The sequence below is a fragment of the Echiichthys vipera genome (genome assembly GCF_963691815.1).
Source record: "Echiichthys vipera genome assembly, chromosome: 1".
NCBI lineage: Eukaryota > Metazoa > Chordata > Actinopteri > Perciformes > Trachinidae > Echiichthys > Echiichthys vipera.
In genome coordinates, this window is record NC_139826.1 from 13,378,418 (window position 1) to 13,522,596 (window position 144,179).

The window sequence follows — 144,179 nt, forward strand, 5'->3', positions numbered from 1 at the left end:
AAAAGACAGCATCAATGGAGCCCTGATTCGACGAGTCACCATAGCAATGGGGAAGGGGAGGGCTACGCTACAACTGGAATTGGAAATATTAATGCGCTCATACAGTGAGTTTGAGCACGTTTTTTGCCGAAAGTGTAACACCGCTGCAGCAGTGAAGGAGAGGGAGACGGGTCAATGCGTACGTTTAAATGTAGTCCTTTGCAATCACAGTAATATCACAGGGGAAACTGCTTGAGTGGGAGCCTATTAGTTTATTTAATTTAGGTGCATTCCCACGGGGGAGAAGCGCACTTGGCAGCAGCTTAAGATGAAACATAAAAACATTGTTCAAACAGGTAAAACATCGGCACAATCTCATGGTGACGCCTCATTTTGAGCATGTTTTACATTGTAAAGTAAATATTACCGTAAGTGGCTGTTTTATATGTTGTATAAAAAACTCCCATTTGCAAAAAAACGCAGCGCAACACACAATATCTGCTGGGATATAAGAGCATGACTTTGGTTGTTAATGTTGGTAATGTAAGGACGGATGAGGTTGTGTATGTAAATGGTGGACTGTGACGTGAGACGGTACCGCTCAAAAAGATAATGTCTGGAAATGCAAGAACGCGGTCTGATAATCATCTCCCAATGAATATTTAATTCACTGCGCAGTAATGTTGCACCTTCATCCACGGGATCATTAACAAAAGGATATGCCATGGTAGTGGAAATAGTCACCATCTAATATAACTTCTAATGTAGGCCTACTGATTTTCTCAGAAAACAGACGGAACTATAGCAGAACTATACTACGCCAAAACTCGCCCGCTGACTGAATGAATGAGGAAATCAAACGCCGTGTGTGGCTGAAAGAGGGCGGAGACAGAGAGAAACTTGAGGTTTACTGAGAAAAACCTGGTCCTGACCAGGTTAGGTTCAGAGAGCATGTTACCATGGTAACTGACCGAGAGGTTAAGTTACCTCTCTTTGTGAAACAGGCTAGAGTTACCCCTCTCTCTGTGGTTTGAGTTACCTCCCTTTGTGAAACGGAAAACTCAGAGGTTAACAGGGTTAACAGACTCAGAGTTTTCACTAAACCTGCTTTGTGAAACGGACCCCAGGATCTGGTTATATAATTACTAAATAATTACATTTATTCATGGCCCTTTGCATTTGTCATGTAGGCATTCTCATAATCTTGAATCTGCCGGCATTGTTGGGGCATTAATATGAAAACCAAACCATTGAAATGTTAATATGCAAATTAGGAAGGCAGAACTGTCAACTACTTGTCAACAAACATGGAACACACTAGATCAACATTGCACATTATTACAGTACTTTTGATTGGTATATATTACCATTGTAAATTTGATATTTTATATATATATATATATATATATATATAGTTATATATATATATACTTTTTTATATGTCTGATTTACAAATATATGTTATCTGTATAATATTGTTGTTGGTAAATATGTTGTTTGTATACTTGAAGTTTGAAACAAAAACGATTCCCCCCTGGGATTATTAAAGTATTTCTGATTCTTAGACTGATTCTCTCGCTGGATAGACTGGATGTTTTTTTTGTTAAAGCTCGCCATAAGCCATAAATGCACTTATTCTCTTTCTTGCTGAGAGATAGATGACAACATCCATACTACTCTCATACAGTATCAACACAACACACTCTGACTTGTGTTGTCACCATAACAACTAACAACAACTACCTGCTTCCAGCCAGAACCAGTCAAATGACTAGGAAGTCACTACAGCCCGTTCAAGGTTTGTTCAGAAATAGTTCAAATGTGTAACACATTTTCAGATTTGTTGCTTTGTAAGAATTAAATAAATGAAACTCTTTGGAGACGAATAGAGTAGACAACTTCCAGTCTTTATGCTAATCTTAAAACCAGATGTAACTATATTTGGACAAGAGGGTGAGGCTGGGGAAGAGCGCTAAGCAGGGTTAGGCAGCGCTCTGCTGACGTTTCAGTCAGTGCGTTAACATGCACATCTGTAACCTGGTCAAGGTAATAATCGGATTATTAAAGTTCCCCACCTCTACGTGGGAGGGGGTTGAATGGAAAAATGACGGGAGTAACTCTACCTCCAGTACCGTAGGTGGCTCTCTGCTGACATACAGCTGATCAGAAAGCGTCTTTTTATTGATTCACAGGGACAAGCGGTTGAAGATGTATGATGATGATGATGACCGTCAAAATTACAAGCGAGGGGAAATGGCCGGTTTTTGGACAGAATTGGGACAGAAACGGCTCTTCTTGGTAGTGATGTTACTTGCTGTGGAGAAGTCCTCCCTCGGTTTAAAGGTAATCCTCTATGGTTTTTATTCAAGTGGTTTTTGGCGCTGTTGCTTCCTGGTTTATTCTATTTCCGGGTCAAAAGCCACTGCTGCGGAGTGGGGAGGGGGAGTTATAACCCACGGAGCATGTGCAGACGCAAAACCCTATAGTAATCCTGGAAGGCTGTTTACATGCATGAATAATCAGGGTACTGAAGGAGTTCTCTAGGTCTGTTAACTGGGGTATAAGCACTCCGATGTTACCTGGGTTACGGTGTTTACATGTTGTTTGAGAAACCAGAGTATGCCCTTAACCCAATTATAATCTGGTTTTTACACTGCATGTAAACGCACTGGGGCGGCACGGTGGTGTGGTGTGTCTGTTTTTCTCCCAGTTCTCCGGCTTCCTCCCACAGTCCAAAGACATGCACATGTAAGGTTAATTGATAACTCTAAATTGCCCGTAGGTGTGAATGTGAGTGTGAATGGTTGTCTGTCTATTGTACCCCGCCTCACGGCCGATGTCAGGTCGATGGGATCGGCTTCACTTTTCGTACCCTGAAGCTACATGCATCTTTATTATCCAGCCTATGTTCCCATCAGGTCACATAAAGTAGCTCTCTGCTACTTTGGGCTTTTCATTTCTCATTCTTTGTCATATGTGGATATGCATGACACCCTGTCTGTTCCAAGAGACAAGTGTTTGCAGAATTAACAATTAACACTGTACAAATTCTCCCTACTCACTTGTTTTTAATAGAAGGAAGGGAAGAAGGATTTGGGGTGGCTAGTGGTGCTGAATAACTTTCAGAAAACAAACTTTGCCAGGCATTCTTTAAACTTTGTTTGGCCAAGTCTGAATCAAAGGGAGCGGACAATCTTCCCTTTCATCTCTCTGATGCTGTGGAGGAACAGACTGCGTCCTGCCATGGCTGTGAACTTGTGCAGCTTAGCACTGTGAAGGCCACGTTTTTTTGTCAGAGGGTCATCCTTTGAGTGTATTTTTTTCCCTCTCTAACCTTTTGATCTAAATCTTCTTAACTTTAAATGAAGTGTTTCAGCCTCTAGAGGATTCAGAGCTTTCATGTCACTGTTTGTCTTGAGATGTAAATCCTCTTGGCGACGTGATGACTTGACCATGTTGATCAAGTATGGTTGGAAGTGAAGTATGGATATTCAGTCTCTCAGTCTCTCTGTCATTGTTCTATTCAGAGACTACAACTTCACTTGGGCTGAAGATCTGACATTTGTTCCATATTCTTCTTTGATCTTGAGTTACGGTACCAAGGGGCAATACCTTCTGGAAATCTATTTTAATTCTTAATCCTGTTACTCTTACCATGATACTCATTTTGAATTTAGTGTATGGTCACTAAACACTGCATGAAGCATGCTCAGTAATAGATTTTTAATGTTGTAACGGTACAAGCTGGGGATAATTCCCTTTCAATAAGCTCAAATATTATATAAATTAAATCACCTTAACCTAACTTGACCTAACTCCCTAATTTTAATACATTATGGAATAAATTAATTTAATGGGTAGGACTGTCACATACATGATGAATGCACAAATATACAAATCACTTGCTGATTTTCTGCTGTCTTGCTGGAATTAGCATGAAGGTGGGATTGAGGTGACCTGATCTGTGAGAAGCCACTACTTTCAACATACCACAACAACCACAACAACAACAACAACAACAACAAGCAAACATAATGATCTGTAAGAACATCTAGAGACATTAATCTGCCAGAGAGACTGTAATTGTATATAAATTATATATATATACACAGTATATAATCAGTGTTGTAATAGATATAAACAACCAGGTATATTTTGCACAACAATGAAGGGAGATATTATGATTTCTAATTAAGTCAATGTCCAATTTGTAACACATACACAGATATAACTAATAAATAATATAGGACCCAGCATGGAGAGCTGACCATGAGTCGGACGTGGACGTGACGGAAGTGGATTAGAAATAAGGTTGTGGTTTAAATTTACTACATCAAGCAGAGATTCCCTGTCTTATACTCGTCTCCTGCTTTCAATACGTGGAATACACACAAAATAAATATGTGGAATACACACAAATTACAGTACATTGCTTTCTTCAGTAACTGAAAAGGTGGAATAAACTTGAAATATACACGTGGAAAATGCACAAATTACTGCATATTACTTTTACTTCTTACATATCAGATCTCGGTGCCAAGCGCCATGTCTCCTCAGCGACAGCTAGTGTGTGTGGTTGTGCGTACGTCTGTGTGTTTGGCTATGTATGTGCGTGACTGTGTATGTCTTTGTGTATATTTGTGGGGGTGGCAGGTTTGGGTAATCATGGTGTTTATTTGTTGTTCATGTTTTGTTTTGTTTTGCTTTTTTTTTCTGTGAGGCTATGCTACTCTAAAGTATGAAAAGTGCCATATAAATAAAGTTGATTTCATTTGACATCATTCTCATGCTTAATGTCTAGAATCTAAAGATGATCTAAAGATAATTATAACCTTGCACCAGAAAACTATGATGATGATCTGCTATCAGTCAGAAAAGGATAGATGTACAGCTAGAAAGATTTTCTTGTTCTCTGCTGTATGTCACTGGCTCTGGAAGGGATACGGTATAGAGGGGGTACAAGCAGTGCACCTGCGCACATGGTGTTAAGGATTACAAGGGCCATAAGAGCACACAAAACTCACCTCTATCCTTTTACAATACATGATGTACAGGACAGCGAAGAATAGACATTCCTGCACCCAAGCCTACCCTGACCTGCTGTGCCAGTGTTTGGCCAGCCGGCCAGAGAAATAAGAGGAATCCCTGGTGCTCTGTGCTTAGCGCTGCTAAACAGGCTTTTGAATGTGCTATACACAATGCTCCATCACTGGCACTTTGGACAGCGTGAGGGCTCTGCTGCCAAGGGAGCTCCTAGCTGTTGTCCTTTTCATCTAAGTTAAGCCACTTGGCCTGCAGCAGAATGGACATGGAGAAGAAAGGACGAGCAGAGAGGCTTGTGGGAGATGGCAGGATTCCTCCCTGTCTCCCTCTGGGACACGTTTCCCCTGCATTTTATCCTCACACCCTTGGTCTGATTCACCATGAATTCTTTGGAACACTTTGGTACCGCTTAATTTACATGTATGCCAACAGGCTTTTAATGTATTTAAAACTTGGATGATGTTCAAAGGACGCTATAATTCCTCTGAAATAGGCCTTTTGAAGGCTTTATCTTGCTCTTTCTCTTCTGGCTAATCTTGGAGCCTCTCTGTATGCCAGAGCAATTTTTCCAATGCCAATTAAGCTTGACATTAGCATAAAAAAGCTTTTAAAGTTCTTTTTTCTTTCTTTTTGAATGAGAGAGTGATGTTAAACGGACACTTCTTTACACTCCAATCGTTGGTCTTTGGAGTTTCAACACTGAGCAACCTCAGTAAAAGAAAGGACTCTGGTCTTTGTTTCTTTTGTCTTCATATTAACAGATGGAATTATGAAGGCCAAAAAAAAATCCCATTACAACAACATTTTTTTGCAAATTAGCAGTCCCTGTGGTACAACATCACACATTCTGCTTTGTGTCCAAATGAAGGTTATGCTATTAATGAAGAACAAGTTGGCAGTCTCTTTCATTTCTCCCCAGAACTGTAGTAATTCCCACAGAGTGCTAGGAATCAATTAATTACCATTAGGGCTTTATTCCAGAGCACAGTGAAACACACAGCAAATGGGTTTTCATTAGCCACAAATGTGCAAATGTGACCCAGGGGAGAAACATAAAGTCTTAGCATATTTCTTGCATTTTTGAGAGGAAGTTAAAAGTCTTGTTATTTCTCTACATGGAGAGCTGGGACATATTCCACTCCCAAGGAAAAAGTGCAGGTCCCACTCAGGGGAGTGTTGTGGGAAAACTCAAGCTGTTGTTGTATTGGCTTCTTGCTCATCAGAGCTGAGAATAGTGGCACCGAATAAATCTGTATAACTTCTGTTGCTCTGTGTGGATTATTGAAATTATGATAAACAGCTTCATTAACTAAGTCCTTTGATGTGAAATTGTTTGTTTAGTCGATTCCGCAAAGTAAGTGGATGAGATATCTAAAGGCAGTGGTGGTGGTGATGAGGAGCTTGAAGACATTTGTAAATACTTGATAAAAGCTGCAAGTTTATTTTTATGGTTTATTTGACACATGACAAAAGTAACAGAAAGTGAGCTATAATGAGAACAGTGGCTGCATTAAAGCAAGATGCTTTACATCTGGTGTACTACAGTATACTTGATAAATCCAGAAATGGGTTTCCAGTGAAGCTCAACTAAATGCTTTCCCTCATTAAACCATTAACATTTAATTTCATCTCATCTTCAACCGCTTATCCCGGGGTCGGGGTCGCAGGGAGCTGGAGCGGGCGTAAGGCGGGGTCCACCCTGGACAGGACGCCAGTCTATCACAGGGCACATAGAGACGTACAGAGACAGACAACCATTCACACCTACGGGCAATTTTAGACTCATCAATTAACCTAACACATGCATGTCTTTGGACTGTGGGAGGAAACCGGAGAACCCGGAGAAAACCCACGCAGACACGGGGAGAACATGCAAACTCCGCTGTGAGGCGACAGTGCTAACCACTACACCACCGTGTAGCTAACATTTAATTTATTCAATAAAATAAAGTTTTACAACGAATTAAACTACTATAAACTATGCAGACAATACAATTCTCTATTTCCTCCTTTGCACTCTTTCTGTTTATTTCCCATTTAGGTTTCTCATTAAGTCATGTCAGTGAGGCATCCATGCCAGGGTCCTAGAACCTATAATGGAGACTCACAAAATGTGGTCATCATTATTCAAACTTAAATTGAAGTAGTTTGTGTCTGTGTGTCCTTTGATTTTCTTGGCAACCGATCACCTGATCGACTTCCCACTTGGGGGGTGTATTGCTGGGTACTTGAGGAATAGCAGTGTTGAGTGTGAGCTCTTGAGATATACGGGACATATTTTGTATTTGTGTGTTATGTACACACTGTGTAGTGTATTATGAGGGGATCCCTATTAACTATTGCATCACAGAATGGCATGCTGTGTACAGCACACTCTCTGTCACTCGCTACAGTACATTCAAGAACAGACGAAGAAAGTGAGACCGGAGATCAAGTGTCAGCAATGTCAGTTTCAAAATAATAGTTTTTATTCCCGAAAAAGCCTGTCATCTGATAGCTAGCTGTTAGTAAATGATGTTGATATTTTAGCATTGCAAGGAGACAAACTGTCTATGCCTCTGAACACAAAAGCATTACTTTGAGTCTGACTTGATGCTTTTTCTTGTGATATGGGATTCCATGATTCTTGCATGATTTTTTGATATTGCATTAATTGAGCTGGTAAAAGAAGCACAGTGTTGAGTGTGAAGTTGTTTGGATGGGCGGTTCCCAAGAAATCTGCAAGCAGCAATACTGGAGGCCAAACATTAAGCCCATTCCGAACTGGCATGTAATGCACTGCTAGTTTTTTTATTACACATGGACTTTTCCTGCAACAAACCAAAATGTCTGCAGGGTAAAGCCTATAGATGTGTGTATTTATGTTGAACCATCGAGCCTGGTGCACACATCTGATTGAGAAAGAGTGGAAAATGTTTCAACTTTTTCTTGATGAAGGCTGTCTGACTGAAAGTTTAATGAAAATGTAATATAGCATTGAACATAATGTGCAGACATTTGTTCTTCAAACCCCTACAGAGCTATTGTTCATGTGTTTTCACTTTTATGGGCTGATTAGACCTCTTCTCAGTAAGCTCAACTGACAACTCACAACTTTTATGTGAGTTATTTTTGCACTTGTTAGGGCAAGTTTACATGTAAATGTATAGCTGTGCCCCAAATCACTCCCTTGTTCACTCATTAGAGACACTGCAGTGCCGTAAATTGAAATTTTACACTTATGAAACAAGTGTAGTGTCTAACATCTATAAATTGTGATGCATTGCATTATAGGCTTGTTAGCAGAAAATACTCTGTACTGTACATCATTTTCTTCACTCCATTAGAATCTTTGAGGGGACTCTAGACCTATTTCACAGCCGACAATTTCACTTGTTAGAGCAGGAAAAGCACAACATGGCACACATTGAATGTATTTCATTACTGTATATAGTAAACAGAATTAATATAATGATTAATAATATAGTACATACTCTTTATTTCTGACACAGACCATTATTCTTATAGGCAGATGGAGACCGGATGCCTGATGTAATTGATGGCGTAGCGCCGCCAATATTCAATCTCAAAAAGAGGTCAAAATAGCCAAAATAGCTAACCCCTGTGTGGGTGTACAGGGCCTTATATAGTAAAATTAACAATAAAAATACTCACAGTTTCGCACCAAACAGTTTTAATACACGTAATCAAACATAGTTAAGACTACTACTGTGGAGGCCTATACAAGGTAGACGTCATAACTTGACTCATAGCCACCCAACGATGTAAAGCAGCAGAATCATCATCAGCAGCAGCAGATAACCGGCTCACACTTATGGGAATCTCTTTTGAAAAACTAATTTGGCATCTTTTATATGCATATTGTGGTAGAGATAAAACTGGCCAAAAATGTTGTGTGCCCTTGTTAAAATGTTTCCATGTAATAAGTGGGGACCAGTTGAGTCATAAATAAATAGCAATCAAGTTATTTTCTGCATTGCTATCTTAAAAGAGCAGAAAGTTACTGTGCCAATGACCAACAAAAACCTGGTCTAAAGTCAATGGTGCAGTGTTTCCCTGCTACCATAATCATAGTAAGATTAGTGATTCAACTAAAGGTTGAAGGTGTAGAATCTTTATTAAAAGCTATATATTTTTAAAATAATAATACACCCACAGGCGGTTTTGAGGGGGACAGATGAAATTGCTGTTCCATAAAAAAACATTTAGTCTGAATTTATATTTTGAATTCTTTTTTGACAGGTTTGACAATGACTTTCTGTCACGTTCTGTTTATATTGTACCAGCCAATAGCGGCTGGCATTGCGGGTTGCCAGGGTTGTCTGTTGTTAGGCTACAGAAACAAGGAATGATTTTGAGTTGAGAGCTAGCTAGATAATTGATTACACATCATTGAAGATTGGCTAATGTTAAATACTGTTGTAAAATAAATTGATTAGTTGAAATTAGTTGTTACCCTGTATGATTCATCACTTGACATGGCTCAGGCTGATCGCTTGACACACTCGGCAACGAACCTGGCAACACGACTGCTGGAATTATATTTTGTTGTTGCGACTATGCTTTTGAGACACTAGATGGCTCATTCTCCATGTTCAACCTTTAATAATAGTTATAATTCTGATTAATAGCAAATGGGTGAAATAATACATTATAATCATTAACATGAAAATATTAATCACATTCTCTTAAATGTAGACATAGCAGAGAGCAGAGATGAGCTGCTGCTCCGCTGTGCACATTTACATATGAGGAACAGTAACTTCAATGACTATTTCAGAAGCTAAAAGTTTTGTTCTGTTTCTTCTGTCGAGATCATAAAGACAGCTGTTTGTTTTGCTGCATACATGTCCCTCGATATTTGCTTCAGCGTCTTTACTGATTGCATGGAAACATTTACAATCACCGAAAGCAGCCTCTGATCATTAAGTGAATCAATAAAGAAAATACTCATACATCAATAAAACACATACTTTAAAAAACAACACCCTAGAGAGGGAGTGAAAATCATTAATTCAGGTGGGTGGCATTAAAAAAAGGTTAACAGTGCATCTGCTCATATGCAGTCAAACAGAGTTGTTGATAGAACAGAGGACCGTGAAATGGCGGAGGGTCCGCAGCTTTGTGCACGGGCAGATCTATTTCCTCAGCAGAAAACTACTCGCTTTTCCAATTTCCCAAACCCCCCATAACAATAGCAATGTGCCTGCTGCAGGCGCACCTGGATTTCAAAGGGAATGGGGGATGACACTTTAATTGGTTTTATCCTTATTCCTAAATGCACTTCCACAATGCACTTTAGACCATGCACCATTGATTGTCCAAATAAGGCCCAAAGAGTCTTTACTTATCAATACAAGGATGCAAAAATCCAGGCAGGCAAACAGATACAAAGGAGGTCAGGCTGAGGAAAAATCAGAAATGCAGTCTCTAAAATGTTGATTGCTGCCACCACAAAGAACTCAGCCTTTGAGGAAACCCTGCCTGTTCTGACTACATGTTGGAAATGTCTACCATCCAGTTTTGTTTTCCCGATCCCCCCTGCCTGCCTGTTACTGACCATCATAAGCCCGATCTTGACAAACCAAATTGCCTTTCAACTCTACCTGCAGCATGTTTTTTCCTTGTTCCTGTTGTGTTACCTGTAGCCAAACTGACAGTTTGATTGTAAAATGTTGATAGTCCGTAAAAAGCCCAGCAGCCAAGCCTCAAAATCATTTTGTGGATTTGACATGGTATGTTTGCAAGGGGATTTATACAAAGTACAAATGATGCGAAATCTTTGTGATCTACACATTATCCAAGAAGCACTTTACTGTCTGTTGGCTAGAAAATGATTTATCTTACAGATCACAGAGTGTCCAGGCTCAAGGCATTACCTCTAGTTCCCTCAGGGAGCACTCACACTGTCCATTCGTACTGTGCCCAATTTAAATAATTTCCCAGTCTGGGATCATTAAAATAATTCTATTCTAAAGCACGCTTCACGGCTAAAGTCTAGTTCGTTTGACCAGTGTGGGTACAACTGTTCCGCGCCCAGGCACGGCATGCTTGCCGGCCGTTGCCGGTTGAGAGAGATGGGCTTTTATAAAGCACGGATGCACATGTACAAGCACGAGCGCGAGCATTGACGACCGTCCTGAAGTCTATTTATTTTTGACTGTTCCCATTCCCATGACATTGAAAAAAGATGCCGGCGAACAGTTTGCGCCGGTCTGATGCAGAGGTGTTTACTGCAGATTTGGTCAGATGAAAGGTTTAAAATCAGTTGGACAAAACTAAATCTCTGAGGGTTGATGGTGTCTATAACCAAGGCTCGGATCATTTCAAGTAATGTGAGTGCAAGTGGGGGAATTGGGGGGGCACGGATCATCTGGGCCAAGTCTGAGTGCGCCCTTCATTTAATGAAGGATGTGCCCTGTAGGGGGTTCAGCGCTCGGACCACTCTTATTCACAGTTTATATAAACAATGTCTGTTATAATGTGACCTAATGCAGATTTTCACTTGTATGCAGATCTCATCTCTCATCTCATCTCATCTTCAACCTCTTATCTGGGGTCAGGTCGCGGGGGCAGGAGCTCTAGCAGGGGACCCCAAACTTCCCTTTCCCGGGCCACATTAACTTGTATGCAGATGATTCTGCAATTTACCGCTCTTCTCTTCTCAGGCTCATTGTGAGTTACAAAGGTTTTGATACTGTCCACCCCACCTTTCATGAGCTGATATTGGTTTTGAATCCTGACAAAACAAAACTCATGATGTTCACAAACTCAAAGAAAAAGCCACTGAACCTTCCATCTACTTTTATGCTTCAGAGCAATGTGATTCAGTCTGTATCTTCTTATAAATACCTAGGATTCATGCTTGATTATTCTATCTCTTTTAAGCCTCACATTCAGCAGCCTGTGAAGAAATTGAAGCTGAGGTTGAGTTTTTATTTCAGGTATAAGTTGCTTTTCTTTTGATGCAAAACAAAACTTGTTGATGAAACTTTTGTGTCTGTGATTGATTACAGTGATTTAGACTATGATAGTTTTATACTGTATATGCATGCATCTTATCAATGCCTACAGTTTTTCATACGATGGAGCAATGAGGTTCACTTACCATCGCTACCAGCGTGCTAGGGTTGGTTGGACTGCATTGTCCATGTCTCTTTAAATGTTTTAATGCTGTGATTTGAAATTGTTGATTGATGTACTGTAGCTGTTATGTTGTACGGCTGAAATTTTGTGTAAAGTGCTGCTGCTGTCTTGCGGACACTCTTGCATTTCAATGAGGCTCTTCCTGGTTAAATATATATCTAAATAAAAATGAAATAAATGAATACAGCCATACTTGTTTCCACTGCAATTATAATGGGTTAGTAAGATGAAACAGGTAATTCAGTAATATCAGCTAAGTGGGAAAAAGACCAAAGACCAATCCCTCAACAGGGGGGGATGACAACATACAGCATCTCAAGATGAAGTGTAAAGCTTTCGCTCTTCTGGGGCAAAAGCTGGTTTCTGAGTTAAGTAAACTCAGACAGAGTGCTGCTCATACATTCCTGAAAGAAGTTGGAGAGGAGAATATAGTGCTGACAGGGAACAGGTCTCCAAGTAAAGAGCTTTGAGATTACTTCTGAAGAGTCCATGAACACATCTCTCAACACTCTCTTGTGTTTCTGTCTCGTTATCTGATTCTTTAATCACATTTTTGTTCCTGTGTGACGCTGCTGTGACAGTGCTTTGCTGCTGTCACCGCACAACTTCTGTGGGGTACCGTTGTGAATCCAAGTTGATTCACCGCCTTAGAACAGAGCAGGCAGAATCACAGTGAGAGAGACTTTAAAAGGAGAGCCACATGAAGTCTCACCCAGATGAATACAAGAGCAAACAAGATCATGTGAAAACTTTGTGATTTTCTTGAAAGGAAATAAAGAAGCGTTCCTGTCCCAAAGTATGAGACAGAGCCCCTACCGCCCTTCTAAAAGTGGGAGTGCAACCCATTAGCAGCAAGTCACTCGCAGTGATCATCAGCATTAGAAAGTGCTTTTAACTCTGCTGGCTGTCAGCAACTCCGGCAGCTTGGAAGAGCTTTAGCTTCAGCCCTGAATCTTAGCAGAGGGCTGTGGTCGGCAATGACAAAATCAGTTTGAACTCTTGTATGGAGGATCTGTTAAAAGGGATTTTGGATCAAAGCAGCCTAAGTGGGTCAAAATTACCTTGACCATCTGAGAACAGTCCCATTTTGACGGGGGGAGGGGGTAATCTGCAATGTAGAGGGTAGATTAACATTTTGCCGAGAAGATTCTCTCAAAGACGTCAGATCAAAGCGGCGCAAAGCTTTTATTTCTTCTCCTCCAACGTTCCACTGACTCAGTGTTAATTTGATAATTTGGCTGGTGCTTTACTCAGCGTGTAGCGAGGCGAAAATGTGTTTACCTTTTCAGTGTTTGGAGAAATGTCTGGGGGCCTACTTTGCTTTGCTTCTCATATGTAATATAGCACAGAATCCAATGTTTATTTTGGTCTTTAGGAAGATGAATGTGCTCAGTATCACCTCCAGTATGTGATATTGTAAACTTTTCGGTGAGAAATGTTTTATTGTACACTTTTGAGAGGAATTACTGCAGTGCGCCGGGCACACAGTCAGCTTTGATTTGAAAGAGATTAAATTACTAACACCGGGACGTTATTTAAAAGGTCAGACCAAAGACAGATGGGTTGTGGTTATGTAAAGCAAGTTTGCCAAAGGAATGCAATTTCTGTCCTTGCTTGTCCTGTTTAATTTCTCTTTTTAGCGATGCTAACTGAATGCCTTTATGGATGGCAACACCAGTTGTCTTATCGCCAAGAAATTGTATAACAAACCTTCATGGTGCCCAGAGGATGAAGCCTAATGACTTCACAACGTGGAGTTGACATTTGTGGTTTTGAGTTAAATGTCTTCAACTATTAAATTAATTAGTAGGAAATTTGGTGCACATATCCTTATCTACCAACAGGTCATTTTAATGTGTCCAATGCTTTTTGATCAAAAACCTGCAAAACTAATGACATTATCAGAAGCCTAAGCTGCTCTTTGTGCTAATTAGCAAATGTTAGCATGCTAACAGTAGCATTTAGCCGAACACCCTGCTGTGCCATGGTACAACCTCAGAGAGCTGTCAGCATGAAGACTGCTCTTTTGAAATGTTTTCATCACTGTTATGTTATTTTAAAGGGGACATATAATGCAAATTGTCAGGTTCATACAGGTTTAACAAGAACATTGTTATGCTTTAAAGGAGCTGTACTCAACATTCTGAACACTAATATTGTAGCAAACAAATATTTGTCATGTAAAGCTAAAGTGAGAATGAAGTCACTCTCCCTTTGTGTGTCATAATTCTAGTTTTCCTGTTTTTTGTTTTTCTCTTTATAGCTGGTCCGTCAGCATATGTATGTTAGTGCATATAGCTATTAAAAAAGGTTGGTACTTTGTGTATTGGAGAGGTCTGTGAAGGTCGTGTGGAGGCAATTCCAGCTTTCTTTGTGCCAGTATTTCGAGTACAACGCCTTTAGTGTTAAAAAAACACATTATTTTTCACATTCTGTCCTTCATCATCCTCTCTGAAACGTTCCATTTTAGCGGCTGTCTGTTTAAGATCCCTTCCCAAAAAGCCCAGTCTGCTCTGATTGATCAGCATTTCCGGGTCTTCTGCATCTGCATACAGAAGTCCTGATGGCTTGTTTAAAGGCACAGTTTCTAAATACAGGCTGTGTTCATTTCTCTGTGGACTGAACTTTTTGATATATTCACAGTATTTTATATAGCACCTCCACCTGCTTTAAATTAAAAATAATGTAGACCATTAAGGTATGTAACTGTCTTCATCTCACCTCTTTCACTGCTAGTGTGAGCTTTGTGCAAGACAGGCGAAATCTCAGGAGCGGCCTAATCCAGCCAGTCCAGGCGAATATCGTTTGGTATTGAAGCAGTAATGAGCCATGGCAGTTTCTCAATGGGAGCTCTGTATGAGCAAATGGACAAGGGGAGAGAAGCCACAATAGATTAAAATCAGACAAAAACCTGTATTGACAAATCACTACAGCTTCTGCCTGCGCTTTAAGCAGAAATACCAGGAGGGAACAAATACCTGTTTACTATCGTCCTCCTCAGAACCTGTGGGTTCTGTGGACACCAGCTTTAGCTGTGGCCTACTGTAGCTGCTTCTTTTAACTGTAGCTGCAAAAGCAAACAAAATTGTACAACTGTACAACAAACAGGTATCTGTATTAGAAACTCATTTCATCACAAAGAACTGCACATGCATTTTTAATTTTACACCTATTTCTATGGCTCCTTTCTTTTTTAATAAATGGAAAATGACAGAGGGAAAATCTTTAACTTTAATTGTGAACCAACTGAGATGATCTAAACTCACCTCATTAGCAGAGGTAATTTTTGTTTTAACCTAGGCTGGGCTAATTCCAGTCTGGCCTTTCGTACATGCAAGGCAGTCCTTTAAAGACAGCTAGCTTTTGAAGCCTGCTGGTTGAGCTGTTCAAAGCTGCAGCTGTTTTTGGTGGTGTTTGACAGTTTTAATTGATGTTTATTTTGGCATTGGGTTTCATTCCTTTCATGCAAATGTCCTGCATGCAGCGAAATGGGTCAGGGCAGCGTGAGGTGGGCACAGTTTGTGTGTACCAGGATAAGAGCAAAGTGCTTAACGAATTTACATTTTAGATCACAGAATCTCAACAAGCAGAGAACAACAATAAGCAGCCACACTAATGCTTAAAATGAAAAAGGGCTTCACAAGTCTCTCTTTGATTAGATAATGGATGATGAAAACATTGTACTGCATATTAATATGCCTTGTGTTACAAATAGCCTTTTCTTCAGTTCCAGTGCTGAATAGCGAGGCCATACTATTAATTTTTACATTTATGTTTGTGAAAAAAATACCCATCCTATTAACTTTTCTCTTAAGATGTTTTATGAGGGATTTTTTCCCCCTCCACTTTTGTTATTAGCGTGAGCTTTTTGGCTGTGCTTCGCAATGGTGTTGCTGCCAGTCTGCCCACCTGTAGATCTGCCGAGAATCAGTTGCCTCTCAGAAATTCTAGCTCACCACATGTCCCCCCCTCCACCTGCCACCCCCATTCCGCCATGCTTTTCCTCCACCAGGTCTGACATCACCATGGAGGCATGCAGGGGCCTCCTCATCTGCTCCCAATTACGGCCTTGCAAAGTCTTCCCTAGAAAAGACTTCAAACTGTTATGAAACCGAGAATAACAACCTGAGACCTTGAGAAAACAAACCAGTGACGAGGCTCAGCAGTGGACCTTTCAAGGTGTGGATCTGTGTGTGATCATCCGACAACATTTTGCTTCAAATTAAGGCATCAGCAGGGCTTTGAGGATATTATCAGAGGCAGTATTATGGATGTGGAAAAGTAAGATATTCTGACATAGCAAGCAAGTTTTGGATGTGCAGCAGCCCACTAAGAAAGAATAAGAATATAATGCTTGTCCTCCCATTATGACTAAACTTGTGTGAGAATAAACCGGACAGTCTGACTGACTTGTATTTGAACCTCTGGGTTTTCCTGTGCCAAGTACATAGGAGATCATAAAATCCAGAGAGGTCAGAAATAAAACGGCTCAAATGGCCTTCTCATGTTTGTTGCCGTTTTGGGTTCAGTGTCAACATCTTTATATCCTCACAGATTTATCCTGAGCCATTTCTCAATGTTTCAAAAGCATTTCTGCTTTGATAGATGGAGGGAGATTTGTACTTTGTACAAAGAAAACATGCCTAGTCTTGGATTAAGCGTCACTACCATTTTAAGGTCGGAGGTTCACTTGCAATCATCATAAATCATAGTCAGATACAGTAGAGTAGAAATAACACAGATACCATGGAAGGCCATTTTCAAATCTGCTGTTTATACAGTTGCATTGCGATGTTTAACATATAAATGTGTTTTAATTACACACTTCTCCATTATAAAAAGGCACCTCTATTTCTGAATAGGTCAGGCACAAGATCTCATACAGTCGAATATGGAAGACCTGTCATGAATAACAGCATAGCCCGGAAAATCGACAAAGATATTCAAATTTGCGTGATTTGAATGTTTATCTGCACATGGATAAAATGCATGTGCACCACTGGCATGTTTCTACCATATAGAATAGAGTAGATATACAATGTCTTGTGCTGTGACCCATAAGCTCTCCAGATGTTTCCCAACATGCAAAAGGAGACAGACCACACCCTGCTCCATAAGAAAGATCTGAAAGCTGAACAGAAGTAGTTTTTTTAATCTCAGGATTTTCAAACTACCTATACTTGTGTTGTAACTTTTAATTTGAAATTGGAACTCTCAGATTGGTTGTTGAGCAGAGTGAGATATTGCAGATGCTATTAGGAGCACCCAGGGAGCAGCAGGTGGAAGCTGAGGTACATGGCTTTGTGACAAAAACACAACACATAAATTCTGATATGACCGTTACCACAGTGGTCACATGGCCAGCGATCAGATATTGTCCTGGATTTAAGACCACATCTGATCTAAAAATGTGATTTTTGTCTCCAACAAATGTCAACAGATCAGATCTGTGTCACATGACGACCAAACATCCAATCTGTAGCACATCAGGACAGTGACAGCAGCTATGATAAATAATATATTTTATTACATAAAGTTACAGACTCCACCTTTAACAGTGGATGGGTTGTTGATGGGTGAAACAGTACATCATGGAAAATATTAATTACATTCTATATAATGCGAAAATAGCAGAGAGCAGGGCTGCTGTCCACTGCTGCAGGAGACAGCTTTATTTCTTGCCACGCAAGAGTGTCTCCATTAAGAGAGGCAGTGTGTGTGCCCATTTACGCTCCAAGAACAGCAGCTGCATTGATTTTTTCAAAAGCTTAACGTTGAGTCCTGCTTCCTCTGTGAAGTTTATAACTACAGTTTTTAGTTTTTGTGTTATACTGTAGCTGTGTTAATTAATGAAGCACTCTGTGACGCCAACCCTCCGCTGTGGAGATGAACAGTGAACATGCACATGAACAGACGGTGTTGGCTTCCTTCCATGGCAATAGTGCACTGGCTACTCAACGGAGCAGAAAATGTTCTTCCATCAATATAATACATAATTTAAAGAGTAACGTAGCCTATAGGGGCTGGTAGATTGGGAGTGAAATGTCCAAAGGGGTGTGTTTCTCTAAAGTGGACAAAAAATAATACATTTGGGTGGGCAGTGGACGGATTATTAAAGAGAATACAAGCAGATTCGGATGGTGTCAGAGATGATCCACGCATATAGCGTGAAGACAATGTCAGTAACAAATGAAATGCGTCATTAAAAAATATTTTTGGTCAATAATCAATAAATACAGGAGTTCGTACACATTTCCAAGTTAATTTCAGGCTTCACAGATGTGAGCTGCTCTGGAAAAAATAGACCCCCACGCACAGAGCCTGCTCACTACGCCAGAAGTGTACCAGCTGACAAAAATAGACAATCGAATGTGCAGCAATGCATGGAGAGACACTGCCCAGAGTTTGGGGAAAGAAGAAAGGGCAGGAATGTAAATGCTTCTTCCAAGTGGACTCCAGGAAGTAGTAAGGAGCAGAGCATGGGAGCATAATTCAGGCTTGAGACTTGAGTTAGGTTACACAGGCAGGTACGAGCAACTTGTTTGTTCAAATTCAACCAGTCTTGACTTCGAAAACGTGACAGCCCTAATGCAGTCATAATGACTCACAGAATACATGGGTAAGATTTATTTGAACTCAGTTAAATGATAAATCCTGTGATTATATCAGGAAAATGTTTTAATATGTCATATCTTGCAATGTTTATCGTCCAGTTCTTATTCCACTCCAAATTTTCTCCTTGGACCGATAGGAAACAAATTGTGCAACCTCCAGCAGGATGACATCACAGGCTTCTGTGCAACCTCCACCCCCTCTTCCTTTTCCTCACCCCCACCCCCACTTTCAGAGCCAGTCGTTGGACCGCCATCCATCCATCCATCCATCCATCCATCCATCCATCCGGCCTTTCTCTCTCTGGGAACACGACTTCATTACAGAGATGAATTGTCTTATTGTGAAGACTCAACCGCCCTCCCTCACAGGAGAGGGTGGAGCCTCGCCGGACATCGGGGCATCATGCGGTGACCCGGCTTCAGGGGTCAGTTCACCCACTGTTTGAAAAGCATCTCACGTAACGCATCACTGGATGACTGCCCCCTCTTCTTAGCCAAAGGCCCTCTCACAGCCACACCAGGCATCAATACACTGAACATCTTTTTACATATTTTCCAAAACTTAATGAGTGTACACTTACGGATGCTATGTTTATGCAAAACATGACTTTTTATGCCAAAATAAAGGATTTAGAGAAGATAAATTATTTAAGATGCCTAATGATTTTTTTTCACAAAATTACAGTTAACAATCTTTCCAGTAAATTTGTTTTATTAGCTTGTTTTTTGAGCCATGTGCTTACAGCTGTACCCCCCACTTGAGTGGTATTGTTGAGTACTACGTGTAATTCCTGGTCCTTGAATTAGGTTTTGGTTTTACTGTGCAATGTGACCCTGCAGGTACTGCCCCTCTCATGATGAAAGGAGTTTGTGGAGGGTCATTTACTGGCACAGGGAGAATCTAATGTCTTTGATGGTGCTCTATTTGAAGACTTAACAGCTGACCTTGGTCTCCATTGTGTAGGAAAGAGGACAATTTCTTCACAAGGGGTTTGCGCTGTCAGGTCCAGACAGCTTTATAAACTGTGGATGGGAAATCTGTCCTGTTTGTGAAGTAGGCAGTAGACACGCAAAGCCTTAGAGGGAGACATCTGTGGGATGAGCTGTGAAGTCATCAGGTTGTTTGGAGAGTGTCTCATCAGCTCCTGGAGGAAGCAGCAAACTCCTCCTATGGAGGACACAGTCCATTATGTCACTGTAAACTGTACGAGCCTGAACACACGCAAGGATAGTATAACACATGAAAAAAGTAAAAGGTTAAAGCGGGTATATTTTCACCATTTAGTGATGAACCTGGAGAGAATTATCACCTGTACCTTCAGTTCCCCTCGACTTTACAGAGCATTATGGGGCTGTTGAGTAAGTCTGACATAACACTCTTTCAAAAATTTTCCTGGTCCAAATGCTTTGCTGAACAAAACAGACATTAATGGCCGAACATGTGAACAATTATGATCACTTCTTTCTTCAGTGAGACACCTTTTCATCGATAGGAAAGCCTTAAAATGACAATAACGTTGTTTTCTTTAAACTCAGATCTGTTCACACAATGGGGAACACAGCACTGCAGCATTGTAGAAAATAGGCTTTGACCCGCGTGGGCCTGGAAATCATATTTTGAAAGGGCGTTAATTCACAACTCAACAGTTGGTAAGAGTCTACTTCTCATTGGGCCTTTTTCACCAATATCTCTCTAAGTTCTTTCTTTAATTTGTTCCTAAGAAAAGTCTATGTCAGATTCATGTTGACAGCATGTGCTAGAAAAAATCTTGTTTTGACCTCCAATGGTTTAATATTCTGACCTTGCCCTGCTGCAGAACGTGTACTCAGGGTGTGGTCAGTCACTACATTATCACTGGGAGTGGCTACAGATGCGACAGAGCCCACTTATCACTGAAAACTTGAAACTGTGAACCAGAGGGCAGTAAAACTGATTTCCAGCTGCGCTCAGCTGGTGTGGCAACGTTTTGCAAGAGATCATCATCAGCTGGTCTCTTTGGATGGCAATGTTGGTTGGCCAGTTGATCTATCACTTTGCTCAGGAGTAAGATATCTCGACAAAATACTGAATTTGCTTTCATATTCATCATAGGAGGAATTGTGATAATTGACTTTTCATAGCATCAGTGGGTCAAAACTTTAGCTCTGTCCAATATTTGCGAGTAGCTTGACTGATGACAATCATCATCAGCTGCTGTGTGTTAATAGTGCAAATCAGCAAATGTTAGCATGCTAACATGCTAAACTATGATAAGAACATGGTAAACATACCTGGTAAACATCATTCTAAGCATATTGCCATGTTGAATCTAGCATTTAGCTCAAAGCTCTGCTGTGCTGCTTCACAGAGCATAGACATATCTTGTTATTTACTAAGGATAGCATCTTTTGTTTCCAAAGCACAACCCTGTATCATATTCATAGAGTTGCATACATTCATGGAGCTGTCCAGTACAATCACAGTATCCATCCAGTGGCTGTAATAGGATAAAAGCTAATGCTTGCTATTCCGTTTGTTTCACTCAGCACATAAACGATCGAAACCATGAAAGTTATTTTGAAAGAAACAGTCGGACCATATTCAAGTGTTGAGGCTGGCACTTAGACTAGTTTGACTCGTTTCAGAAATGGTCCTATAAAAGGAATCAATATTCTTTATTATTTATTTTTTCATTGTAACATACAGTTGTTGAAACAATTTATAGAGGTAAACACCAGCCAGTAAAGAATTAGTGTTGCTTTTATTGCTTTTCTTCTGAAATGTCCTCGCTGCTTTCTTGCCAAGCTGCTACAGGCAGAATTCTGTGGGGGTGGCTATGAGCCAACTCAAAAATGTTTTATTGTTGTGGAAAAATGATTTTAAGTACTTGCTTTACAATGCTGCTTGAGGCATGCCTGTTTCTGCTGACAACATTCTGTAGCTGCTGTCTGGTTAAGTGATATGCTTTATAGGTTGTTTTTTAAGTAAACACATAAAAAGAACACCGTCAAAACAGCATGTTGTGAAATGCTCTTTGGAATAGTTCATTTCAGAAAGTACTCCATTTGTATTTTTCTCTTGAGCAAGATCAGTGAATGCACAAGCTTTTACATGTACCTGATCACCTCTCTGTTCACCTCGCGTTCTCTTTGGAAAAGTGCGATGTGTTGTTGCAGTGTTATGTTCATGCAGGAAAAACATTGTGTGAAATTGTAACTTTAATTCCTTGGTCACATCTTAATTCAGTGAACTATAAAAGAGAGTACAGGGCTACTGTTGAGACAGATTAAAACAATCTGTCTTGACACATTTTAGAGCTGAACCTCCAAGGTGTCTTTGTCACACTTGTGTTGTTGGCCTGTTGCCTAAAAGCCTCTTTCTTATTTGACAGTTCCATTAATTATAGAAGCCTCGCAGTTTCCTCAATGCAGGTTACACTAATAGCTTTACTGGCCCACCTTTGAGAGTAACTGTTGGGAAGTTTCTGCAAACCACAGATGTGTTGAATCGATTTCTGAACCACTGCAAACCTGTTCTCATACTCTACTTGTCACATAGCAACGCTTTTTTAGGACCCCTTGGAATTACTTTTTGACATAGTTTTAAACACGTTGTTAATGTGAATTCACACAAAAACTTTTTGGTTAGGTGTAGGTAAGATCGAGGTTTGCGCTAAAATAAGGCTACATTTTAGCATTTTCACGTGCTCTGCAATTTTCATCAACGGCCATTTTGCTGTCTCTGTTTTCAAAAATGACACCATGCACACCTATAGATTTTGCAGTCAAGAGTATGCCAAACCTTTAGCTAGCAGTGTATAGAGAAGTTAAAGCCCACGATAGCCAATGATCCATGATCACCACAGCCAAATGAAAATGTAAACACAAGTCGCGCCTATGACGCAGGTGCAAGTTCAGGCTCATTCTGTGATGTCGGCTGCTGACAACCCAGTTTTTCAAAATCTCCACTCTGTGGAGTTTTTAGAAAAAATAATTTTCAGGTAAATTCTCTGTTTTTTACACAAGGGCAGGGTAATGTCTCTTTAAAAAAAAACGTGTACGTGTAAACAGGGTTTAAGTATGCTTGTTACGTAACTTAAGTTTCTTTAACACGGGACACAAACATAGTCTTCTAGGTGAAAGTCTGGTGTCTGCATGAACCACCCATAACCTCCCTAAGCGGAGTTTGGGGGTCTTAGGGCGCACTCACACTGTCCTTACGCACCAGGCCAAAACAGGTTTTTCAGGTAAAGCCTAGTGCGTTTGACCAGTGTAAGTGCAACCGCTCCGCGCCTAGCTGCAGCCAGCTGGCCATCCACAGCCTGTTTGAGAGAGGTGGGCTTTTGTAGAGCGTGTTTGCACATGTACGAGCACGCGCACGTGTACGAGAACGAGCACGAGGCCTACGGCGGTACTGACGTCATTTATGTGCACCTGTTCGGACATAGAAAATAGAAGGACGGACCATGCGCGGACATTTAACAACAACAATGGCGGCGAAAGGTTTACGTTGGTGTGATGCGGAGGTGGAGTGTTTACTGCAGATTTGGGCGGATGAAAATATTCAAAAACAATCAACAAGAGGCACAACAACTCTGAGTTCTGTGGAAAGATTCGTGACCATCTCCAAAACAATGGATACAACAGGAGCATCGAGCAGTCCCGGGACAAAGTAAAAAAGCTGAGGGCCCAGTACCTCCGAATACGGGATACGCAGGTCAGGCCTCCGGAGTACTTGCCCTGAACATGTATTGTTGACGTCGATTAACATTTGAGTCAGCTGAAAGCCTGGTGCATCTCATACAGATGGCAAAGGGTGCCAAACACATTTCATATTAATGATAGTGTGGTTCGCAGAAACATACGATACCAGCATTTTTCTTCCCTTGACTGCTGAGAAATAGCAATGGAATAGAAGAACTTGGTGGCTTCTGCTGTGCTTCTACATCTCCCTGAAGTACCTTAATTTACAACATGGACTGCCTTGAATATTTCCAAACAAGTGACTAACTTTTACCTGTTTTATAGCAAATCTAATGACTCATATAAGCCTTAACGTCAAGCTGTCACAAGGGAATGAGATGATGGTGTTGTGATATTTATTGGCTTCTGTCAGCAGAGCTATGTATTTTGATTTTCCATTCTACCAACAACTACAAAAATGTCCTGTTTACTTGTGGATCTGTAGGTGAAAGGTCACACTTTTGTGGACAGGGAGCCTTACTGCAACAAGAGCCCAGAGGCGCACTGCGCCAAGCCATAGCCGTGTTATTCCGAAACAGGCCTCCTCGCTGTGGAAAGTGCTGCTAAATATTTGGGTATTAGCCTGCCATTGTTTTCCTGTGTGGACCTCAGCCTTGTGTCTCAAGCTGAATGCCCTGAAGATGATATAACACTCACTGCAATTTGATCGTGGCCTATGCGATTGAACCCAAGCAGAGAGTGCAATTTCTAAGCCTGCTGAAACCATTCAAAACACCAGCGGCCCGTTAATGGCCCAGGATAATGAATTCCATGGCAGTGCGGGCCTCTATGTGTGGGAGACTCAGAGCTTAGCTAAATAAACCTTGTCTGGCTGAGTGGCCCCACTGGTGCCCGGCCCTGTGCGGACGAGAGCAGCCTGGTCTCTCACAGGTCACTGGATGAGCTCAGTGTTAATGACAGCCTCATTTATCCTAAACTCAACGTTACATGCACTAGCAACATCCCACAAGTCACACCTCTACTCTGTCACAAAGGATAGGCTACTGTTAGCGAGGGCATTGTTAGCGGCTCAGCTTGAAATGACAAACTGCGTCTACAGAGGGTTCATAGGAGTTTTGCTGGTTGAAGCTGATAGCAGAGATCACTGGACTTCCCTGCGGTGGAAGTGACAGGCTCTGATTTTCCCCCCTCTTCTCTCTTCATTAACTATTCATATTTGCACCTTATGTGCAGATAACCATCGCCACTCCGCATGAGTCCAAGCAGTTCAAAGGCAGCATTGCTTGGAAGTGTGCATGCCACCCCAGGAGTCACTGGGCCTCAGACACCTGCAGGGTGGTGGGTGCTGAGAGCTTGGGCGTGTTTGGATCAGGGACTGAATTTTCCTCTGAAGATGAGGCAAAGGTTTATGGCACGCTCCCATGAGAGTGTCTCTTGCTCTTTGAAGCTCCTGTCTTGGTGGCTGCTCTTATCTCGGGAAAGGATTATTTTATCTCCTCCTGTTCCTTTCCTTTCCTTCTCTTCTTCTTCTTCTTCTTCTTCTCTCTCACTCTCCATCAGCTTAGGAGATCTTCTCCTTGCCCTTGCGCTTTCACTCCACTCATTTCCAATTTCCCCCTTTCAGAGTACACATCCCTCTTTTCACCCCCACCCCCACTCTCTTCTCTCTGCTGCACCCACTCCCTTTTTTCTTTTTCCATATCTCCTCTATTCTACCCTTCCAACACATGACAGACTGTGTAATTAATGAGCATCATAAACCTCTCTTTCTATTAGCTACCCATTAGTGAACCTGGCAAGCCTGTCATTTTGGACAAAAACACACAGCTCCTTCATTTGATCCCCACATCAAAGGGAGAACCCCACTGTTTTCGGCTGAATACACTAATTGTGTCCTCGTTCTGGATGGGGCTACACCCCCACTGCTTCAAAAAAGCAGCCAGTGCCGGGTGCAGATAGTAAAGACGAGAACAGAGGCAGAAAGTATTGATTATACAGGCCTAAATTAGGAGTTTTGGACCTTGGAAAAATGAACAGTCATTTAGCGGTGTGCCGGAGAAACTGTGAAAGTGTGTTTATATACCACACATCACACGCATTTACTAAAGACACATTTTGCAGAAAAGAGATGTCAGTGGCCTCTGTTATGAGCATTTACTGCTGTTGAGTCTAAAAGGAATTTTTAAGTGGGACACGAAATACCAGTAATGTAAAATACAGGATCAGCAATTTAAATCTCATCTGGGAGATCTTTTTATTCTCTGATTTCTGGTTTGCGTATGTTGTAGTCTCACGACCGTCACGTTTTGTGCTATTGTGAAAATATACTGTATCAATAAAAAAATGTGGGAGCATTTAACGGGGTGTTCCCTTTTTTTGTTTTAAATCCAAGCAAATTATTTACATTGATGATGAAAAGTTGCTCTTTGCTGTTTTTTCCCCCCAGGTGCACTCCAACAGTTATTAAAGTATATATATATATAATCATCATGCATCCTGCACATTTTGAAGTATCGCATTTTGATAAAACTTTCTCATTGGGATATGGCAACTCTTCTGTCAAATAAGATCTGACGTAGCAAACGTTTACCTCATATGACTCATGAGCTGTTTCCGCTGTTTGCATCTTCTCAGACAATTACATTCGCCCAATTAAACCAAATTCTTGAAGACATCTCTCCATTTCTCTCTTGTTGGTGGGATAGATGGCCAAGGCAACTCATTTTGTTTCTGGTAAGTAAGCTCTACTTTGTCTACTCTGTTTACTGGCGGATTGGTAGACATAGCCTAGAGCGCCAATTTCTGAGCAAACTACGCTGTAGCCTGATTTATTTGCTCCAAACCAGTTAAAGGAAAATTGTCTGATTTGTTTTTGCTTTTTGCAACATTTCAAAAGTTTCCGTAAAATTGCTTTGACAATTACACGGAAACACAGCAACTCTCACACTTTTAGTTGCAAATTATGTTCATGAGATTTTGTTGGATAAATATTTATACTCTACTCTATACTTATATATTTTACACATATACAACCTATAATTTTAATCTTCAAATGTGTTTTACAAAAATATTTTGATAACTATTTCGAATGTAACATTTTTAAACCATATATTCTGTGCTTGTCATATTTGTACATATTATTTATCTTTTACACTGCCATATAAATGACTGTTAAACGTCCCATGTTGTAAAAAGTGAGATTTCTGTGTCTTTTTTTAATTTAAAGCAGTTTGAGGTGCAATATAAATACTATGAAAGTGTAAAAATGCTCAATCCACAGGGATACAGACAGCCTGTAAATGAGTCATCAGGACTTCATTATGGTTGTGATGTCACAACCATACTATAGGTAGAAAATGCCTCTACAGTCAGCGTTTATGTGGAAGACCCTGAAACACTGACCAATCATAGTTTTTAGGGAGGGGACACAGACAGTCTGAAAAAAATGTTGTTGTTTTTTTTAAGATTAAAGCATGCAAACATGTCCTAGAATCCCACAATACAAGCATGAACCAGAACATCAGTATAATATGGGACATTTAATAGTCTTGTGGGGCATCAAATGCTCTCAAAGGAAGGAGCTGATGCTTGTTAGTTAGTATGAATACATCAAAGGTGTTATTCACAGTATACACTTGCATCTGCTCTGACATTGAATTTTACACCACTAAGCACGTTCATGTAACGTAGGATTATTGCTACTGAAGCCCAAAATACACCAGTGTGTCCAAGAATATTGTGAATCCAGGTCATTTCCATTGCTTCCAGTATGCAAAATGGCAAACGCATGCCAGGCTGTCGTTCCCTCCCCGCAGACCCTTTGCCTGACACATCACACGCTGGGCCACCACAATGGGCCGAGTCACCGCCGCCGCAGGAATCAACACTGTACTTCAGTCACGATTGTCTTCTGCCCTTTATAACATCTATGCCCTTTTGTTCCTCGAGATAAAGGCAACAGTCACATGTTTGAGCTTTAAGCGCCCAGCAGCTGCTCTTCTATCCCGCTATATGCTTCACACCCCCCTCCTCACCACCAGGCATCATTCCCTCCAGTGTGCTCTCCAGGCATCAGGCCCCTAACATTGTTACAAGGACATAAACACAGACAAACCATTAGATCCCCCTGAATCTGGCCGTCTGAATGCCCCCCATTATGCCTGTTTCCAGGGAAAATGTTAAGTTTTATGGTGGAATGAGCTAGAGTTGGCCACCAAGGTAGGAGTTCCCCCAGGTCAATAAATACCTACATCAATCAGGCAGGTGTCTAAAGAGTTTAGCTTTTGTTCTATGAAGCTTTTCCACCATAAATGAGCAAACCACGAGACAGATTTCTACTTGATTTGACATATGCCTTAATAAGTATTTACCTCTTTTATTCTCTGATTTGATGAGGTGTCAAGCTAAAATGACTGGGTCCCACAATAATAGGGATTGATTGGAGGTTTGGGGGTTCACATCCATGAGATGCAACTCTAGCTTTAAACCCCCGCCACCTCCTCTCTTGCAGGCATCAAAGGCAAAGCTTGGAAATAGGGCCCGCAAAGCCATCTCTCCGTTGGCCTCTTCAAAGGACAGGAAGTGTGTCAGAGGGACAGGCCTTATTTCCCAGCAAATTCAGACGAGTTGTTATAATAACAAGCTCATCTGTGTGTCTGTGGCAGACTAGTTCAAAAGGGAGCCTGATTCCTCTTGGTAAAACATGTGATGATAGATTCAGGATGCGGAAACCTCTGTTTAGTAGCAATTCAACTGGGGGTTACATTAAAGACGTGTCCAGTGTATAGTCACATCCCTAAAGATATGAAAATCCTTCACTGAAAATTGGGGTCAGACTACATTTTTGAGCTTGACTTTCCCCAGAAATCATCCCAACCAGTTATATTTGCATACCGTACGTCACCCTTGGCTATTAGCTGCTTAACTATGTGCAGGAATTTCCTCTGAAGGTGGTTGGTGTTAAACTCTATTATGGCTCAAGCTGGATGTACAGTTGGTTAAGGTGCTGCGTAGCCTATGGTCTATGTGTGTAGGCACCTTATCAATGCTGTAGGCTACACCGTGATTGAAGTACCTCCTTAAAAATGTAATTACATGTTGGGGCTACTGTGGCTACAGACACAGTATGGGTGATGTTTTAAGGGATGCAAACATGGAAAAATGCTTAAGGTGCAAGTGGTAAACTGTGTTAAAAAATGTAAAATGCAAACATGAGATAGATAGATAGATAGATAGATAGATGTGGTAGTCAACTACTAAAATGGGGATATGTTTTGCATTTTAAAGCAGGTCTTAGACAAGTCTGTCTGCTTTTCAAGATGGTTAGTTTTGAGATTATGTGTAAAAATGATTAATTAATAAAAGCCTCCCCTAAGATTTTCATTTGCCATTTTTAGACATAAAAGGAAAAAATACAAAATGACAAAGAAATGACAAGAGACAAGTCTTGATCTAAAATTACTCACCCAGCATTTCAAAACAGGCATTATTTTGCAACTAGATTAATAACACAAAAACACAATACCTTTTGAACAATAGTGCCAACCTGCCATCAGAAAACCTTTTTGGTGAAAATTTGAAGTGTATAATTTAAATGTACTTAAGTGTTTTTGAAGATGCACTTATTTGATGCAAGGCAATTTGAAACATGTGCAGTTATTTTATTAAACCTATTTACAGTACACCAAAGGACGTGTTTCATTTTAAGTGATTGATTCAATTATTTGACATTTGAAAACACACGACACTATAAAGACAAACCTAAACCTAGAAGTCAGAAATTGCTATAATTTCATTAGACTATATTATTTTAACATTTGACGCTACTGTGAAATGAAGGTTCTTTGGGTGTAACGGATCAAGGAAACACATTATGAATCTGCAAAATGTGTCTTCCTCTTGTAGCCATAGAAACAGAGTGAAATAAATGCAGTTACACATCATAGATCAGTTATTTCATGTTTCTGTGGTGAAATTTGTTGGTTAATCTGGGATCGTTAAAGAGTCACAGCTTGAAGATGGCAAAAAAAATGCATGCACGCTCGGATGTTTGCAGACTTTGCAACATGCATTTGTAACTATTCGACATTGATGTAGTTTCTCTTAAGAATCTTTGAACCTTTACCAACTTTAGCTTCTCACAGGATCATACCCACACAGCATTGAGCCACATCATGGCACGGCACATGGCACAGTGGCTTCTGTCTTTTATTATATAATTGAAGACTTCAAAAGAGTCTTAGCCTGCTTTCATCTGCTGCCTCAGTCCAATAAGACTACGATTTCTAAACCTTATTCTCATGTCAAAGACCCCAAACAGACAGACGCAAGCTGACCACAGAACACATTATAATGTGATTTTGTCCCCAGGAAGCCCATTTGAGAGGATTACTGCTGGTATGGATTAAAATGGACAAATTTATAGGTCAAGGGGAGCTCCAAACAGTCTTTTAATTGTGTGCGGGCATGCTCTATCAAGCTTGTTTAGCATTCAAAGACCTTGTAGCTAACTCTTCGTGAGCTTAGGTAATTGAATCAATCATAGAGGAATCATCAGACATGCTCCAATTGAGGAAAACTTTTACATCTTCTTATTAGGCTACATTTCCGTGACGTTTTGATTATTTGATTTGCTCTGGGATAAAATGTTACATACTATTTGTTGTGATCTGGATGTATATAAGTTGAGGTGGTTGGTCCCAAACCTTCTGATATCCTGGGACCCCTTCAGGAACCGGTGGAAGCGCCCATACCTCAGGTTTAGGAACCAGTGACAATACTGTGCGTTCACACTTGCTTGCAGTGTGGATTGAGATCTGAAGCCTGATCATTTGGCGACTGAAATTAAGGTTTTCTTGACGTCTCATCTGCGCCTTATAGAGAGACAGCTGAGCGACTTACATCAAGTCAGCCAGATAGAGTCGACTAACACCAGAAGTTATTACATTCATTTTCATAATAAAGTAAGAAATAAAAAACACGAAATCGTCTGCTGTGGGGATGTGTCTGAGCTTTTGGTTCAGGTTAACTAGCCCAAGTTATGTATTATTAGCTTTTGTCACAGTAAATGCTTTGAAATATGTTTTCTTTTCAAAAACAGTAGTTGGCCACATCTTATCGGTATTTTCGTTTTGCTGAGCATTATTGTCTCATCAATTAGGTATTTTATTGTGAAAGCGTTGACAGGAAGTTGCATATTGTCTTGTCAGTGGCGGCGCTCTGGATCAAAGGCTTGTTCGGCTCTCCAGTCATACGGTCCCGTAGCCCACTGAGCGCAGTCTGCTCTCGGTCTCCACGGACGCTCCTCTGTCTGGATATCGTAGCCGGTCTCTTTTTTCCCTCTGGATTATATTCTTCTGATGGTTTTCAACTCAAACTCGATGCATAGAAATGGGTAAACTGCACTCGAAACATGGTAAGGTCTCTTATTCCTGAGAGAAATCACAGCTCTAGTTCTTCTGGCGCTGCGCTACTTTCGAGTAACACTATTCATTGTCTTCTGACTTTCTTTCTTTCTCTCAAGCCGCTATTTGTAAACCGAGGGAGAGTCCAGAAGGTAAGCCCGCTTATTTCCCTTTATTCTATGATAAAGTCTTTTATCTCGGCCAGTTTGTGAAAAGCATAACATTTGTTTGTATGAGTCCGTTCTCAGCTCATTAGAGCAGCGTTAAAGCGAAGAGTCCGGCTCTTTGAAGATTGGCCGCTTATGGAAAACATGAGTGTAGCGCGAGGAAATAGTTCGTAGCTGCTAATAATGCGCTTCTTTGTTTCAGGCGACAGTTTTGTAGTCAATGCCTGTTTGGCGAGAAAGGGAATCGACGACTGGCTCGTGAAGCAGAAATACTATTGCACGAGCTCTCGCCTCGAGCAACAGGACTGTCACCACAAGAACAACTGCGGTTTGACTCCACGGGTGAGTACGACTCCATCCACGAGGTTCACGTATTTACGGTCAAGTGTTGGAATAGAAGCCTGTTAAAGTGTGTTCTCGCGGTGCTTGGGCGCATTTCACATAATTGGGACGAGGTTTTGCGGTGGTTTTTCATCTGTGCGCTTCAAGGCTTTTCACCTTAATGCGGCTACATTGGGTCCCAAGCCTGCGCCTGTCTTCAGCCGGCGTTTTCACTCTTCTAATGCACTCATTGTCTGGACCAACTTTTTTCAAAGCTTTGTTTGTGGACAAACTTTTAACAATAGTGGCGAGGCTGGTTATCAATTCATGCTGGTAGTGCAAAATTAGATGTTGCTGAGTTCAGTCAGTGAAATATTTGCCTTTAGGCTATGCCCTTTTATTGATGTCCTTTTAAACTGAACAATCGGTCTGCTTAAATACAAGCTGGCACTATTTAAGTAAACCACACAACACCTAGTCTAACCCTTTGTTTTTCTGTGACAAAATTAATGTAACCACTCCTTTGGTGGATTGCTCATCCACTCATGTAGGGGACAAATGTTAGTACCATCCTATGCACTTTTTTTTTATAGGGAACAATAGATCAAGCATGAGTTGAAAGCATTGTGGTGTGACAGTCCGGTGACAAGTGTGGATTGTAAAGGCTGGGGAGAAATGTTGGAGGTCATGCTTGTTTTGTATTTTGGCATCACCGTAAATACTGTGCTGCTGTTGTCAAGTGGGGAAATCCTTTGGAATTGCTTCAGAGGAGCCTTAAGCCTCTTTAGTTAGCGAGGCCTTCCTCAAAGCCGGCATGTTTGAGGAATTGGAACCCATCAAAAAAAAAAGGAAAATCATTTCCTCCACCCACGATCCAAACACTTTGAGCAGAAATACATCTATCCATTTAAATGCTGCACACAATCCAGGATTTCTTGTATTTTGAAACATTAGAACAGCTATTGCAGAGTTGTGATTGTATTGTGGCATGCTTTTCCTTTTTAAAATACTTGTCAATTCCTACAATTGCTTAATGTTTAAAAAAAACCTAGAATGCTTTCCTCATTAGCAAGTAGCTGCTTGTTGAAATAAACAACCAATCTTATTTCCCTTCTCTTTTCCTCTCATTTGCTTTGAATGACTATTACTCATACATCGTGCAGTGGTTCTCATGTTAAAGTCATGTTATAGCATGCATTTAGCCATTATCATGCAAGTAAGACACAACTGCAACTGAAAAAAATTGATCCGTCGGCATGAGGATTTATTTGCATGAAGACAAGCATCAAAGTAGAGGAAGTGTCAGGCAGCAGCAATGTCTAATGATACCGGCCCATGTCAGGTCCGAAGTCCACCATTGTCTTTTGTAGCAAGGTGTTTTTAGCCTCTTTCAAACAGCCTGTCCGTTGAGGGGCTGTTGTGCCGTTTTTTTATACCCAGCCGTCTGTATTGAAGGTACAAAGACGAAACGGGGGGACAGATCTGTTGCGCCTCTGAGCTGGCAGCAGAGGTGGTCACAGAGCCATAACAGTGCAGAAGATACATCAGTGTGACAAAGCAGCTCTCCCAGTGGCCCAAGTTATTATTAACTTACGGAATCATTGCATGCGATAGTCCACCTTTCTCTTGCCCTCTCTTTTTCCCCTCTCTCAAACACACATGGGTGCTGCAGCGTTTAGTCTGTCTCTTTCCTTTCTACTGACAATTGGGTTAATATAAAGCATTAAGTTGGCAGTTTATGGGTCAGGTTGGGTTCAAGTGGTTGGTTAAAGGTGCCGATCGGCTCTCAAAAACTACACGCCGGCGCTTCGTTCCCTTCAAAGGTGGCGGCTGCTCACACACTTGGGCAGCACTATGCCACTTTGCTTGGTTCTGTGTGAATGATCAAAGTTATCAGTTGCAACATACATTCATTGCGCTGCTGTTGCGGGATCTCTTTGTGAAAGGGATTTTTGATGGCTTTGCCTGAAAGACAGCCATGGTGTTGCATGGTGTGTTTAAGCCCCTTTCACACAGGCAGTCTATCCCTGAAATATTCAGGAATATTTTCTGCATGAGGTCATGTGTTAATGAGAGCAGGAATTGGTTACAGGGATCGATTGATCCCTATAATTTACGGGCGGAACTATGTGTAAAAGAGGCAGCGATGAGAGAGGAAGTAGTAATTTTATGAATGTTAATTAACTGTGACGTGTGGTACATGTGTTGGGAGTGTGGAACTGACTTCCATGTTGCACGCACATGCTGTCAAAGTTTCTAATCCTGAACTTGTGCCCAAAGCTGCATTGAATGTCTTCTTATAGTAACAGGATCCCACTCACTTCAGGCTCTGTGTCTCCGGGCCATTCTTTGGAGATTGGCTCTATGAGAAACACCTGAAACTATGTTTATTTTCTAGAGCATGCTGATGCTGCTGCAGCAGAAAAGCCATGCAGTTTTACATGGTTGCTTATGTGTTGAGTGGGCATCATATGCTTTGCTCAATTGAAGCATTCTAACCATATTATTATGATGCAATTACCATACATTTTATCACAAAAACAAACATTCATTATTTTGTTACTGGAAATATCCATGTACTGCTTTTCCCAACTACAGTGGTGTGTGAAATTTTGGCCCAAGATGCAAGAGGAGTCCCTGATTGGATGTTTTTGAAAAATTTGAAGTGAGTGGAGCTAAAGTTTGTATTAGGTTTGGTTGATATAATGAGATTATCATTCACCACCAAATTGCTTGGCCACGATTATGGTCTTTGTGTATTCACAACAATGAAATGATATACATGTGCAATGTGTTATATGAATTTTGCGCTATTCACTCTCTCTTCAGTGCTTCCCATATATAAATTCTGCAGCGGCACGCCACCGTGACTCCTTCAGCGAGGCAAGTGTCTGTGGTTAGTTTACATGTCTGTAATAACAGCAGGAAAGTCAAGTGTATGATATCTTAACTGTTGAAGTCAATTTAACAGTTGAAGTCAAGACAATGTTGCCGGTAGTCTACTGGTTACAAACCGGCTGGACCAGAGACCAGAGAATAATTTGCTTAAAAAGATTGGTGACGCGGTTTTGCCCTCGCTACTCTCTAAAGTTTTCTGGAAATTATATAAGTTATTGTAACGCCAGAGCCTGGTGTGTTTTTTGTGGCGTGAGCTTTAGCCAGCCACTAAATTAGTAAAATGTAACAAGTTAATGCTTCATCCAGCAAGCTTAACAAGCCAGTTAGGGTACGTCCACACAGTCGCAAACAACCTTTTTTTTCTCCTTCGTTCTTAAAAAGTTTTCCGTCCACACGGACTCGGCTCAAGAAATATCTGCATCCAAAAGAAACCAGTGAAACCGGCTTAAACTCTGTAATACACATGCCAGGCCTGGAAGTGATGCTGTAACTGCCACAGAAACACACCAACAAGGAGAAGAAGACAGGGAGAGTTGCTGTTGTGGAGAATCATAATACAAACACCAGAGACTTTCTTGCCAAATCTGGCGACTTCCCAAATCCTCATCCATCCTATAGAGAAATCTGTCGACTGTTTCTGGTGTTATTGGAGACTTTTGCGGTGTTTTGGACACTGTAATGCACGAATCACTCTGGAGTTTGTGTCCTCAACGAGCAGCGGAGGCTGCTGTGAGCCCCTTCCCGTACCAAAGCACTCACAGGCGGGCACTGTCTCGCTACTTTTCACATCTTCTTGGCAAATTTATTTATAAATAGTTACTAGTGGCCAATTTAGAGACTTGTTCATACCATCAGGGAAAAGGGAGAAATATATGGCACTGTTGTTGTTATGTGACGCCGCGGGGGTTAAAGGTCGGAGGTGGGGCAGTGAAGGCATTGTTAACAAAGTATGCGGTTTCGGCGTCCAGACGACAACGCCACAGGGGGCGTCCTCAAATATTCCCACTCTGGGACCTGGTTACAAAAAATACCGTTTTCAGGCTCTGATAACACCGACCGCTTGTGGATGGTCGGCCAAAACGTTACTAAAGATGTGCGGTTAAAGGAAAACGCGCCTTTGTGTGGCCCTTAGTTAGTTAGTTGCTTGCTTTTGACCACGCTTTCATTTGACAACTTGCTTGTAGGCCTGTGTTATCCTCATTACATACATCAGTGTTGATCAGTGATATGTGATTGATCTGGATTATTGATCTCAGCATGTCCTTGTGTAAATTAGCGCTTCCTTTCTATACATTGTGGCATTTGTGGGTATTGCAACATGCGTCTCCAGTCCAATGAAATCTATAGAAGAGAGGTGTTTCCAACATTGATATGTACTGTATTTGGGCACTTTTCCCTCTTTGTTGCGCGATTATAAGGTGAAGCCAAATTCTTAAATATTTTTCATTTTCAAGTTTAAACCATTGTTTTGCTTCTTGCTGTATTTTGAGTGTTACAGAACATTTCTTTCTTAGAAAATATATGAAGTTGTTGTTCACACATGGAGCTTTTGGCCCTGTAACAATCGAGAATCCAGGACTTAGGCATTCAGACTTTGATTTGGGACAATTCCATACTGAGTCTGGTTCCACATGGCATGAGAACTGTCGATACATTGGCCACTTTTTTCCTCTCACCACGGTTTCACCGCTACTGCAAGATAGTGTTGAAATGTAAATTCTGGACATCATAAAATGTTGTCAGTTCTTGCACAGGCTGCTTATTCTGTAGATGATGATTATCTTGCCAGTGTGCTTATCATCTGCACTGCTAAGGGGATACTTTCTACATTTCTGTACCAGCGCAAAGTTTGACTGAATCCTAAATGTAAATGTTCTCATCAATCTCACCATCAATGAGATACGACAGAGTTTACAAGATGTGTGCTTAAATACCGTTGGCCTGCGTGAAAAAAGTCATAGCTTTCAGAAGCTGTCAGGAGCTTTCCTAAAGCCTAAAAAAACCATCTATACTGGTACTTTTAACATTTGGCATGTGTGGTGTAAACACTATAAATAACCACAACATTTATATGTCTTACAGCATTCCAAAAAGGACGTTTTATTGTTATAAATGCTGATTTTATTGACATTAGAGCTGTTGAAGAAGTGTTTCACAAATGTTATGAGGTTTCAACTTTCCAGAGCATATATGGATTAAATTCTACTAGTGCAACTCTTTTATAAATGTTTCAAAATATAATTTTTTAATGAATCTATCTTCTGTGAAGAAAATATTCACCTTATCCCATGCATTGTAACAGAAGTCTTAATACTCTGTGAAAAGAAGTTTAAAAGCTCGACCCCAGGGTGCTTTTAGATAAAAACAGGAGCTAACCTGTTAGGTGAGAGAATATGAGTCAGCTCTCTTAGATTATAAGCTGTCTGTATTGTATAGAATACCTGGTGAGGCAGTTATTTATAGCCGTTGTTTTTCGAGCCCCCTCCCTACTGAACCAGGGTCCAGGAGAATGTGGGTCGGGTGTCAACAGTAGGGAGTCCACACTTGGAATTCTTTTGATCTGATCTTTTGGAAACCATATTCCCTGTAGGAACACTGTGTGTTTCATACAATTCATTGTGTCAAAGGGCTGCTCACATAAGCAGTTTTTAATGGTTTTAAATTGAAATCGTGGTTAAGTACGCACCAAAAGATTGAAACACAAAAATGCACTTGGGATCTTAATGATGTTTTCATGCAGACTCCACACCCATTCATGATTTCTACAGTCAGATGAAGTTTGAGCTTGGCAGAGTGAGTGAGTGAGTGGTGTGGGCAGGTGGATCTGTGGGTCTCAACACATGAGATCCCGGTCATGTGAGCCTCGGCACACTTTCTCCCCTGTGTACAGCATGGTGTCTACACCTACCCATAAATTTGATATGTTATGTGCACCCTGTAGAATTATGTCGCTGAAATAGGTTTCGATAGGGGGGAGGGTTTTCACAACTTGTGACTTGGAAGTTCAAATTTCTATTGCTTAGTTTATTAGGTTGCTTCTCTTGGCACCAGATGAAAGAAGAGTCCAATCTGTACTTTGTAGCATGTCAAGAGTGAATAAATATATTTCAATGGTTATTCAGAGTTACTTTGGTTATTATATGCAAAGTTACCCCTTTCTGTTCTTAAAATCTCCCTCCCCCACTTCTCCCCCAAGCCTCCATCTGTTTCTTGCGTTTACCCTGTGGTCCTGTGTTGTTTGTGGTTGAAGTGGGCCATGCAGGAGGTGTTTGTAGTGACACTGATGGCTCTTCCTCTGATGTGAAGACCCACCTTCTGTGTAGTAAAAGCAATCTCCTGTCTTCCAAAGCTGCTGCTCTTACAATTCCAAAATTTAAATATTTTTCATTTTTCTTCCATCAACTTGACGACAGAATGCAACTCAAAAGTGAATCACAGTGAAACTTCTGCCCTCAACCCCCTCGTCTCACAGTTGTTTGTCAGCCCTTTGAATTTTTTTTTGAAAGCAAAAAGTTTTTTTTGGTGGTAGGCCTAAACGCATTCCCTCAGCCTCCAAGTTTCATAAAAGACATGGCAGGTTTTGCGCCCCCTTCGTTTTTCGCTTCTGCCGTTGTGCCTTTTCTCTCCTTGTCGTTTTCACAAAGCGAGGGCCCTTGTCTAGAAGCTGAAAGCACCTTTCAAATGCAGACTCCTCTTCCTCTTTCTTTCCTTCTTTCTGTCCTCTCCCTGTGCGTTTTCTTTTCCCACTGGCTGGCCTCTTGTGCGTGCTGTGTGACGTATGCCCCTCTCCCACCGGGCTCTACCCCCTCTGTGCTCCCAAGGGACCGAGGGCCTGTTGTTGGTCTTTGAAGAGGCTGGGAGAAAAGTTTGGAGCCACACTCTAAAGAGAAGAAAAGCCTTAGCCTATGGGGAGGAGGGGTAGCACCTGGCCATAGTAGGGCTCTTTTAATTTTCCCATGAGAAGATGGGGTGGAAGTCTCAGGGCTGACGTCATTGTAGCTGGGGGACTGGGAGGTTCGTTGACATGCAGGTGGCTTTAATGTCACATCCGGCATCGTGTGTCACATAGATTACTAAAAGCTGGAGGAGATTCTCCTGTGTGACAAAGCAGAGCTGATAACTCTCTGTTTCTGTGAATGGTGTTTTTCTGGAAAGGTTTTCTGTGAAAGAATGACAGTTGTTTAGAGTAAGGTGAAGCCGTAGTGGAATGTAGACATCTGATCAGGTTTGTCCAATTTTCACCTTTTTTTTTTTTTTTTTTAATGCCAAGGCAAGTCTTCTCCATCTCTACTTCACGATGGCTATTATACATCACATATCATTTCCTGATTTTATTCAGAAATGTGTAATTAAATGTGTTAAGTTTAGTTGTAGAGGTCTCTGTACCACAACAGTACAAAAGCAAAGATCAATGTCACTTGTAGTTGTCATTAGAGATAACACCATGTATTTGGCTGCTTAATGGTATGGGTGTAATGGCGCTCATGTATGTGCAAATCTGTTCATGCATGTGAGTGTGCAGTATGTCTGGAGTCAGCTGTCCGGATGCACTTCAGAGATCAAAGGATTCTGGGGGAATGTGCTCTAAATCTCAGGGGATTAGCAGCTGAGATTGCGCTTTGTTTCCCCAAATATAAACTCAGTTTAGAGCAACGGATAGCTGTTGATCAAAGTGTCTCTCACCACCCCTTCACAGAAACTTTTAGACTTGGGGGTTTTGTTCCACACTTGAAGGTGGCATTTATTTCACAATTCTAAGAAATGGTTAGAGTTTTAGAATGTTTGGCGATTGACTCAGCCTCAGATTGAAATGGTTTACAAATTGATAAGCGTGTGCCTAGTATATAGTATACATTGTGATACTCTAAGCAGATAATCAGAGTTAATTCAACTGGCATCATCATCTTTGCGGTAATGCTTACCTATTTCCAGCCTTTGATATAGACATGCTAATGCATTTTGAAGTGTTTGAAGTGTTCCTTTATACATTTGACTTGAAATATTCACGTAGAAAAGAGAAATTAACTATTGATTTTTTTTTTATATAGATGATGGCTAGTTTCATGCAGCCAATATGCTAGATAAGACTTGTATAGTTTATAATTCCTTTGACACATTAATGTTGATCTTATTGCACTTGGAAATATGTAAGAAAGAGGCAGTATTTCATGATTTCTTTTATGACTTCTCAAACCCAAATATATATCACAAACAAATCTGCGGCCTACCATGCTGTTTTCATAATAGCAATCTTCACAGAAGAGAAGGTCTTTTATTAAATGTATGGGGCAACATTTTAATGATACACAGTCACCGCAACAGTGCAAAATTAAATATCTTTCACTGTAGGCATTTTGACTTGTAGCATGTGTGTATCTTAACAATGGCTCAGTTCCATTAAGTGTCTCAATAAGCCATACCACTAAGGCCGCAATTAAAATACCAGGGCCCTCACCTAAATGGAGTCAGCAATCAATGTTAGTGATTACACCTTTGCTTTTCCTGCTATGACATTTCTGAATTACTGAGTGTAGTGTTGAGGAGTTAGAGTTACAGAAAGGATGTGGTCATAATTGATTAAGTTATTAGTTTTTCATATGGTAGAGTCATTGAATTTATGATTTAGTTAGTCTGTACTTCTACTCAGACCATTGGAAGTGATAAATAATACACACAGAAACACCTCTGCCTCTGTACTTAATTAACATAATTTATGTCTAAATGTAAGAATTGTCTGTTATAGGTCAGGGATTGACAGAGTTGTGTGTGTGTGTGTCTGTGTGTGGGGGTCTGGGAGAATCTCTAGGTGACATGGGCACCAGTGGTGGTGCTGAGCTCCTCTACCCATTTTAATCACCCACTTAAAAGGCTCTGCTGAAGTGGGTGTTTAAGTGTTCAAACCCTCAATAATTCTCTCTTGTTTGTTTATCAGGTTTCCCTACGGGTTGCGCTCTGGTCTGTTGAATAATTTGACTGAGCACTTAAAGTGATCAACATCTGCATAAAATTGCTATCAAGCTCTCATGAGAGTGTGCACATATGCATGTGCCATGGAACACACAGGCACATTATCCATTTGTTTACCCTAATATGTGAATCCATTTATCACTGCTAACAGATGCAGCGTCCCAGCGGGATTCCCTTCCACTTGTTTTTCTTACGAACTGGTCGCAGGGAAACACCAGTGATGGACTCCACAGCTTCCATATGCCCTGCTGGTGTATTTATCCTCCTTGTGTATGAGAGCTTTGGTGAACAGGGCTCTAAGGCCACCTGAGGTAGAGCGAAACCAGGAAGTAGATTTAGGTAAACAGAGTTAAGATAGCATTGTGCCTCCCACAGACAGAGGTTCCAGGGCTCTTCAGCTCTTCCTGTGGCGCCAGGGCTGGAGGAGGTCTGGATTGTCTGTTAGGGGATGTTTTTGGTGGAAGGAAAGCTAAACAGAGGAGCGGCCCTGCTGAAAGGAAAGCTGTCCTCCCCTGGTGTGTTTATGCTCCACAGGTGCCGCAACCTAAAGAGGACCTCACCCTGTTGACTCTCAATGAAGCAGGCCAACCCGGTGTTTCCCAGAGGGCCATTTGCCCTGTCCATCAAACTCACCTACCCCATGCAATTTATTGCTAAAGTTTGAAAAAGCAGCATCCTTGGACAAAGGCTTTGCAAATCTTTAGAGAAATGCTTCAACATAGACTTGCATTTAACGTACCCCTGTCTTTTAGCATAAAATCTATCCCCTTTTGGTAAGCCTTTGTCTTATTCAGAGGCTTATATCATCATATCAGTGCTGCTTTCTGTATGCTGATGATATGATTATTTTACTTATACTTCCGGCACATTTAATTTTAGAGCTCTGAAACCAATAGAAGTGATTGGTAGCCATTTGCAATCGAGTAACTTACTCCGTAAGTAACTTAGTTCATTATGGTGAGCAGTGACACAAGCCACTAATTCCAGTCAGCTACGAATAGAAACCTGCCACTGGCACCAGCACACTTGTATATTTTAGTAGAAGTGTCTATTTCTGCTGCTATGTTTACTTGCAAAAGTTGAAACACTCTCTGTAATTACAGAGATTTTAGGTCCACAGTTAAAAGGTCAGATGTGAGGGATGTTTAGAGGTAGTGGCTTGTGGCTGGCAGGATGTCTGCTCCAAACATGCTTAGCGTGTGTGTATATTCTTGTGTGTGTGTGTGTGTGTGTGTGTGTGTGTGTGTGAGTGTATGAGGATATGTGTGTGCATAGGAAGAGAGGAAGAATGGCCACCTTGGTGTTGTGGTCAGTTAAATCTGGTCAACATGCCAGGCTGTTCTCATGCGGTTTTTGCACTTATAAAAACAAAATGTAACGCCAATGTAACTTACAATTGAGCAACATTTTTTTGAGCTTTTAAAATGTTAAAGCATAAGAGAATATTTTGGAAAAATCAAGGATCTCAGCTTTAATTGTCCTATTGTATTATTTTCTAGTAGCTACTGACATGACAAGTCATAGAGGTGTTCTCATTTGGCTTTGGTTAAAGGTTTAAGTGCCTGTCACTTTCCTGCTGTCCTCGAGGTAGACTTCCTGGCTAAAACCTTATTCCTCTCACACATTGGAGCACTTGAGACTGGCGTCTGAGCCACCCAGACGACTGAAGGACTGTCTCTCCTCAAAGAGTGCTTTAAGTAATTACTAAGACCCTCTAGACGCAGTGTAGCACACACTGTTAAACACAACATGCATGGAAGCAGGCATGTTGCCAACCAGTTGTCTTAACTGTATAATCCAGCCTATTCTATTCTGATTGGCACACACACACACACACACACACACACACACACACACACACACACACACACACACACACACACACACACACACACACACACACACACACACACACACGTAAACCCCACTCTGTAAGCTCATGTCACCTCAGCAGGACTGCTCTGTCCTTTTTGCCAAGGAAGTTAAAAAGGTTCCAGAGCAAACTAATTTCCTTCACGAAGGGTGAGATATCCTATTGCTGTACTAACCGCACAACCTTTTGGAGATGAGGTGTGTCATTTTGCATTTCACTCCCTCTCTTCTCTTCCTCTGCTCTCTTTTTTCTCATTCTTTGGAACTGAGCTTCACTCTGAATTCAGAGGGCCATAATGTTGTGATTTGTTACTCTTGGCAGGCAGAGACCACCTGTAAATCAAGGCCAAGCGACAGGCTGTCTCCATTCCCTTCCAAACCATAGCTTCCTCTTGGGAATGCAAGGTCCCAAAGTGGAGTTCATTGGCTGGTGGAGAATGTGTTTTAAGGATTCACCTCTAGATCAGATTCCCTTCTTAACTCTCTAAGGGCGTACTCACACTGTCCTTCTGCACCGGGCCAAAACCGTTTTTTTGGTTCAAGCCTAGTGAGTTTGACCAGTATGAGTGCACCCGCTCCGCGCATAACTGCGGCCAGCTGGCCGTCCACGGCCCGTCTGAGAGAGGTGGGCTTTTGTAGTGTGCGTTTGCACATGTACGAGCAGAGCGTGCGCACATGTGTGAGCACGAGCACGAGGCCTACGACGGTTCTGACGTAATTTATGTGCGCCTGTTCGGACATAGAAAATAGAAGGACGGACCATGCGCTGACATTTAACAACAACAACAATGGCGGCGAAAGTTTCACGTTGGTGTGATGCGGAGGTGGAGTGTTTACTGCAGATTTAGTCGGATGAAAATATTCAAAAACAGTCGACAAGACGCACAAAAACTCAGAGTTCTATGGAAAGATTTGTAAACAAAGAGACGCATCGCGATGACGTCATCAATGCGTGTGACTTGTTATGGCGTGACGACGGACAGCAAGAAGCATTTGCGCGAGTCCCAGGCAGTGTGAGTACAAACGGGCCTGGGGCGCGGGGGGAGAGGGGAGAGGGAGGGGGGACAAGTACCCTAAAGCCCGGGGCGCGGTACGGAAGGACAGTGTGAGTGTGCCCTAACTCCCAAATAAACTTGAGGATAAAAACAGAAATGGCTCTGCGTGAGATGTTTGCTAACAGTTCCTTAATGCCTGTGTGTGACTGGTTGTTTATGAGCACTGTTACCTAGAAGTTCAGCTACAGCCAACAACTAAAAATTAACTAGTTAACTATATTAACATATAACATTAATAGTATATCATTAATTCTGAAGATCAGTAGTACACACAGTAGTGTGCACAGCTTAAGGGCTTGCACTCACACCCCTTTTGAGTATCACAGGTGCTGTTTTACAAACAAATTTAAAAGAAGGTAAGAAAATATTTGTGATTGAGGCACAATGTTTACCTTGTTGCAGAAAATTAGATAAATATCAGCAATTTTAGTCTCTAACTTGCTGCAGGGTGATCATGCAGCTACAGCCACACGTTGAATGAAAACGATCTGCGTTCTCACAATTTTTAGCTCTCTTTCAGAACTAATCTCTGTACATACTAACATACCTGAAAACGCATATCACAGACCATTTACATACACTGGGCATGTGCTCGCCAGTGTACACAGGGGTTAGTTTGAACGCTGCTGCACATGGGAATTGTTGCATTTTGCTTGAATAATTGCGTGCCTCTTGCGCATGTAGGCAAGGCAAGACTGATGCCATTTGTTTTCTATCGTAAAAAGCATCATGATATGTTGGGAATCAGAATCATTTCTGCCTGCCCAGACTACAACACAACCCCAGATTTGTCAAACTAAAATGGGGTCAGTAGTGTTTCCAAAAGTCTCAGTTTTAGGGGCTCAGATACACAAAAGTTATGCATTATAAAATAAAAACGCATTGGTGTGAATGTAGCCTCAGGCTCTTAATCTTGACACCTTGTATTCTCTCTCTTTCCTCCTCTCTGAGATGAGGCTTTGATAAACAGGTGATAAATCTCAATCGCTGTGGTTACATATTTTTCAAACGTTAATAAAGGCTGTTACCTTGAGTAACAGGCAGGGTTTAGTGCCCGAGGGGCAGGTCGAGTTGTAAAAGCTTATCTTTGCAGGTGTAAAAGTTTTGTAAATGGGTCATTAAAGTGTTAGCCAACTTCACACATAAAACACAAAAAGGGAGAGGGGGAGGAAGATTACTTCAGATCAGCATGTTTCTGAAGCCTAGAAATGAAGGCTGTAAATCTTCGCTAATATTCCACCGAGCCTTTCAGGAGGCAGTCTTTGATGTGGGTGAGGTAATGTGACCAGCAGTGTTTGCAATGTTAATCTAAAGGGAAGAGATGACTGGTGGCTGTGCACCATCGCTCGACAAAAGGAAGGCATCAAATCACTACACTTGTGACTCCTGTAAAAAAAAAAAAAAGCGTATAAATTTAGAGAGCAAACACGCATGCAAAAATTCACACATCCACATAAATGTACAGACACATGCATGCTCACAAAGTACACTGACACGTGTCTGTGCAAGCTCTCTCATCCAGCAGTGTCTGAGAGTCAATTTACACTGACGGTGTATAAATTTACTTAATATACAGGTATAATAGTAGTATAACTCTACTAAACCGCACCTGCTCTGTTTGCAGGGCTTTTTTTTCAACCTCACTTTAGTGTTTTGTGTGTGTGTGTGTGCGCGTGTGGAGAATCTCTGCATGACCTGTGTTGTGAACAAGAGTTAACACGGTAAACCCTCTGGCATGTGCTGCCTCCTCAAACTCCTCCAGTCTTGTTGTTGCTGACCATGCACACTTTAATCATAGAGCAGCTTCCTCCAACCTGCCCGGTGATGGATCCCAACTCTGTGGCTATAATTTCCTTCCTGGGGTGCAGGGAGAGAAGTGGGTGTGCCGTGACTGAGGGGTGTCAGGCATGGGGCCGCAGAGTCTGGAGAGAAGGTGTCTGTCTTTGATGTTCCCTCTGAGACATCAAATTGCACGTTAGCCCTCTTTAGTCGGCAGAGTTAAAGGACTTACTTGTCCAATTATTTATCCGTTTTGCTGTCCACTTAGCTCAAGTGTTGCTCTTTCTCTAGATATGGTGAAAACTCAAGGCAGACAAAGTGGTTGTGACGCAAATGAGAAAGCTTTAGTGGTCATTTGGGGCCTACATGTGGTTTTAAAGTCAGGAATCTGAACCACTTGACAGTAGTTTTCCCATCTAATGAAGCCCAAAAATTGTGAGGTTTTTTTGTTGCATAGTTAACTTGGCAATAATCTAGGTGTTTAGCTGTGTAATACTTGGTCTGAAAAAATGAATTGTGTGCACCAAATGTACTTTATGGTACTTCTGATTAGAAACATCCACCAGACAGTTTTTGTTTTGTTAATGGCGCATGTGAAGGGCTCAACATCAAACGATTTACAATCTCTGACCTCTGTAAAGACATTGAGTTTCTTATCAAAGCCATAATATTGTATTATAAAACACAGCAGATATGACTTCCTCTTGGCACTGCAAACTGCTCATGAGATCAGTCCTCTTGGTTTGTTGTAGAGCAGAAGAAGACCTAAGCTCTGTCCTACTGAAGCAAATCCAAGAAATGAGCTCAATGCATCATGTGATGATGAGCCTGATGGTCTTTTTGTAAAAAACTAAACAAAACAGATTAATCTTGTTTGGCTAGAGAGAAATGCAGAAACATTAATTTACCATGGCTCTTAGTCTGTAGGTGTTGTATGAAAATTGGCCTCGTCTCCACTCCCTCCACAAATGGGACCGTCTCGCGTCAGCTTTGCTATGCTATATGATTATCTGAGATCTTTATTTCATGTGTGAAAACTGATCCCCTTTGAAGCCTCACTCAGACGCAGTGCAGCGCCTCACTACCTCACATCAACACTCTCTATCTTGGCTCCATCTTAGAGCATCATGTTTTACTGCTACGTGGGTCTTTGAATGAGGCTGTTTAATATGGAAGGTGAGGAGCGCACCAGTGTGAAGAACAGCAAAAAACTGGAGCCATGTTTAAACTGCTGTCTGATGATGACTAGTGGTCGTTTAGTTTTTTTTTGTGTTCTTCCTGCAGCACCACCACACGTACCACACACTGCAGGATAGGCACTGCTCCAGATTCCAAGAGTTGTGCTCGGTCCTTTGAAACTGCCTCCGGTGTATCTCAGTTTACTCTTTGGGATTTTGGAGAGGGATGGGTATTTCCTCTCTTGAGGTCCTCTGTGAGTAAGACTACACCTATAAGCTAATTTGCAGCTCTAAAACTAATAAGAGTTTTTCGTTGTTTTACTTCTCGGTTTTCAACATTGGGGCTGTGTGTGCACTAGAGAGTTTGAAAATTCCTGTGTTAGACAGCTGTTTTCTCCATTAGTAATTCATAAACATCAGCTAATGGCTGCTATCCAGGCTAGACGGAATCAATTAAACATACTATACCTTTGTATTTAATGATACTACCCATATTCTTCTATACCTATCAATCTGTGAATCTGTAAAGATAATGGACATGGTGTAGCTGTGATGAATGTGGCACAACTGCAAATAAACACGTCTCACTTTCTGTGATGCTCTATTTCACCCTCCCCTTTGCTTGGTGGCTTTTATGTGAGAGTCAGCGACCTCAGCCGTCCGGTCCAAAAGCAGCAGACATGTACTTGGAGAAGCACCACCACTATTCCTATATTCTCACTTGTCTCTGTCACTCTTCCTGTCTTGCGCACTTGGCTGAATGGCCTTTCATGTGTGTCGCTCACGTCATGTCGGCATCGCTGCTCCAAACGTTACAATCCTGAAGGTGTTTTTTTGTGATGGGTGAGAAAGACAGAGCAGGAGGCACCGATGCGCAGTCCTAATGAGATTTTTCCTGAGTTTTGATGGAGTGCCAGGAGCGCTGCCGTTGCTCTAGAGGCCTGCCTCCACTGAGCCCTGGCGCGAGATCAGGGGGAGCTGTCGTTGGCCGCATAAATTGTCAGCCTGTGTGGTGGGTCGTGGAGGCAGACAGCGTAGAGACCAAGAGGCCTTGTGGGACTTTCCCACAATCACATCCAAGTACATATTATTTGCACTTTAATGTACCCTTTTGCTTTGAAACATACAGTCACAGCAGGAAAAAAATTGGCCCAGTGAGTCCATGTCTGCAGTGCCAGAGTAAAGCACCGCTGAAGGCAACTTTCTGCCTTAACTCACCAAGTCGATTCTGTGCCAGCATGCACTCACTATCTTTTTCACTTTCTCTCTCGCTCTCTCATCACCATACAATATGGACCCTGAAATGCAAAATGAAATGGCAGCTCTCACCAACTTAAAAAAAAATCTTATTCAGGGTAGGCTAGCTGAGCAGAGTGCTCTTTTCAGCTACACCCTGCACTACATTAGTTTAGGATGCACATATGAAGTCTCATTCATATTCATGCCCATCAAGGTTATCACCCAAGGGACAAGTTGGGTCATTTAATATCATCACATACTATTTTGAAGAAAATGCCACGATGGATGGAGCTTTTAAGTCTGCCTTTTTAAGTTTAGGTCAGCTACGTTTTCGGGGCTGTCATTTACGACTTGCGAGCCAAGATGAAAATGAACAGTGCTAATAGCAATGTGGAATTTTCATTTAATTTCCTTAAGAATGTGGCCTCAGACTGACTGGGCCTATATGGTTCTGTTTTTCCATCCACACTGCATTTTGGAAAGTTACAATACATTTTTGTTACTGGGATAACATTTATTTTATTTACTGTATCATTTTGTGCCCATTCGCACAACATAAGTTGTTCTGTGTGTGCTCTAATGTTGAGAAAAATACTTTAGTCTAATGCTTTGTGAAAGTTTGTGAAAAGGGTTCTTAAAGCCTGTAGTGTTGCAGTTCAAGTGCTGCCTCTTGATTTACTCTTATTTTAATTGGTGTGCTGTTATGTGGTTTAACTGAACTATTATTGATTATGGGTTTGCTGTCATTGACATGAATCAACCAAAGGCCTGGTGTTGAATGAGCATTACTCGCTATCCTTGCTGACCGTTTTAGTAAGGAAAACATACTGAGTGGTAGAGTGGTCACCATTCTTCAAAGAAATAACTCGATAGATTGTTTGTAAAGTAAATATTAATATTATTATTATAAAATACACTTTGGTACATCCAAATTCATTTTCATAAAGTGTGCCATTGATGAGGTTTGCCAAATAAATTCCTATGGCCAAACTAAACAGGCCTTCAGGTTGGCGAGTAATGTTGATGGGATGTTGTAATGGGGCAGGCACACTGTGTTCTGTGTTATAGCCCAGTAATAAATCACTTTATGTGGAGGGGCTTGAACACGTTTAAAACACACAGGGGCCATACAATCTTGTATCCTTAAATCCCTGAAGAAGTTTGGAAGGACCTGGCTGCTGTTGAAAACACAAAGCTTTATGCAATGTTCTCCACACAACATTTAACATCATGTCTGGAAAATTGTTTTAGCTGGTCTCTGGTGCATTAGAAAGATGCTTATTTGCTTCCTGACGCCACCACCTCTGACCAAATCCTGCAGAGATACGGGGAAGTGACACCTTGCTGTAGACTTTGTAAAACCGTTTGAACCCCAAGCTACAGAGACATGGAGCAACTCACTGTACAAAATCTGCAACACCTAATGTATAGCAGGGTTAATCACCAATGAGGGCTGGGTTGTTGTTCGAATGATCCGATATTAATTCATAAAACTTAGAAATAGATCTTTTCAGAAGCTGTAGCAGGCTTTAGATATTGGTATCATATGAAACCAGACAACCTAAGGAATCCATTGTTACCAACCATTTCATGCTAACTTGTCAGGAATGTCACTGCTTTAGGGACAATTGTTAATTTAAACATCAATATTTTTTCATAATGCATCGGGTTAGAGGGTTCCTTGTACAATTTACAGCATTAGTTCTCTGAAAATCTCTTTCATATCCATGCAAAATATACATTTTTTAATTAATATTGAAAAGAACCAAGACCCTGTGGATCAGAATAAAATGGATCCGTGATCAGCAGCGGAACCCAGTGCGATGCAATAATATAGAGATTTTGTATTAACCGCCATAACATGTAAGTCATATTTATTTTACTTAATCTATTTTTGTAGTCACTGTCACTACCTTTTCTTACTCCCCAACCGGTGCAGATAGATGTCCGTCCTCCACAGAGCTGGGTCTGTCCGACGTTCCTGTCTGTTATAGTGAAGGTTTTCGTTGCCACCGTACTCTACGGGCGAATTATTGGGTCTATGTAAATCATAAATAAGTCATAGAGTGTGGTCTTTACCTACTCTGTTAAGTCTCCTGTGATAACTTTTGTTATGATTCAAGATTCAAGATTCAAGAAGCTTTATTTATCCCGAGGGAAATTATTGTGCAACAGTTTCGATACAAAGGCGGAAAAGGATCAGAGTAACAATAAGCATAAACATAAATCAAATCAAAATAAAGCTAACGTCAGATAAATCAAGCAATGAACCAAGTGTGACAGAGTGCAACAGACGTCGTGGTTAAGCGTAGGTATATACAATATACAACAATACGCAGCGTGCAGTTTAGCAGCAGATTGAAATAAAATAAGTACAAACTAAATAAGTGAGAAGGAGCGATAAGTTATAAGTGTTAAAAATGTTAAAAATGTAGCAGCATGTCCTACAGAACTAAGTGACAGTATGGCACAGTGGAGTGTAGCAGCATTTCGTACTTAAGTCAGTTACAGTAAACCACAGTGAAATGTAGCAGCATGTCCTAAAGCACAGTAAGTGTATCAGCAGATAGTTACAGTAAACCATTAATAAATAAATAAAGTGATGTAGTGGTGGTATAAAGTGACAGTGTAGTATAGCAGCATTACTTACTGAAGTAAGTGACAGTACAACTGAATAAAGTACAACTGAATAAAGTGATGCAGTGATGGTATATAGTGACAAAGTGACATTTTCAGGATACAGTGTCTCCACTGTTCCTTACCTGACTGGGGGGAGATGAATTATAAAGTTTGATGGCCGCCGGAAGAAAAGACTTCCTCCGGCGTTCAGTATTACACCGGGGGAGAATGAGTATTTGACACTTTAAATAAAATTGAATTTAATTGATTAAATATCACCAATATTGGGAGTATTGAACATTTCCACTTCACAATTTTACTGCGGTAGAGCCAGTGGGGGTGGGTGGAAGGGTGGGGTGGCCTCTCCTTTGGCCTGAAATGCTCTCCCACAGTGACCTCTGACCCTTGAATTAGCGAGGGTCTCAAGAGAGACCATCATTGGTCTTTGCTACACCAAAGGAGACCAAGACTTTATTTAGTTATTGTTTTACATACATTACATATAGTTATCATGGTCCTTGTGCACACATACCATGTGTGCTAGAATTTAATGAGACCCGGTTTTCTGATCCACCAACTGTTTGTAAATGTTGCATCAGTTTGAGCCTAGACTTTACTCATTAACGGAGAAATCACTTTGGAGAAGGATGACCAGCATTGCAGTTTTAGGCAAATCCACTTTGAGCTCTTTCATTTCAAATCAAACTGTAGTGAGTGAGTTCAAGCTTTTATCCTCTGTGGCTTAACAAACTGGACTGACTTATTTTCTTGTCCATCACCAGCTTTAACATGCACTTACTATACTGTTACTATTATTACCGCCACTGCCACTGCTACCTCTGTTAGTTCTTCTCTGTATGTAAAAATATAATTCTTGCATGTCCTTTACGTTTGATATCTGTAATCAATTCTTGTTTGCCTTTGTATGCTGCCTTGAGTTTGGTATATTGAAGCTCATATTACAATATTTGTTGCTTTTTCAAAACAAATATTGTCTCTATGAAAGAGAACATTTTAATCAAACAAGGAATATGGTGATGAAGAAGAAGTAAAGGACCAGGGCATCCTTTTCATAGGGCTGAGAATTCTGTTGAATTTGTCATTTACTGGTAAGGTTGAGGAGATTAATCTCTTTTGTTGTAGGTCTGAATGGTATGGCCAGAAATGTTATTTCTGCTTTTAAAATCTTCATTTTCTGGAGCAGAGCAAAGACATTTGCCTCATTGTTCCTGATACCAATTGACTGGTGGGAACACAGGAAACACAGAAGCAAACAGTCCTTATTTTTAGAACTCCTACATGTTATTTTTTGTCACCAGACAATCTTATCAATCTCTACCAAAGCCAGAATCTAAAGAGCTAAGCTCAAAAGTGGTAATATCATCGGGTCAGTTAGTCTGGAGGTGCTTTTTAGAGGCTGTATCAGAACAGATTGCAAGGATGAGTATGTCAGATCAACTACGGCCAAGGGCCAAGGCGATTATCTGGGGAAATGGATGCAATCTTTGGTTTAGAGCCGCATCACCATGAAACGAAGACTCAAATCAAATATTCCAATTTAATTGTATGAAACAGATTTAGACTTAATACCTGACATCTTAACAACCATAACGGTTTCTTAAACAGTTAGTAAGGAGAACTCTCAAAATAATACTTGACAGAGGGTGAAGAAAAATAATTATAATACTAATAATTATTATTTGCCCCAGTTTGAAAGGTCTTCTTGCAGATCCATCTCTATTTAGTGGTTTAGAGACTTTTCATGAGAAAGGAGGAAGTGCGTGTGTGTATGTGTGTGAAGTAAAAAAAAAAAGCATGGGCTATTTTCTCTTTACATTGACCAGAGTAAATCCCAGAGTAACCCTAGTGGACTAATAATATGGCTCCCATCCATCACCACAGACAACAACCAATTAGCACATTCCTCTTCCCCCTTTTTCTCATGTTCTTGGCTAACCCCTCAATGATTTAGGATCATTCATCAAAACAACAGAAAAACATTCAAGATGCTGTATATGTGCGTACATTATTGTGTCTTTGTGTATGAGGAATTGAAGCAATGTTGACCGTGGATTTATTTTATTTTTCTACGCAGAAACAGAGGCCAGTTTTTAAAAACATTTTTTTTTGACAACTGAACTGAAACTTTGTATCAGACACTAAAACATCCACCAGTAAACAAGACAGTATTTCAACAGCACTTTTGTCAGTTTATTAATACTGTGTAATCAAATTTAGACCTATCAAAAATTTCACAGTAAATCATAAGCAAAATAATATTGTTTCAAATGTATTTTTCTTTCATTATTTTACAGTTACATTTCTAGATAGATGTCACTTCGGATAAACTGGTACTATAAACCCTATAACTGCAAAGTATCCATCTTTTTTACATGAATTAATTAATTCATTCATTCATCTTTAACCGCTTTGCCCATTGAAATTGATACTTCAATTAAGACAAATCGAATAGTCAATTTAGCTTGCAAATGTGCAAAATGTGTTCTTCCTGGGAAATTAGTGCAATCATATAAATCATACATAAGTTTGAGAATCACCTATCATTTTACCGTTTACCTTGTAAAAAAACCACATTGGGTTTTCGGGTTTTTGTTCACACTGGTCTTCAGTTGTGAAGCCGTATTGGAATGTGTGTTGACTCATTCATACCAATAACAAACACAGGTTGATCCCGGGTCCCTGCTTTGGGGTATCAACCAGCCAGCCAGTTAGTCCTGTGGTTTGCTGTATACTCTTCCTGAGGCCACCCACAGCGCTGCGGCCCGGCCGGCACTAGTCTGAGGAGGCTAGGATCACACAATCTGACCTTCTACCTCTCTGGATTACACAGAAATCCCCTCTCACGCTGTCACAGCCTCGCCTCTGACACACACACACACACACACACACACACACACACACACACACACACACACACACGCACATGCTCCTCATCACCTATGATAAGAATGTTGTTAATATGTTGTGTTAGTCGGTGTATGCAATTTATGTAGTATTTGATGACTGACAGAAATGGTTTTGTGGTAGTTTGGGTAAAGTTAAAAACTTTGAAATTATGCCAGGGGTGGGTCTTTGAATGTGTGTGTTGGACTGTGACGGACGGAAGTGTGCATTTATATGCCTTTGTCAGCCTGTGAGTAATTTTTTTTGGCCAGATGACTGTAATGCCACATGGATACCTGAGCCAGACTTTTCCATAGTGAAGCACGGGATCACATTTCCCTCCAGCCTCTGTGGTATGCTCTAACAGACAGAGTTGCCAGGAGAGGGGGCCTAGGTAAAAACAAGCCTCTGAACGCATCGCAACGATAGCTTGCCACCGAAATAGCCCTACTACCAGCCCTACTACCAGCCCTCTTTCTCAGAATTCCCTGCAGGGCCGGCGGTGGCGATTTTAGATACTTCTTTCAAAGTCTCAATTCTGACTGCCAGTCTTATGCTCAGTTCGTTTCAGTCCTGCAATTAAAATCCTCTTTAACTTTCCGCTGCTGTTTAAGCTCAAAGTACAGTTGTCAAACTTTGTGCATATATAGATATATAAACTCTGTAATTTTGAATCGGGCATGTCGTTCTGTGTTGGAAAGCTGTTCTGTGGATTTGCACCATTAAATATGTTTGTTTTTATGTGACAAAAATATGATACCTCTCCATTATGACTTGATACAGTGATTTATGTATCTCGTTCTGTCTTTTTCTCTTTCCAGGACTCCATGGATGAAGCATGTGCAGAGAGGATTGGTGATGAACACTACCGTTTAGAAGGTAGGCCCATCACAAAAGGTTACACCAGCTCATTTCACTGATCTTGGTTTTCTCCTTTGCTCCACACACATTCTCTAAGCCCCAACAATGTGCTGATGAGGTCCCCTTTACCTTCCCTCCCGCCTCACCACCTCCTCGGTCTTTCATCCTCCCCTCCCCCCTGTGGTGGTCTGCAAAGTGCCTCCTTTCCTCCATGTTTTTCCCTGATGTGATGTGATCCTGGATTAAGAGCTCCGGGAGGAGAAAGTCTCTCCCTCCCATTTAAAGTCAGCATTGGACATGAGGCGGAGGCAGAATTCAAGAGTTGAACAAGACCAGCCTAGAATTTTGAAGCATGGCAAAAACTTCACTGTTATTTCAGCTCTGCTTCGCTGAACAATAAAAAAAGAGAGAGAAAAAGAGATAATGCGACTGATAAATGGAGTATGAGGATTTTAGTCCTTGAGCTGAATCTAAATCTTGGCCGAGGTTGTCCTCCCTTCAAGACAGATGTTGCTACTTAGAACACGCTGCTGTTCATTCATAGCGATCAAAAGACAAAGGCCCAAATAATTATGTATGAATATTCCCATGATATCATGACATCAGAAGAAATTAGATCTTTTACGTTTGAGTTACTAAGGTAAACTCGTTCACTGACAACTAGCAAGGAGCGTCAAGTTGTGTCACACTTGACTTGGTTTAATACCAGCAGGCTCTTTTCAGGCTTGACACTTTTGAAAATGGTGTCAGTTTGCACGTTTACTTTACGAGCCAGAGGTGGATACATCCAAGTTATCTTCCAGAAAAGTGTTTGATTTGCAGCTACTGTATTAATCTCACGAAAACAACTTAATATCTAAGCGGCTCTTTAGTTTGGAATAAATTGTGCACATTGTAAGCCCGTTTGTGCCTCCTCAGGCACACTGAGACCCAAATAAAGACAGCTGTGGAGGATTTATGTTCTCCCCCTGCATGAACTGCGTTTAGTGCAGTGATCAGATCCATTGTCCATATATGAATCAAAGACGAGTTAAGTAAAAAATGAGAGCGAAAGTGGTGAGAGTAGGGGTGACGAGAAGTAAAGACACTCTTCTTTCAGATTATATTATACCTGTTCATATGGGCTACCCTGCACACTTTATTACTGTCGGTCACAAAGTAGCTAAACGAGTGCCTTACTCATGAGTACTTGAGAGGTAGTTTCTGAAGGAAGAGAAAATGTTATGATCACCTCAATGGTCAACCTCTCCTGGCCATCCCAAAATCCCCTTGGTACCCACCACCGAGCTGTCTCAATGTATGAGGGGGGACAGGCCCAGTTACAGTATGTCTAATACAGTAGCCTACCTAAGCTGGGTTTGATTGCTTACAGCGTGTGGCAGCCTTCCCAACCTTCCTTCGCTTCTGCGCGTGTGTACAAGCGTATGCATGCACGTGTGTGTACCGTGGCTGCTGGAACAGGCTTGGCTCAGAGGGTGTCTGCCTCGACTGCCCTCGTCTTGCCCCTCAGATCTGATGTGCAGCCAATCCCCTGGCTCAGCTCCTCTTATAAAGAGTTGGCTTAGGTTTGTGGTAAGGGGGTGCAGAGGGGGAGGAGGGTGATAGCAGATTACTGTTACTCCTCCCGGCATTTCATTAGCTATGAGATAAGCATCTCACCACCATATTGAGCCTGCTACAGAACAGATTTGCCCTTGCACACAATGTTCCCTTTGAGCACCTCAGATGATCAAACAGCGGGACCCCAAATGCTGCTCCTCTCCAAAAAGTTGGTAAAAGCTCCCTAGGATGATGCCTTTCATTTCTGGCATTTCCCCCTACCCAGGGATGAGACAGGTCTGCTTTGATCTGCTTTGGATCAGTAGGAAAGAAATTGGGCTGTTGTGATCCGTTGGCGAGCAAACAAACAGTGTTTCAGATTTGACTTGGCTTAATTAATTAGTGATTCTGTTTTACAGCTGGTCTGATCTTCTTCCAAAAGGTTTGAGAATGGAACTTCAGAGTGTGGCAGAGGAGATGGGGGCATGGGAGGGTGGAGTGATAGGGGTGCGGTCTGTGTGGCTTTATGGGTGTCTTTGTGTAGCCTGCAGGGCTGTGATTGGATGAGATAGAGGGGGGGCTGATGCTCATGCGAAACGACCAGGGGTGAAACATACAGGGGCTGTGGCTGGGTAAAGGCTGTAACAAGCTTCTGCGAAAATACACAAACAGGATGAGGAGATGCCTGGGTAACCGTTACTCATAGAGGCTTGCAAAGGATCCACATGTACACCTCCCAAATCTCTGTTACATGTGGTGTGTATCTGTGGTCTCATGTGTCAAACAAATACTGGATTTCAAAGCAGAGAAGGATATCCGGTAGCATTAGGTCTGGGCCAGCATCCAATGCTGAAACTAAAACATTGAGCCAGACAGGGACAGTTGTGTTATTTTTGTCCACCAGGGTGGACCACCTGACAATAAAGTGCAATCCAAAAATACACCACCATTAACTTTAGCCACAGATATTAACATAATGTTGAATGACACCGGTTTAACCAAAAAAATGATTCTCTCACCTTGTAGAGCGACTTTTGGAATAAAACGGGGTTGAGAAAACCTAGCGTTGATGCATTCCTATCAGTGGTACACACAGCTCTTTCCTGGGCTTGCTGATTCAGTGTTAAAGAAGTATTGGGTTCTTCACCTGTCACTGGGACATTCTCCGTTTGAATCCTTTCTTGTGTTGTACAGTCAAACTATCGTGGAATTAAGAAATGCTGTCAGGCTCTACACAGGTGGGTCTGGCTGTCAGTATAAGTGCATTTGACAGATTAGTTCTCCCTCTGGGCCTTCTGCCTTTACTTTATGTCTGGATTGTGATTTACGGTGAATGTTATTCCATAAAGGGATGAGCTCACAGGGGCCTCCCATAGGGAGATATTCACATGCTGTTTCCAATCCACCATTTATATCCAAATGCCACCTAATATTCTTTCATGTTTTAGACATTTTAATTGAGTCAGTTTCATGTTTGACATCCCCTCTCAGCGTGAACCCATTTGGTTTTTTATAAAAATTAGTGCTGTCACAGTTTAAACATTATTTCTTTTTGCATTTGTCTGACATTTTGGATTCCAGCTCCAGTCTTGAAATCACTATTTTGATCGGTACTTTGGCTCTCTGGGTTGATGTGATAAAAAATGTTAACTGACATGAAACAATTTAAGGTTCTCCTTCAAAAGTTCGATAAGAGTACTGTTTCTTGAATCTGGTACCACAAGTGTATTTTCAATGATTGTTGAAGCATCTTAAAATGTATAAAAAGGAAAAAGTGTCAGATTCTTAGATGTTTAGATTAGTTTATCCAATTTGTTCCAAAGAGCAGTATTTGATGGGGAGTATCAAACTGTGCCACAACTTTCACCATTGTCCCCATTGAGTATTATCAAAAATTCCATAAAAACACGATAAAAAGATGCAAGATTTAAAGTTGCTAAAACCTCTGCATGTGCTACCTTAGAAAAAACATTTCATAGTATACATTACTGCCTGGTATATATGTTACTATTAATATAAAAATAGAATTTAAGAATATAGGCAATGATTAAAAAAAACTGATGAGTTTGTGTAGGTTTATTTTCAACCAGGAGCACTGGATGAATGCGTGACACATCTTAATTGTTGCTGCCAAACTCGGAAATAGCAGCTTACAAGCAACACTTGACGGCGACGACATATCCTCAGGTTACTACTCCACCCAACGTTCGATCCTAAGGCTCTCTCTTTTATCTTTGTGTGTGTGTGTGTGTCACTGCAGTGGCTTTACCTCCAGAAAAGACAAACAGCTGCTGTGTGGAGGGGAAGATGCAGGAGAGGGACAGCCAATCTCCCGCAGGACCACAGAAACAGCTTCAGTTTGAAGTGAGTGTCAACACCGAACAGGACGTTTATTACCTCCCCTCTGGATGAAACTAGGGCAATGGCACAACACACACAGAAACACACTCACACACTGGGTGATACTGATAGTTCATCGCTGCGCTGTTTCAGGAGTTGGAGTGTGCTGTGTCTGTAGAGGAGGATAACCGGCAGGAGTGGACCTTCACCCTCTACGACTTTGACAACAATGGCAAAGTCACCAGAGAGGTAATAGTCTTGATTGTCTTTGATGAATAAACCTGAAATGAATTAATTCATATGTAAATAAACATTATAAACAGTAGATTAAACCCTCACACCACACAGTAGGTCTAGTAGGAATATCTGTAAAAGCATTGTAGTGTTGTGTTTTTTTATGTAATATGAGGCCTTTAAAACAGTACATTTTGTCAATTTTAGTGCATTAACAAAACTGAAACAATATGAAACGAACATTTCCGAATACACAGAAGTGTCACAATAATGTTCTGTTCAGCAGCTCACAGCTACAAAACACCCTCCTCTTGGGTATGACCATGAATCAATAACTTCCCCGTAAATCTTAAATTTTGCCCTAGCACACCCCCAAAACAAAGTGAGGATGGAAGTTACAAGCCGCTAACCCAATCTCACTCCTAAGAACCAAAGCCAGCGACTTCTGCGTGTTTTCTGCTCCTGCGAGGTACCTTGTGGCTTGCATCTGCCTGGTACAGATCTGAGAGAACATCCAGAAAGGCCCGTGTTTTTTGAGAACAACTTGAAACGGCGCAAAGAGACTCGAGCCGTCCTCTGTGTGGTTGGCTGTGCAGTTTGTTGGCATTGCCTGTGGCTCCATGGCTCATGAGACGGCAGGCGGCAGCTTGGAGGGGGGAAAGAAAAGCTTTCCTCTCCAACTCCTTTTTTTTTTTTTTACCCCTTCACACAAATAAAAAAGGGGAAACCAAAAATGACACAGGAAGCTTTTATTTTATTTCATTTTTTTTTCTTACAGTGTGTCTATGTCTGAAACCAGTATGTGGAACCGGTCGCTGCAGAATTCATAGTATTCCTTTTTCTTATGAGTCAGACTACTATAGCAAGTGAGAGTCGCGCTGTTTTAGTCTCTTTGCATGGTGTTGACTTGATTCACAGCAGTTCTACCGAAGGAGCTCTTATGGTGAAGCTGTTACCTTCTAAAGTAAAACATTAAGATTTGAGATGCTGTATGATATGATGCAATGCGCATGCATACTAGGTGACATTTTTAAATGACAATTACATCTTTGGTTTGCTATGAAAAGATCCAGCATAGCTGCTAACACCCAAAAGGGAACCATCATCTCAGTGCAGTTTACAAAAAACTTTCATCAGTGAAAAATATAGCTTCTAAACTACCACAGGAGACTGCATTATTTTATGTGCAAATGAAGCAGTCTAAATATGGCCAGTGACTTTGTTCTGAAGCAAGCACTGTATCACTTTTTGTTTGTGAATGTGTGCTTGCATGTGATTGAGTTTATGTATACGTGCTTTTGTGTATCTATTTGAAAGTGTTTAAATGATAACTTCAGTCATCTAAGAAACACAGAGGAATTAAACAGAGAAAGTGTAGCAGTCACACAACTGGAACACGGCTCGTATCAGGTTTGACATCTCATTCAGCGTCTTCTGCTACCACTGAGACATTCCTTTCATGAATTTATAACTTGTCTTTACACCCTGTCTGATCGCTTCAACTTGGAAAGCTGAACTAAAACAACTGACATCAGTGAGATTCTTTGTTCACTTCTTTAAATTCCTCGCTAGCATGGCGCTTATGATACAGAGGTTTAATGCACAACACCGCATAACATTGAATACAAACACTGAAGTGATAAAAATAGTCTCCTATGTTCTTTTGTCTTGATTTTTTTTTTGTAAACTCTCCACAGACATCACCGAGGGTCAAGATGTTTGTTGATACTTGGTGATCAAATGATTCTCATCTCTTTTAAATGGAAGCTGTATATCAAAAACACAAGATTAAACTCACCTCCACCCCTTCTGTCTTGCAGGACATCACCAGCCTGCTCCACACCATCTATGAGGTTGTGGATGCTTCCGTCAACCATTCTCCCAGCAGCAGCAAGACATTACGGGTCAAGCTGTCGGTGGCGCCTGACTCCAGCCAGCGGTGGAGGAGTTGTACGCAGGGTGCGGCAGGTAAAGCTCGTATTAACACATTGGGCGGGGGCGGGGATAAGAGAGGGCGTTTTGGGGTCCCCCTTGTGTTGCCTGCTGTCAGCTCACCCAGAGATGTGTTTGTTGTCATGCAGAAAGGCGGCTGCTTCAGGCCTGTCAGAGCTTTGTTCCTCGCAGTCTCTGCGTCGCTCCATCTCTCCCACTCAATGGGGTTCATTTTTAATGATGGGGGGAGTGACAGAGCTAAGAGAGGCCCCCCTCCCTCAGCACCTTCAAATACGCTGAAAGAAACCTTAAGATATGTGCAGAGTCCTTTTGATAACCACAGCCATTTTTCTTTTCTCCAAAGTTCCCCTTTTTCCCCTCTTCTCCCCCTCCCTTCCTCACCCCCTTCTCAGAGCTGCCGGGAAAATATTGCTACGTTCAACTTAACTTTTCCCACTGACGACTTGGTAAACAAGTAGTCAGGGAAAAAAATCTCAAAAAGTATATATTCCTGTGTGTTTGCGTCCTATTGTTTCGGCTATAAATATCCGTCAAGAGATTCAAACAGAGCAAGCTTTGAAAATATCGCCCGTTGCCTTCATGCTAATTTGAAACTGCATCAGATCTCTTTAATAAACAATTTCTGAAGTCTGCGTGTTTTTTTTTTCATCACATGCCTTATAAGAGGCTGGGAGTTGAAAATAGAATAAATGAAGCATTGTTGTTTTTCCTTTTCTATAGATCTTCAAAGTAAAACCCCAAAACAAAGGTTGCCTTCTTCTGAGGCTTGTGACCCTGTTGTCATATGTATTTGTGCGGGTGTGTGGCTGCTCTGTGTAGCTCTCTTTGATAATAGCCTCCTGTCTTTCACACATACACAGACATGCCCCACCCCAGAGAGAAAAATGACAAGTGCATAGAAGACCCCAAGAGTGCAGACAAGAAGACGCGAGCACTCCTAAGGTAACCCCACCTCCCATGTACACTTCAGTCTCTATTGTTGAAGAAGAAGAATGTGAAGCTTATTATTCTCATTTTTTTTATTATGACATGGTTTATAACATTCACTTTTGAAAGCAAAAACTTTCTCATTCAAAGTGTCTAGGGGAAGTCATCCAAAGTGTTTGGGGAAGGATTCTTACTTGCAACTGCAGTAGTCCTCTCTCCACTCTTTAATTAGTTTTGCCCAAATTTACCTTCACTGTACTGAGGAGGAGTTAACAGTAGAGGTGGAATCAGCCGTCTTACTGCACTGTTCAGATACTCCCAGTTGAGGTTTAAACCTTTGATTTTCCAGTCACAATCTCACTTCTCTAACAATTCCTATGCTAGTGCCTGATCATAAGGAACACTTCTTTTACTTTCTCTAAACACTGCCATACTGAACCTCTCTGGCCCAAACTGCTACCTAATGAGAGGTGCCGCTTGTGTCCACAGGCGCCACCACAGTGACCACCACACCCAGCCGGGCTGCCAGCGCCACTGTGTGGATGAGAACCTGGAACGCAGGAACCACTACTTGGACCTGGCAGGCATCGAAAACTACACATCCCGCTTCGGAGCCGGTGAGTGGACCGGGGCCAGGGGTTTAGAGTGGGAGAGGGGAGGGAGAAACACAGACCATTGGTCTTTGAAGCTGCATCCAGGGGCCCTCATTACTGCGGCACCTGCTTGGAGCCGTTAGGTGGAACTACCAGCCAGTACAAACATCTGGGCTCAGGCAAGCACAATACATCAAGTGTTCAAGGCTAAAGCCCATCAACAGAACGGGCTGTTGTGAAGTGAAATATTAGGGCTATTAAGCAGGAGCCTTGATCTGATGGTCAGTGATGACATGTTATTATTTTAATGTTGGTCCTGTGTGGAAAGTGCTAACAGAGATCTGCTCTCTGTCACATTGAGTCAGGGTTATTGGCTTGAAGAAAGAACCCCTGAAGTAAAGCTGCCAGAATCTTATTGTGGAGCTTTTTATTAGCTCTTTATTAGTGAGCTGTTGGCACAATAATTTGCACGTCATTTTTTTTCTCACCCTTTTTTCCAAGGTTTTAAGTGCCCATGTAATACATTTTTACAAGTCCTTTGGCAGGATTGTTGTTTTTCTGCAACTTTAAAGTTGGTTGTTGATTATGCTTTCTCAGTTCAAATAAATACCTGTGTCTATCTCCCTCACAGCACCCACCACAGAGCCCACAAAGACAGAGCCTCAGACCCGCTCATCCAACCAGACTCGTTCTCGCTCCCACGAACCAGAAAATGGCCACTCCCATTCCCACCATCGCCGCTTGCAGACTGTTGTGGACACTGTTGCTCCGGACAGCCTCCACCCTGCCCGTACACGAGGCCAAGACTCAGGGAAACATGCCCTCCGTTCTCCTAAGACCCACAGCCGCGCACCTCCTGCGCAGATCAGTGGCAGGGTGATGAGAAGCCGAGGAGTCCCCCCTCCCCCGGCACTAACCAGCCAGACCCCCCCTCACCAGTCCACAGCCCCCTACCGCAAGCACAAACAGCGGTCCAAGGAAAGCCAGGGCTACAGGGCCTTAGGCTCTCTGGCTCCGGGACCGGTGGTGGAGAAGGAGCAAGTGAGGGACCTGCCCAGTGTGCTGCTGTATGAGGGGGGGCTGGCACAAGTGGTGCAGCGGCATGAGCATCATCACCACCATGAACACCATCACCATTATCACCACTTCTACCAGTCTTGAATTTCCACCCTGCCTGGGACAGCTCAGCACTCCTGCAGTCCCACAAAACCCAACCAGGCCAGCAGACAGGCTAACCTACATTGTGCCTTTGTAGTGGACACAGGACATGGGTAGGAGCGGAGGATCATGGGAGGGATGTCCCAGGGCTGAGAGGTTACCAATCAGTGTTAGAAAGAGGTTGGTCAGACATACAAAAGCTTGAGTATGCAGCAGGACAGTGATTCAGCGCCACAGAAGGGCCAGGACTGAGGATCAAGGCTGTGGCTAGAGAGGAGGCACAGAGGGGCAATTTAATAAACAACCCTGAAGTTCTTCTCGCAGCCGACCCTGTAATCTTCTACCTGATGAACTCCATGGCTTCAAACCAGCATCACAGCCCTTCCAGACCACTAAGCCAAAAGGTTTTAAGGAAAAGTGGGGATGACAGAAAGAAAGACTATAAAAAGATGAAATTATATGAAGGAATATAGGTGATAGGAGAGCAGGGCATAGCATGTGTGAATGTGTGAGTGTAATACAGTGTGTGAATGTGTGAGCTTAGTAAGAGTTAGTGTGTATGCGAGTGTCACGACACTGGGGTCTTTTGAAAACCACTTGAAGTGCGCTCATGGGTGCGTGAGTATTTAAAGCAGGCTGTCAGGCAGGTTTTTGAAGATGAAATTGAAGATTCTGATTCAAGCACGCAATACCCCGTAAGCAAAAATGGGAAGGTGAAATGTTATACAGTTAAAAAAAAATGTGCCAAGATCCCAAATCTGCTGCTACCTCTAATTTTGTCCTAATTGTTGTTGTAATGGTGACTTTAACTAAGCATTCAGAGGTTATTTTCAATTTCTTGGACACTTTTGAAAGAACATACATTGTGTCATTATCTGCAGTACTGAAGTGTTAAAAAGCTCCTTACTTTTATTAACTGACATTGACTGTACATAAGGTATATATTGTTATCAATTTTATAAGCTTTATTGATAATGTGATATCTTTGTATTCACTATCTGAAGCTTTTATGTTTGTTTTTCTTCACAACCACAGTTTGTTAAACCACTAGGAGCCTCATTTTGACAATGTACAACTGTATCACTTACTCCATCTCACACTCTCTCCCATTCTCCCTCTGTTTTAGATACGTAAGTGCGATCTGGTAATTATGCGTGAATCACTTAAATCCCAACTCTCAACAGTGGCTGTGCAGTAGCTCGACCTCACAACACCTACAAGTGTTTTATAGAACTGTCCGCAGTTAAATCCGATCCCATGGTACAATTAAAAACAACATTAGAGATGGTGTGATCTGTGACATCAGCACAATAGAACTCTCCAGTTCTGGCTCAGGCCTTTTGGCGTATTCGCATGAACTGAAACCAGGTTACATCCAGCAAGTCAGAGGTTGGTGTATTCATTCATTAGTGTGGAGTCTGGCTTTTTTAAAAATTTTTATGCAGGGACATATTTTCTGAGCATGCATGTCATTTTTCACCCAAGCCCTGCATTAGATCTAAGCAGTTACACATACAGTATTAATACCTGTGAGTTGCCCACCATCGTGGCTTTCTTTTTGGACTCTTTGGCGTTCGCAGCTCTTCAGCCCCCCAGCCTTGGCCTGGGGTCACGCTGGCTGCTCCCTCTGTTTCCATGGCATCTTCCTGTCCCCCAGCTGTCAGCAGGTCTTTCACCGTGCCATCATGTGGCCTCAGAGCTCAGCCAACAAGGCTCTGTTTGTGGTGCGGCAGGGCGAGGGCCCTTTCAGCTGTCTCATTCCTCTGGTGCCGGATAACACTGGGTCCGGCCCGCAGTCTCCACTAGACCCATAACTCACCACTGCTGCTCTCCTGCCAGCACCAGGGACTGTCTGTCCCTCCTATCCCATGATGCTCTATGGGCTGCCATAAGCATACAGATGTTCATGTCACCAACATGCGATGCAGTGAGCTAAGAGCTTCAAATGTAAGGGTGTGGATCACCTTGTTGGTTCTGCAGGATAGTAGTTTACTATTTTCTCTCCAGTAATTTTGGTGAGCGCACCTTCTTTTCAGCACCTCCCAGCATCACATTTAGAATTGACTTGCCCTTATGCATCAGTAGTCTTTTGTTGGTGCAAGGGCAACTCCATTGATACAGAGACAATGAGATAATGATGGATTATGTTAACCAGACCCTAGGACCCACTAGTGTTCAAACTATATCCACAATGTTTAATTGTGTGTGTTAGTCTGCCGTTAGCGTGTGTATGTTTGTGATGTGCAAGAATTCAATGCATGCCAGTCTTGCCCTCAGCCCTGCGATCTCCTCTCACAGCTGCAGGCCGTCCTTTAGCAGAGGCTCCAGTGAGACGGGTCATCCCACGGGACCCTGTTGTGGAAATGGCGTCATTCCCCCGAGGGGGATCACAGCTGCGTTCCATACCTCAGCTTCCTCACCTCACACTGCTGGTCCATACTACTGGAGCCCTCGTGCGACTGTAACTCCTTTTGTTAATGGTTTCCCCTCACCCGAAACAGTGTTGATACCAGCGTGACTCTCCAAATATAAGTAGTGGGGAAATAGCCATCTGGTTGTGTGAACAGACAGCATGCAGGCGACCGTTCGTCCTGCAGGGTGGTCCAATTCGACACGGTGAGCGAGGGCTTCTGAAGGAATTTGGGTGAAAGGCTCGGTCAGACCCACAGCCCGGTTGCAATTTTTTAATTTCTTTTACCTCGACAGTTTTACTGAACAGACAGATCTTCTTTTTTCAATGTCCAGCTTCACATTTGTACTATTACTTGAACCTCATCAGAAAACTGCCCTCTACAAACACACTTCCATCTTTCATACTGCTGACTTCAAAGATGCAACACTGGAGCGTCATGCCTTGGTCAAGGGCGCCTCTACAGTATTTGCTGAGAGTTAGGAAGAATTTTGTTACTCAGTTTTATCACAGACTTTACTGTGGGGAATAAAATTCCTTTTGAAACCCTTTTAACCTGCCACCTTAGGCTGCCACTTTCATAATCCATCTTCTGTCTTTTATCATACCACATATATTTTGAGATCTGTGTAATAATAAGGTTTTTAGTCATCAGCTATCTCTGTAAATCCATACCTGAATGCTTTTTTTTTTGTTATATATTTTTTTATTTGAAATTACTATTGCCTCTTTCTCGAACAAACATTTTCAAATCATGTCACACAAACTTCCACATCAACCATCTTCTGTCCTGTTGTGTAGAGTATTCAGAGCCACTCCTCCATGTTAACACAATATGTATTGCACCACTAATTTGCTTTTTAAGATCCATATATCGACAATTTTAACCTAAAAAAAACCTAATGTATATAGGGGACCGCAGAAAGGATAAACCAGCATCATGTAGAGATAATATAAGGCTTATTTATATTTAAAAAAAACTGTTAAGCTCTCTTACTTGCCTACTGTCAGCTAGTGCTCTAATATCCGCCACGGCAGTCCCACTCAGCAGGGAGGAGGAGTTATCCGTCTATAACACAAGCTGTTTCTATCTTCACATGCAGACACACTTTCACTTGGTGTTTGTTGTAAAAGAAAGTTGTTTAGCACTAGCTGTTTTTTTCTCCTTCCCCCTCCCTCCTAATGTCTTTTATGACTGTTTAGTTTATATAGATTGTATTTGATTAATTGCTTTATTTATTTGATAGCAGATCTGTGCCAAGGGAAAATACCCTTTTATTAAAGTATGAACCTGTTCCTTATAAACACGCTGAATTCTGGGGTCATTTTATTTGTTTCTTACTGTCAGTGTCCATATTACTGTGCAAATTACCTTCAGAATATACCAGTTCAAATATAAGCATGTTATCTATTTGTGCTAAAGTCGTTATTTTCTTCGCCAGTTGATCTGAAACAAATTGTCACAATGTTCGGGGTGTGTCTCAGTCTCTTCAGGAGGTATGTACAAATTTCATTGGCTCATGGAGTCTGTCAGTAGATCAACTCTACCTGCCCTCTGGGAAAAAGTTAACTAGTGGACTAGTTGAAAAACTGAGGTGCTGGCTGAACTATTTAAATTTATGATACTTTGTAATGGACAATTTTTTTGTACGTTACCATACTAATTTTTTGAAACATGAGGGATCTGTGTGCCTGTGTAAGCTTCTGCAGCAACAAAACTACTTTGTTAGGTTGAGACAATAAAACTCTTTGGTTTAGGAAAAGATGTGACTGGGTTGCTGTTAGTTAAGTATGTAAGTTAGGTAACAAAAGTTCATTAAAATAAGTCAATGCAGACTTTTAATTCCACGTGGGACAAGAACAGCAGTGTTTGTTGACCCATCCATCCACCCTGACTTCCTCCCTATGCAGACCTTGTCGCTTGTATATCCCGGCTCAATAGGACTGAATTATATACAAATCAAATAGTGCATTACTTTAATTTGTTACAAAAGATCAACTGTATTCACACCTATACAGTGAACTTCCATTTCACCTTACTCACAGGCACATTCCACACAGAAAGGCACCAAAGTGTTATTGTGAGAAGCAAATGCCTTCCACTAAGCAACTGTGGCCATCCAGGGCCTTTAATTTAATAAAACAGACCACATTCTAATTTCATTTGTTACTGAAAAGAATTCATCTTCAATGCAAGTGCACGTTTGTGGAATATCCACTATTGAAGTAAAGCTCCTGTCTTCTGAATCTTAGCCGTGTCACAGAGGGCTCTCAAATCTGGCTGACCACAGCTGCTCACCACGCCACACTCTCTTCATGCACACACACTTTCATCTGCAGCTTAGCAGCTTATCTCCGGTCAGGGCAACCACAGAGAGTCTGCCTCTTGGCAATGTGATACGCCTTATTCTCTGAACGTGGCTATTTGTGAAAGCAAGGCAGTGTAACCCACAGAACTTGTATCATCATTACAAATGGTTTCTATCCTAACAGCTTACCAAGTTATTATTACAGCCGCTTTACACATCTAAGCTATTAAAAAAGTAATACTTATTTGAGCTACTGTGCTTACTTTATATTTTTCTTTGAGAGATCTCCACGTGGCCGACCATTTATAGTCATTATATGCACTTTTAAAGTCAGCCTTTAGGATGAGACAGGCTTTCTTGTGCTTGTCCGGGAGATTTTTCTTTTTCAAAGACATACAGTAAGTGCAAGTATAGTCCTTGCTTGAGCCGTACCATTGCATACTAATTACAAGCAATAAAGAAATGTCTTTGAAGCATTGTTTCTATAAAAAAGCACAGAAACAAAATTGCTACCCGTCAGAACAATAAGCCTAGTGGTGACACTGAGCTTTACAAAGTTTTCTATTTGATGCTACAGGATTGACTTTTAAGAAGAAAACATACCTTTGCATAGCAAATTAGTTTTTTAGAAGAATATTATGGATGATTTCAAAACAAAAAAAAATCAATGTATATAGATTTTTGTTTATCCTGGTGCAAAATGATTGCACAATTGCAACAACACGAGAAACTGGAAGAAAACTCACTTAGACAATCCATATAATACCATAGCAGTGAATTAAAGGGGACATATGTTTATGTTCAGGTTCATACTTGTATTCTTCATACTGTTTTTCTTCAAGAACATGTTTACATGTTTTAATGTTATAAAAACACATTATTTATCACATTCTGTCTGTCCGATTATACCTGTATTCACCCTCTGTCCTAATGTTTTAGCGCCTGTCTCTTTAAGAACCCCTTACAGAAAAAGCCCAGTGTGCTCTGATTGGTCAGTTTTTCCTGGTTTCGCATCTGTGCTCTTGGTGCTCTGCACTGTTATTATGGCTGGGGACTGACTTTAACAGCATTGTAGCGGCACTTTCTACCAATATAGTACAGAATAGTTGTGACATTACATTACAACTACACAGAAGTCCTAGCGACTCATTTAAAAGCAGTTTCTGAATATGAGCTGTGCACATTTCTCTGTGGATTGAACATTTGGATGCTTTTGATACAGTAATTATACAGCACTTTGACCAGCATTATAATGCTAATTTTTTTACAATTTGGGACCTTTAAGTGTGGCTGTACCTGAAGTTACTAGAGATATAGATAGCCACGGTGACTACATCATACAGGGGTGTTCAGTTTCATTTCTAGTTCACTAAAAGTGTTTTGTTAGCATTGTTGAAAATAGACAGAGACACAAACGATATCCAAAGACTGCACAAGTAAGCATCACACAAAAAGAAATAGTACTGTTTCATAAGCACTTGGCAGATCTAGTAAATTCCATGCTTGCTCTGTCTGAAACTGCTTTGCTAGATTTGCCGTTACTAATGAAAGCCATGACAGCTCAGTTTCACATTCTACAGGGAGAAGAAAACAACATGTTGGAGCAATGGTCCTAACCTGATCTATTAAGGTGAAGGCCACTTTATGAGATACAAGTTCTCAAACCACAAACCCTACAATCAATTAACCCTAAACTATGTTCTGGTTAATGTGTCCTCTCTGAAACACTGGATCCTCAGTGCATATTGAGCTGGCGACACATTGTTTTCTTGTTGTGTGCAGATTGTGCATCACAAACCACATCTCTTTGTCCTTTGCAGTGATATTTGAAGAAAGGAATTCTCAAAAACTTCTTGCCTTGCATCTTTAGTGCAATCCGCACATGCTGTATAGCCAAAGGGGCCATTTCCTACTGTATCCTCCTGCATCCTCTCTTCTCTGTAGCCTGGCATGAGACTTTTTTTTTGACGTTTTTTTTACTTTTACTTTGATCTCCTCTCCTTTCAACTCTTTACATATGTTGGTAATAGCCTTGGTATTCATGGAGATTTTCTTCTCCAGTGCAGAGTAACGGGTGGATAATGCATTCACGCCTTTTGAAATGACAGCGCTGGACGCAGTGTCCTTCCCCTCGTCTATAGGTCTGTCTCTGCCGCTCAATCACTTTCGGGTACTTTTCTTGAGTGTGTCAGGTAAAAGAGTAAGGGGTATAGAACATGTTTTACAAGTTCAAGCTTAAGTTGGCTTTGGAGTTTTGAAGTTTTTTTTACTGCATTAGACCTTTCAAGTGCTACTTCATGACTGTATTACAACATCCATTGTATTCTTTATTTGATACCATTCCTGTATTGTTGAAGTTCACACCGTTGACTCCACAGCCTGTAAGTGTACTTAAAACAATGGTAGACATAGTATAATATACTTCTTATCCTGTAGTACACTTACACACACTGGCCATAAATATATATCAGGGGTTTACTGGGGAACATTTTAATTATTATGGATTTATTGCATTGTGACACCATTATTATGTAATCTTTAGGTTCGTCTCTTATTAGGTGCTACAGTCCTAATCAAAGCCTTTCTCTTGTGGTCTTTTCCAAAAGATACATTGTGAAGATTCACTCTTTGTCTGTTCTCTTCTATATATTTATCTATAAAGCTGAAATACTAATTGAACTCCAATGCCAAAAGCTGTCAATATAAAAGAGAAACAACACGTTGATGGCTTGCTTAATTCTCAGCAAGGTCAGTGTCTTAAACCATCACTGTCTGAGGAAAGGGTACATGATAATTCATAGATGAGCACCACACACAGCAATTACAGTGAGCCATTACTGTGAGGATTATCCTCCAGAGGGCTGTATGCCTTACACAGAAGAAAATAAAGAGCAGCAGTGAGGGGAGTAAAAGAGAGCACAGAGGTATTTAAGACTACAATCCGAACATTTCCATTCACTTACTCTAATAACTTTACCAGAGCCTAAGAGGAGAAATAATGTGTATAATGTTACGTGTAAGGCTACACGGTGGTGTGGTGGTTAGCACTGTCACCTCACAGCGAGAAGGTCCCTGGTCCAAGTCCCGGCTCGGGCCTTTCTGTGTGGAGTTTGCATGTTCTCCCCATGTCTGTGTGGGTTTTCTCCGGGTACTCCGGTTTCCTCCCACAGTCCAAAGACATGCACGTGTTAGGTGAATTGATGACTCTGAAATTGCCCTTAGGTGTGAATGATTGTCTGTCTCTGTTCGTCTCTATGTGCCCTGTGATAGACTGGCGTCCTGTCCAGGGTGTACCCCGCCTCACGCCTGATGTCAGCTGGGATCGGCTCCAGCCCCCCGCGACCCCGACAGGGACAAGCGGTTGAAGATTAATGAATGCATGAAGGAATGTTAAGTGTAAACTGTGTAGTGTAATTAAAGGTAGTAGTTTAACACAGTAGGATTATGCTAAACGCACTGCTTCCCTTCTATGAATCAAAGACTAAATTAGAAGTTCAATCTTTTTTTTTTTGCATTTAGTTTAGTTCAGAGAATTATTGTCACACACTGCTGGCTTTTCCATATCCAAAGCTATAAACAGCTAGGTGCCACAGAAATATTCTCGATTAGGATGGGATAAACCTTCCCTGTGTGCATGTGTACCATGTTGTATTTGTGTAGACTTGGGTTACAGAGAATGATCTTTTTGTGTAGAAATAAACCCATCTCTGTGTTGCCACTGGGGAAAAAAAACATTGATATTGACTTAAATATAGGGAAATGAGAAGCTGCCATAATATGTTCTGTGTGCTTTGTTTCCAGCAGATAGGCAGAATGCTTTGAAGTGTGGATTGGCACAGCAGGGTGCAAGCTTCTGTAAAGGCAAGATGCTAAACGCTAAGGATGAGAAGGACATGAGGTAGTCTATTACCAATACAGGACGAAAATGAAAAAAAAAGGCAAATCCAATGATAATGTACATCTGTTCCAGTGCATTTATGAGCTTTGAACATTTTTTCATGTGGGATAAGTGGATCCTTTTTCTTACTGAATCTCACAACTTCAAAGCAGATTCGCTTTGGATAATGCAAATGATCGGAATATGCTGGTTCCTGCCTACTCAAGAGCATGAAAAGAAAGAGGGGAAAGGGAGAATTAAAGCTAATTGGCATGGCAGGCTTTTATGTTTGGAAAGAAGGGCAAAAATAAAACACTTCAATTATTGTCAAGTTCATTCAATTAGGAAACAAGCTGACAAAGTGCTAAAGTTCAATGTGCCCGACCCTGTAGTCATTTGCATTCAATGTCACTTTTTACTGTCGACATTTCCCTTGTTATATCTGGTGAAATTATAATTAGTAGGAGTAAATCCACCCTATAATCACCAAGCTGGCACTGGAGAAAGAGGCTGCTTTGTCCAGCTCTGATGCTGTGGTGGACAAGGCTTAGTGGGAGGATTTATTCCTCTGTTGGTCCAATATTTTGCTTTTCATGCAAAGTACTTATACCATTAATCCCATGCCCTCCAAATATATGTAAAACATTAAAATAGAAAAGCCTCAAAACATAAACAAAGAAATGGAACAATAACAAGTGACAACTCATCCTCACACCTTAGCGTTGACTGCTAATGACTCCAGAAACAACCGCTGTATTTAATGTTGTTAAATGGTTGTAGTTTTAGTTAACATTGTGGAATGGAACTACTTAAAATGAGTCAAGAACAACAGAAGGGACATGAACAGTGGCCTCCTGATTGAAAGTCCTGTGTTTGTTTGACACATCCACCACCCCGACCAGGTTTAGGGCTCATATACTCTGTCACCTTACTTACTCCTTTACTCCAACCTTAATTACTACAGCCATTGGTGGTTGCCACCTAACAACAAATGTAACTAGAGACCATCTTGTGGTCAAGAGACAAAAGGGTATGGAGGGGGGCTTGCTCCGATGCCACCCATCTTTGAACTTGACCTTCATTTTAGCTCAACTACACACATGTAAAGGTTCATGCCTGCATCTTGTACTGTTATCGACCCAGGGCTGTAAAGTTGGGGGGCCCAGACTGCTTGTCTCATTCCTACCCCCTACTTCAGGCACCCTTGCTCAGGCCACACCCATCTTTGAATATTTTTCTTTGAGTCTTTCCACAGACAGACATATAGACACCTGGCAAAAAAACCTTTGTATTCCCACTGCAGGAGATGTCTCTGGGACCACATTTTGCCATGATGACACACACTTGCCCACAGACTGATAAAGTGAAAACAATATCAGCTTTGTCATGACTGGTATATATGGGTCATTATAAGCTGCTTGCACAATCAACCCATGCGGTTGTGCTTTGGTCTGTAACAAAACGGTCTGTAAGTGACCACCTCCATGGCTGAGAGAGTCAATATTAAAGTGACTTAACATCTGCACTGCAAGTAACTTTAAAGTTTTACTCTGTTTTCACTCATATTAATGACAGGCAACCACAAAAGGGCCATTTGTTGTCAAGGAAAGTTTTTTCATCTTAACTGTGTCCTACAACAGCTGGAAAAGGCAAAGCAAAAAAATATTTGTCATTTGCAGAAAGAAAAGGTCCTTTTAGGATAAAAATACTTCCCAACATAAAAGACAAACACCTTTAAGTTGAGTACCTTTAGATAGAGTGAAGATAGATGTTTCATGTGTTTGTATGTGTGTGCATACATTAGGGCAAGTGTGATCCTGAAACCACAGACAATGTGACTACTGGTCTATAGACAGTTTCTCCCAAAGGTCAAAAACAACTTTGTTGTTGTTGTCTTTCTCTACTTTTGTCTTATGGTCAACAAATGCCACGTAAACACCAAAACCAACAATGAAATGAACCTATTAACAACTGTTGTCTGCACCCAAAACCTCATGTAGCTAAGGGTGCACTCGCACTTGGCACGATTCATGGCTAAATTCTAGTTTGTTTGACTAGACTGTGCCTTGGTGGTATGGCATGCTTCCTGAATGTATGAACATGCGCACGTGTACAAGCACGAGTATTGATGGCGGTCCTGAAACCAGTTATATATGACTGTTCTCCGCAATGGCAATTAAAAAGATGCCGCCAAAAGGTTTGCGGTTGTCTGATGCGGAGGTGTAGTTTTTACTGAAGATTTGCTCAGATGAAAATATTCAAAAACAGTTGGACAACAAAAAAACTCAGAGGGGTGATGATGTCGAGGCTCGGATCATTTCCGAGTAATGTGAATGCAAGAGGGCCTTGGCCACGGGGGAAGAGGGAGGGGGAACAGCCATGCTAAAGCATGGCACGGATCATCAGTTGCTAAATTGGTCACTGGTGGCTTTTAATAAATAAAGTTGCTAAGAAGGTATGAAAAGTCGCCAAATCTAGCGATACAGTGCCCGTCTGTGAGTGCTTTGGGATGGGGAAGGGGCTCACAGCAGCACACCCGCTGCTCGTTCAGTACACCAGCTACAGAGTGACTCGTGCATCACAGTGTCCAAAACACCACAAAAGTCTCCAATAACACCAGCAACAGTTGCTATATGTCTCAATAGGATGGAGGAGGATTTGCCTAAATCTAACCTATTAACATTTGTTTTGTTTGAATTCACAGCGGGATCCCCAGAGTGTTAAAAAGTAACGCCAAGGCGTCCTAATGGCGTCCGTTATTCATATTAATAGATGATAATTGCCTTCTGCACCTACTGGTAGATGTAGCAGGCTCCTTCTAACCCATAACTTTGAGGCTGATGACTACTGATCATGTCCATTCAATGGAGTGATAACATATGAAACAATGGGACATGACACAGATGACACAGCAATCTCTTGCCCTTCCATGTATTTGTCTGATGAGCTCTCCAGTTAGACATTTTTCTTGCCGTCTTTGTGTAAATCACCCTTCTTCTTCACCCTCAGAGGCATGTTTTCTTCAGGTTTTGCGCCATCACCAACATAGAAACGTCAGTTACAGGCTCGCTTGCTCACTGTGAATTCTCTATACAACGAGCAGCTCTATTCACTCATGGGCTAAATCGGAGATTACAAAGACTTTGTATTAGCGAGCTGCAAAAAAGCCTGTTTACTGTCCGGTCTAACTGAGTCAGACATTTGCGTTCTGACATAAAGCTCTGCCGGATAATGTCTAGATAATTTTAGGTGCACAGTGCATGTAAAAGGGACTAAAGTTAAGAAGAAAAAAAGAATAACGCCAACCTTATTGCTCCAGTGGTTGAATAAGTCAATGTCCTTTGCACTATCGTCAAAGTTTAAGTCAAACACTTTCATTATCAAGGATGTTTTGATACCATGCAGTGCTATAAACCTTTAATCTGGTTTTATCCCTGTATTCAAAATTTACACACAGAAGATATTGTTTATTATAATGTTCGTTGCTATGTGATTTAAGAGTTTATATTTAAGAGCAGCTACATTCTCAATTGAAAGACATACATTGATTGATGACATCAACCAAAAGGTACAACTATTTCGATTGTAGCAGTGGTAATTTGCTTGAATCCATTACTGCATGTATTGATATGAAAGCTTGTTGGGACAACAAATAGTTCAATTCAATTCAATTTTATTTATAATGCCAAATAATAACAAAAGTTATCTTAAGACACTTTACATATAAAGTTGGTAAAGACCACACTCTGTGACTTATTCATAATTTACAGAGACCCAACAATTCCCCCATGAGCAGCAACAAGTTGCACTATCTTTAATAAAAGTAGTAATAGTTAATATATTTATTATATACAGTATTATTCAATCAATCCATCAATCTTGTGCACACAGTGGCAACGAACAAACCTAGCTCTATGGAGGATGGACATCTGTATTGACCGGTTGGGGAGGAAGAAAAAGAGAGAGAAAGAGAGAAGAGCCAGGCAGACAAAGATAGGTAGACAGAGAGAGACAGAGACAAACATAAAGACAGACAGACACAAAGACAGACAAACACAAAGACACAACGACAGACAGACAGACAGACAGACAGACAGACAAACACAAAGACACAAAGACACAAAGACAGACAGACAGACAGACAAACACAAAGACAGACAGATAGTCCCAGAGATGCACGCAAGTTATAGCCAACAGTGATGGCTGTTTGCCTTTGTCTAGCCATTTCACATTCACTTTAAACCTGAAATGTAATGTCCGTCCCCTTCAGCATTACAATATATGGCACTCACCATCATGGTGAAAACACAAACCCTGCCTCTGCAATGTAAAAAAATGTAGAATCTGAACAGCTGTTCATTCCCTCCATTTTTCAAAGAGCACAGTTCAACTTTTCCAAATTACAAATCAGCTGCCTGGACTTCTACAGACTGACTCCAGACTTCTAGAGATAGCAAATGAATAAAACAAGGCTCCAGAAAGTTGCATTGGTTTTTAGTAGATCATTGGAGCTCTTTCTTTTTGCAACATCAAAGGCAGCCGCAGCTCTTTGATGTGGCAGCATGCTGTTTAAGGTACAGAGTGAATAGAGAGATGTCAAGCTGCAAGGTGCCTCTGTAGTTTACGTTGAGTGCTGCAGAGAGCCGCAGATGAAAGGAGCAAACAGAGTTTGATAATGAATGTCCAACAAGTAGGACCCATCTCAGACAGCGCACACTCAGCGGGTTGCTTGCCTGCTAACCTTGAGCGCAACGCCCCAAACCTGGGGCTGGGATGGAGACCAGACTCCTTCAACTTGGCCGCCCCTGAAGAAAGGGGACTTACAGATGTGAGCTTTAATCTTCCCGTCAATTAAATCCTGATTGACACACACACATCGTCATGCACATGTGTATGATGCCATCCATTCTGTTGAAGACCTCTCTTTCTGGCTTGAGGCCTTTTGTAATTAATTAATTAATTATACACTAATCCTTCCAATGTATGAGTCAATTTGAGGCTTGAATGTCTGCATTGCTATAGCACTGCTGTACTCATCCTCTAAATGTTAATGTTAATGAAAAGTTAGTCCCCTCATTGTCTCAGAGGAATGTGAGGTTACAGGTTATTAATGTATAACTCACCTTTTTTATTGGACACTATTCTTAAAGTGGTTATCTTTTTGTCTGTTCTCTGTATTTCTATGACACAATGGTAGTATGGGGATTTTATTTGTTGCATCATTCTGCTGTTTGTTTAGCGTAAGCTATCTTTAAATGCTGATTCATTAAAATATGACTAGTGTCATATATGTATTCTATAGAACCAGTCAAAACATGTCAAAGCTGACAAGTCTCTGAACAGACTTTTAAATTATTATTGTTTTTTTTTTAAAATATGTTGAATTCCTTGGTACCATTTTTTTCTTCTAAATAAAGTCTACGCCTAAACGAACAAAGGTAAGTAGGTTGGTTTTATAAAGGCATTTATAAAGTGTGCCTTTAAACACATGCGTGTCTAAAACAGGTTTGGTTGCTTTAATAGCTCCTCCTCTACTGTACATAGGCCTTCTCCAGCTGCGAAGATCCCATTGAACTAACCTGATTCCAATAAAAGAGATGACGGACAAAATGCATAGTCCCTTTTCTGTGTAAAAGTGGATTCAGTTATAGAGGTATTTTGCTAATATTAAGCCAGGTCTGTGTCAAGGGAAGTGAGCATTGCATTTGCAGCCGAAGTACGTCGAAATCTGTCCTCCACATTGGAATCGAATCAATACAATCACATGATTGATATCATAGCTGTTCAAATGTATATTACTATGTATTATGAAAATTTGCTTAAATGGATACAATAAAGCTTTTATTTTGTTTTGATTTGGCTGATTGATTGCATCTTTGTGTCATTTTGTGTACCCTACCCATGATTATGAGTATAATTGGTTATGTATAACAACTTGCTTGTGGATGTACTTCAGAATTCATACGGTAGAGGATGAGATGTGCTGATTTGTGAGTTATGTGTCTCTGGCAAACCAATCCGTACACATACTGTACATCAGTGCACCTGGCACTGATCTCACCACATGTGCTTTTGATACCTGCACAGAAAGAATGCACAGTAAAGAAATGAGCCAAAGTATTCCGTCTCTGCTGTGGATCCAGCACTGAACTGCCCTGTTATTCATTGACATACAGTTTGAAACTGGCTTGGGTGGACAAGGTTATTTAGTGCTGGGCAGCAGTTTTAGTGAAGTATAGGGCTAAACTGTCTCCATATGGAGCAAAATTTAACTTTCAATACCTGGTAAACTGCCAGTGGAGAAGTAGATCTTCCAGGCCAAGTTTAGGTAATCTATCTGTATGTCCGTGGTGGAAAAATTAATACTTCGTCTCTCCTGATCATCGGAAAAGTGATTTGGAGGTATATAATAATCATTATAATATTTCTTTCGTTCTAAACCCAGGCGTAACACACCAAAAACAACCTTATACAACATAAGTTTGATTTGGTTTGAGTGGCACTGCCGCCTCTGACCCTTTACTACTAAAATGTAAAAACCTTGTTCAGCTCCAGAATAACAGTACCTGAATATGTGATGTCTTTCTTAATTTCTAAAAGACTCTTTGGAGATGTGAAGTTTACAGCAAGATGACAGACCATCCAGACATACTTGAGCAGAAGAAAAATAATTTCGACTTTAGGCAATACTTCTTTGTTGGTAATCCATAGTTAATTAGTTACAGCCATTTTCTTTACTTACACATGTAAGAAAAAAGAAAAAAGCTTTTGTTTTTGGCTTGTCTAGTCTTTACAGGTCCAAAGAGCTCTTCATTAATAATAAAGAATATTTTATCGTCCAGATGGATGACGTTGGAGCCACATATTTTCTTGCATTGACATAAGGCTATAAGAACTCTGTCACAACAGGGGGAAGACATACTCAAGAGATGTCTTGGGACCATATCTGTATTTGTTTTATTGACAATTTCTTACCTTCTCTCTTATGCATCCAAACTTGTCTGGACCCCCTACTGTGATTTGGATGGCAGAACTCTCGTAACAGCTTCACATATGCCTAACACAGAGAGTACTCCGTGTTACACTCTCCTTGGTGAAGCTGCCTGTTTCTTAGACAAGTGGAAGAAGAATAAAGAAAAAAAGAAACTAACTTTAGAAAGTTTTATCCCAGTCTGTCTTGGATTACTCCCACCTTTGTTTTTTTGATACTTTCCCCCTATAGGACACAATAAATGAATCATGGTCCTACTTCTAACAATAATGACATGTCATCCAGAAAGTCATTACTGCACTCATTTTATCTTGACATCAAATAATGTAAGGGGAGTAAGAGGCAATCATCGAATGAGCCTTTTCCAGGGTTGTGTTTTATATGCACTTTTGAAGTTTAGATAGCTTACTGTGCTATTATAACACAGTAGAATAAGTAGTAGATTATCACATTGTATGTTTATTTCCAACAAACCATTACTGTCAGACCCGCACTCACAACAGTTAGCAAATGATTCCAATTAAACCACATAAAAAGTGCTGTACATTGTGAACAGGAAGAAGTCACCCTCCGAGAACAAAAAGACAAAAACAGAAATGTGTCAAAAGGAAAGACAATAAAAAAAAATCAACAGAACAGATTGGTTTATTAATGCAATAGTTCCACCTAGTGGTTGCACGAGTGAATTGCAACCAGTAAGAAACTACCAACGTGCCTTGCAGCTTTCTCATTCGACATGTTTCCAGTTAGGTGGCTTTTCTCGAAATGGGTCAAATTAACCAGAGCTTCTGCTTTTTAAAACTGCAATTCCTCTTTATGGCCTTCCTTAATGCAGTACTCTCATCCTGAAAATCTCTGGCAAGAGGATGTGCAAATGCAATCACATCCCACTGAGCAGTGGGCATTGGCATGTGGCAAACTCTCTTCAACCTGTGAAACATTTCTTTTGCTCTGTTTTGAAACCCCCCAAAACAAAAAAAGGGAAGTGAATTATAGGGGAACTGCTTCCATTTTCAAAATGATATACAGTATATTATCCTTATGGTATAAGAAAGTCCCAAAATATTAAAATTGTAAATTTGAACAACTCTCCCAAATTTTGAGTGCCAAAACTCAAATTTGTGATGTCATCAAATATAAATTGTGGGGCTGCTCCATGAACTGGTAAATATGTTATAGATGACACTGAAAGCTCCCGCAAAAATGTTTTGAGTATATTCACAGAAACTGACACTGACAACACTACAATAGAATAAAGTTTATTTGGGTGACAAAAAAATAAAAAATAAAAGTGGTGTGGGTAGTGGGTGTTGCCCTTTAAGTGTTGGACTGTGATGTTAAAGGAGGGATTTGGTACCAGTTTCACTTTCAGCTGTGTGGAATGAGGAAGAGGCATGTTTGAAGTAGTTCAGCGTCTCTGCTCAAATGACAGATGAACGGAGAAAGTTCTCTGTTGTGAAGACTCTAACGTGAGTGATAATCTTGCAATGGCATTACTGTGTGTTGCTTACCTTTGCAGATGTTTTGCTTAAAACAATCTTGTGTTTTTGGACATTTCAAAGGACTTTTTACATAACAACAACGACAAAGTTTGAGCATAAATACTGATGTCATGATATCTGAGTGATACTGGTGATGACTAATAGAAGAAGAATGATTGCATATGGATGTTTTGTACAAGGTTGTGATACTGGAAGCAGCATTAACACCCTCTGGATGTCCCTGAGTATGAAGCTGACATGCAAAAAGCATGTTTGTCCAGGACCTTGTGCTTAGACAACGGACAGAGATACTGCATGCACTGTGCAGCAGCGGGTCAGCTGAACATCTGGAGCAGGTTTTGGACATATTGCTGTCCCAAGGGGAGCTCATATGGGAGGACTACCAGAACATACAGGTATCGGGTAGGGCGCTGTATACCAATGCCAGACAGTTGCTCGACCTTGTTTATACAAAAGGTGTGGATGCCTGTGGACTCTTCCTTGCTGCTCTCAAACAGGTTCTGCCTGAAGTGCAGGGAGCTGGCCTCTCATTTGCAGGATACTGTTCAAATCTAGAGGAAAAAGAAGATTACAAGAGCACATCAACTCAGACTCTTCTCAGTCAAAGACCAAACCTGGTCAGTAAGCTACAAAGCTGCAAGGATGGTGCGCTAAAAGCTCTTGTCATATCAGGACACTTCACTCCAGCAGACTGCGATGAAGTACAGCTCCCTATACACACCCCCTCTCAGCAGGTACTGTAAAAACATTCCTTATCCAACTGTGGTTTGACAACTTCAAGTTATTGTTTGCTTTACTTATTCAAGTCTTGGAATTAAAAGTGTTGATTGGTTTGTACTTGCAACCTGGGGGATGTTAAACAGGAACTTAATCTATATCTGGTTTTATGTTAATAATGCTCAGAATACCCGCAGTCTAAGAAGATTAATACCACTTTCTTGTCTGTACAGTCAATTTGATGCCAGCACCAGGAGCCTGTTAGTTTAGACTTGGAAGACTGGGAAACAACCGACATAGTGTTGTACAAAGCCATCCATCTACCAGCACTTGTAGAGGTCACGATTAAATTGAAGTCTTTTCCAGAGAGTTACTGCGCCTGGCCAAGAAACAGTCTGACTACCCAACCCGTCCTCATCCCAACTCTCTCATATGGTCGTTTTGTCAGGACTCTTTGGTGTGAATTCAATTACCACTTTTTTAGAGTTAGTTAAAGATTGTGGCTATGGTTAAAATAGTTGTGTTTGTAACTTAACTAAAGTGATACATAGGACCTGAAAGGAACACAAACCACAGTCGCCTGTTTAAAAACATGGGGAACAAAATTACATGGTCAGGTTTAGGCAACAAAACCACAGTGACACAAGGGACATGACCGGAAGATGAACCATGGTCGCCTAGGTGAAAGTCTGCTCCTAATCTTGGAGTACTTGCTCTGAGCTTTGAATTTCACCACGTATTACAGGGGTTTATGGGTTTACAGTTGAAAACCTGGTGTGTTTGGCCTTTTGCCAAACGCCAAGGGACGTGACAAAACGGCGGTAGTTGATGCCCTGTGGACCACCACATGACACCCCGTAACACCACAATGTGTCCTGGTTTTAACGCTTAGATATAACATAAGTGAACTTTAGTGGTGCTGTTGAGGTAGATTTGTCTACCTTTGGACAGGCTAGCTGTTTCCCCCTATTTCCAGTCTTTGTCTGCTGGTGCTAGCTTCATGCTTAGCGTACAGACATGAATGCGGTTTTAGTCTTTTCGTCTAACTCTAAAGCAAATACTTGTATTTGCCAAAATGTGTACATTTGCTTTGTCAAATAAATATATTTTAAAGGAAATAATGAAAATATATGAATTAAGATTATTAAGATTGACATTGTTACTACTCCTATCAATCAGGCAAGGCGTTTGCTTGACCACGTCAGATCAAAAGGAGAATCAGCGGCGAAGGTTATACTTGAGTACATTCAGCAAACCCAGGAATCTGGATCTCGATTAAGCCAAGAAAAATGGACTCCTCCCAAAGGTACGTTGTTATTATAATCATGCTGCCAACTATTACAGACCGTTCGGAAAACTGTGTGGGACTTTCTAGCACAGAATTAAAATGGTTTGAATCCTGCTTAAAGGACAGGGACTACTTTGTGTCTATAGGTAAATACACATCTGAGCGGGCAAAAAATTACACGTGGAGTTCCCCAAGGCTCCATTCTGGTGCCTCTTCTGTTTAACATCTACATGCTGCCACTGGCTCAGATCATGAAAAACAACAACATATGTTACCACAGCTATGCAGATGACACACAGATCTAGATAACTATATCACCAGGCGGCCATAGTCCAATACAAGCACTGAGCGGATGCATCGAGCTAATCAACAATTGGATGGAGCAGAACTTTCTCAAATTAAACAAAGAAAAAAACTGAAATTATTGTTTTTGGAGTCAAGGAAGAATGATCAAAAGTCAGTACCCAACTTCAAGTAGGAATGCTAAAAACTACAAACCAAGCCAGAATCTTAGAAGTAATCATGGACTCAGACCTAAACTTCAACAGCTACATTAAAACAATTACAAAGTCAGCCTACTATGACGTAAAGAATATTTCAAGGATTAAAAGACTTATGTTTCAGCAGGACTTAGAAAAAACTTGTCCATGCGTTTATATTCAGCAGTCTCGACTACTGTAACAGTGTCTTTACAGGTCTCCCTAAAAAGTCCATCACACAGCTGCAGTTAATTCAGAACGCTGCTGCGTCCTCACTAAGAACAAAAAAGTAGATCATATCACTCCAGTCCTCAGATCTTTACACTGGCTTCCTGTCTGTCAAAGAATTGATTTCAAAATACTGTTGGTTTACAAAGCACTCAATTGTTTAGGGCCAAAATACATTTCTGATCTTCTGCTGAGTTAAGAACCCTCCAGACCTCTCAGGTCGTCTGGGACAGGTCTGCTCCGTGTCAACAGAGTCAGGACTAGACATGGAGAGGCAGCGTTCAGTTTTTATGCTCCACCGATCTGGAACAAACTCCCAGAAAACTGCAGGTCTGCTGCAACTCTTAGTTCTTTTAAATCAAGACTTTTCTATTTGCCAATGCTTTTCAGTAAACTGCACTGTAACTTCTGTAACTGTAACCATCTTTTATGTTTTAAAAATGACATTTTATGCAATTTAAATCTTTTATATGTTTTAAATTAACTTTTATGTGTTTTAGATTTGTTTGTTTTATGTGTTATTTCTCCTGATGCTTTTAATCTTTTAGATGAAGCACTTTGAATTGCCTTGTTGTTAAAAATAGAAGTGGTGGAGCTTGCTGTCAGTACACCACATTTTCCAGAATATATACAAATATACAGTTTTTATCATTTTGCAGTGCTTTGTATGTCCTGTAGTTTATTACATGTCTATGCTTTCTGTCACAGAGGTCTTGAAGTATCAGAAGAAGCTCGGCAGTTCTGTATCTGCTCAGTCCTGCTTTCTCAGCACTTATGGAGGGACCAGCCACATGTCTCTGGATGACATCTACACTGAAGGCCAGCTGGAACTAACTCATGACTGTGTTGATGTCCATGGAACTTTGGGCCTAGAGGACATAGTTGGTACAGTGGGTACAGTGAACGAGGAGGCTGACACAGTGCTAGTGTCTGGGGAGGCGGGTGGAGGGAAAAGCACCTTACTCCAGAGGCTGCACTTGCTTTGGGCGCGGGGGACAGCCCTCCAGGACTTTCTCCTTCTGTTTCCATTCAGCTGTCGCAGGTTGAATTCAGAGCCCAGGGAGATGTCTGTCCAAGAATTGCTGTTTCAGCACTGCTGCTGGCCAGACAGGGAGCAGGAGGAGATTTTCCAGTTCATTCTGGACCATCCACATCTTATCCTCTTCACTTTCGATGGCCTGGATGAGCTCAAGCAGAGCTATTCAGATGAGCACAAGTTATGCTGCCCCACCCAGCGTGCACCTGTTCACATTCTATTGTTCAACTTAATCCAGGGCTCCCTAATGAAGGGTGTGCGGAAAGTGGTGACAAGTCGCCCAGAGGCAGTGGGCCCTGTGTTGAAGAAACATCTCCGCAAAGAGGTCCTGCTGAAAGGCTTTTCTCCAAGCGGAATTGACTGTTTTGTGAAGAAGCATCACAGTGACTCCAGTGTTGCTGCTAAGGTTTTGGAGTCCCTACAGACAAACACAGCTTTACTTGGACTGTGTCATAGTCCAGTCCTCTGCTGGATTGTCTCACAGTGTCATAAGGAGCTGCTAGGCTGTGGAGAAGGCAGCCCACAAACAATCACAGACGTGTACTTAATGATCTTACAGCACTTTCTCCAGCACCAAAGCTCTGTGAAGAGCACCACGGGGTTAGGGTGGCTTCAGGAGCACCTAAAAACAGTCTTGCGTCTAGGGCAGCTTGCTTTTGAAGGTGTAGGAACCAGCTGTTACATTTTCTCAGGGACAGACCTGGAGACATGTGGCGTAACTGAGAAGGATATCTGCATGGGCTTTCTCATACAATGTAAAGATATTTCTTCCACTCAAAGTAAATTCTACGAATTCCTTCATGTGACTATGCAATGTTTCTTTGCTGCTCTTTACATTGTTTTGTCAGACAACACTGACCGTTCAACTATCCCTAAACTTTTTGAGCTGCAGAACATGAGGGAGACAGGTCTGAGCAGCTCATGCTTCATGGCCTGCTTTCCTTCCACTGACCAACAAAAGCATGTTTTAAAGGGGGAAACTACTGCAGCTGAAGCACCAAATCTGCAAATCACAGCCACCTTTGTGTCTGGACTACTGTCCCCTCGCCATCGAAGCCTGTGGCTCCACTGCTGCCCTAGCGATGTGCTGGAGAAGAAGGTCAGACAGGTGATGAGGTGCCTGTCCAAAGGCATGCAGAAACACTTTAAGTCTATCCCTCAACCTGTAGAGGGGGAAAAGAAGAGCATGCATGCAATGCCAGGCTTCGTCTGGCTTATCAAATGCATCTATGAGATGCAGGAGAGCAGGATTGCTAAAGATGCCATGAATAAGCTGGAGGTGGACCACCTGAAATTGACCTACTGTAACATTGGTCCCGTGGAGTGCACTGCACTGGCCTATGTGCTCCAGCATTTAAGGAATCCTGTAGGCCTCCAGCTGGACAACAACTCTGTAGGCGATGTTGGAGTGGAACAGCTTCTTCCCTGCATGCACATTTGTAATTCTCTCTAGTGAGTATTGGAATGTTAAATTCTTACTTTCATTTTCATTCATTTTAGTGAACAAAGTGTCCTCAATAAAATTTACGGCAAAATAGCACATCACACATCACATTTATAAGGCAAAACATATATATACATATTATGCTCAGGTGTCCTGTATTTGTCCTTTTTCAGCCTCAGAAATAATAACATTACAGATGAGGGGATCCGTAAACTTCTTGCTAAAGGTATCCAGTGTGACAGCTTCCGGAAAATTGCGTAAGTGTTGTTGAGATGGTTGAAAACACTATCTTGAAGTGATAAATTATATTTTATCAGTTACCATTCAGGATCATTTGTCTCTAGGCTCTTCAACAACAAGCTAACTGATGCTTGCACAAAGCACTTCTCTCATCTTCTGAAGACCAAACAGGATTTCCTTTCTATAAGGTCAACACCTTTTCAGCATTCATCAGATGTGACACAAAAATTGAACTATAAAAATGATGCATCAAGTCTGTGTAGTGTAAAATGAAAAGCAATTTAACTTCTCCATTTCCGTTCAGGCTAGGCAACAATAATATAACAGAAGAAGGAGCAAAGCAGCTGGCAGAGGGATTGAAAGTCAACCATTCACTGAAGTATTTAGGGTAAAAGTCTTCCTGCAAAACTGCATGCATCTTATTAGTGGTGCATTTACTAATCTCTCTTTTGTTTTCTCAGGCTTTGGGGCAACAAGATAGGTGATGCAGGAGCAGAGGCCCTTGCCTGTGCCCTAGAGAGTAGCACTTCTCTGGTGTGGCTTAGGTAATATTTGCTTCTAATATCAGCACATTAGATAGACTTAAGACAGTGTGGAAAATGTATTACAAACATGAATGTATCAAAATATGTCCAGCTTTTGTGTAGTTGCATAATGACCACAATTGCATGTAAATATAATTCATATATGTTCATGTATTCATTCCCTTCAGTCATTATTAGCAACACGCCTTCTTGCAGCTATAGAGTACTTTATTTGAATGTAACTCAAATATTTCCTAATGGCAGCCTGGTAGGCAACGGTGTGGGGAGTGCAGGAGCATGTGCCCTCGCCAACATTATCAAGAACAGTACGTCTCTGGAAGAGCTTTGGTAAGTGTTGGATACAAGTTATACTTGTAATGACAATGTACACAACATTTGTATCAACTCAAGAGTTAGTGCTTAAATTGCTCCAACCTCTCTCCACTCTCTTATTCCCTGTAAAAGGTTGACACAGAACTGCATTACCAGAACAGGGGTGGAATGTCTGATTCAAGCTCTAGAACATAATACCCATGTGAAATCAGTATGGTGCGTAATGTTACCACTGTATTTTGTGGTTGGTACATGTGCTTGGTGGTTGTTTACGTTCTTGATTTAGGGCAAGCCATGGCTCATTTCAGTGCCCAGAAAAACTGTTGTTGTTGACACTGCATCCTTTTTGGCTCAGCTACGATATTGTAACCCTAGTTCTATTATCACAGGCTCCACCCTCTGCTGGTGTCTATGGGTAATACTCTCCTTCAGTAACAGTGCGCATTCACATATGCAAATTTCAGTGGGTGAATGTGTGCTGTTATTGGAGATGAGTTTTACCAATAGAGTCCAGTAGAGGGCGGAGCCTGTGTGAGATAGACTGTTATTTTAGCTTTACGCTTTATTTCCATGTCTAAACTGGCTGTGCATCACAATTGATTGATTGTGTCTCTTCCTATTACACTGCAGGTTGAGAAACAATGACCTCAGCTCGGAGGAGGTAGAGGAGATGTCACAACAGGAATCAAGACTTATTTTCTGAATTTGTATAAAGATGGCCATGAACTGTGCATTGAATTATGTACTTTTTCTATTTATTATAGGAAATATTTATATTAAAATGTTAAAAGGATTTCAGTGTAGTGTTCCTTGGTTTTCTGGTTAGTGGGTCAAAAATGCCACTCTTTAGGGTGTATCCCAATATGCAAATTATAGTCAAATTCAAGTTACTTAAAGATATATGTAACATTTTAGTATTTAAATTTCCAAAAAACAAATATACCTATGTTATACTGTATTTGCCCTTTAGTTGTGTACTTCCATTATCGCAAATGTTTCCAACATATTGTTGGCAAAACCCAGACAAATCTGTAATTTTCTTTAAGGACATCGTTCTTTTATAGCCTGTCACTGACATCATATAACTTTTAATCCCATTCACTGCTCTAACCCCTTCATAACTCACAAACAGGAGAATTGAGCCTTCAGGGCCTCTGCCAGAAAGCCAAACGGGAAACAGGAAACACCGTTGATATGTCATAAAGTGATCGTAAATCACAATGTCACAGAATAATATACTCAAAAAGGAACACAGGAAATAAACTGAGAAACATTTTGAATATTTATGTTTACAACTGGGAAATGAGGAAAAACATAAACATTCGAAATATGCCCCAGTTTATTTCCTCTTGCAGTGTATGCGAATGACATCAACTGACAGGACGTTTACAAGGACTCAGGCTGTTGCCTAGCAATGAAATTACATTGAAAAGGTCTATAGTTACTAGGTTCAGATTTTCATCCAAAACATATGATCATCATGATATATTAACTCCCAACAATATACAAAGCAATGGCAAATAGTTCTACTCCAGCTTGCTGCAACATTGACGTGCCATACATATGCATGCATCATTATTAATAATCCAATAATATATATGACACATTACATAATGCATAATACTTTCAATTGGACCAATTCTGCATAATGAGCTATTTCACTTTTGATTATATATACAGTACATGTTGCAAATAATAATAATAATAATAATAATAATGATGATGATGATAATAATAATAATAATAATAATAATAATAATAATAATAATAATAACAATAATAATAATAATAATTTGGTATATGGGTTTTTTTTTCTAATAATTTAGTATCGCATTTTTGTTGAATATGCCACAGAGACAGCGTCATCTGCATGGGTCGTCTGCCCTGAAAGCTACACTTCAATCTAACTATGTGTTCTGCCATTCATGGGAAAACCCCACCGAGTGGGACCTGGTGACGAACACAATGAACAGCCAATCAGCGCTTGAGAACGCAGCGAATGTCCAATGCCTGTCAGGGAGTAAGTGGCGTCATAGACTAAGTTTCGTGAGGTCGTCTCCTGTAAATAATATATCTCATAGCCATAGCGACACACTGTATTATTTCACGTATTTCCCATGGAGAACAGATCTATCTAAATGCTGATAGCATATCGCAGAGGGGGGCAGTCCTCTGCCAGCCTGCTCGCTGTCGCTCAGCTCGCTATGCTAACTTTAGCCTGATACTTTGCTGGTTAGGACGCTAGCATTAGCCAGCCGTTTGGCTAATCAGAGGTTATTACGGGACGTATCCAGCTTGTTTTCAGAGGCCTGTATCTAATTGAGATGGCAGTCATCTGTAGCCTCTAACTGAACTGACGCGTATCAAAGGTAAGGTGTCCGCGTTGTTATCATTGGACGTAGAAGTCTATTTGGTGAATTTTAGCTGACGGTACGTTAGCTACTTCCCTCTGTTAAAGGGCCTGGGACTGACAGCTTCTGCCTGGGGATGACACACTGATGACACACTGCTGCTCTGGTTGTTGAAAATGTTCTTGAACACGAGTCATTATATTGCTGTCAGTGATTCCGACTCTGGAATAAATACAACGGTATTAAACGTTGTTGTTGTCACCTCAATGGACACGCTCAGTACACGTCAAATCAGATTAGTGGTTCTAGCCCATGTCAGGTTGAAATTAGTATTATTATTTTTTTAACCTGTGTTGAAAGCCATAATAACATTGCCTTAATGTTGATACAAACCGCAATAAACTAGCCAAGCTAGTTAATAACACTGTCATGCTTGAAACTATAGGCGGATGTAGTGTGCTCTTGACTGTGCTGGGTGGTTGATCATCATATCTGAGGTGTCATCAGGGGAAATCCAATTGTCTGGTATCTGAGTTTGCTCACTGTCTATTTTTAGCATATTCAAATAGATATGTGTAATGTTACATGAGGTCCTGCTAAAAAACAGGTGTACTGCACAGGAATGACAGTAGAAAGGGAGAGTACACATCATGAGCCATTTTTCACAAAAAACCCAAACAGGAAAACTCTCACCCGTCGTCTGCTTACAGCTAGAAATCTTGAATGACACAATGTTTCGGTCTTTTCGACCTTCATCAGGTCACAACAAACCCCAACAAGCAAACTGGATCAGAGATCTGGTAATTAAAAAGCAATAATCAGCAATAACCGTACTCAACGGAGGAATTGTTTGGTCTATGTAAATCATAAATAAGTCATAGAGTGTGGTCTTTACCTACTCTGTAAAGTGTCCTGAGATCGTTTTTGTTATGATTTGGCACTATAAATAAAATTGCATTGCTTTCAGAAAATAATTAACTTCACCTTAATGCAATAATGACTGTTTACCTAAGGTTCCATCAGCCATTTATTTACAAATGATTAATGGGTTAATTGTTATGCCAAAGTCGGTTATGCCAAAGTCTGAAAGAAAATAATTAAAACAAGCTTTCACTCATTATTCCAAATGTATGCGTCTTTCTTTCTTTTAAAAGTGGTCATTTGTTAATTCCTCCCACTGACCACAGGTCAAGCTTGCCTTGATGTTGGACCTCCTGCCTAGCATGCAGCCATGAGCTCTGCCCTGTGGAGCCAGGAGAAGCCCAGTGGGGGCTTCAGGGAGGACTGGCGCTTCTACATTGTCATAAAGGAGTGTGCGGTGGAGAAGCCTTCCCAGAAGACCCTGAGGATCCCTCGTGGCAGTCTTGGTCAGGCCTGCCAGGAGCGCAACAGCCTGGGGCGCACACTGCCCCCATGCAAGGGCAAAAAAAGTCTCCGTATCCTCGACCAGACCAACGTGGTGCTGAGCCTGGATGAGCGGGACGTCCTGGAGCTGGATGAGAAGCTGGCTGAGCTGCTATTCCCCATTACCAACTGTGAGGAGCGGTATGCCCTGCTCTGCAACAAGTCACGGCTAGAGCGTGTACGCGATATTGACTGTGGTTCGAATGTGCGCGTCCAGCTGCGTTCAGGGGATGAACCTCTGCCTGGAGTGGTCCGCTTCAAGGGCTCGCTGCTCCCTGACAGAGCCCTCTCTGGAATCTGGTTTGGAGTAGAGCTGCTGGTAAGAACTTGTGTATCTTCTGTTTCTCTTATAGATTTAGAGATTAGACTATTTTTGGTGTCCTCTGTATTCATTGTGCCAGACAGCTCTACTACAGTAGGAATATTTATTTCAGTGTCAGAGAGACATTGTTTAAGTTACACAGTAACAAATGACACTGGTTCCGGTTTCTCTTATAATAAGAAAAAGAAAACAGATAGGACAATTATTTTTAACTTGCACTAGAACCACAGTTCAACACCAACAGAACAAAAAGAACAAGCAAACATCACCTTGACTGTGAAGACATTTTTATAGGAAACAGTTTTTAATGGCAGGAGTACATCATCAAGGTGCTATGTAAATACTGTGAAAGTAACAAAAATCTCCACAGAAAAATGCACACAGCCTGTATTCAGAAACTGTGTCTTTAAACGAGCCGTCAGGACTTTTGTACAGTTCTGATGTCACAACTGTACTATATATAGGTAGAAAGTGCCTACTGTGACGCTACAGTCATTCCCTGGCTGCAGTGATGGCGCAGAGACACCAAGAGTGCAGATGCGTAAAAACATGGAACCCAAAATACAAGTATGAACCTGAAAATATGAATAATTTGGGACCTTTAAATATAGAGATCGGCTACAAATGTTGTTTTAGAAGAGGCTGAAACAAGGCAGCAGTGTTTTGACTGACATGAGCAGATATTGACAACATTTTAACTATTCCTTTCATCTAAAAACTAAATCTGATTATTTGATGTCATGCCATAATTCATTCTGTTCTGTTTCTACCGTAAGTAACAAAATACAAAGGGTTGCTTATTGTAGTACAAAGTTGTTTTTATTCTACTGGGTCCAGCTGGAGTCTTCTTGAGTGGGTTGTTGGAGCTCAGACATTCAGACTGTAGCTCAGGCCTCAGAGTTTGCACATATGCTTCAGATACAATTCTTACTTAATGCTCCCACCAAATAGAGATTATCTCATTTATATCTAAAGCCTGCATGTGAGAAAAGAAACGCAATATATCACAGTATGCTTTCCAAGCATCCAGTCTCTGTGCTAGAACTTTTTGAATGCATTTATCATTGCAGTAAGACAAGTCATATTCCTGCTGCAGTAATCGATCATATGCTCTCACAGCTCTATGATGTTGATATCCCTTTACTGAAGAATGCTGAGCAAGCAGCCTCGCTACTTGCCCTACTTTTTATGGCAAATGTGTTGCTCATCCCTCTTGCTCCTGTTCTGTCTCACTCTCTACACTTGCGTCATCATCCTTGCTTTATGTCCGTCTCCCAGGAGGAGGGTCGGGGCCAGGGCTTCACGGAGGGCTCCTACCAGGGCCGCCAACTTTTCCGCTGTGAGGATGAGTGCGGTGTGTTTGTGGCACTGGACAAGCTTGAACTCTGGGAGGATGATGACGACGAAACCTTGGGCGAGCTGGAGGTGGACCACGTCAATCTCGTGGAAGAGGACCAGGACTTCCCTCCACTGGAGATTAACTCCAGGGTTCTGGTGCAGACTAGGGACGGGCCAGAGAGAGGCACCATCATTTTTTGTGACCTGCTGCCGGGAAATGAGAGCCTGGGCTACTATGTGGGAGTTGACATGGTAAGTAAGGCTCTATCTAAATAGGTTAATATTGTTATTGTGTCCACAGCTGTTTGCCTAAAAGAACACGAAGGTTAATTTATAAAGACAATAAAAGACAAATATACCAAGTTTAAGACTTAAATGAAAGAAAATCAAGTTCCTTTTCTTTTTTTCTATTTCTTTTTAAATCTCTGACAACATGACTTGTTTCCATCAAAGGAAAAGTTCAACATTTTCCAACTGACAGTAACATGAGAACGTTGACACCACTTTCATGTTTGTACAATAATATGAAGCTACAGCCAGCAGCTGGCTAGTTTAACTTAGCACAAAGACAAGCTACCACCAACCAGCACCTCTGAAGCTCACTAATTAAACAGGTTTATCTTGTTTGTTTAATTTAAAACAACATGTTTTACGGGATGATGTGTCAAACTATTTCTTAACTCTTTGGAGTCTTTGCTGCTTGCCTTGCAAATTGTCCCGGTCAAGAAATAGTCTGCCATATACACCCTTGTGAAACGGCGATTTGTTATTACACTTACATGTAGGTTTTGTACAGATACATTTTATTTAGCTAGCTTTACAGGAAGCAAAAGGGATTTCCCAAAATGTCAAACTTTTAGTTAGTTAAGTTAAGTTAATTGCTGGTCCCTGGCATTCTTGGCATTTATTTCAAGATATCAGTATTTTGTACATTAAAGTAGTTATAGTGAAAATATATATATATAAAATAGTTATAACATTATAAGTGTTACAAACTTTGTCTGTGATTGTTTATTTTAAATGCCAATATAGCTGAATACACAGCAGACACATGTCGTTATGTTTTTATGATTCACATTGCAAAGGGCAATGTACCTACATACAACCAAAAACAGCAAACCAAACCAAAAATAAACAAACAAAAAGAAGAATAAACAGACCCCTATATATATATAAAAAAAAACCTATATGTGTCATTATGTTGATATTGTCAGATAGTGTCGAAATATGAAATCAATCTTTTTTATCAGGGCAACCGCTTGGGAATGGCTGCTGGTTTACATGTAGTGTTTATGGGCTGCGATTCAGTAACTAACTAACTAACTGAAGAAGAAGAGATTTAGCTGTTTTAATTGACCTGGAAACGCTAATGGGGACACAAAGTAGTCTGACGATTATTTTCTTGATTAACCAATCAGTGTTTGGTCTATAAAATGTCAGTAAAAGGTGTAAATGTTTTCAGTGTTTCCCGAAAACCAAGATGACATTCTCAAATGTCTTGTTTGGTCGAGAACTCAAAGTTATTCAATTTTCTGTCATAGAGGAGTAAAAAAAAAACAGAATTATAATGAAGAAGCTGGAATCGGATCATTTTGACATAATTTTCTTTAAAAACTACGCAGACCAATTCATGGATTATCAAAATAGTTAGCGATTAATTTAATAGTTGATAACAAATCGATGAATTGATTAATTGTTGCGTGTCTAATGCAAATCACTTTCACATGAAAATGGCTGTAAATAGAAATAAAGTGTTAAAACCAGAGCTTTCATACTGTAAGGGAAACTTACTCCCATATTGTAAAATCTACGTTTTTTGCATTTAGTTTCATGTAATTTAAAAAATGTCAGTGTTTCATTCAGGTAGCTGTTTATAATGAAGTGAGATGATATTTCAATTACGACTTGGATGCTGTGTAGTTCATTTATTTACAGTGTCCTCGCCTCAGTAGAGGGCGGCAACGTGCAGAAAGTTACACATTTCAGCTTTAATGCACAGAGCTATGAGATGTCTTCTGTCATGACATGCTGTGTTTTTGTTTTGTTTTTCATGACCGTTCCTCTGTATGTTCAAGGAACATGTCTTGTTGCCTGGGATCACAGTAGCTGGTATCTATGACTACTGTTGTCAGGCGGTAGAGGTATTGTAGTCATAGAGAGATTGAAACACATAACTGAGGCATTTGACTGCTAATCGTTAGCAGCACCAACAGCAACAGCAACAGCAGCAGCGGTAGCAGCAGCAGCAGCAGCAGCAGCAGCAGCAGCCCACTCAGTGCATCTGAGCCACCCACACAAAGGCAAGGCAGTCACGCGGGGAGTGAGGTAAAGACTTAGTGCTGTATGACCCAACAGCATGGCAAGAGGCCAGCAGGCAGCTGAGGGGAGCCCACTGCTCTGCCTCACTCTGCGTCCAGCCTCGCCCTGCCTTCTCTAGCTAGTGGCACTGGCCTCACGCTTATCCTAGATCATCCCGCTGAAGCAGAGTCCTGTGGTTCTGCTTGCGAGATTTCCCGTGGAATGATTTGAGGAGGAAGATCTGTTGTTTTGGTGGAGAAGATGAGATAAGCAGTTTGGATCATAACAATACCAAGGATCACGCTTCATTTTTAGAGCGATAAGACAAAATACCTTATTAACCACAAGAAGATTTGTGTGGCAACAGATCAGTTTTACAGAGATAATGAACGCCTGGCAGGGTTATAAGGTTCTCATGTCTCCAACTCTTCCAGGACAATCCTATCGGGGACTGGGATGGTGTGTTCGATGGGAAATTGCTGTGTAATTTTGCCAGTTTGGAGCACACTCGACTCGTCCCCATCTGTGACGTAATGCCAGGTGAGTCACCTAGTATGTGTTTACGGACCATGTGAATGTCCTGAAACCTCAACGTTTTCAGAAAACATTCAGCTGTCCCTCTCTTGGACCAGCCCTGAGCTCCCTCAGAGCATTCTGAGTTTGTGTTGTGCTTGCAGCGGGAACAGAGAGCCTTTTGTGTTGGATGTCTCACTTGTTTTTGAAAGGCAAGTGACATACTCAGGCTCTTTGTTCTCAACATTGGCATATTGATTTGTTTATGTGTGCTACTGCCGCCTCTGACTATTTAAACTTGCATCTATAACGTCTTAAAGATTGGGATTCTTTATTTTCTAAACTTGTCATATCCCTTTTGTACTCCCTAGACAGGCTACATGATGTATATATTGTCACCAAGTAGAGCTTGTTTCAAATCTACCCCCGAAATATAATATGTCATTCATTTGTTCAGTCATGCTTGTGATACTAGACAGTGAAAACCATCCTTTGTGACTGTCGGCCTGTGTGCAAAGTGAGAGGCAAGTTATGGTCAGTGTGCAGTTAAATACAACATCTTTCGTCTGGAGTGTTCCTTCTAAAATAGAGTATGAGAGACCAGTTCTTATCGGCTATACAAAGGGGACATATCATGATAAACTCACTTTTCCAGTGCTTGTGTACATACATTTGGGTATCTGGAGTGCCTACGATCCCACAAACTGTGAAATAAGACAACACAGTCAGTTTTTTGTGGCTCAGAAAACATGGGATTCAATGAACCATTCACATTTGGCTCCCCTTCCTATGTCACATGCTGGCCCTTACAATATACTGTCCCCTGCGTATCTCCACCCACAGCTTAAGAACTACCTTTGCAAAGGTGCCATATTTTTTCACAAGCCAATTGGAGCAGTCTTGGATCTCAGGAGGGCTCTCAAAGGCACTGAGTGCCACATTCAGAACATTAATAAAGCAGCAAACAAATAGTTGCTATGTAAAGTTTATAGTGGAGTAATGACGTCTTGAGCAGAGAATGAAGTCACTACCAAGTTTCTCTGTTGTATGTTGTGATAGACGGTCTGGCCACACGTGCATTTTAGTGTAAGAGGCCATGATAAAAACTTCAGGGTGAGAGCCGTGTGGAGGCAATCCCAACCCACTGTTTTTCCTTGTATTTCCAGTACAGCTCCTTTTACAGAGACAGGCACTAAAACAAGTAAATACTGGTATATTCAGACGGACAGTATGAGAAAAATAATGTGTAGAGAACAATAAACCATGCACACACGTTTTAGTAGAACCCAAAATACAAGTGTGAACCTGAACATCATAAGTCTCTTTTGAATGTGTTTATCAAACTTGTGGTTATCGGACTGCACTGATTGAAAACCTTAAAGGAAAATGGTAGAGGGTCAGTGTAAATTTACAATATGTAGATTGCAAATTGGCTGAGGTGCATGGTAGTTTAACCAGGCTGACGGGGTGTCGTGCGTCTAATGTGGATGTATTTCTGGGCTGTACAGAATATTCCATGCAGGACCAAAGGCTGCAAAAGCACAGTTTTGCCCCCAGAGGCACCAACAGTGACAAGTCGTCCTCTGGCCAAAGCAAACCAAAGAGCAAAGGTACTGCACTGCTGTTATGATACAAACCTCACTGACGTATCCACCGCTTGGTGGGATGATAATTCTTAAAGGGACATTCCATCAAAACTGCCTGGTTGTGATTCTAGAAATGTGAAAAACAATCAAACTGTTTTTGGCTATGTTATAATAGAAAAAGTCTTTGCTTTGTTTTAGAAAACTCTTACATTGAAACAGCTTGGTCAAACAAAGAAATATTTTAGGCAAGCAAAGCTAAGAATAACAACAGATAAAACACTTTTAGTGGAAAGTCCCTTTAAAAAAAGTCAATATCAACAGAGGGCATGCTTAACTCAATTTTATACAAACTATGAGAAACTCCCGTGACAGCTGCATTGATTTGACGTTAATAGATAATGTTATTTCCCTGATTGTTTTTAAGTTCTCTTTTTGTGTTTCTTTTATGGAGAAAACTGTTGACTGCTGTTGCTGATTTATTGACCTTTTTTCAACCCCTTTTATTTCTCACTTGGTCTGCTGTTGAAAAAAAGGGGACAAAACATGCTCCAACGCACATTTTGTTTATATCTGTTTTTTTCATGCGCTTGTGTTATTTACAGGATTAGGTCATCAGTGTGGCAGTAGAAGCAAGTCTGAATTTTACTATACTTTAAATGGCAGCTCTGTTGATCCCCCAGCCCAGTCCAAATCCAAAAGCACATGGTACATTGATGAAGGTAAAACACTGGTACTCATGGGATGTCAGCCATCTTACCGGCAAGCTACTGTTTGCAACAAGCTACATACTAATCCGTTTTCAGCACACTGTTCCCTGTGCTGTATAGTTTTAATTTGCTATTATTGGCTAGATCAGAGGTAACATTTCTGCTGGGCCAAATAAATAAATTTCTGCTAAAATAAATATGTACTCTTCTGGTATTGGTCGCTCTAAATAGAAGTGTCCAAAAGTACCATACAATACAGTTTAGATGGTTTTAGCAACTGTGAAAGGTCATGTATGGGGACCTGTTTCTCCCACCTGCTAAAAGCATAAAGCATCATTATTTTTTTTACTGATCAAGCTCACAGGTTTTGTGAATTATTTAAGGTGAAATAACTTACACCTTTATTGTTTTATTTATTTATTATTGCAGCAGTACAACAGAAATAATTACAGGTATGTATAAAAAGTAAAAGAAAAGGAGGCACATAAACTAAAATAAGAATAGGATAAAAAAAATGAGTATAAATGTATAATATATTTTACTCATATGACTAAAAGTGCCTTATAACATGAATAAAATACAAAGTTACAATAAATAATATCTACAAACTGAGACTTAATAGTGTGTAATTAAGAGACGATGTATCAAAATCTTGACATACTGGTCCTAATCAGGAGATTTTGTCCAATAGTTGACTTATGAAGTGAGCTTCGTAATGTCATTTTAGCAACAACTGAACAGAGCTGTGGTGCTGAAATAGTCGTAGTCAGCAGTCTTCACCACGCTGGCTAATATAAGAAATCCTACCAACACAACTGATCTGATCTGTGAACAGAAATAGTTTTCCAGTAGCTTACAGAATAGGAACATTTTAGATGTATACGGGGGAAAGTGATTTATTTGTATTAATCTTATTTTTTTATGCGCTCCCATTAAAGATTTGTGCATATTTCATAGTGTAACTGGGAACCTTAAACATCGACTGTAGATGTAGGTGATATTAAGCTCAACATAAGCGAGGTAGGAGATTAGTGTTCTCCGGTTGTCTGCTTCTTAGGCAGTAATACAAAATAAATAAGAAACAGAGAGGTTGCATATGGATACACATCTCTCAGAGTGACACGTTTGTTGTTGTTCTTTAAGATTGAAAATACTTCGGGGTGGCTCTCCCTGAAGTATCTTTGACATTCCACCTCCATAATCCAAATAAACCTTAAGTCATAATAAATCTTTATAACCTTTTTTTATACAACCTTTTTTTTTTGTTTAACTCTTTTAACAAGTGGGAGAAATGGTGTTTGTATGTTCCATACAAAATAGATTTACTGTATGTATGTGTAGTATATGCAGGTTATGGGCTGTAATTACTGTATTCTGGGATAAAGTAAAATAAATAAAGCAAACATGGTTTAGTTAGCAGGAAAACAACAATCAGTAGTTTGTTGCAGTAGCTTGCTTTAAAGACCTTTCCACCAGTCTTGTTCTTCATCACCATTTTAGTGTGGTATTCCACCTGCATGGAGTAATTGGTGTCGTCCTAAGGCTTTTAATAATGCTCAGCGCTGCAAATTACTCCTTAACTGGCTGTTGTGTTGTAATGGCTGCAGATGCATTTCTGAGTTTAAAGTTTCTGTGTAATCCTATTTTCAGGCCAAAGCATTGGTAAAAGCCTTTATTCTAGTGTCAGGACTGACTGATTCAGTCAGCACATTGTGTCATTGTTTTTGTGTTTTTATTTTTACAAGTTCAACTTTCTTTTCTTTATTAGAGGGGAATGACATTGCTCTTGCCATCACCAATATGTGTTAGTTGTGAAGAAAGGTAATGTCTCCTGTAGTCAAGATGGCGGAGGCCGGTTATCATGCTGTTATTTACATGTACATGGCATTCTGGATATTAATACATTCTGGGTTAAGATTCATGTTCTAATCCTGATTACATTTATAATTGATGTTCTATCAAAATCTAGACACATCACAAATCAACCAAAACAAAAAACAAGATACACAAAAGGTTATGTACCTTGATACAAGCATTTTCAAGTTCTGAAATTTAGGCTACTAATCATCAAAATGAGGACTGTAAAATGACTGTAGTGTTGCCTCCTGCCACAGCAAAACAGAATACTCGAGTGCCTGCAAAAATATTTCATTAGTCTTGCAGAGAGGTCAGTCAAGTGGCTGACATGCTGTTTTCACAACTGCTTACTCATCCTCTGAATGTGTAATTTTTTATATTCCTCAGGCTCGCTTTCCACATTTTGGGTTATTTTTCTTTCTTCTTTCTGTCACAAAGTCATCATACTAGACTTCCAAACACTTACGGTTCACTCAGTGAGGGAATAGTTCAAGCGTGGATATACAATCACTTTGATCAAGAAGAACTGATGTTGCCTGTCATGACAATTCGGTCAGTACTTGTGATCTTGCGTTGCTCCTTCTGAGAATTGAAATTCAGAGAGAAAACTATGTGAATCTGGTAGACAATAAATGTTGTGATGACTTTCTTGAGATGATGCAGGATTGTTAACAATCATGAATAAGAATTCAAAAAGTTATGTATGTTTTATTTTTATTAACTGTTAAGCTGTTGTTGTGTAACATCTGTTCTGAGTGACAGGGCTCGACTGATATTTGAAACCGATACAATAATGATTTAAGAGGAAACCGTTTCACCAATTACCGATATGCTGGCCAGTATGTTTGAGCCGGATGAGAATAGACAGTTTCTATGTGGATTATGCAAATACGATAAGGCTGCTTTCCTAAACAAATACCTTTTATTAAAGAATATTTAACATTATTATACATTATATGTACAATGTATTACACTGTCAAACAAGTCTAGAAATGAACACGGGGAAAGTAAAGACTAAATAAAAAAATAAAATGGACATAATGACACTATTTCTAAATCAAGCATTGTTTTCTACATTATATGTTCTTTAAAAAGGAATTTCCATATTGGCACATGTCAGAATCGTCCTGGCCAGTAAACAGACACTGGACTGTGACGGACAGGTTTCATGTAATTTCACACCTGGATTTCAGCAGCAGTAGAAAACAGAAAAGCACTTCTCAGACCAGAATCTAGTCACATTATGATGGCTAACGGGACATCATTTCAGGAAATTCTCACTTCTGCAAAGGGTGACTTATGAAGTTACAGTTAAGACATATAGATTTCCAGTGACATCACAAAATTCTCTAGTTTTGAGCTTTTAGCAAGGAGTGCGCACATATTGACTCAACTGTCATGGCAGACACGAGGAATTCTTCTTTTGTGACTTCTTAGATAGAGTGACACTCCAGTCACTTCACAAACACGTATATTTAAATGGAACAATGCGAGTTTCGAAAGGTGTGATGATTTGTGCCCAACGTGGCTTCACTAAATTAGCAAAAAGAAGGCTCACATCACTGAAAATTGTCCGTTTGATACATAAATGCACATCAAGTGGATAAAGCCCTCATAATAATTTAGGTGTAAAGTGAAGAGCACAGAGCAGAACAACATTAGATGGGAAGAGGAGTCGGCACGTCAGACATCGTCTTAACAGAGGGCATTTTCCCACTTTACCCGAATACTAGAGTCTGGATGGTGGTTTGTTCCTTCAGGATTTAAGGAGTTTCATCATCAACAGTTTTCCCACAGAAGAGTCTATATCAGCGGTGGATCTTTTTTTCATTTTACAAGCAAAACGAGTATCTACTATCGCATATACATTTTTCAAATTTTTCCTCACTTAAATAGCAAGTTGACATCTCAACTGCAAACTAGTCTGCCTAACATGGATAACCAGTAAATGTCTTTCTAAATACCCGACTTTTGCTTGTAGTTATCTGTCCAGATATTGTTATACCTCAGCTATAATGTTTTCTTGTCACTTGTGATGACTGTAACACACAAAAGAAGATGTTCTACCACCAAATTGTGTCCAGAACGTGTTAGTTAAGCAGCCAACCCTGTCTCCTTGAAAATTGTTCCCATACAACGAAACTGTATTGTCAATAACATTTCCCGAGAAACGACTGGCAATTGGTGTGTCGTTTTAAACACATGGTTAATGTTGTGAATTGAAAAAAAACCTACTTGGTTAGGTTGTGGTTTTGGTTAAGATAAGTATGTGTCTTACATGAAACAAGTGAAGTTTCCTGGGTGAAAGTTAATTGAGAATGCATTTTTGTTGTATGGGAACATTACTTTTATTAGACAGGACTCGAACAGCATACCTATTTCCTGGACTGCTGACCGGCATGAAAAAAAACAAAGTGTGAAAATGCCCTAAGACTCTGGGACTGGCTTACTAGAAATACTAAAATAGGTTCTGTCTTCTAGTTCATGAAAACTGTGATCTCTCATTTTTTTTATTCATCTCATTCTCTCTTTCTTTAAAACCAAATTCCTTGTGTTTGTAGTGGACAGATTCCTTTCTTCCTTCAGTTATTAAACCGTGACTCAACACCATCTGAAAATCTTGTTTTTGCTGGATTTTAGTGGTTAAAATTGTCATACTGTCAATGAAGCAGGGATTCTCAGCGTGGTGTTAAGTTACTCTTCAATAGTGAAGGCAGCATACATAATATTGGGTCTTTTAACTGTAAAAAAAGACATTGAATTTTGGTTTCTGCTTTCTCTCCTTCAGTTGGGGAGGACCCCGCCAAGTCACTTACTGACACACCCCCTGACTTCAACCAGTCCTCCCCGCCCTCCAGAGCCCCACCCCCTGCCTCGTTGTCCAGTGACAACAAGTTCCACTCTCTGCCCTTCAGCCTGAACCGGAAGACCATTGACAACATGAGCCATGGGCCTCTCTCACTTTCTGTTCAGTCGGTGATGGGAGAGCAACCTGAGCCCCCGTCACCGGCTGCCCCTCCATCACCGCGGCCTTCCACACCTCCCAGAGGACAGCCAGGTCTGGAGGTGGGCTCTCTGGTGGAGGTGAAGGAGAATCCCCCTCTGTGTGGTGTCATCCGCTGGGTGGGCCTGCCTCCTGGCCTGCTGGAGCCTTTGGCTGGGCTCGAGCTGGTGAGGCAACACGGCATTGTTAAGTTGGAAGTTTGATTTAGTGTTCAGTATCAGAAGGAGGGGAAAAGTCGGAGAGACTGGATAATATTGGTGGGACAAATAATATAATTATCTATCAGGAGATGATCTGTTGAAAAACATTAGCACATATAAATGTAATACATTATTTAGGGATACTGAGGCACTGGTGTATGTCCAATCCTTTTTCCGATTGTGTTAGTTTACGTCTAAAAGGGGGTTCCTGTGTGAGAATTTGCCAATCTTGGTCAGTTTTCTATATTTCTAAGAGAGTGATTCCTTTTTATCGTAGTTGCTATTTCCAACTTTCAATACATATAGACAGTTTACATAAACTCTTACCCAAAAAAGTGTTTAGTGTCACCCATATCAGCTGATTATCATCTGACGTTATCAGCAGCACTCAGCACTCAAGTCTTAATTTATGTTATTCAGTAAAAGCTTCTTCTGTTAGTAACCATTGCTGTTGTAGGTTTCTATTTCCAGGCATAAGAATGCAAAGCATTGCAATCTAATATGCAAACACCCCCACCACAGCCTTCACTTTTAAGGTGTTCATTTCTTTTTTACTAAATGCTTGCCGTTGGTAACTGCTTTTGCTACTGCTGAACAACAGATGGCCACAAACATATCAGCCAAACATCCCTTGCTTAACTTAAGCTTGTTTCGATCATCCACACATTTGTTACATCTTCCTGGTTGAAGAGCTGGACAGGAAAGTAGTGGACTTACTGTATATGGCCATCTTGATTTTTTGATCCCAGTAATATGACATAACTGTTCAGGTAAATACTATTTTTTCACCACATTGCTTGATTCAGTTATACAACAATGTGTTAAAGACATAGTTTGACCTTTTGGGAAGGATGCTCATTCACTTCCTTGCAGAGAGTTGGCTTAAAATCTCCTTACTGCTCTCATGTGTGTTTATTCAGTATAAGGCTGCAGCTGGGTAGCTTAGCGTAGCATAAAGACTGCAAACAGCAAACCTGGCTGTATTCTAAGGTAACTAAATCTGCCCTACCAGCACCTCTCAAGCTCACACACATTCTATCTCGTTTGTGTAATCCTTACAATAAACAAAGTGTAAAAATTACCACAAAGTTAGAAACCAGTGCTTTATTCCTTACATATTAACATTTTTCTGTGGAAAGTTTGCACACACATGAGCCACTGTTAGTAGAAGGTCTGAGGAAAATGCAGCATACAGCGTCACTAAACAGCCAATCGCAACTCAGTTACATAATATCTGATCAGGTCCTTAGTCCGACCTACTGTAAGGCATTTTGAAAAGGACAGAATAAATGAAAGACCATGTTTCTTTACTGCACACACATGCAGTACCTGACAGTCATTAGATGACGTGATCTCGACCTTCTCTTCCAGGAGGAAGAGTGCCCAGGTTGTACTGACGGCACCTTCAAAGGTACGAGGTATTTCACCTGCCCGCCCAAAAAAGCCCTATTTGTTAAGCTCAAGTGCTGCCGGCCTGACTCCCGCTTCCCATCCCTGCATCATTCCTCAAACCCCATAGAGCGGTGCAACTCCATTGGTGAGTCAGTTACAGGAACTGGGATGATTAAAGGCAGCAAATTAACTATTGTCCCCAAAAGCTTTGTGTTTACACTCTTACTGTGTGTTTATGCAGCATTTGGGGGTTACCTAAGTGAAGTAGTACACGAGAACACGCCGCCCCGCACAGAGAATGATGGTCTGGATGTCATGGTGGGAAAGAAGAAAGGCATCCAGGGCCACTACAACTCCTGCTACCTGGATTCAACCCTCTTCTGGTCAGTACTCTTTAGGTCAAACAGTAAATACTTGTTCAGCTACAGTGTAAACCATATTATACCAACATCTCTGGACTTCAGTCGTATTGATTGACTATATTGTGCTTCCTCAGCCAGCAGTGCTGTATTTGCCCAGAGGCAGAGGCTTATTAGTAAACTGTTTTGACTTTGCCCACTGGCTGTAACAAGGGGATGTATTTCTGCTGTGAGGAGGCCAGTGGATGGTGATACATCTGTTGTTTTTGCCAACACTGCCAAAGGGCCATTGAACAAAGCAATTTAGCTTCTTCACCAAACTACAGGCGATCTCATGCTTTCAAGGTGCTTTGACCAGTTTAGAATTTTAGCTTTAAATTTGACCAGTTCAGAAATAATATAAAACACTTCCAAGTAAAGTCATGGTACAGTAAATAAAATGAAACCGAACAGATGGACAAATATATCCATCATAAGAAGTTTGACTATATTCATATTTTTGTGAGATGTTTTTTTTAATGTGAGTGAAACATGAATATAAATTGTACTCCCTTGGTTGTGTATTGTGCTCTGCAGTCTCTTTTCCTTCAGCTCTGTACTAGACACTGTTCTGCTGAGACCGCGCTCAAAGACTGACGTGGAGTATTACAGAGAGACACAAGAGCTGTTGCGCACAGAGATAGTCAACCCCCTGCGCATGTAAGTCAGAGTGTTTTTTTTTATTACATACTCATTACTGTTATTGTAGGTTTTGACTCGGTGTTCTCATCACCTGTTTTAGGCATGTGTTTTTTTCACAGGAAGCTAAAAGCTATTAGATAGTAAAGTTTCTCCAGGACTTAAAAGCTTGCACATGATTTAAATTCAGACAAATAAAACAAAACACAATCTGGAATTTTATAGGTTGCATTGTTTAGTTCATTGTCAAAGCCTTAATGTAACATCTGATGCAAAATTTCACTAGCAGAGCTGATGTCTTTAAACCAAATGTGACTATTTAGCTAGTGTATAACTTGCTTGTTCTTTGTCCTCCAGACACGGGTATGTTTGTGCCACTAAAGTGATGAAGCTAAGGAGGATCCTGGAGAAGGTAGAAGCTGCCTCTGGGTTTACATCTGAAGAAAAAGGTAGGAGAATGAGACAGATGAATTTTTTATTGGTGTTTTTTCATACTTTTCGCTGCTCATTGTCATGAGTTTGACCATATCATGATGATTGTTTAAGTTTCTTTGTACCGGTGCAGAGAATTTGAATGTGACTATTATTGAATAATCTGTTATACTGATAAATAAAATAACAATTTCAGGATAAAACAAACTCTTTAGAAACTATAAAATATAATAAACAAAAGGAAAAGCTATTTTACGATGGCATACAATTTCATGCTATGGACTACAGTTTTTACAGTGTGCGAGATTGCAGCATTTATTCAGGAACGTTACCTCATTTCTCATTTAAGCACTTCTTGTACTGCAGATCCTGAGGAGTTCCTCAATATCCTTTTTCATCACATACTGAGGGTTGACCCGTTGCTCAAGCTAAGGTAAGGGCCAGTTTTCTTTTGAAAAAAATGTGAAGCCTCTTTGGCTACATCTAGTGCGTAAAGGCACAAATGAGATGCAATGTTTTTTACAGAGCAAAAGAAATGGCTGAAATAGTTGAGTGATGCAGTTGTTAAAGGTGACCAAATCACTAATGCGAGCCTCTCACTTAATTTTCAATTTCCAAGGGGTGTTTTCAACAGCTGTAGACCAAAATACCTCTGGACTCATGACTCATATTGTAGGTTTTGACCACCCTGTCTTAGGCATGTGTTTTTTTGTTTTTTTTAAAAGGAAGCTAAAAGCTATTCTGGATAGACCTACAACCAATCAGAGCAATGAAATGGGATGTAGCACCAAGCGACGGACAAATGTAAACAGCCTTCAGCATTCAGAGATGAGCTGTGATGGTGTAGCATCAACATGTCTGTGAACAAGTGTTGCCATCAGAATTTATACTAGTAGTCCAGTAAGTTCCATATCAGCTGGAGCCATCTTGGTTGTTTTTTAACTCAACACCTCAACGGCCCTTCATTTTACTAAGTTGGGTTTACGCCGGCCGTAGTGTCCCTGGCACAAGGGTGATAGTGTATTTTGTTCAAAGCACAAAGGCTCTGCAAGTTGTAAGTCATCATCTAAAACTTGCATGACCAGTATGAGTTAAACGGTTGTGATTGGCCCAACCAGCTGGAAATCTGACTGAACGGGAGAAGGACCGGACGTATCTGCCAGAGCAAATAAAACATGAGCTCACAGATTTGTCTGGTTCCCAGGCCAGCAGTTATTACTTTTCACACATAAACCATGTGAAAGACATGGCGTGGTGAACATATGTTTGCATGTCACTGCTGACCAGCCCCAGACTACAGAAATGTCATTCCAAACACATCACTGCTCAACAATGAAACTCTACCAGACCTTGTCTCAATCTGCAGTATGTAGATTTACGCAGTCACATAAAGTTCCACTTCTGCTGCAGTGCTTATGCTGCACACAGTGTGGGCAAAGTGGTTTAACTGTAGGAGTTTTTAGGTCATGTTATGAAAACTCCCTTTATAGTCATGTTTAATGATCTTCGCAATTCAAATGAGCAGAATTCAGTCTACTGTACAACTGGGTTATGCAGTAGTATTTCCATAGTATTTTCTATAGTGAACAACAAAACCTGTGTTCACGCTTTCATATCAAAGCCAAGCACTGGTTGAGTTATAAAGCCACGCTATATAACATGACTAATCTGAAACATGTACCTGGCTTTGAAAGGAATACTTCAGCAGTGTTGAATCTGTCTTAGCAGTTAACCGGGACAATATACAGATGTCGCAGAAAGCAGTTCAATGTCAAGTTAAACTGTCTGCTTTGATCATGAGGCCAAGGTATAAGCCAAGTTATTTATTTAGGTCATTTATATACATTTCATAGAAAGTCTTGAAAGTCTTACTCAATCTTGGAAATTCAAATTATTTAAATATACTTTGATCAAGATAAACTAGATCATTACCTAAGTGTAAAACTGTCTATGGTCTTGCCTTGCCACACCCTACTACAGCAAAGTTTTTGGAATAGAATAACAAAATCTTGATGTTTCAGGAAGCATTTGAGCAGATCTGCTTGTAGTGAGATGAATATCACATATTGGTACAATAGGAAGTGCTTTTGATACCTGCACAAATTGCAGTTGTCCTGTTGTCTTTGTCCCCCAAGAAAGGGCGATGTGAATAAAACCTACATGCAAGTTTACATGAACAGAAATGCTGTGTTGTTTGTCCAGGTCAGCAGGACAGAAGGTACAGGACTGTTACTTTTACCAGATCTTCATGGACAAGAAGGACAAGGTGGGAGTTCCCACCATCCAACAGCTCCTGGAGTGGTCCTTCATCAACAGTGACCTAAAGTTTGCAGAGGTGAATTTCATTGTGTTTGAACTTTTAGAAAACAAAAAACAGATTAGCTTGAGTTGAGCAGAACAATGTGTGATTGGTCTGAATAATGCTAGTTTGGTGCAGTCATCCCCAGCTTCTAAATTACCACATCACATAAGTCTTTGAACATAATTTGATCATGTACAGTGCTGTCTGTAATGTAGATGTTAGAAGTTTTTTAACAATTTACTGCGCTACAAAACCATGGTGATTGGACATTTTTATACTTACGTATACGTATACGTTTTCAGTTTCAACAAAACAATCAGGGTGAAATCATTTGAGTGGGAAATATAATAGTGCTGTCTCTTACCTTATGCTGCTGTGATCTCATATTCTTGTTATACTGACAGGTTGCTATGTAACTTTGGATTTTAATTACCATTCAAAATGTAACATTTCTATCCAACAAAAGCAGTCAACAGACAAGAGAATGGAAATGGAGTGTGAGGTGTTGGATAGATTAAAATTCAGAAGACATTAGCTTACTGTGCAATGAACCAGTCACTTCTGGATGGCTTTGTCTTTTCAAACAAAAGATAAATTGTACCTGTGTTAATAGTTTGTAAAAAAAAAAAAATACATGTATTGTTTTTTTATCAGGGTACATAAATGTTTCGTTATTGTTCCCTTTCTAAATCAAAGTTGATTAAATTAGACCTGTCTTTTGGTCGTTTAAGTGTTGATGAGGAGAACAAGAGGCTTTTTAGGAAAGAAAGAAAGACGGAAAGAATGATATGTCGCCTGTCATGGCGCATACAGTGATCTACAGTAAGAGCTTTGTTTCAGAGAGATAAGTGAGAATGCTGGAGGAAGGAAAAGGTTTAACACCGCTATATCCATGTCCTGTCTTCCTACCAGCCCGTCAGCAGTACCGACCCCACAGCTCCTGAAATGAAGGGCTACATTACAGGACAAAAGCAGTCCCAAAAATGACACTTCCTAGATCAAAAACAGAAATTCAAATTATTTAAAAATATACTTCGATCAAGATAAACTAGATCATTACCTAAGTGTAAAACTGTCTAAGTTCTTGCTTTGCCACACCCTACTCCAGCAAAGTTTTTGGAATAGAATAACAAAATCTTGATGTTTCAGGAAGCATTTGAGCAGATCTGCTTGTAGTGAGATGAATATCACATATTGGTACAATAGGAAGTGCTTTTGATACCTGCACAAATTGCAGTTGTCCTGTTGTCTTTGTCCCCCCTAGAAAGGGCGATGTGAATAAGATACTTCCTAGATCAAAAACAGCTTCCACTGCTGGTCAGACAACTAATTCAAACTAGAAATGTAGAACTAAGATCACACATACTGTAGGTTACAGTCACATGTCCTGAGTACACTGCAACTAACACTTTATATTCAGATTTATTTATCCTCTTTTTATTTCTTCCCTTAATTACTCTAGATAGCTCTCCAACTTTTCCAGAAAACAAGATTGTCTTTCACTATTCACTTCTTTAGGCTTAATTGTTAAGGTAATATGTTAGCTATACAGTTGTTGTTGCTGTTTTGATTTCAGTTCCTGTGTTCACTGAGCTTCGCTGATATGTCCATGCTGTGTTGTTGGTGACAACACAAGTTTTCTCTTATGTTTTTCCTGACCCCCAGGCTCCCTCCTGCCTTATCATCCAGATGCCCCGTTTCGGCAAGGACTTCAAAATGTTCAACAAGATTTTCCCCTCTCTAGAGTTAGACATCACAGACCTTCTTGAAGACAGTGAGTTGTAGCTAATCATTTTTCCAGTGTGTAAGCATCACGTGTTCTTGCCGATCAATGCTGTTCCAGAGCTGCGTGGCATTTGTTAATGGAATGCCGCTGAGTTGTCACTGCTACTCAGCTGAGATGAAGGAACCTTTTTTACCGTGTTTCCAAACCTGCTAAAAAACCTTTTGTGCAGTGTGTCAGCAAGAATAAATGCATGTGTTCTTATTATCCAGCACCAAGGGAATGTCGAATCTGCGGAGGCCTGGCTCTCTACGAGTGTCGAGACTGTTATGAGGATGGGGATATCACGGCTGGCAAGATTAAACAGTTCTGTGAAAAGTGCAATACACAGGTAAACAACAGAGGGCATTATTGCAACACCAGTTAAACAAAAACTAGGTTGTAAAGTGTGGCTCATGATCATCCATCTGGTGGCGCCAAATCCAAAGGAATCGTACTGTGTCAGTGCAGAGGTTATGTTTCAGAAGAGCAGCTTCTACAGTAGATTTTAGTCCGGTCAGTGAATTTACTGAAATATTGTTAGACTTATATCTTCCATTGCCCATCTTGCAGTGTGAATTCTCAAATGTACTTCAAAGCTTTTATTTCATGTGATTTATAATCTAAATGTTATATGTAGCATGTTAAACATATTTTGTTCAATTTGAATAGACCACAGTAACAAGCAGTCAGTGTGATGGTTTTTAACTGCTTGTACTGATTTAGGTTCATCTCCACCCGAGGAGGAAAACCCATCGGCACGGCAAACTGTCTGTCCCCAAGGAGCTGCAAGAAGGTACAGGGCGGCAGGGCAGTTTCCCCCGCCAGAGGATGGAGCTGTTCGCCGTGCTGTGCATTGAAACCAGTCACTACGTGGCCTTCGTCAAGTACGGCAACGCAGATTCCGCCTGGCTCTTCTTCGACAGCATGGCTGACCGTGACGGTAGGTGTCATGGCCTTGTGATGCTGCGTTTGTTATGACATCTAACTGATCCTTGAAATGAGGTCCAGGATATGTTGAGGAAATTGTTTTTGTAACATTGGTGAAAGAATTTTAGAGTGTGCGGTGACACAGATGGTAATAAAATACCTCAGAAACCCAGTGAAGAAGACTCTAAACTAAAAACTTGCTGCACCTTCATGCACTCAGGCAATTACTGTTTAAGTTTTTAACCAAAGGTTGGTTTGTCATTCACTGTAAGACTTTGAGATACAGTGTGATTATTTATTCTTACTTTGATATCAAACATCACTGCTGCTCTAAATGTATCTCCAATCTGACTTGGGTACAATTGTTAATATGGTTGCTTCTATAGATTATTTATATAATTAATTCCCAGCCTGGGATCATTAAAGTAATTCTTTTATTTTGCCTTGCACATTCTTTTTCAAAATTAATGGATTTGTTGTTTGATAGGTGATAATTTACACAATGTTTGTCTAGCATGTTAACTAAATATAAGCAAATACTGACTAGTGGAACTACTGGAGGGGTTTGCATAAAAATGGCTTATATGATTAGTCAGTTATCAAGGTAGTTGCCCATTAATTTCTTTGGCTCAAGTTGTTGGATAATCAACTAATAGATTACCAAAAATTGAAGTGCATAATTATCATATAAACAACAAAATAAGTGCTGGAATGGAGAAGTTAAATTCAAAAGTATTTAAAAAACAATTTTGCATTCATATCTGCCATTGTCAACTTCAGGGTCACTGATTTTATTTTACTGGATGCAATAAATCTTTAAAAGTCTTCTATTTTTCCAAACACTAATAATTAGTTGCGAATAGTTACTATGCTTTGCCGTTACAAATGATTATATTGTTTCTAATGATTGTGCTTATGGCTTTGCAGGAGGGCAGAATGGTTTCAACATCCCCCAGGTGTCTCCCTGTCCGGAGGTAGAGGCCTACCTGAAAATGACCCCAGAGGAGCTGCACAGCCTGGATCCAAAGAGCATCCAAGGCCAGGCCCGACGCCTGCTGTGCGATGCCTACATGTGCATGTACCAGAGCCCGACCATGAGCCTGTACAAGTAGAATCCTCTCCCCAACCCCTCCACCCTTGCCCCTCAGCCACACCACCTCCCCCTCCCCAAGGGCAGGAGATTCCCAGAAAGACCAAAAATGAAAAACAAACTGAAAGAAGAAAGGCTGCCTGCCAGCAGGGGTGCTGTCTGGAGTTAACCCTCTCCACCCCACCTCCTCAACGCCTGCCCATCTCCGGAGGCTGGAGAGATGGAAGAGAGGGGGAGAAGCCTATTTGCACTGTGCATTAGTTGAAGTGTTGTGATCTTCATGTAGTCCTATGTAGCTTCCCTGTGTCTCATAGCTGAGCATTGGTGGTGGATAATGAAGCTAAGGTAGGCCTTATGAAGATTCTCTCCCTGTCCAGGGAGGAAAGGGGAGAAGATGGGCGGGAGGGCATGCCGCTGTTTGCGGATGACAAAACGTGCAACAAAAACAAGATGAGCTAGTGGGAGGACCTTGGCCACCTCATTTACCTTAAGAAAAGAGGAGTCCTGCTATTCTTAATCACTGTAAAAGAAGGGAGCTTTCCATAATGCCACATTAAGGAAGCAATGCAGTGCGCAAATCCTCCTCCAACGTGTGTACTGTTCTAAAAACTTGTGTAAAATCTCTTAGTAGCATATATTCCTCCAGGTAGTAACATCATCAGTATAGATGTCAACCTACTGTGCAGTCACATTAAGACCAGAGTATTCTGCTCTCTGTGAACCAGTTTGCATATTTCCCCATCACGCTATGTAAATTTACATGTTTTGCAGAATTAGATGTAGCCATTGTAAAAGTCTCATTTTACTGCAAACTTGCTCAACCAATGCTGCACTTTTGCTCCATCCCCAAGTGGACCTATCAGGAAACATTTAGGTTTGCTCTTTTTCCCCCCCATTGGAAGTCACAGTGAGTGCTAACTTGTTGTTTGGGAGACATCAGAGTTTTGTGTTAGAGAATACAAATGTGCTACTCTGTAGCTGTAAAGAGCGCTCTGCATTGCTAATGCAGAGTAGATGCCAGATAAATGCATGAAGGGAGACTTGTACAATGGCTCCTGTTGTAAAGCTGGTTGGTGGAGCACTCCGTGCATTCATAGGGTCAATGAGGTGAAATACTGGAAAAGTCTGTCTGTTTTCTTTAAAGAGAGTATGATGTGAAGAATTTCACATGCAGTTTTTTGAAGCCTCAGACTCATTGTGTTGATGACTAAATCTAAATTATGTTTATGTTTACAAAGCCTTTTCTCTGCCCGTCATGGCAAAGTATTGACTCGCTGCCTTCCATGAAGATGTGACAAGCAATGTTTCCAGCCATGCACCACGTAACAAAACAGTTGTGATCAAATATTATTTATTATATTCTTATCATATTACAAACTCATATGTCGTCCCTTTTTAAGAAAATGAAACAGGGTTGATGATACTGGTTTGGGTACTCCTTGTCCTCTTTCACAGTTCATTGAAGTGAGTTATTGTAGTTTACGCCGTCTCATAGCAACTACTGAATGTTAATAGTGACACGTTGAACAGTGTGAAGTTAACAAAGGATGGGTAATGAATCAGGCACAGGGCTGGAAACCTTGGGGCACCATATATATTGTGTTGTATTTAAAGAAAATATTTAAATTAAAAATTTAAAGGCAGAATGAGTAGGATTTATCAGTTGCGGTTTGTAAATGCAACATTCAAAGTTTGCCCCTCTTTCCCGTCACAACAACACCAGATATGCATGCCTCCTGACCAGAGATGAAAGCCAACTCCAGATTCCCTCTCATTTTTTGGAAAGATCTTTTGTATATTTGCAGGGGGGTGGGGAGTTCAGCCAGTGTGTCCGCCATTTTCGTAGCCTCCTCTTGGATGTGTGCCTACAATCTTGCACCCGGTCGCTACGTTCTGATAAGTCAAGTCCTCACACCCTGACGCCCAGAGACATCCCAAACACAGCAACATGGAAAAAAAAACAGAAAATGGAGGCAGAGGGCCGGTCTCTGTCAATGCAGACACCGCCACACACTTATAGTGGGTCATAAGTGCTGATTGAGAGGGACTATTTTTGTACAAGTATATACATTGGTTTTTAGGAAAATCCTCCTCATACTGCCTTAATTTTTCCTTGATTCCATTGTATTCCAATTTTAAAGAGTACCTAAAGCATACGAGTCGTATCGTGGATAAAGTAGTAGGTTTTTATATATTCCACAAAATTGGATCAAATCATGAAACCGCACATGTTGGCATCATCATTATGTAAATTTTTCACAAATAAATCGCAACTTAATCATGGATTCCGTTGTGAGTATAAAGCAAGTGTGTAAGGTCGTTTTTCATGAATTAGGTTCCAGCTGACAACTCCCATTTTTCTCCCGGGAATCCTGACAGGGGACCTTCCTGTGTGAACTTTTTTCTGCACTGCTGAAGCTTGTCACTGACTGGAGCCTTGTTCTCTATGAGAGAAGTCTCAGAACAGAGGATGGGATTTTGACTTTTTTTTTCTGTTGCATCTGTACAGTATAGACATATGTAACGGGTGGAAAAATTAATGTCAGTGATGTTCCTGTAAATGTTAACAAAATAAAGCCCATTTTGAAGGGTACACTGCATCTGAGTGGTGTGATGACAGATGTAGTTGAGCACCAAGGACTGAGGGTTGTCTTTTGCAGATGCTTTGGGTTGGGGGTGGGAGGGGATTTGTGAGTTTTCACATTGGCGTCTGCTTGTCACAAATATTTAATCACAAGAAGAAAAAAGATTCAGTGGATGCCAATGGTGTTGAGGGGAAACCGAGAAATGTGTTTCACTCACACAGTACTGAGAGTGGAAAGCCACAGTTGAGGGTAAGCAGTTCAGAAACAGGCTACTTCTAGGTGACGCTTAAATAAACTATTTCTACATGCAAGTAACTATAAGGGTTAATATCAGCGCGGTCCCATTAGAAGTGAAATGGGGCATTCACTAACATTGCCCTTTTTAAATAGCAACTTAACACCAGCTTAAAGTGATGTAGGATTGTTCTTGTGGTGTGTCAGTACAGACATCGCTGTGATGCTGGTCAGAGGTGCAACAGACTTTGAAACCTTCAACCTGAGATTTAAGCCTTTTATTAAGTTACACTTAAAACAGTATATACCTCCCCACACATCTAGGGACCTGTATACTGTGAGACATTAGAGCTGTTCTGACATATTAAGTCTGCTAAGGCTTTTACATCTTTTTAAATGAATGGGAACTTTATTTTTATGTACAGTTTTATTGTCATACTGGTTGTCTGGCTGTGATGACTGTAAATGTGTTGTGTTGGCCAACAAGCAGGGACTTGTAGCAGCTTTACAGCTTCTGAATTTCTGACAATGGTGGCTACTGAAAGACGCTTGAGACAAAAACTGAAGACCTCCCAAAGTAGCGTTTCAAACTGTATATTGCACTATTTTTGCTGAGATAACTGCCCTCTAACAAGTTAATATACAAACTGCTGCAGCAAGTTTCACTGTAGACTGTTTTTTTCTAGTTTCTGTTACTGATGCTGATAAAACAGTATGCTTTAAAGGAGCTGTGTTCGAAATACTGAAAAAAAGTGGACTGGGATTGCCTCCACACAGCTATCAGGCCGTTTCCTGATAGGTATACCAACCTTTTTTCAAGGTCACATACACTAACGTGCATGCAACAGAGAATTACAGCACAGAGAGGGAGAGTGACTTCGTTTTCTGCCCATTACTCCACTATATCTTTACATAACATATATGTTATATTAATGCTCTAAATGTTGTGTACAGCTCCTTTAAACTTACCTCACAACTGTAAAAAACAGAAACAATGATTACGGAGTCTTTCTGTGATGTCAAATGTTCTGTTCTGTGTATGGCCATAACTTTATTCACACCTTAATTTAATTTTGGTAGCTTTGTGTGGTTAGTATAGCACAGACCTGTCAATTCTCATGTTTTATAGTGAGACTCATGTTTTAGTGTATTTGCTGGCCTTGAAGTGGAAATCTCACACATTATTACCCTATTAACATAAACAGTGTGTTTAAGCATAGTTCAGTGATAAAATGACAACACTGGATTTATATGGCTGACCCTGCAAGCATGCACAAGCAGTGGCTGTATGTTTTGAATCAGATGCCACTTTGTTTTGCTTATTATTATTTTTATTACATCATTCTTCCTGGGAGTTTCCGGAGGCTGTAGCAGTAAATCCTTGTAAAACCTGGCTTTTTGGTGTATTTTTCAATGTTTATGGCGTGTGTTATCCACTCGTACAGAGATCTGATTCTTTACTGATAGGATTACCATGATAAAGCCCAATTTAGATTTCTGACACAGTGCTCCTCCACTGACTTGTAAACATACAACAACAATATGATTACAGCTTATTGTGCTTACAGGAAGATGAGTACTTACTTACAGTAAGTATAGTCTGTTTTGACCACTTGGATGGCTTTAGTCTTCTATTTGGCCTATATGTTCAGATTAAGTATATATTCAGTGACCCAATTCCCCAGACAATCTGACAAAATGATACCCCGAGATAAATCGGTATATTATACATGCATCTCCCCCACAGGAACCCTATACCACACCTTACCCCGTTTAGTTTTTAGTCAAACTTGAAACCAGCTTAGCAAGCTGACTTCAGAAGTGCCAGATAAGTATTTGTCAACAGAACAGCTGGCACACAATGCCCTCTTGTAGCTTTATGCCACAGCATATGCCAGCCGCTCGTAGCGTGTGGTAATTTAGCCGGGGCTGGTTCTACAGGAACAGATGGGCTCAAGTATTGTTATTCTCGCTCCAGCTCAGGGCCCCTGGGGGGAATCACTAAATAAAATCAAAGCAGATGGACCTCTCTGGGCTAGGCTGTGTTTATGATAAACAGCCAGCACAACCAGTGTCCATCTAACACCTTAACCCCAACCTCCAAACAAACTAACAGGAAACAGGATTACAGTAGTTTAACCTCACCTTGGCTGGGTTTCAGTTCTCCATTCACCCAAACAGTAGGCAAACCCAAACAACTAGAAGACAGGAAGTACATTATGACTTAACCTGTTCTGTAGAGAGTTTCAATCACTTCTGTCCACCACAACAAGTACTTTTTTTAATCCGCCTGACCTTAAACTGTAAAAATTCTCTCAAAACAGAGATATTTCCCTGTCTGACTTCCCTGTTCTTTCTCACTGACAGAGGACTGTTTTGTTCTTTTATAACCTTGTTAAGATGGCATTGGTGTGGTTCTCACATCCATGCCATGGATACCAGCCTTGGTGGCAGTATGGTCATAGTAAACACCGTCCCATAGGGTCATATGGTGTTGTTAAATATACAGGACATGAGAATGCAGGACAGTTCTCACTTAGCACTGAACTCAAAATCTATTTTCATTCCCATGGGAAAAGACAGCAATAAACAAAGGAATCCTATCAGGAGGAAGGTAAATGTCTAAGGCCATTAAGACAACAGGAAAGCAGTGATTTCCGGCACTAAAGATGAAAAAGAGTGGAGCATGAACGGGTTTAAGCCAATCAGTCCAAACTCAATATACCACTTAGGTGTTGTTTTAACTCCATCATGATAACCAGTTTTATTTACTGTCTTCAAAGGTCACTTTCTGATGAAGTCAAAGTAGTGTAATCAACCTAAATGTTTATAGCCAAAAGTATTAACTCAGCAGTTACTCAGTCACTGTAAGTTATCTTAAAATCTGTTTACGTTTTTCTTCAGGCTTACCAGACAGTTGTTTTTCATCATTAACCCCGATCAGTTTTCTTTCTGTGGACACATGCCCCTCCAACATTACACTCAGCCAGACATTTAGCCGATCTATCTATCTATTCAATTCATCAGTCGAGGGACACAAGTGCCTCTGGCTTGAATGTTGTCAGGACACAAAATCAGCTTTTCTATCTCTTGTCATTCTTGTTGTTTTTGTGCAGGCATCCAAAGGCTTTTTCAGATCCAAATCAGCATATACAGCAATACCACTGTGTTTCAAAGAAATTCAATCAACTAATAATATTTTTAAATGGTAAATGGTAAATGGACTTGTACTTATATAGCGCCTTTCTAGTCATCTGACTACTCAAGGCGCTTCACAGTGTCTGTCACAATCACCCATTCACACAGACATTCACACTGATGGCAGTGGACATCTACATACCATCTAATCTGATCTAACCATTCACACCACATTTACACACCCATGCACAGCACGGGGAGCAATTCAGGGTTCAGTGTCTTGCCCAAGGACACTTCGACATGTGGACCGGGGGAGATGGGGATCGAACCACCAATCTCTCGAACAGAGGACGACCCACTCTGCCACCAAGCCACAGCCGCCCTTGTTTCTGTTTTCCTACTCTATTATCATTCATGAATAAGATCCACTAAGATGAGTCCTTTCCTTCCTATTATGCTTAAAATCTAGAGAAATTAATTCCGATTCGATTTCAAAAAACATTTTTAATAATAATATTTTTCAGTTCCAAGAAAAGATGGTTTCTTATGTCTTTGGGTGATGTAAAATGAATGATAAAATCCAAAAGTTGTTTACATGTTTCAGCAGGGGGTATTGATGCTACCACTGTAATCTTTACATTTGTACTCATCTAAGAAACACATAAGTCCTTCTACCACATTTTCAGAAAGGACCCCGGCCGCTTGGATGAAGAATTAATTGCCTCTAAAGCAACAGCTACCAGATGTTGCTGCTCCTAAGAGCCAGGTGTGGATAAATTGCATATGCAGAATGTGTGTAAAATATTTAAAGTCGTATCTTTCACTTAAGGTGTGAAGTGTTTTTATTGCCCATCACTGCTTTGAGTATGGCGAGAGGAAAGGCCGGCGCCCCCCCTGGGCCTGCCATGCTGGAGCTCAGCACCTGTGGTGTTAAGACTGCGGATGGTGAGGCTGACAGTGAGACTTGGCATGGCAGTGTGTCGTGGTGGGGTTGGTGCATGGGTGGGTGTATGGGGGGTCCATCCACCTGTTCGCCCTCTAATTCTCTCCTGGCTGCCACCTTTAACACTGCATTATTTACAGGTGCTCTCTGGATAGGGACACAAGCTGCTATCTGATTTAAATACGTGTGTGTGTGTGTGTGTGTGTGTGTGTGTGTGTGTGTGTGTGTGTGTGTGTGTGTGTGTGTGTGTGTGTGTGTGTGTGTGTGTGTGTGTGTGTGTGTGTGTGTGTGTGTGTGTGTGTGTGTGTGTGTGTGTGTGTGTGTGTGTGTGTGTGTGTGTGTGTGTGTGTGTGTGTGTGTGTGTGTGTGTGTGTGTGTGTGTGTGTGCAGATTGGCCTTCCAGCCACTCTGAGATATTTTCCACTAACAAAAACTCAGTTTTTCCAAAACCCACTTTAAAGTGGATAAACTTCCAACTGCTGAGTTTGCATGAAAAGACAGATTAAACATGGTTGATGTGTTTCCAAGCAACAGCAATGCTTAGAACTGTCTTTTACTGTTTCTATGGTCACTTATTTTGTGCTTCAGTTTTGCTCTGTAGGACAATTTCATAGAGTGTATCATTTGTAGTGGGTGAATAATAGTGGTCACCAGGTTAGCTTCACTAGTGTAGACTATTTCTCATGCTTTTACAATAACAATGCATCAAATGTGAAAACAATTATGACATTATGAAAGGTGTTACTTGCAGAGATGAGTTAACAGAGAATTATCACCCAAATCTGTAGTTTCTTCCTTAAGTTTTTCAGCTCATATTTAGCTGATCCTGTCCACAACTTTATTGTTTTGATTTACTCCCTCCGCTCTCATAGCCTCATTTTCAGCCGCAGCAGGCAGCTGTTTTCAGAGGAATAAGCACTGTATATTGCATGCTCAGCAGTAAACAGGAGACAGACACTGTAAGAGACTAGCTGGTGAACATAGTGGAGCATTTAGCAGAGTCAGATATTTCCCTCAGCAGTTGAAGAGAACAAAAACAGATTCACAAGAGAGTGAATGGGCTTATATTCATCCCATGGACACAAGTACGCACAATGGTAATGATCCGCCGTAACTACTGGATATGTAAATAAGTATGTGTTTGCTAACAAGTTTGTCGTATCAACTTTTAAGCTGGAATGTAGCCAAAGTGGTTGCAGTTTTAAATATATTACAAAAGGATGTTTTATTTGCTGAGGGTTCCTATATGGCTGAGTAAATTCTCATACTTCTTAAGCCACATAAACCATTTAAAAGCTATCAGATGTCCTTAGTGCTGTAGACCACTGGCCCCTGAGCTAACATCCACAACCGTACATACTGTAATAGGTAAAGTACAATTATGCACAGAAATGCCAATTCCAGATAAAACCATTACAGGTTGTGCCATTATGAGGACAACACAAAACTGACCAGACCCGTAAATATTGTGCTCTTTGTAATGAGTACACAATGACTTTGAGGGTGATTTAGCTGAGTAAAGTATGTCCTGTTCAGTGACCTTTTTATAATCTCCCTCACAATTTCCTCTCACAAACTTAGCAACAATGGTCAGATTGGACAGATATGTTCAAAGAGACTTGCAGTTATCTGAAGCAAATAATCATTTGCAGCTCAAAGGTCAATTAAATGATTACTCTGAGAGAACATATTATTCTGAAAGCTTTTTTTTAGTTCAATTCAATAGGTATGCTAAAACAGGATGAATTAGTTTGCAAATACTGAAACATTAGGCTTTAAGTTGGTCATACACTTAAATGTATGTTAATGATCATTAAGTTCAATGATAAAACTTCTTACTTCATACGTATCTGGAAACTATTCAGGAAATTAATTCATAAAAACATAAGAAAGAAAACCTTTTACCTTTCCATATGACCATGTTATTACATCGCTAAATATTTTTACCACTTGATGCAATATCTCCCTCCTCACCTGTGAGGTGCACTGTGTACAGATAAATGCATTTTCCCTCCTTGTACCCAAACAAAAGCATCAAGAAGGCATTTCATTAGACCATTGTGTGATATGGCAGGCCGCTGCTGTGAATGTATTTATTAGTTTGTGATACATGCCTTTTCCTGTTGTTCCCGGGGCAGTGGATAATGCTGGTTTTGTTCACGGCCCAGTGTGAACGGCGCCTCGGCTGCCAGCTGTCAGGGCTGATACCGTCTCATTTGGATTCCCAGCCTGCTTGCTGAATGGCTAATTAGATTTGCCATTTTCAATCCGCTGATTGCTATACATAGCAGGACAAAGGAGCTGACAGCATGTAGCATTCAAGTCCGACTGTAACAATTAATAACTATGGTAATTAACATGTGTGTTGGACACCATTGATTATGACATTACCTGCAAAACGGATGGCCTGGCCCCTGCCATTTCATTAAGGAGCACAGATATAGACTGTTATTAATAAACTGCTTTCTGCAGCTGAGAGGGGGTTATTAATTACACAAACTAGCGGGTGCATAGGGTAATCGAGTTAAAGCGGCTTCATTCACAATAATTGATCTAATTTTTACTGACCATTCCTGGTGGATCGTGTCACATGCCCCCGTGTGAAGAGAAATCACCTCATTAACAAAAGTTTAATCCTAATCATAGTTCTCGGTCTGCCTGGCTTTAAGGTTATATCTGAATGTCAGAACCATTTGAAATTGATTGGTGGTAAATTGAATCAATGTCATGTTTAGAGAAAACAATAACAACTAATGGATGGGGCAAGCCGGCCCCAAAACAAATACGTTTCTTGGGAGGTGTGGGAAGGTGTGCATGTGTATGTATGTGTACGTGTGTGTGTGTGTGGAGGAAGGTTGAGCTTGGTCTGACACTTTCATAACTCATTATGTCCATAGTAAGAGAAATGTCAGGATCTGGGCAATTAGCACCAGCTGCAGGGACCTGTTGGTCAGTGGTGGAGGAGGGGGGCTGCCCACTGGAGAATAGACAGAGATGGAGCCGAAACTATTATAGTGAGACTGATTGAACTCCAGCAATGAACAGTTTTACTCTTTGTTTTACAGTTAAACAACAGTTTTGCTTATATTTCAAAAATGATGTAAACAATAGGAGTGCTGTGTGCCGTCCCAGTGGCATTTAATACAGAGGACGATATGTTCCGTTCTATGTGTACCGGAATACAAGGCGTGTATTATGCAGAAGCCCAATGCAGATGTCAAAAGAATGATGGACTTATGCACAAATGACAGCGACATAAGCCATCATACAGTAAATCTACAGAATTATGTGACAGGCAGAAGGATTCATTCACCAGGAAGGGAGGAAGAATACCAAAATAAAAAGCTAAGTCCCTTTCACACATGCACTGCAACCCTGAAACTATCTAGACATTACCCGGAGGAGCTATGTGTGAGTATGCTAATGTCTGAATCAGTTGGACATTAAACAGACTTTACCCTGCCAGCTCGTTAGTTCAAAGTGTGTGTAATGTCCAATTGAACCCGTGTGTGAATTGAGCATTTCGCCGTGTAGAGAATTTACACTGAGCGAGTGACACTTGAAGGTGAAGCATGGATCCATTTGGTCAAGAAGGAGGTTGATAAACACAAAGACAGCATCAACATGTCTAACTGGAGAGACAAGATTTGGGAACTGTCTGTAAAGACTGTCGTCGCAATGGTCAGACAAATTGTAGCAACGGCAAAAAACTTGATTTTTTTATGACCACATTACAAACCTGGTATATGACATCTGTTGTATTTGACTAGGCCACAACACAACCCAGGAGTCCCTTTCCTTTAGTTGGCTTTTCTGTTTCAGGTGACTGGCAAGCTGCCAGCAGAAACAAATCCTCTTGATCCCTACAAAGCTGCAAAACATGAAGGGAAATGGCCACTCTCAGTTTTCCTGATGGGCCCACAGTGTAGTTTATAATAAAACCTGTATCTCCCAACCCCACAACACTTTGCCTCTACCTCTTTGCACGTCACACATCATATTTCTATTTCCCCTCCACCTGGCACAACAGCAGCCATTTTCATCATCCGGAGCATGTGAAATTTCACACCCATTTTTCACAACACATCTTTTGAAATGCACTGCTCCTTTTTTTTCTTCCTCTCCCCTCCTGCATATGAAATCCTTCCATTCTTGGTCTGCCAACACTAAAAGATGCAGCCAATCATCTCCAAGCAATGACAGTTACAATTTTCTGTGAACAATTTGCTCCCTTAAGAGGAAAATTGCTTTCAATATAAGCTCCCTTTGACAGACAACAACAATAAAAAAGATACAACTGTAATGCCCTTGCCTCTGTTAGCACTTGGCTGGGACAGCTTCAGTAGGAACGTATGACTGGGGGATGAGGTGCTTACAAGTCAGCCTTGTAATATCAGCATCTGTGTGAGACAGTCCTGGCAAATGAATCCCACTTTGAACATAACAGCTTGGCATCACATGAAAATTACTGCCATGAGCAGTAGTTGTCAGATATACTCTTGCCATTGTGATGGTGAATTGTCATTTATTATATGTTGTGCCTGCCTCTGTCTGCTTCTGTTGACTGTGTGTATTGATTTGCAAGAGCAGAGGGGTGCAGAGGTCACTTTGATCAACACTCTGCAACACACGGGAATCACACGGAGCTGACATTCCATTACCTGAGACATAAAGGACTCAAAACAAAGAATATGTTAAGGAACGCTGTCTTCAATACAGCAATATGACTATAATTAACAGAGAAATGGATGGCGTATGTTGAAATAGTTAGAGGCTCCCAGAGACTATTGTGCACTGGAGACAAGTGTGATATTACATGCTTGACCTTTTGGCTCTGCCACTCTCCCAGCGGCCTTGTTGTATTTCCTGAGCTTCTTCAAATCAAAATATGGTTGTTTCAGATGCTTTATAGTCACACTGATAAGGCAGTGATTGGACCCATATAGGTACCATCAAAACTATTATTTCCATGTACTTGTATTTCACTGTGAGCAATATGTTAAACTATTTCTACAATAAGAAACTCTTTTGTGTGTGCACCACAGTATGTATCAGCTGGAAGACAAATGAAGGGGAAAGTCAGATACAAATAACAACAGAGTTAGATAGTGAGTTATATGTTTTATAAACTAAAGCTGAGGATATCTAAAAAGAAAAAAATCTGCGCGGAGAGGCCTTCAAATGGGTGGCCCTGACGAAGCAGTGTGTGATTGTAGCTGCAACACTGCAGATTTTCTCTTTTCTTGGTATGAACACTGAAATAAGTGAAGGAAGTCCTCTATCGACAGCTCAAAATTATGTATAGGTTACACAGATAATACCCCCTTTATAGTGAGGAACACTGGGATATTTAGGAAAAAACTGTATGCCCTTTATAAACCCATTCAACATTATATTACTTAGAAATGCATGTCTGAAATCCTCAAACGATGAGTATGCTACTGATCTGACAGCAGCAATATGCCTTTATTTATTAACAAGCTGTTGGCAATAATTAGGAGCATGACTGTGAGCGTAGGTGTTTACTTTGACTGCATTGTTGCAGATGAAACGCGTGTCTCTGTGCTGTGCTTTGGGCGAGAGCCTGGTTGACTGCCGTTATTGCGTGGGCCAGCCCTGCTGCTGTCTGTCGTGCCTGTCAAAGTCATGAGAGGATCACTTTATCATCGTTTGTCTGCTGTGTCTGACGCTATTGAGTAGGAGGGAGCCCTTAGGGAAATGGGGGCAGGCTGCTGTATTTGCTGTATGCTCCATTTTTACTGAGTTGCTAGCTTGGCTTTATCAGCATTGTTGTTCCAGTCTGTCAAATTGCTTGGTAAGGTTTGTTGCACGTCCCCCCCCCAAAAAAAACAGCAGCCTGGCCTCATGTGGTATTAGTCAGTATGATGGCTTGTCAAGGCTGCTCTGTGAGGCCTTGCTGCATTTACACACGATGAGAAAACATAATCAGTAAGCACTTTGATTGGTCAAAGATGCGATACAACCGTGTGTATGATTTCTATTGGTTTGCTTTATTGTGTGTACTGTAGAAACAATAACTTTGAATTTCAACCTTTTTTTTATATCTCCTTGAATTATATTATTTCCGTATAGTTAGGCAACTACGTATTTTGAAGCAAGAAGTTTGGAAAGTAGATAGTAACTTCAGCATGCTGACATGTGGATGTTTAGCAGGCATATGTGTACTATCTTAGGCTACATCCACACTAAAATATTTTAAATGATCTCCCTTTAAACTGACACACCTGAAAACATGACCATGCGTATCACATGACCATACACATACAATGCGCATGTCTGTGTAAAAAGGAACTGAGAATTGTCGCAAATTACTCAAATAATAGCTTGATTCCTGCATGTAGGAAGTAGTAGAATTAAAAAAAGGTAAGCCATGCCTTCAATTTGTCATTCATTTTTAATTAACACTGGTAGTCAAGGCTAATGTCAATTGTTTTCTTCCGGAAAATTGACATCTGATTGGGTGCGTGACGAATCAGGAAAAAGTGAGGGACATGTTACTGATAAAACCCAATCAGGAAGTGAACGTGTGGCTGCCTCAAATGTTCGTAACATTTTCTTTTTAATTTTTGGCTGGATGTTTGACCTAGACCAAAAGCTAAGGTATGAGAGAAAGGAATCAATCCTTTGGGTGTCTGTACCAAAATATTTCCCTCAAAAACACAAACGTTAACCGTATGGTGGCGTAAGGGGAAAAGTCAGGGCATCACCAAAGTGAAATTATTTTACAGAAAATTACCAAATCTATAAAGTCTCAACAGAAGTATCCCTAAAAGACTTTTCCATGCTAAGCCAGCCATAAAGACAGAAGCTGAGTGCGTACAATACTAGCAGATGAACAAACATGACTTGAATCCATCTCATCTCTTCTAAATCTCTAAATCATCTCCTCTGAAGGCCAACGAGGCTCTCCCCCCATCCCCAGCAAATGACATTAGCAGCACCCAGCATATGAAAACATGACACAACATTGGGAGCTCATTAGTGCAACATTATGATGCCGAGAAGCAAATCACATGGGCTATGAGCCTGAGCTCAGGAAATCATAGTTTTATTCCAATGCATTACACTCAAGTGAAACTGATGTAGCTTCCTGTGAAAATGAATAGCCATGCTGCGGTCCAGTGGAGTGAGGTTAATGAGTTCTGACTGGTATTAACATTAACAGAGCATGTCGACTGAAACAGACCAGTTTGCATGACTCAGGCAAACTTAAGCCTGTTTATGAAAGATTATCATGAGTGGCTCAGTAGGTATTATAAACCAAACAGGCAGTGCCAGCGTTGATTAGATGATATGGATAATTCAGTGTCAGTTAACACATGTGCCACTGCCAGTAAGCCAACGTGCCAGCTGGTTCTGCAGATTCTCTGTTATCATCACTAAGGTCACATCTACAGCCCTTATAATGGTGGTGGGGAATTTCAAAAGCATAATGCAAGAAAATCACTGGACATGGGTTCAACTACGTGAGATACAGGAGATTTAGAGGAATGAACAGTTTTCTCAGTAAATTAATAAAAAAAAGGCCCCGGAGTGGGGCATGGCAGGTCATGTGTGCACCTAGGATGATAAAGCTTAGTGATATTGACTCCTCTTAACGGTGCAGCCGCTCTACAGTTATCATCAGAAGTTTGAGTGGAGCAGCGTCTACACACATCCATCCTGGCAAAGACACCGCATGTATTACACACTGCTCCGGGGCAATCCACAATGCAAAATTGATTAATATTTGCTTTCAAAATGACACGGCTTGATGCATGGGGGCTCTCCACATGTAAATGAACACTTTAAAGGAGATGAATAGCCTCAAAGGAGGATTGTAAAGTTCAAGCAGCAGATTTGCATATTTATATTACAAGTTACTGATAATAAGCAGGGCTGGAAGAAGTAAATGCAATCCGTTTGTCAATGTTCAAGTCCTACATTACAAAACTAGGTCTTATTAGCTTCTGTGAGCTGATATGTTCAATTATTTGCTGTGATAGCTGTGCTGAAGATGTATTGTACTGCATTTTGACTTTATAATACAATTTAGATAAGAGACACGAGACAATTGATGATTCATTTAGAATGCCACACCGAACATGGTGAAAGAAAAAACATCTAATCTCAGCAACGTTATGTTATTTCTCACAAATGTGATGATAGCAAGTATGAAAACAAGTATGACTCAAAATTCACAATCTGCCAATTAAAAATGTAAATGAAAAAAATAATCATAGACTAATAAAGTGCTTTAATTCATTTCTTTGTTGTGTGTTGGTAGACAACTTGCAAAATAATTGCAGCAGTGTAACCTGGTAAGCTATGACAGTATTCATGTTAAAAGGGTTTTCTCTGCAGTCATCACTTTCTTTTGGAGAGCCACAGCTTGCCTTCAGCATGGATTTCCTGTTCCTGAGGAGAGATACAAAGACTGGACACCACTAGAGAGACAAACTGCCATTATGTTTTGTGAGGGGAAAAACAGGAAGCTTGTGGTGTCCAGTAGTGTCCAGGATGATGTCACTTCTCTCCCTTCAGCAAAGCATTATACCAGTGTTTCCAGTGCTCTGTTGTCTCTGCTGTTGCTTCATTGCACTGTGACAGAGAGAGTAGCCGACTGCAGAACGTCAGTGGTTTTTAAATGTCACTTGGGTTGGGTTAAGATGCATAAAACTAAAGATAGCCGTTCCACAAAAGAGCAACAATATAAGTAAATAAATAATCAATTTTGTTTCAGAACTTTGTTTTTTCATCTTTCCTAAGCCAATTGGCGGCTGTGGCTCAGTTGGTAGAGCGGTTGGCGGTTCGATCCCCGCCCTGCCCTACTTGTGTCATGATCGTTGTGTCCTTGGGCAAGACACTTCACCCACTTTTCCTCGTGTAAATGTGTATTACTGCTGTATGTTTGAGGTGGTCGGAGGGGGCCGTAGGCGCTGATTAGCAGCCGCGCTTTTTTGTCAGTTTGCCCTAGTAGTTTACCACCACCATGTATGTCTGTGTGAATGAATAGAACCTGCGCCTTGAGTACTGAGAAAGGCGCTATATAATTTATTATATATATCATTATTATTAATCATCTCACTGGATTAAATTTGCCTACTTCGTCGTGTACAACAATAAATGCTACCTATGCCTTAATGCAACAGTAATTACAATCTAAGAAGGCAATTTTTCCTTTTTGGTGATAACACTTCTGTCTTTTACTGTTGCTTAAAAGGTCTCCTTGATGAAAGGCTGGTGTGTGTGTATGACCCAACCATCCACCACTAGCACTATCTCTGAGCATCTAATTTTGATGCTAAAGGGTGCCAAATAATCATATCAACATTTCTGTGGTTTGCTGAGTGCAGTGTCAACATTTTTTTTCAGGCCACTGGGCTGGTCAGTGCAACTGGTTTGATTAGGAAGATTTTTTTTGCCACTACCGTTGGAGCACTGATCCACAGTGATTCCAGTTAATGTGTCTAACTGCTCCAAAATTTTAGGCATGTAGGTGAATGCATTTTTGTTTTAACAGAAATACAAACCACCTGTTCGTTACTCAGAGCTTCGTCTTCCTTTATGCAGAAATTAAGTACTATAATAGCTGGTATCAGATACCAGATAGAACTCAATAGCTGGTGTGATATGAGGAATAGGAGAGAACATATGTTGCATGAAGCCATCGGATGGGAAAGATGATACTGCCAAAACAAAACACAATATATGAGTAATCTAATATGTGCCATATGTTGACCATATATATAGGACCTCCTCTCTTTGCTGAAGTAAAAAATGAAATCAAATATCACAAAGGAGGAGAGGCCATTAAATTAAGATGATGGAGACTAACTGTAGTGTAATACACACCGGCCTTTGAATGGGACATTTTATGTGTTTGGCTGACACTCAATATCTCAACTTGTGTCCCTCCTCCCCCTCTTTCTCATCAGGTGAATTGCCTCTTTTGAGCTCCTTAACAAGTCATTATAGTGTGGTGTTAGGAGAGGGCCTAGCCAGGCCTCCAGGTGTTAAAACGTACTTGGCTCTATCAGGCCAGACCAGCAGGAGAGTCAGGCAGACAGAGTGCTCCTCCTCATCTCCTTCACTTCTTCATGCTGTTGAGGGAACTCCATTCCTGCTTGCTGTCTCCCTTTTCTGACTAGAATTATAGCGCATATGCAGGTTTTTTAAATGCATGAAAATCTGCAAAAAATAGGCGATAGACTCCCTTCATTACCAGTAGACTTATATTCAGTATGAGGTTGATTCAGTACAAAACCAGCATTGTCAGCTGCAACTTAAAAAAACTTAAATGTGATTTTTTTGCTACTTCAAGAATGGGAAGCATTGTCACAGGAAATGGTTGATAGAAATGATCAACAAATTGAGCAGGTATCTATTTCTAAATGCCGTGGGCTTTTAATTGATAAATTGATTTTATTTTCGAAAAAAGGTCTTGCTCTTCTTCATGAGTGAAACAAGAATTGGTGGAGTGGTGGAGTACCTTTTTACCTATAAGCCTAAGCCTGAGCCTAATGACTAATGCACACGCCTCCTCATTTATTGGTAAGTTTTTTTTATCAAGCTGCAACCTCTGGGCCTGAATAATGAGGCCAATGTGGAAGTGCCAAAAACTGCAGTCCATCAATCATCTTGAGGCTGTCTTCAAAACATGTTAAAGCCCCATGTTAAATTTCCCCAATACAGCAGAAATAAAGATGTTTACAGTCTCTATTGGTCTCTATTTCACTAGCCATAACAACTGTATGGGGGTGAATTTTTATATAACTCACCTGTTTGAATTCTATTAAAGGCAGTCAATACAAGTTGATTACCGAATGCACTGGAGTTCAGTTTAATACTTTCCTCCTTGAACTGAAATCCAGTGGATTCAGTTATTGACTTGTTTGGGCTGCCTGTCAATTTCCACTTAGCCAGCTGCTAAGGCTTGCAGCAACAACCTTTTTTAAATAAACACTGGGTTTGCTAACTACGTTGTTAGTGCTTCATTTATGTATAGGGACTGTTATCGTGCTACTGCAGAGGTTTGGTGCTATTTTGAGCAATATTAGTGGTTTAAAAAAAAGCAGTTTTGGATGGTTCAGTGCTCCGCCCGAGCTAATCAGTGTTAGCCATGTCTGGCTGCTAGCGACTCTCCGGGATTTCTCTGTTAATAGGTGATCAACGAAAAAAACTGTCTCGGTGGCTTATTTAATGTATATTCATGCCGAAAAAGACAGTGGTGTCAATTTTTGCACGAGTTACACTTTAAGGCTTAAAGTTCTGCATAACTAAGGGGATGGCTGCTCTCACAGGAGGCTAACGTTAGCTGCTAGCTATCTGTCTGCTCTGTTATCACCAAGACCGTTAGTTCGTGGCCGTGTTTGTGCTGTTTTTGTGGTGAGTGAAATTATAGTATTATTTAATTGTTAGCATTATTAGCCTATTTCTCAGTAGTCAAATTCAAGATAATAATCTCACATAGCACTGTGAATAGCGACGTTATAAATTTCAGTCTGCCGTTGACTTCTGTCAGTGTCAAAACCAGTGATGATGACAGTAGTGTTGGTGTAATCTAACTTCGAGTAAACTTGGATTAAACATTTTCAATGTTGTCAATGTTGACATGAAAGCGTTTGTGTAATGTGGCCTCTCATTGCCTTTCTGGAAGGGAGATGCTGACATCAACTAACCTTAGCCAGATACAATCTGTTCCCTTACAACTCGATAGCTAGCTAATGTTAGCCCGATATCACTAATTAACCCAATCGGCAAAAATAAAACATTGGCATTTTGATTGAGAAGAAATGGATAAATAAGCATAGGCTAAGTTCAATTTTTGTTTGATTAAGTTATTGTGAGTTATGCGGCTGTCAGTATTTCACTGTTTAAAAGTAACGGGGAGGGGCAATTTCTTTGATTGAGAAGAAATGAAGAAATAACTAAACTTTTATAAAGTGATTTGTTTTCTTGTGTGACTCCAACATGTGGCAAAACACATATTTGATACTATACGATGGCATACTATCAGTTGAAACCATTACCACCTTTACCACATGCCCACTCTTAACATTAACCCTGCTGTAAAATCATTCCCCTTAATCCCAAATCTAATCTAGCTCCTTAGAATAGTGAAGAAGTAGTAAAAAAACAAAAAGACACACAACCATAAGTTCATAATTGAGAGGCCAACATTTATTCAAAGTGCTTATTATAATATCCAACATGTTTCCTACTAAAGCACTCAGCAGTCATTTAGTCAAACGCTCTACTGTGCAACACATCCACTCTCAGCATCTAATGAGATGTTATTTTTGCTAATGAATTGGACATAAAAATCATCAGGAGACAGATTTAATTTAATTTAATTTGCTACAATTGCTGTTACTGTTAGAGAATGAAACATTTTTGTTGGTATATATATCAACGTTTGTAAGGACAGGCAAACGGTTGAGACTTTGTGCTATGGCCGAGCCATAAATCTTCATCATTTTAACAAGAAGAGACAGGAACCAATTTGTGAGATTTATGTTTTTTCTCTCTCCCCAATATGAATGAAGAACAGACATATCTGTGAAGCAATGATGATAACATTAAATCTAATCAGAGTGGAAAATGAATTTTAACTGTTTTGTCGTTACAATTTAAGTCTCATAAGGAGCCACCCCTTCTGTCACGTTAATTCAATTCCCGATCACGATGATCTTCACTGAAACTTCTGAACCATAAAGAGTGGCTTTAAGGGCAAGCATTGCATGTTTGAGGGGGAGAGATATGTCCTGTAATTGAATAATAAACAATGTCTTAATTGCATTATAGTCTTCGGGAGTAATTGGATTAGAGGAAAAATGCAAGTAAACCACATAATAATAATATATAAAGAAATGGATTGAGAGCACTATGCTGGTCATTGACGGGACAGGAAGGGTCTGTGCTGGGCACTGCTGCAGCTCTCTGAATGTACCACTTTGAGCCTGCCTTGTCTACAATAGAAGCTTCATAGTCAGGCGAATGAGCATGGACAAGCTCGCTCACACGTTAACTGTAAGTGAAAACATACAAAATTAAGTGTCAACTTCAGGTTCTGTATGTGAAAGCCTCTGACTCCAGTTTAAACCAATATTATCAGAGCCGGATCCTTAATATATTGAACATTGTGAAGTTGAGAAAGTCAAGAAAATTATATTGCAGATTAAAGAGTCTCTGACCTAACTATCTGAAAACATCTCTCATTTCCGAAAGAAAAGGAAAACCACAAAACCATAAAACAATGTTAATGTATTGAGGTGGAAGGAAATGTTAAGTGCTCAATCCAATCATTACACTTGGGAAGTTCATATAAATGTGGTGGAAATAAATCAATGAGGGAATGCACCAACTTAGATTTCAGCAAACCTATTAATTTACTCAAGTCACACAGAGTCAACTGCAAGGATACTTTCACACCTTCTGCAGTAGTTGGAATTATTTCCATGCAGCCTTCAGAACAGGTGAAGACATACGTAGCAGTAATAACACACATATTTTGTGTTAGTTTCATGGATTATGAAGATGCAGAAAACCCTAGAAATGCTGAGCAATCAGACCAGACTGGGCTACTTTGGGAAGGGGGGCTTAAAGAGACAGGCACTAAAAACGAAGCTTTTCAGACAGAGGATGAAAACAGGTATATTCAGAAAGACCGTATGAGAAAAATAATCAGTTTTTTGAACATTAAGCAAGTAAACAGGTTCTAGTAGAAACCCAAGATACAAGTTTGAAAATGTGCACAATATGGGACCTTTAAGTTTAAGAGCTGATCAGGTTATAATTCTGAGCATTTGTTTTTGCTCATCGGGGTCTGACATACATGCACCAACTCAATACATCCTACACACACATATACACAGCCACATGCACTTTCACCTCTTCACCACAGGCACACTATTTTTCCCACAGGAGGAATTAAGTGAGACAACTCGAAATACCTCAGCTTGGCTCACCCAGCATGTCTTGTCGTGCATGGCGTAATCTCATAATATCAATCATAATTGTGTTAGATGTAATCCATCTGACTTTTAGTTTGTCAGGGTCAGGGTAGGAAGCAAGGCCTCACTTGCCATCAATTATCAGACATAAGAGAGTAGTGGATGGAGCTCTCCTCTATAAATAATATGGTGGAGCCCCGGCGCTGCCGATCGATGCCGTACAGTTCCACTGTCATGGCTTTAATGGCAGCTGGCTTTCTTGGCTGTGCGGATCAATAGCGTGTCTCCTCAGGGCTCAGTCTGGGTCCAGGTCACGCCTGGTGACGGGCACGTAAATGACACCTCTGTTGTGATTGGAAAGATGCAAGCCTTTTGGGTTATTTAGTCCCACTTCTGGGTGCTCGGCCTTTTTCCCAGTGTCTAATGGGAACACCTGTTGAGATGAGTCAGATCTTCTCTGTTTATCTACTGCTACTGCTACTTTCTTCACAAAAATGTTCAAACATAAGGCATCTTTTTCCTTGCAAAATAAAATGTGCACTTGTTTTTTCACTGCCAAAGAGCACCTTCTGCTTAATTTGTGTGTATCTCAGTGTTTCTAACTTTGGGTTTTACCATATACCTAGACATGCAACCATCACAGATACTGGGTAAAGTACAGTACAAGGTCACAGGAAAAAATGTATATATGTATATGTATATATGTATATTTTTCCAGGGGAAAAAATCCTCACACTGCAGATTTTTATTCCCCACGTTGCCAGGGTGTGTAAACAAGGAAAGTGAGCCCTTTAAATTCCAAACAGGGTGGTTTGAAGTGATGTCTAATTGAAAAACATGAAGAGGCACAGCTGCTCAGTCTGAATGTCAATGGAAGCAAGAATGACAGACAGCACAGCAGGTACCCAGGCTAAGATTGCTTGGCCAAGACTTACGAGACACATAAACAAACACACACAAACAGAGTTAGCATGGAGACACAGACACAAAGCCAAAGTAGGTGGTATCAACTGCAGAAAAGGAGCAGCCGGCAAATAAAACCAAGAAGATGGGGGAGATGGCTAAAGTGTTCTGCCGTCAAAGGACAAGCATGGAGGTTAAACAACCTGACCTTTGAAAACCAAGATGTTTATCAGAAAGACATAATGTTGGTTGCATGTAAAGTAATGAAACAATTAATCAAATTCCAAATGTTTCTCCTTTGAAGAAGAACAGGAATAAATCATCAACACCAGGCTAAAAGAGGTGCAGCGAAAATAATTTGATATTTAGCATGAAGAAAACATGTTCTCAAATGTTAATGTCACATGTAAAATACTGCAACAACATCTCCGGGGTGAGCAGATGGACGTGAGATAAAAGTTTGTGTCACAAGGAGGTCACGGAGCTGACACAACTTTGTGTCTAATTTTATCGGTGAAGGCTGGGGGGTGGGACAGACAAACTACTTTTATAATTAACAGAGATATGGGTCAGTAGGCAACCAAGGCTTTGTTTTCCAATCGGCCCTTTCTGTTGTTCTTTTTCCTCCTTTGTTGTTCTAAAAAGGGACTGAAATGAGAAATGAGTATCATCTTCCAAAATACAGACATTTCTGTTTCATTTTAGCTACAGAAACACCCTGATGTGAATGAATCAACTTCTGGTGAAGCACTCAGGGCGCGGAGGAGCTCCACAGAGCATGTCTGACTTTGATGTTAACACAATCCTTCTCTATACAACTTTTTTCCTCCAGCAGCTCAAATGCTTAGACAAAATAATATCATAGAGCTGCTTCACACTTAATACATGTATACTGATACTGGATCGGCTTCATTATACAGGCGTTGCACTGTAGAAGACAGGACAAAGTCATCAGATACTTTCAGCTCAGCTTCCATTCACTGTTGTGTAGACATGACATGTGGTAAGACTTCCTCGACTGATTGCTTTTTCAGTGATACAGTGCCTGGAACAAAGTACAAGTGTGACACTGTTCACAGTCAGCGGGCTACATCAAAGAGGAACGGGCAGTAAATAGCTTTCAAGGTCTTTGCCACAGTAGAAGCAAGACTCTTCCACACACTGAAAACGAGAAGAAACTTATGTACAGCATAAATCAGTGCTCCAGAGGCTGTGTTCATTGTCCATAGACCTCTTTCCCAGAGAAGTAATTGAGTGTGGAGGGTCGCTGGCGCTGGAAAAGAGGGAGAGTGTGTTTCTCCTCTGCTGTTGCAATAAGCCACTCAGGGCCCTGGCCGTCCCTGGAACTAATGGAGCTTCCTCTGGGCCGCTTTTCCCCTCAGATGGGCACAGCTTGGGGAGATCCGCCACCCAGAGCTGGGGTTACACACCCCTCCACACCACACCCAGCTGCCACCCTCTACCCCGGCCCTGCTCCTGCCTCCCACTTCTGCTGTGCTACTGCTGAGCCTGAACCTCCAGTCTGTTACACAGTGCTCACTCCTAGCAGAAGGGGAGGTGAGCGTGGGAGTACCAGACGTGGGTGGACCACCGTGATGGGTACCTTCAGGCTCGTATGTGCCCTCAGAGAAGGGCGGTGGCATTGCCTTGCCTATTACTTCGTAGCAGGCCAAGAGACAGGCATGCTTAAATAACACGGCCATCTAACGAGGGCAATGAAGCCAGCTATTTGTGCTGGACAAGGGGGTGGTCGGCCTTTTGATATGCCTCTGTGGAGCCCTCCACCTCTCTGACATTTTACATGGCCTAGGAGAGAAGGCAGGGAAAAAGAACCTGTGTCATAAAAACGTTACAGCAGTGCTGCGAAGCAGGCACACAGGAGTGTTTGATGTTTTCACCCCGCGTTCTTTGTCAACCAAAAAAACATGTCCTCTTGAGTCTGAGAGATTGTGTTTTGTTTTTTTCCATTACTTTGCTCATCTAACTCACTTTCACCAACCTCTAAAATAAGGGGTCTGTAAGCAAATTATACTTCCATTAAATGCAAATAATATTCAAATACATATAAGTACGTCACTCTATCTAAAAGCAAAGTTCGTCAAGTATAATACGTCTGTTGCGACAATCTTTTCGCTAACAATACCAGGGAACTGTGACTCCCCTCCCACATTGTGTGACGGATTGTGCGTGTGTGTGAGTAGGTTATAAAAAAGTGTTCTTCCACACCGTGGAACTTGTAAAACATAGCCAGGGCTACACCCTCTGCAGCCACACAGCAGGATCCAATTAGGACTCTTATCTACTAATTATGTTCCTTACACATCTGCATTCCAGAATTTATAAAAAAGCCTGCTGTCCTCTCTCCGTAACAAGCTCTCGAATTAATGAGATTGCTCTGTAATTGAACCTCTTCATGGGTCCCTTGGCAGGGAAAATACGCTAAGTTAAATTTGTATTAACAGAGCATCAATCATAGCTGATCAAACGATAAACAGAGTTGATGATCACAGGCGTAAAGGGGTTGCACCTTTATGTATGCTCTGTGTGTGTGTGTGTGAGTGTGCTGTCCACCTCGGAACAGAGGCACATGCAGGTAGGAGGACGGAGGTGAAGGGGGAGCTAAGAGAGGGACACTGTTCCATGTTGGGCCACTGTGGGGCGCCGTGCTCCAGATCACAAACCGTAATCATACAGGACTCACATGAGTACACAAACACATCCAGTATTTACATGTTTTTGTGTGGTAAGGATACACATTCATACACACATACACCACAGATAGCTATGGTCACAAGCAAATTTAGTTTTTTCTATTCTTTTGATTTGGTCCTTTCAGACTGAGCAGGAATACATTCTGTTGTTATAAGAAAGAATACACTGGTGGTGTTATGTATTATATTATTTAATTTATCAGACCATGTCAAAGCTAAGTTGCTATGTTCCAGCAGAAAAAAGAATATGAAAGTGCAGAACTGTTTGATTTAGATTTTCTTAGTCCTTCTGCTAAACATTACGTCTAAGTTTTTATATGTGATAATACTGTGTATTAGGATATAATGATTACATGAAGAGATGAATCAATATTTCTGCTGAAGTTGAAGCCGAAGTCCTAACAGGGTTTAAGGGTCTCATGCTATTACATACCTTACAACATAAATTTGATCTCCGGTTAAACAAAGTCACAGGTTCCAGTATGATGAAAGTTCCCTTTCCATGAACATTTATTCCATGAATGTAGATTAAATCAGGCCTTATGTAACCTGACCTCTAAGGGCAGGTCCTCGCTGGCCTGTACTATGCACATGTAAACTAGATACTAAACAACATGAGGTTACATAAGACTTTTAATATTTCAGTGAAATAACACATATAAACAAAAGAACTATAAAGATGGAACTGAGTTTCTCAGCAGCAATATACATTATTTTATATGGACAATTCCATACCTTTACAGTTACCTTTACACTTATATAATATTAAGTGTATCCATTTTTGACCTCAAATAAGCATCAAAACAGCAGAACAAGCTTTATTTTCTTGATTTCCATTACCAACATTAAAATTTCTTGCTTTTCAGTTTCACTCTAACATGAACTAGTTTTGAAGCATACAAAGAGGCTGTGCTTTCCCAGGTGGACTAGCAATTTCATTTAATTTTACATTTGGAGAACACAGTCATGCAGTCAAGTGTTCTCACAGTTCAACACATGCTTGAGTCTTAAGAGAGGGAGACAATGTTGAGGACAGCCCAGGTATGTAGAGTGGAGTCCCGTTGGTTAGCACTGGAAAAACCCCATGGCAAACAGATGGAATGTATTCGTCAGTTCGCGTATGTGTTCCTTTAAACACTGTGCCGTTACATTGCTCCTTTGAGTCTTTTTAAGCAAGAATTTCTATAGAAAGGTTGGTGGAAATTCACATTATGCAACACACTTTTAGGTAAACAAGTTGTATTGTAGAGTATTGTAGAGCATCATCATGAAAGATGTGCTTCTGTTTTATACCTTAATATCTACCATACTTTTAATTTAAAAAGTGGCTTTTGTCATCTTTTTCCTCTCAATTCATGTTGTTTTCCTGGAACCTGGCCATTAATAATTGTTAATGTGTGATGTGATCCCTGACCTAGACCCTGTGCTACTGATCATTCGACCATGTCTCACATATGACTGGAAAGGGAGGACGACAGATCTGGAGGTGAATGAAAGAGACAGAGGCTTTCTTGCGAAGCTGAGCTCAGTTTATTAGCATTGATTCCCTTTTTATGTATTTTGTCACAGCTAATGCCATCGATCAGAGCTGCCACTTTAAAACTTTAACAAATTCTTCTTTTTGCTATTTAGCCTAAAAAGTGTATGATGTCCTTTTGAAGGCACTGATCATTCTTGGAGAGAGATTGTGATTTGTGTTTTTAAAAAAATATAACATTTTGTGAAGATTTAAATTATGACATGTCCAAAGCAATATACAGATTCTGTTTTTGTGACAAACTTACTCAGTAAATTCCTATTTCTTTTCAAATATCATATTGCTTGTTGTTGTTGGTAGTTATTACACAGTGATGGAAAACCACACCAATGTCGCAGCTAAGATAACATGCTCTTTCTGAGAAAAGAGGAGGAATGAAAGGACAGGAGTTGGATCTAAAGATCCCTGGCTGGTGTTGGTGTCAGGTCTCCTCTCCTCCCCGTGGCCGAGCATGTTGACAGTACAGCAGCTAGGGATCGGGCGCAGTTCACATGTCCCCTCCATTTCAAACCGAATCCCTGCTGAGGAAAAGAATAGCAATTAGCATGCTAAAGGTAGCACTAATGCAAGACCATCTTTGAACCCCCTCTGAACCAATCTGCCTATTATTACCCTTGGTAATAGGCAGATTGGCTCAGTGTTGAAACAGGATAATCAAGCATGTGGAGTTTAGTGAGACGGTTTTGTAGGCTAACTTGGGTTAAACTGAGGGTCATATAGAATCAGTCAGGAGGGATCTGGAAATGGAAGCTCACTTGAAGCAACATTATGGACATTTATTTACTCAAAGACAACCATATTAAATGCACCATTATAGACACAGCCTGGTTGCCAGAAAAACTGTTGGAACTGTACATTTCTGCAAACCACAGAAATGTATGACACGCACTAGGCTTTCACCTGACACCAATTGCTCCGGAAGTAAGGTGACGTAGTTTAACAAGCCTCAAACTCTACTTAGGGAGGAGGTTGGGGTGAGTGGTTGGGTCAAACACACCAGACTTTCACGCCGGACACTACGGTTCGGGACCCATTCGTGTCCTGTCCCATGTGAAAGTGAAAGCAGTCGTACTTATTTTAACCCAAGCCACAATCACACCTAAATATATCTATATCAGTTTAAATGTACTCTATATAGAATATTTTGCTCCAGTAGATTTTTTTTAGTTGCTAAAATACTTGCTTCCCCCATCCACAGCAGTACATTGCTTAGCTTCTGTGTCAGTACTCCTGTCTGCTTCTCCAAACTGGCAGTGTTACTGTTATCTACTGTAGGTAATACACTGACTATTAATAAGTACCTCATACAACCATACTTCAAAATAGCCAAACTATCCCTTCAACAGTTTTTGTTTAAATTCATTACATTAACCATAGGTTTTAAACGTCAAAAAGTTTTGGTATGTCACAAATGAATTGAGAACAGGTTGCAGTGGTTCAGAAACGGTGAGATTCAACATATTTGTGGTTAGAAATGTTAATTCTTTTTTTTTAGGTTGATCGATCCATAACATTCCATTTCATGGTGTTCATTAGCTTTAAACACATTTCAAATACATTTTAAGTGGTACATTGTCTGAGATGTTACACATACACATTGATGCATTAAAAAATATACATTTTATATATTGTGCTTACTGTATGTGTCCAAAAAGTTTTCATTCACACAGTTTCAGATAGCTTTCTTCATGTTAAACATCATAGGTAAAACCTGTCCTCTTCATCTTCTTGTTTGGTTTAAGGGCAATCAGCAAACAGCGGCATTATTGTGGTTATCCAGCTCCTCGATGGACTATTTCAAAAATGTTATGATGCTGTATTTGGTTTAAGCTAGGGCTGCAACTATATTTTGTCGTTATCAATTAATCTTTAGGCTATTTCTTCGATTAATCACAAAAGAAATAAAATATCACTCTCCGGTGTGCAATCTTCAAATGCATTAGCACAGGAAGAGGGGTGCTGTGAGGGCCGCAGCCAATGAAAGTAAGTTGTAATCAGCCTGGTTTTGCCTGAGTCAGCAGCAGCTGTGGTTGTTGCAGGCTTAACTATAAGGATATTGTTTATCCTGCTGTAATCATATTTTTACATACGTTTTTGACTTAATGGCATAACATTTGACAATATATGAAACTATATCTGTCAGTTGTTTTTTGTAAATATTTTGCACGCTTGTGCATGTAAGCAACATACATACATGTAGCCACTGCAAACCCCTCGACACGTTCAAATGTCTTATTTTATCAAACCAACAGTTCAAAAACCAAAAGATTTCTAATTTGAAATTTTTGAAAAAAAGTGGAAAAACTCACTTTGAAGAAGCTGAAATCAGATAATAGTTTTGCTTGAAACCTGACAAAAATTAGTTTGTCAAAAAAGCTGCAGACTAATTTTCTGTCAATGAACTAATCAATGATTCGACTAATTATTGCAGAACTAGTTTCAGCAGGTTTCTTCTGTGTTCAGATTCTCACTGTGATTGCTTACTTTGTGTTTTGTTAAAGTCATACAAATAATGCAATGACTTTCACACACAAAACAAGTTACCACAGTATGTTGTACACATTGAAATACTCCAGACCTCCAAATTTGAGGTTTTCATACTACAACATGATGCCAATGTTTCCAGAATCCATCCACTGCCGATTAAATTTCCTGTGATGGAAAATGCACGTTTAGAGTGAATGGAAGCTTAAAAGGGAGTAAAAAAAGATGTTTTTTCCAGATTCATGTGCTTTGGAGGTGACATGATGTGAGTGTCCCGTGTGACATCAGAGCTGTAGATCGGGGCATGTGTGCTGAGACGAGCTTGAGCGTTCCTCATCAGCTTATGGTAATGTTGTGAACAGTGTGACTGCTCCAATAGAAAGCCAGCTGACAGCCAGTGACATGGCCTGCCCGTCACCTGACACCTGCCAATAGAGGGGGAGGGACACACGCACGCGCGCACACACACACACACACACACACACACACACACACACACACACACACACACACACACACACACACACACACACACACACACACACACACACACACACACACACACACACACACACACACACACACACACACACACACACACACACACACACACACCTGATAATCATTGAATTATACACACCGCGCCTCTTTCACTAACCTCTCCTCTCCCGGGACCCAGCTGTTCATGAAATACCTCCCAGTAAGACAGTGGGGATGGAGGAGAGGGGCAGCTGGGGGAGGCTGGAGGGAGGAGGTGGAGGAAAGGCATTAAAAAAAACCCCATCACGCCTCACTGGTTCCCAATACCATGCACATTTTTAAGAGAGCCAAAGTGAAAAGATACAATTTCACTCAATGAGGCGGGCTGCAAAGGCAGGCACAAAGGAGACAAGATAGTGCAATCTAGAGGTCACCGACACTGCCTCTGCTGTAATTACTACACTTCCTTTAATACTTCTGCAATGCAACTGTTCTCCCACCCCCATCCGCATCCTCACCCTCAACACGCACACATCTCTTCCAGACGAACATGAACATATAAGAGAACAAGAGTTTACTATTACGGCTGTATTGTGTGAGCTCAACGCTGTCTTCATTTCCTCAGGATTGAGCTTTTTAATGTGCTGATTGTGTTGATATTAGATGACAAAGAGCAGGTTTGTGATCCTTTACCCTCTAGATCATGCTAGAAAACATATTCCCTGTCCTCATTTCTCACTCCGCTGACTGCCAATAGGTGAACAAGATCTATAATAATAGCAGCTCTTTGGTTTCTGGCGACATGGCTGTGGCATTAAACTTCAGGTCAGAGTACCGATCAAGAGTATCACAGCTGAAATAGGTGAACCAAACCTGAACACACACTAGCTCAAATGGACATAAATGCTACTGCAGATCTATGGGTTTGGTCTGGTCTCCACTGAAACTTTAATGTCTATTATTTGACATTATTCAGTGTTTGTCCAAAGTATAGGTCTACTGAAACTTTCTCTCAAAGTACAGGGTTACTGCCAGATGAATCTAGAACAGCGATTCAGGTTCAAATTCTCAATTTTCAAACAGGAAAGTAGTGGTGAAATCCAAAGGGATTCAGGGTGCATCTTCTGTTTGTACACTACTTGAGAATTTATCATTTTTCAAATCAAAGTTCTGTCCCGCAAGAGAAATTCAAGGGTGAGCGGGAATGAATCACATCAAAACGCAGTGTATTTGTCTTGGGTTCAGTTTTGATGCGTGTGCTTGTGTTGCTGTTTTAAAGGATTGCAAGATCGGGAAAGGAAAAGGCTGCAGTCAACAAAAGGTATTATATACCATGCCCAGCCAACCACTTAAGATATCTTTGAAGATGAATCAATCACTATATTATAGTGAAAGTCCACAAGGTGCCTGGCTCATGATCGAACACTGCGTCTGCACTTCATAGCAGTCTACAGGGCATTGATGCTCTGATTGATCGCAGAATGGAAGTGACTGGAAAGAAGAAAAGGATTACGCTTGTCAAATGCAGTCAATACACCAGGCCGGTGGTCAAATGTTTGCAGTAAATCTCAAATAGTGTCTGCAAAGCTAAAAAACGAAAAACAGCAGAAGAAAAAATGCATTTGCTCGGAGGACCATCCTCTTGCATCCCCACTCAAACTGACAGGCCTGCAAATATGCAGTGGGATGAGTAGCCTAAGGCTTTAGGAGATTAGCAATGCTTTAAACATCAAAACAGCCCTTATCTCAAGAGGGACCTGCCATCTAAACAGATTCAGCTCAGACCAAAGAATATACTGCTTCATACACAATCAATGTGCATTATTGTTTCACTTCTGCAAGATTGTGATTTCAAACTTGTGTGTGTGTGTCTCTTGACAGTACTGGTATTAAAAGTTGGCCCATTTGAAGGAATTATACGCACAAGTGAAAGCATCAAATCCCTGCGTTGGCATGAAGATATTGGAAACAGGTAACAATGATATCTGCGCATCAAACAAAGCTCAGCAGGGCTGCGATTGGGCTTAGTGTATTCAGTGCACCAAGTGTTATTTACAGAGGGGTTTTCTTTTATGGAAAAATCAAGACGTGATTGATTCAGGTTAATGTGACTGCAATCCAGCACCAAGCAGCATTTCAGTGCTCAGGTTAACAGAAAACACTAACTTCCATAAAGTGCTATGGAGATAAATCACTGTTATCCTGACAGCACTGACAGCAGTTTAAGCAGCGGCAATCATCAGAAGCACCTCGGGAGCCCCTGTGCTGCATTTTGCAAAATGTCATGGGGGGTTGATGGAAAGGGAGGAGACGAGTGGGCTGGCAGAGAGACTGGGTGGGGGGTGGGCGGCACTGGGAGAGATGGTCATATCAACCACCCATCAGTGTGCAGGTGCTTTACATAAACATCCCAGAGCAGTAAGCAAATTCTGTTGACGAATAAAAGTAATAAAACAGAGAGAGGGGCTGGAGGGGCGACCTGTCCCCGGTGTATTCCCCTTGCTCTGCACGCTCACTCACTCACCAGCTCAGCCGAGTGAGATTATGGTGTTTGCTTTTATCTGTCAGAGATCAATATTTCAAACGTCCGATAAAAGAGGAAATTGAACTGGGAATAGACTGAAGTGCTGTAAAAGTACAAAGCACAATTATCAAAAAGCACTTAAACTGCCTAATAGGATACACATATTAAAAATGCTCAAATGGATGTCTCACAGCCATAATGAGAGCTGATACTGGTCTCCCATCCCCTCTAGCCCCACTGCTGTCTTTTGATCACAACACAGTGTCCTTCTGGATGGAGTCACAGTGGTCAATGCACTCTGGGTAGTATATGGACCCCTGGAGGCTGTGCTCACTGTGTTTTAACACGCCACCATTAGGTGTGAATGACTCTTTCGGTCTTTATGGGAAGTGCATTACAGATTTAAACTTCGGGGGAGAATGCTAACTATGGCGATACAAGGACATGTGAGCGGCCCTTAGAAAGAAACAGAAAAAGAGTTGAGTCCATAACCCACTTTTTTTTAGAGAAACATCTCTCATGTACCTCAGCATTGGCACATAACCCTGGGTTAGGTTTAATTCCTTATGTGACCACATTGGCCAAAAACGTACACACTACCTGAACTATATCCTGTCTTGCCCTCAATCCAGCTCCTAACCCTACCTGGAAATGCTTCTTGTTCTATTATACTTGCATAATAGGAATGTTTTTTAATTGCCAATGTTGGAATTGTAAGAATGTAACATTTGCAGGCTGTTTTTCTTACAAAAAGTAATGTAATTTGTGTGTACTCCAAGTGTTGAAAGAAGGTGATATAGTATAAGATTAATAATCTCTGCATTAGGAGGTAGGTTGGGGTGGTGGGAGGGTCCCAAAATACAGGACTTTCACCCAGGTAAGCAGGGTTTGTTTACCTTTTCTTACAATATCGTAAAAACCTGATCATGACAGTAAACATTTGTGGGAGACCAGTTGCTCACCTGGTAGAGCATAGAGCATATGGTTTCCAGTATACAGAAACTAAGTCCTGGTTACAGTACACGTGGGTAAGATTATGGACCTACCTTGGTCTTGTTTTACATAGCGCAATATCTGTGGGTTTGATATAGGAATCAGACTGTGTTTCTTTTATTAAAGTGACCACACCCTGATGGTCTTCCTCTTTTATTTGATAATGCTATAGCCACTAAGGGACTTTGTCAATTAAATGTGAACATATGTCGTTTTGGGGCACTTATTCAAAGGGGTTGTTTTTCTGTGGAGGAAAGTGTCATAAATACGCACATTTTATGACACCATTGCTGAGGCTTACTCTGCTTGGGGTTCATGAGGAGTAGCCAAACTGCTAACGTTTGACCCCAATAACTATGTCACTGAACTGATCGACTTTCTACAAGTTATATACTGTTACAAAGAAAAACCTTACTCAAAAATCAGACACCGATTTGCAATGCCTGGAATGCAAATTTTCAATCCAGCAAAAGAAAGTAACCTGTAAAAATATGTCAAATGTATGTTGCTCAGCATGTCCATGACATATATATATATATATATATATATATATATAATAGAGTTGAACTAAAAGGGCACTTGGAGAGCACAGACCTCCGCCAAGTCCATGCTCCAGTGCACAAGACTGCTTCCTTAATTCCCGCTCCTGCCCAGAGTGTGTGTCTGTTCCTGCCTGCACCCACAAACAAGATGATTTTTAATTATCCCCATTGGTTTGTAATATTTGTGGTTTGGTAAAACAGCGCCCCTGCTGGTGCATTACATAACAATTAAGGCGGAGAGTGGTCTCCCCTGGCCCATGCTACACCCTTCCAGCAGGTTTCAAATAAAAATCGGCTGTCAGCTTTTCCTAAGTCTTGATGACAGACAGACAAACAGACAAACCGAAAACATGACCTACTTGGCAAACATTAATAAGCCACTTGCTAACCAGATGTTAACCACACTTGCATAAAGCCTCGCCCACCATCACTGGACAGATTTGACTGAGCAGGAGTCATAGCCAATGAACCAGCTGGCAGTGGGTCTTCAGTCCAGGCCTGCGCTACACAACCAGCATGAGATCATGAGTGTTTTTAAGCCAACATGTGTTAAGTGGCATAAGTAGTTTGGGAATTTTTACAGACTTTTTCGCATTGCCTTTCGGTTATTAGAACATACCAATAACATCGCTGTGTCAAGATATAGCTTCCACAAATGTCAGTTATCTAAGAGGGTATGAAAAAAAAGTAACAGACAAGAATATCTTTTAGCATTTGGAGGTAATCAGAAAACATAAAAAGGCAACATGTATTGTCAGTCATACTGGTTCAGAAC

At 40.8% G+C, this 144,179-nt stretch overlaps 3 protein-coding genes across 8 annotated transcripts; all 3 read left to right on the forward strand.

The window, feature by feature from the left end:
- Positions 1-30,817: 30,817 nt before the first annotated feature.
- On the forward strand, positions 30,818-66,135 carry nkd1 (NKD inhibitor of WNT signaling pathway 1). The gene is made up of 10 exons (XM_083917244.1): positions 30,818-30,879; positions 30,988-31,020; positions 31,238-31,377; positions 53,689-53,746; positions 57,528-57,631; positions 57,761-57,856; positions 59,662-59,809; positions 60,655-60,736; positions 61,211-61,338; positions 61,946-66,135. The coding sequence occupies exons 1-10, from the start codon at positions 30,855-30,857 to the stop codon at positions 62,473-62,475; spliced, it is 1,344 nt and encodes a 447-aa protein (XP_083773370.1). The 5' UTR covers positions 30,818-30,854; the 3' UTR covers positions 62,476-66,135.
- A 13,324-nt stretch (positions 66,136-79,459) lies between these two features.
- Positions 79,460-86,582, forward strand: nod2 (nucleotide-binding oligomerization domain containing 2). Of its 3 annotated transcripts, XM_083938671.1 has the most exons (11): positions 79,460-79,528; positions 79,741-80,295; positions 81,458-81,584; positions 82,982-84,761; positions 84,927-85,010; positions 85,098-85,181; positions 85,298-85,381; positions 85,455-85,538; positions 85,782-85,865; positions 85,983-86,066; positions 86,481-86,575. In XM_083938671.1, exons 2-11 carry the CDS (start codon positions 79,810-79,812, stop codon positions 86,551-86,553), a joined length of 2,970 nt encoding a protein of 989 aa, XP_083794797.1. In that variant the 5' UTR covers positions 79,460-79,528; positions 79,741-79,809; the 3' UTR covers positions 86,554-86,575. The 3 variants fall into 3 exon arrangements, with proteins under 3 accessions (XP_083794797.1, XP_083794796.1, XP_083794798.1); XM_083938670.1 differs by having other exon boundaries at positions 79,520-80,295; XM_083938672.1 differs by lacking the exon at positions 85,983-86,066 and having other exon boundaries at positions 79,520-80,295; positions 86,481-86,582.
- A 1,328-nt stretch (positions 86,583-87,910) lies between these two features.
- On the forward strand, positions 87,911-112,992 carry cyld (cylindromatosis (turban tumor syndrome)). Of its 4 annotated transcripts, XM_083913494.1 has the most exons (17): positions 87,911-88,219; positions 89,389-89,924; positions 91,206-91,517; positions 93,998-94,103; positions 95,585-95,686; positions 96,265-96,381; positions 101,015-101,397; positions 102,802-102,967; positions 103,064-103,205; positions 103,758-103,880; positions 104,217-104,308; positions 104,658-104,724; positions 106,494-106,626; positions 108,259-108,367; positions 108,589-108,707; positions 109,082-109,298; positions 110,213-112,992. In XM_083913494.1, exons 2-17 carry the CDS (start codon positions 89,433-89,435, stop codon positions 110,395-110,397), a joined length of 2,865 nt encoding a protein of 954 aa, XP_083769620.1. In that variant the 5' UTR covers positions 87,911-88,219; positions 89,389-89,432; the 3' UTR covers positions 110,398-112,992. The 4 variants fall into 4 exon arrangements, with proteins under 4 accessions (XP_083769620.1, XP_083769619.1, XP_083769621.1 ...); XM_083913493.1 differs by having other exon boundaries at positions 102,802-103,205; XM_083913495.1 differs by lacking the exon at positions 96,265-96,381.
- The last annotated feature ends 31,187 nt before the right edge of the window (positions 112,993-144,179 follow it).

What these genes read in the sequence shown, in the direction of transcription:
- nkd1 (XM_083917244.1), top strand. Translation starts at nt 30,855, where the DNA reads ATGGGTAAACTGCACTCGAAACATG. An exon ending in TAAACTGCACTCGAAACATG is followed by an intron (nt 30,880 to 30,987) that starts GTAAGGTCTCTT and finishes CTTTCTCTCAAG; the next exon opens with CCGCTATTTGTAAACCGAGG. An exon ending in AGAAACAGCTTCAGTTTGAA is followed by an intron (nt 57,632 to 57,760) that starts GTGAGTGTCAAC and finishes GCGCTGTTTCAG; the next exon opens with GAGTTGGAGTGTGCTGTGTC.
- nod2 (XM_083938671.1), top strand. Translation starts at nt 79,810, where the DNA reads ATGTTTGTCCAGGACCTTGTGCTTAGACAACGGACAGAGATACTGCAT. An exon ending in AAAATGGACTCCTCCCAAAG is followed by an intron (nt 81,585 to 82,981) that starts GTACGTTGTTAT and finishes TTTCTGTCACAG; the next exon opens with AGGTCTTGAAGTATCAGAAG. An exon ending in ACCCATGTGAAATCAGTATG is followed by an intron (nt 86,067 to 86,480) that starts GTGCGTAATGTT and finishes ATTACACTGCAG; the next exon opens with GTTGAGAAACAATGACCTCA.
- cyld (XM_083913493.1), top strand. Translation starts at nt 89,433, where the DNA reads ATGAGCTCTGCCCTGTGGAGCCAGGAGAAGCCCAGTGGGGGCTTCAGG. An exon ending in CATCTGTGACGTAATGCCAG is followed by an intron (nt 94,104 to 95,584) that starts GTGAGTCACCTA and finishes TGGGCTGTACAG; the next exon opens with AATATTCCATGCAGGACCAA. An exon ending in GTGACCTAAAGTTTGCAGAG is followed by an intron (nt 106,627 to 108,258) that starts GTGAATTTCATT and finishes CCTGACCCCCAG; the next exon opens with GCTCCCTCCTGCCTTATCAT.